Below are 132112 nucleotides of genomic sequence, written 5' to 3'. Positions count from 1 at the left end.
TGTATATTTGTCTTGAGGTCGCTTCAACGCACAGAATCTTAATAGTAGAACCGAGCAATATGTATCACAAGTACGTCTCACTGTAGTTCACAGGTGTTGTACATACAGACATATTTTACTTTTCTATTGCTATTTTGTAACATACAGCTGTATATATCTGTCGGTGTTCGTATTGTTTGCCTTGTGTTATGTAAATAAATATTGATGTCATTGGCATCGATTCAGTTTTGTTGTGGTGTAAACATTTCTCTTTATCTGAATGCGAGGTCGGGTACAATATGAAACTTTCTGAAGTATTTAGGGACGAGATACCATTTATAATGTATTGAGAGATGAAATACTGAAAATACTTTATCTGAAAATATTAAATCGATATTTTACTAGGGTGAAATTATATGTGGCTTCGCTTGAGTGATAAAACATTGTTTGCCGGAACTACTTTCATTCGTTACATAAAGTTGACATTTTCACTCGTGGCTGCACCGTAAATAATGTTTTTAAATTTTGTCAGAATTTTGACAAGAAAAGTCAAATATCCTATATTTATAACGTACTTAATGCTGAAATACTGTATTCATCCGCAAAAATAAAATCAATATCTCACTGCTGTGAAATAACATAAAAACACGAGCGAAATAACATTTCACTTGTGAGAAATAACACTCTGCCGGAAAAGAAATGCCAGACATACTCTCTGTATATCTGAATTGAAATCCATATTTCCCTCGAGAGGAATGACACTTCCTGGCGAAACAACTCTCAGCCTGCCTCATTGACACTATTATTTTCGTCCCCCATGAACCTATAACTTTGTCAGGTCATTCCCGTATGAGAGGTAAACATGTTGAAAAGAAAACGTGAACTATCCTGTTTGTTATCCATGTTTAAAGACAAGAAAAAATCATTCGACGATTCACCTGACTTGTCATGGGGCTGAGATCACTGGACACTCAAGCGCAGACATGCTATACATCCACAACGGCGAGTGAGTGAGTGAGTGAGTATGGTTTTACACCGCTTTCAGCACTATTCCAGAAATATCACGGCGGGGGGACACCAGAAATGGGCTTCACACATTGTACCCATGTCGGGAATCGAACCCAGATCTTGTGCGTTACGAGCGAAAGCTTTAACCACTAGGCTACACGACAGAACAGACATCCTATACATCTGATACAGACATTCTATACATACAGTTCAGACATGCTATACATCTAGAACTGGCATCCTATACATCTGTTACAGACATGCTTTATACACCCGGTATATACATCCTTTAGATACATTATCACATAAATATATATCCTATTCGACAAGTGCAGACATGCTATACATCTAGAACAGGCATCCTATACATCTGTTACAGACATGCTTTATACACCTGGTATATACATCGTTTAGATACATCCTCACATAAATATATATCCTATTCGACAAGTGCAGACATTCTATTCATCTAGTCATCGACAGGTTACCTTAAAACTACATAGAAGAAACTATACCTCTGTTAGGTTACAATACATGCGATAGGTTACATAAAAGAAAGTATACTTCTGGTAGGTTACAATACATGCGGTAGGTTACATAAAAGAAACTATACTTCTGGTAGGTTACCATACATGCGGTAGGTTACATAAAAGAAAGTATACTTCTGGTAGGTTACAATACATGCGGTAGGTTACATAAAAGAAAGTATACTTCTGGTAGGTTACCATACATGCGGTAGGTGACATAAAAGAAAGTATACTTCCGGTAGGTTACAATACATGCGGTAGGTTACATAAAAGAAAGTATACTTCTGGTAGGTTACAATACATGCGGTAGGTTACATAAAAGAAACTATACTTCTGGTAGGTTACAATACATGCGGTAGGTTACATAAAAGAAACTATACCTCTGTTAGGTTACCATACATGCGGTAGGTGACATAAAAGAAAGTATACTTCCGGTAGGTTACAATACATGCGGTAGGTTACATAAAAGAAAGTATACTTCTGGTAGGTTACCATACATGCGGTAGGTGACATAAAAGAAAGTATACTTCCGGTAGGTTACAATACATGCGGTAGGTGACATAAAAGAAAGTATACTTCCGGTAGGTTACAATACATGCGGTAGGTTACATAAAAGAAACTATACTTCTGGTAGGTTACCATACATGCGGTAGGTTACATAAAAGAAACTATACTTCCGGTAGGTTACCATACATGCGGTAGGTTACATTGGAGTAACTATACTTCTGTTACGTTACCATACATGCGGTAGGTTACATTGGAGTAACTATACTTCTGGTAGGTTACCATACATGCGGTAGGTTACATAGAAGTAACTATACTTCCGGCTGGTTACTATACATGCGGTAGGTTACATAGAAGTAACTATACTTCCGGCACGTTACCATACATGCGGTAGGTTACATAGAAGTAACTATACTTCCGGCACGTTACCATACATGCGGTAGGTTACATAGAAGTAACTATACTTCCGGCACGTTACCATCCATGCGGTAGGTTACATAGAAGTAACTATACTTCCGGTAGGTTACCATACATGCGGTAGTTTACATAAAAGTAAAACTATTTTTGGTACGTTACAAGACGACATAAAAGTAAAACATAGGTAGGTGGGTAGGCTACCACAATAAGTCATGTATGTTACCTATATGTATGCATCACACGCGCTATAATAATCCACCCAATGCAACAATGCATCTCACCCGCTAGGACAATCAACGCATCCGCTAGGACATCAACGCATCCAACATGCTACAACATTCCCTCCAATAAGCTACAACAACCTCCCAGTCAGTTACAACAATGAATCCCACATGCTACAACAATTCCTTCATTAATTTACAACAATGCATCCAACGCGGTATCACAATCCACCCTGTAAGCACCAACAATGAATCTCACATGCTACAACACTTACTCATGTAAGCACCAACAATGAATCTCACATGCTACGACACTTCCTCATGTAAGCTACAACAATGTATCCCACACGCTATCACAAGTCATTCATTAAGCTAAAACAATGCATCCTACATGCTACAACAATGCCCCCAGTAAGCTACAACAATCCACCGAGTAAGCTACAACAATGCATCTCACATGCTACAATTCCTTCTAGTCAGCTACAACAATGTATCCCACACGTCGCAACAATAAACCCAGTAAGCTAGAAGTGTGAACACATGCCATAACACTCCCCAGTAAACTACAACCATGCATCCCAAAGGTCGCAACAATACACCCAGTAAGCTAGAACAATGAACACATGCCATAACACTCCCCAGTAAACTACAACCATGCATCCCACACGTCGCAACAATACACCAAGTAAGCTAGAACAACGAACACATGCCATAACACTCCCCAGTAAACTACAACCATGCATCCCAAACGTCGCAACAATACACCCAGTAAGCTAGAACAATGAACACATGCCATAACACTCCCCAGTAAACTACAACAATGCATCCCACACGTCGCAACAATACACCCAGTAAGCTAGAACAACGAACACATGCCAAAACACTCCCCAGTAAACTACAACAATGCATCCCACACGTCGCAACAATACACCCAGTAAGCTAGAAGTGTGAACACATGCAATAACACCCCCAGTAAACTACAACAATGCATCCCACACGTCGCAACAATACACCCAGTAAGCTAGAAGTGTGAACACATGCCATAACACCCCCAGGAAACTACAACAATGCATCCCACACGTCGCAACAATACACCCAGTAAACTAGAACAATGAACACATGCCATAACTCTCCCCAGTAAACTACAACCATGCATCCCACACATCGCAACACTACACCCAATAAGCTAGAACAACGAACACATGCCATAACACTCCCCAGTTAACTACAACAATGCATCCCACACATCGCAACAATACGCCAAGTAAGCTAGAACAATGAACACATGCCATAACACTCCCCATTAAACTACGACAATGCATCCCACACGTCGCAACAATACACCCAGTAAGCTAGAAGTGTGAACACATGCCAAAACACTCCCCAGTAAACTACAACAATGCATCCCACACTTCGCAACAACACACCCAGTAAGCTAGAACAATGAACACATGCAATAACACTCCCCAGGAAACTACAACAATGCATCCCACACGTCGCAACAATACACCCAGTAAGCTAGAAGTGTGAACACATGCAATAACACCCCCAGTAAACTACAACAATGCATCCCACACCTCGCAACAATACACCCAGTAAGCTAGAAGTGTGAACACATGCCATAACACCCCCAGGAAACTACAACAATGCATCCCACACGTCGCAACAATACACCAGGTAAGCTAGAACAATGAACACATGCCAAAACACTCCCCAGGAAACTACAACAATGCATCCCACACCTCGCAACAATACAACCAGTAAGCTAGAACAATGAACACATGCCATAACACTCCCCAGTAAACTACAACAATGCATCCCACACGTCGCAACAATACACCAAGTAAGCTAGAACAACGAACACATGCAATAACACCCCCAGTAAACTACAACAATGCATCCCACACGTCGCAACAATACACCCAGTAAGCTAGAAGTGTGAACACATGCCATAACACCCCCAGTAAACTACAACAATGCATCCCACACGTCGCAACAATACACCCAGTAAACTAGAACAATGAACACATGCCATAACACTCCCCAGTAAACTACAACCATGCATCCCACACGTCGCAACAATACACCAGGTAAGCTAGAACAATGAACACATGCCATAACACTCCCCAGTAAACTACAACCATGCATCCCACACATCGCAACACTACACCCAATAAGCTAGAACAATGAACACATGCCATAACACTCCCCAGTTAACTACAACAATGCATCCCACACATCGCAACAATACACCCAGTAAGCTAGAACAATGAACACATGCAATAACACTCCCCAGGAAACTACGACAATGCATCCCACACGTCGCAACAATACACCCAGTAAGCTAGAAGTGTGAACACATGCCAAAACACTCCCCAGTAAACTACAACAATGCATCCCACACTTCGCAGCAACACGCCCAGTAAGCTAGAACAATGAACACATGCAATAACACTCCCCAGGAAACTACAACAATGCATCCCACACGTCGCAACAATACACCCAGTAAGCTAGAACAACGAACACATGCCAAAACACTCCCCAGGAAACTACAACAATGCATCCCACACGTCGCAACAATACACCCAGTAAGCTAGAACAATGAACACATGCCATAACACTCCCCAGTAAACTACAACAATGCATCCCACACGTCGCAACAATACACCCAGTAAGCTAGAACAATGAACACATGCCATAACACTCCCCAGTAAACTACAACAATGCATCCCACACGTCGCAACAATACACCCAGTAAGCTAGAACAATGAACACATGCAATAACACTCCCCAGTAAACTACAACAATGCATCCCACACGTCGCAACAATACACCAAGTAAGCTAGAACAATGAACACATGCAATAACACCCCCAGTAAACTACAACAATGCATCCCACACGTTGCAACAATACACCCAGTAAGCTAGAAGTGTGAACACATGCCATAACACTCCCCAGTAAACTACAACAACGCATCCCACAAATGGCAACAATACAACCAGTAAGCTAGAACAATGAACACATGCAATAACACTCCCCAGGAAACTACAACAATGCATCCCACACGTCGCAACAATACACCCAGTAAGCTAGAACAACGAACACATGCCATAACACCCTCAGTAAACTACAACAATGCATCCCACACGTCGCAACAATACACCAAGTAAGCTAGAACAACGAACACATGCCATAACACCCCCAGGAAACTACAACAATGCATCCCACACGTCGCAACAATACACCAGGTAAGCTAGAACAATGAACACATGCCATAACACTCCCCAGTAAACTACAACAATGCATCCCACACGTCGCAACAATACAACCAGTAAGCTAGAACAATGAACACATGCCATAACACTCCCCAGTAAACTACAACAATGCATCCCACACGTCGCAACAATACACCAGGTAAGCTAGAAGTGTGAACACATGCCATAACACCCCCAGTAAACTACAACAATGCATCCCACACGTCGCAACAATACACCCAGTAAGCTAGAACAATGAACACATGCCATAACACTCCCCAGTAAACTACAACCATGCATCCCACACGTCGCAACAATACATCCAGTAAGCTAGAACAATGAACACATGCCATAACACTCCCCAGTAAACTACAACAATGCATCCCACACGTCGCAACAATACACCAAGTAAGCTAGAACAATGAACACATGCAATAACACCCCCAGTAAACTACAACAATGCATCCCACACGTCGCAACAATACACCCAGTAAGCTAGAAGTGTGAACACATGCCATAACACTCCCCAGTAAACTACAACAATGCATCCCACACGTCGCAACAATACACCAGGTAAGCTAGAACAACGAACACATGCCATAACACCCCCCAGTAAACTACAACAATGCATCCCACACGTCGCAACAATACACCAGGTAAGCTAGAACAATGAACACATGCCATAACACTCCCCAGTAAACTACAACAATGTATCCCACACGTCGCAACAATACACCAGGTAAGCTAGAACAACGAACACATGCCAAAACACTCCCCAGGAAACTACAACAATGCATCCCACACGTCGCAACAATACACCCAGTAAGCTAGAACAATGAACACATGCAATAACACCCCCAGGAAACTACAACAATGCATCCCACACGTCGCAACAATACACCCAGTAAGCTAGAAGTGTGAACACATGCCATAACACTCCCCAGTAAACTACAACATTGCATCCCACACGTCGCAACAATACACCCAGTAAGCTAGAAGTGTGAACACATGCCATAACACTCCCCAGTAAACTACAAGAATGTATCCCACACGCTACAAGAATCACTCCAGTAGGCTACAATAAATCATACAGTGGCCAAGAACACTACATACAGTGAATGAATGTTTCATGGCGCCGCTGTCAGACATATTCAGGGTCTACCACGAGGTAGTAAATAATCGAAACAATACATCAACAATCAACACCGTCCTATCACAATGACACACAATCAACCAAGTCACCTTACCTGTGATCACCCGATCACATCTATTCGGCTCTTATGAGTGAGAGAAGGAGTAAGTAGGGTTTGTCTCCGATTTTAGCAGTATTTCATCTATATGGTAGAAGGGAAGCTCGTTGTAGGTCCCAGTCGTTAACCATCTTGGCGAAACACACGAGCACGGGTACTTAGAACATAATCAAGACGAATCTGAATTCGAACCCGGGACTATAGATGTCTGGCAGGTCTAAGGGACACAACTCTGTACAGCCAACTGGGTTTAACGCTGCCTTTAACAGTATTACAGTTATATCCCGTTGTGTCAGCTTAATGTGGGAGGAAAGCCCGAAGTGATGCAGGTCTCAGACGTTTACCACTTCGGTGAAACCCACGAGCACGGGCATGGTGCTGACAAACCTAGAAACATAATCGGGGCGAACCGGGATTCAAACCCACCATCAGAGGTTTCTGACGTGCCCAAGGGACGCAACTCTGCACAGCGAATCGCTGCGCCTTAGACGACTGGGCCACCCGTGCTCCCGCTTCACCTTAGAAGAGTCAACGATGGGGATCTAGATGTTCACTAACCCGGGTACCCACAAAGCTACAACATTATGTCTAATAGTCTGGAACAATACATGTTTCTCAAAGGCCTACCCGCCTGGACTACAGTATCTTCAATGGGCAAGTTCTACCAGGGATTCGATGGGGACTGATTCTTCAAAGGCCAGTCGTGTCGTGTTATCTAGGTGGTTTATAACTTGGCGTGTCATAATGTGCGAAAGACGAGCAACTGCATCGGGAACACAAAGGATAACGTTATTAGTTAAGGTGTCTTTAGTTTCTGTATTCGGTGCCATATTAGGTTAGGAGAAAAAATTTTGGCGAGGCGTGAATGTGGTTTCTTCAAAAATTGATGTCTTTGCACTTCACAATTGATGATATTAAAACACAAAACAGTGTCGATTAACGAGTTTCTGTACCAGAATTTCCTTGTGATTTTGGAAGGTGGGTGTAGGAAAATCAAAAATGGCCGTTTCTGACGGTATACGGTCTCATAGTAGGTCAGTAACAACCACTTTCACAGAACAAAAACTCGACCCACTTTGAAAGCAAAGAAATGAGGTAATATTAGATTCCAAGGCTGAATCTGTACAGCAATCTTCATAGCTATTTATGTTGTTGGCATGGGGCGTTCCCACCTATAAGTTACACACTCTCTTTCAAGGGAGAGATATTGTGTATCAATAGTGATAAAATAGTCCTAATTCATATGCATGTCTGTAATGAGGACAGCTATTTTGGGGGGTTAATCCGAAAGCTAGAATTTAGATAATGGTAATATTGGTTGAAGTCAAGCTGGAAATGGTCGTCGGCCAACAAAGAAACAATTGCTTTCCATGTTTCTTCTACCATCATGAACCTATCTTCTACCAACTACAATAGATCCTCTACCATCTACAATATATCTTACCCCTACAATAATATATGTTCTACCAACTACAATATATCTTCTACCATCTACAATATATCCTCCACCCACCCCCATCGAGCAACGACAATATATCATCGACTTACGACAACATATCATCGACCAACGACAATATATCCTCTTAATATGAAATGTCAAAAAGCCAGTCTTGACCATCCGAAACAGAGATCCCACTTGGCACAAAAGGCTAGAGGATAGTGACAAGTGACCGTTCAGTGACAACACCAGGTGTTGGCGAGAAAAGGGTAAGCATGTCCTGCTCTACCGGCAGCACCCGCCAACGCCGCCCAGCAGTTCGCCTGCCATTCGGCAATCCAGTGATGAACCAAACAATCCAATCACACACGACGCTTTAGACGACTGGGCCATCCGTGCCCCCTCACGTGATGGAGGAGTAAGCATATACTCCGCAACGCTGTGTTCCTCATAATAAAGAAGTTGACATCCATAAATTCTCTTCCCTATAGATTCCTGTCTGCATCCCCAGAAGCGAACAATACATACAGGATTCCTACATCCTAGGCCTCATAGTTGACTAGTTAGATCTTATTATAGACTTATAGACTGAAGACTTTGACTGGGCAAGGAAATTCTATACTTCCCTAAAATACAAAGTACTTGAGCTGAGGAGTATCGTGACTCACAATCATTAAAAAGGGTACTTACTTGGCCAAAAGAGTAACTTGAGTCCCAATAGTAAATTGGTACTTGAACTAAACTAGACAATCGCAGGAAAGTTGGTTATCCATGGATTACTAGAAAAATGGAGTATGAAATATAAAACCCTCGCCAATAAGTCAGCAACAGAGAGAAAACTGCCCCATAATCACTTACTGACGATATCCTACTTTCGACCTGATCGAACCAGTGGCAAGACGACCCACAAACGGTCCAGCGATACCTGGGGGTGAAGAGACAGGTTGTGGCTGATTTAAGTGTTTAAGAGGTCGCCTTTCTGCCTTAGCAATTTTGGCTGATCTGTCCCTCTTTGTGTGAGAAGGATATACATATCTATTTGAGTTTTAGTATTCTTAAATTTTCTGTTTTTGTATTGATAAGATTTCTATTTTCGTATATTGATATTTCATATTTTATCTTTGGCTGCTCTGTATATATACATTCGAGTAGCTGCCCATCTCTCAGAAATACAGTTAGTTTGACTTCCTATTGGGCACGCCTTGTCATAGTACTTTTTGTGACCGAGTCTGAGGCGTGAGATGGGTACTTCAAGTTGCCTTTCATTTCAGTATGTGTATGGCTTTTGGTGGATCTTACCGATCTTACTTGCCACCTACTGGGTTTGACATCTTTAGGGTACAGAAGCTTTGATTCTGCTTTTTTATCTCTTTTTGACTGAAGGGAATAGGCAGTATCTCGGCTTTGTCTACAGCTAGCTTCGCCAGTTTGTCTGCTTTTTCATGAATATCTATGTAAAACGGGATCCCACACAGCTTCACCTGTTGCCCTTGGTCTGATTGTTTTGTATATTCGTTAGGAATATTATTGACTGTATTTTGGAGGATTTCGCGAGGGTTGTTTTCATACGGGATACGCGGACGTCAGAGAGAACAACCTCTCTGGGTCAGCTGTGGGAATGCTATATTCTGGCGAGGAGACCAAAGTGTGTTTTCAAATATGGGGAAAACCCGAATAGCACACTAACTACTAAACCAATACTGAAAATATAAGTACCAAAATAAAGCGCGAAACATATGCAACGGTACCACTAAACATTTACAACCAGATATGTACAATTATTGAGGTGGCAAAAATGACCATAAATACAAATGAAATATCTGCGAGTACAAGTACTGGTGCTACAGTGAGAAATCAAAGTTACAAGTACATTTTCAATACCTGAATAAGTTTCCATACATATACGACAGCAATAGAATAATAATTACAGGTCACCAATTCACTAACAATGAACGTACAGACACCGAAGTATGGCGACCGCCGGACTTTGCCGAACGAGAGCCGACGTCGAGCAATTGCAAGAGAGAGGGAAGCGGTGCGTTCACATGACCTTGACTAGACTGGTTTACGACTCGGTGACAACCATCCATCCTGTAATCTACTGCCAGTTATTCGTAGAACAAACGGAAATGAAAATTCAGACCGTACATTTTGTCAGTTTGCAGTATTTAAGAGCATGAAACTCGAGGCCAGTCTTGAACTAATCATGTCCAGGATCTATGGAAATCGCATTAAGTCACTTCCTGCAAATATTTTTTATGCACGATTTGGAGTGGTAAACAAGTAATATATGTTGCCTGACATTTATACCATATTCATACACATCTTCCAGCACACCTTAGACATATCATCTAATTTTCTATGCCGTATTTAGCCGAAACATCCTCTTGCTGTTTTAGGTCGACTTGCGGAGTCGTATATTTGTCCGCATGTCAAATGAACTGCGTTAAGGGACTGGTCATTTATTCTAGGGTGGGGTGGGGTGGGGTTGGGGAGGTTAAGGGGCATTGTTAGAGGTGAGATGAACGGGGGTCATGAAAAAAATGTGAAAGGGGTTGGCGGGGGGACGCGTGCACTGTTTTCTATACACAGGACGGCTCTTCACCCTCAGCATGCCAGAAAAGGCATTTCAGAAAAATGAACGAGAATTGCTCGCGTTATACACTGTGTCGACCTCTAACTAAACTAATGCCCAAAAAGAAACGATACCACGTGTTTGGAAGGACATTACAAAAAAGCGAAACGATACAGACATTTCAAATTGGTATATGACTTGTGAGTAATGTTTTCACAGTATGTGTACAAAAAATCATTGTAATCAATCCTTTACAATCATGAGGACAGACATGTAAAGACGCGGGGGGTCCAAAATGAAAATTTCATTTGAACATAGTTGATGAGTCAAGTGAGCGTCAATACACGCTAGTACACGTCTACGGGCTGATGATGTCAGACGTCCAATGACGTTGGGGGTGGGGGGGGGGGTGGGGGGGGGGGTGGGTGTGGATGCGTTGCCATTCATGGAGGAGGCATTGTTCCAAGTCCTGGAGGTTAACTGGAGGTACAGGGCGATTCCTGACTTTGCGGCCGAGAATGTCCCACATGTGTTCGATTGGGTTCATGTCCGGTGAACATGCCGGCCATGGTAAAACGTGAATGTTGGCGTTTGCTAGGAAGTTCTGGGTCAGCCTTGCCGTGTGGGGCCTAGTATTATCGTGCTGGAAAATGATACCATTAGGCTGTTGGATGAATGGCACCACAACTCGTTGTAAGATGTCATCACGATAACGCTGCGCATTCAGGTTTCCTCGAATAACGACGAGTCTCGTTTTGACATCACCGCAGATTCCACACCAAACCATTAAACCTCCGCCTCCATATGGCCTGACTTGATGGATGCAGTTCGGTGCCAAACGTTCCCCTACTCTTCTGTACACACGCTGCCGGCCGTCGTTCCTGAAGATGCAAAATCTGCTTTCGTCAGAAAACATGACACGTGCCCAGTTCCACCGTTGCCACCGTCGAAGTCGCCTGGCCCATATCCGTCTGTTGAGTCGGTGTTGAGGTGTCAGGAACGCTCCGCGGTAGGGGCGACGTACTCGGATACCATGTGCCCGCAGTCTCCTGTACACGGTTTGTCGACTTATCACGTGTCCCAGTGCCGTCCGTGCCGTTAACGTCGCTGTTATGAAGCGGTTCCGAAGGTGAAGTACCCGGATGTGGCGGTCTTCAATAGGCGTGGTCACCCGTGGTCTCCCGGTTCTCGGCCTGTCTGCTGTCCGACCTGTTTGACGCAACCGCTGCATTAACCTGGTGACGGTTATGCGCGCGCATCCTAACCTTCTGGCGACGTCGCGGTGCGTAGCTCCCTGTTGGAGCATTCCTAAGGCTCTCTCTCTCTCAATCGCTGTCAAACGTGGCATTTCTTTTGTCTGCTTTTTGTTGCTGTGATCCCAATGTGTCAGGTCAGCAGTTTTATACAGAAGATATGCACGTGCATTTCGTGTTACGGGACGGAACGTCATTTGGGCAAATTGAACGCTTTTTTCTCAATTGATCAAATGTTCCCGGTTTTATCGACCGTATACGTTTGGTTTGGAACGTAGGATACGCAAAAGTACCTTTTCAGACGAAAATTAACTCTTCATAATAAAATATTTAGAAAAATGTGTGGTATAATTTCTTTTGGACATTAGCTTATATGATTACTCAGTGATCTAAAATATTACATTTCTTATCTCACGGTATAAAATTAACTGCAAATATTAAATCTGTTTGAAACACCGACAAAGCTAAGTGTTGTCCGAGATATTGTTATGCGTTTAAAACAGGAAATTTCGTGATTTTTGTATCGCACATTGGTAAAGTACTGTGCGAGAGATTTATTTTAAAAAAATGCATTAAGAAAAATGTCAAAAGGATTTGTAGGTTTATGTATAACTTCATACGTTCGGTACGAAAAATAGCTTGTCGTGCATATATTAAGAAAATCAATTTTATGACGTCAAAAGACGACAACGATCCAGACAAACGCACGAAGAAAAGGGGGCACTGCTCCAACAACTGCTTAGAACTGGTCCATTGTAACTCGGATCACTTTGTGAGAATTTACTGTGGACAAGGACAATATATTTACGTATTGTTTTGTTCGCGAGGAACAAGCCATTCCAACATAAATATCGATCTTGAAACCGTAAACGTTTTGGTATTATCACGAACCATAAGACTTGAATCAATCTTACTACATAAAAAGGAAGTAATAGCGAAATGGATGACCCTGTTTAACATTTTAAAGTAGTCCTAAGACTTCCGGATTCACCTTATAGTGTAAGTGTAATTTGACAAGTGTTGCATCAATATTAATGGAGTACTAGCCTCATCATCAAATGTAATGAATTACTGAAAATTCGACACCGCTTTGTTTGACGTCATGTGTTTTTAGTCTTTGGCGTCGTCGGAGAAAAACGACATTGTTGTATTGATTCATATATTTCTCGCCTAATTATCGTCCATCGTATGAACAATCTCGACTTTGTAAAACAGAATGTTTGGCTTTTTAAACACAACATAAAATGAAAAGGCTTTTTAGACAGGTTGGTCGCGCACCTGTTTGGTAGCAATTTTACATAAATCAAATACTGAAAAGAATGTTTCAAAAGAAACAAATCTATTTTTGATATTGGACATATATTTGTCCATTATTATAGGGCTGTTTGCCTTAATTTTACCTCAGATTTATGCAATAAAAGATGCGAGAAAAAGCCCCTCTTGTATGGAATGATCAGAACACTCGTATACGTTTCGAACAGCGGGTACATGTTTTTTTAATACAATTATTACCATTCTTGTAGAAAAAAAATCACTTAAATATTCTGTGGTCACAATATTTATGAAGGGTAAAGCAATTGATTATATTAGATAAAACGAGGGGAGTAATTCATAGATCGCTTGTGAATAAATATGCTCCTGTTTTATGGTCAGACATCAAAGTCCTATCAATCAAACTTACTAATCTATGTTTGCAAATTACTTCTGCAAATGTGAGTATTTATGTTTAATGGAAATATTATCCATTTTCTTAAAGTAACATATTCATTTTATGCTATGAGAGAAAATGAAATCGCTATTGATTGATCTGTTTCAATATTGAATATTAAATTACGAAGGAAATACGTACATTTTACATTTCATCTTCTAACACTTGTCTAAAGGTAATAAATATGGTACATACGACAGCACATTTGTGAAATCCTAATGTAAATAATGTTCAAACAAACAGGACCTTATTATATGTTAATAAATTGCCTAGATATATGTATGATATGGTATTGAATATTAATAAATATCCATAGTGTAATTAATTGCGTGAAAATATTCACAACACATACATTTTGACGGAAACTGTAAGCAGCAGGATAGTATGATCGTGTGAATGTTTATTCATCCGTTTACGTGTGAAAAGGGCGTCTTCCCTCTCAACACTATGGGATTTTCAGAGGAGGATTTTCGTTGATTCAGGGATCGCATATACATAAATGTTTCATGTACGTGTAAGTAACAATGACAATCTGACAATCTCGTAAAGTGTTTTTACGTTTTCCGTTGTAACCAAGAGAACTAGTCGGAGATGCAGATAAATACCGTTGTTGTGCGTGATGGAAATATTTGTTGAATTTTGTAAATCATTGCAATTATCTATTTTTTATTGCTTATTTTTTGCTACGATACTCCCATGCATTCTCTGAAATATGTGTGCCATTGTATGCAACGGATAGACGAACGGAACTCTCCAAACAGGAGAAAACGTAGTCCTGCACCATGACCGTGGAATATATTTATTTTATGAAAAGAAAATCTAGAAACGCATACAAAAGCAAGTCTAGCCAGCATCAGCATAGGGAATATTTTTATATTTTTAGAGTCAAGAAGGATATTGTGTCATATAAGATTTCAGAGACTAAATGTCAGTCTACAGAAAACGATGCACACTATAAAATGTGAATTTGGCTTTGTTGAATTAAGTACAGTTTTCCGAACACAGTGTTCGTTTTATTTTGCTTGATTTAACCTTGGTCAATGGTGGAAGAGATAATTTGTCATTTGATGCTGAAATGTTTGGTGAATTGCGGGATGTATGTATCTTTGAGTGCGAAATATATGTGCTTCAAGATGTGCCTCGGTATATGCGAAACGTGATTTTGTAAACACTATGACTTCAGCGTTCGTGTTTTGCAATCTTTGATACAATCAATAGAAGGACTTCCTTTATATTCACAGAATAAATATTAAAGTGGAATTAATACCGTGTGGATTTTTAAAAGATAAAAAGATATGCTTAAATGTTTGCAATTTCAGAAAAGAACCAAGTACATTTTTGTCTAAACATTTTATGTTTCAACTTTGTACATCAGTATTCCACACGATAAACTCAAATAAACTTTATTCCTTGATCTATGGGGCATTTGTCACTGAACGTGGTGAGATTTAGTTTTATCTCTATCTTAAAAGGGCGAGGACAATTTCTCAAAAATGAAAGCAAATGTCAACGGAAAAAACAAATTCGTGAGATGCTGGTCTTACACATAGATAATTTCTATGCACATGCTAGAACTATATGAACGGTTCTCTGAAGTTAACGTAAACGCAGACCAAACTTGAATTCTAAGGATAGGGTCCACAAAATGTTCAAGAATAAATATTTGTCCGCAATGGAAATTGGACTGGGAACAAGGGCCCTTTTCACTCTTGGGTGTACAATTTAGTTCAGACCTTGATGAAATAACCGGCAGTAACTATGGTGATTAAACTTAAATCACGTGACAAACTCTGATGAGTATTTGGCCTGGCATTTTAAAATCTATTATTTAACCGAAACTAAACCCCCTGTTTTCTTCTACACCAGATCATGTGATTGATATTTTTGAAAATAAATGCTTTAAGTTCGTTTGGAGAAATAAACCCAATAAGATAAAAACGAAACAAATAATTTGTTGCACAAAAACGGGGGAGTGAGAATCCCAAAAATCCAAGAAATAATTCCAGCTCCCAAGTTGTAAAAAATAAGACGATATTACAAGAAAAGATCATAACGGTGTGCGATGTTTGAGAAAAATATACCATTGTTAAAATCGTTTAATATAATGGAACTAAACTGCAATCATTTGAAACCAAATATTCTCCCAAATATAAGAAGCACATTTTAATATATCTTTTTTTTACATATCTTTACATATCTTTTTTTAGCTTGGTTTGATTTCACGGAATGTATCCTTCCAATACACAATGAGGACATTCTCGGTCAAATGATTTGGCATAACATCCACATCAGAATTGATAAGGAACGTAGATTTTATTAAAAATGGAACATGAAGGGGGTCCGGTTCATTAACGATTTAATAGATAAAAATGGCCATTTTCTGACCTTTCCGAAATTAAAAGAGATTTATGGTGTCGATACCAATTTTCTCGAATTCTTCGGAATAATAAGTTTAGCATCAACATATTTCCAACCTGTATTGAAACTTAAGATTGACAGAGGATAGAATTCTCCCCCTCTTCCATCCAATCTACTTCATCTAATAAAAGAAGATAAGGGGTCACGCTATTTTTACACAACAGCAGCAATGAAACATGTGGCATTTGTAAATTAGAATTAGAAACTATACCACATGTGTTTTTGGAATGTAGAAAAAAATCGCCCACTTTGGAATACTTGAAAAGTTGGCTTTTTGAGAAAACAGATTTGAAAATGGTTCTTATCAAGGAAATATACTTCTTGGTTTCCCGGAAATAAATAATGACCCTTTAAACGTAATAGTTATATTTGTTAAAAAAACTCATTCACGAAAATGAACAGCAAAGAATACCAACTGTAACAAATATTCAACTTAAACTGTCAGAATACTTTAATGTAACAAAATGTGCAGCTGCTATGACCAGCAATATTGATAAATATTACAAGTTTTGGTCAACATGTCATATGCTTTTCATGTAATTATGAAAATGATTTACATGCAATAAAAATGCAAAAGAAAAAAGATAGCATCTATATGGCATGTGAGCGTAGACGAGACAAGAAGTGGGCATCAATTGTGCTCCCTTCCTGATCTGTTTCTTTATGGATATGGATTGGAATTTCTGCTCGTATTGGCAAAATCAAAACATAGGAATTCGGCCAAGAATTTTAACTTAGACTTCATGTATATCGATGAGTGAGTGAGTGAGTGAGTTGGGTTTGAACAATATTGCAGTTATGTCATGGCGTGTCAGCTTGATGTGGGAAAAAAGCCTGAGGTGATACAGGTCACAGACGTTTATAATTACCACATTGATGAAACCCACGAGCACGGGTATAGTGCTGACAAACCTAGAAACATAACCGCCACTTGAAACAGAATCACGAAATATCGCGATATCGAGATGACGTGGGCATATGGTGTTATCTTGCCTACTTATAAGAAAGGACGCTCCAATGATCCGGGAAACTATATACCTATCACATTACTGGAAGTTGCAGGGAAAATATTTGCAAAACTTGTCTGCTCTAGATTAACATTATGGGCTGATATTGAGGATAAAATAATAAAGGAACAGGCGGGTTTTCGGAAAGGATTTCACATCTCAGATAACATTTTTTTTTTGAATACTATAATTCAATAGTATTTATCTCAGAAACGCGGTCGTTTCTATTGTGCATTTATAGATTTAAAGGCTGCATTTGACTCTGTCTACAGAAATGGTTTATTGTAAACTTTGGTTTTCACTTAGGGCTTTCTTCCAATATCGAGATGTCACGCCATGATCGAACTAACCTACTTTTCACGCATGTAGCTTTGTAAACGGTAAATACAAACTAGTCTGCAATCTCTTCACAATTAACTAATATCACTCACGAACAAATAACTTATTTTTTATGACTATGTGCTGTTACGGGCTCCTTCTGTAGCATGTAGAAGCGTGAGACGTTTGGCAGGTATCTTAATATTATGAGTGCTGGATAGCCTGTTGACTCGATCTATTTAAAGGGTATCAATTTTGGTATCTCCGTGTGAATTTACCAGGGTAATATCATAAAAAGTGTTACCTTTGTTCAAATCAAGTGCAATCTGTTCAAAACAGTGAGGTGATTCACCGTTAGGTACAAAGCTGATTATACAAAAACCGTACTAAGGGACACAACTCTGTCACCATCGTTGGATTGTCCGTCGCTCAGGTGTTCAGACTCCGTGATTATCTCTCCGTATTTGCAGCTGAAGTTTTGTCCATTTTGCAAGCCATGAGGTGGGTAGATGACAATGGCAGCGAAGCAATTGTCTTTACAGATTCAATGGCAGCAACTGAAGCTATAGAGGCTGGTGCAAATGAATCCAGAGATGATATTGTTTCTGAGATTATAAACATAAGGTACGTATATTGCATGTGATATTGTTTGGGTTCCAGCACATGTTGGAATACATGGGAATGAGGACGCAGGTCATTTGGCCAAATCTGGATGACAAAATCTTGTAGTCGATGACTGTTTTCGGCCAAGCCCTAAAGATTTTGAAACTGTTTTATCGAAATCTATTTCAATTAGCTGGCAACTGAGTGGTATGCCGACACTACCTGCAGACAAAGTTAGACAGTCCGTACAATCTGGTCAACAACAACAACAACAACAACAACAACAACAACAACACTACTACTACTACTACTACTACTACTACTGACCCGTGCAGATCCGGGGTAGAATAGGTCTCCAGCAACCCATGCTTGCCGTAAAAGGCGCCTATGCTTGTCGTAAGAGTCGACTAACGGGATCGGGTGATCAGGCTCGCTGACTTGGTTAATGCATGTCATCGACCCCAATTGCGTGGATCGATGCTCATGATATCAGTCACTGGATTGTCTGATCCCGACTCGATGATTATTTACAGACCGCCGTCATATAGCTGGGACGTTGCATAGTGCGGCGTTAAACAACAAACCACCCAACCAACTACTACTACTAATATAAGATGAAATCTCAAGTGCAGTGCTTGTAGTTGATGATGCATTTGCTTTTGCTATAGTCTTGGGATCCAACATCATGTATGGCTCCGTGCAACGGACATTGTTAGATTTTGTCGCTTCATTTGGAAAATACGATGTAAATTAGATAGGCTCTCAAATAGCATAAATCAAATCATAAATACTACCACGATGGCTATGTCGGCTACTACCACACTGTCTATATCACCTACTACCACGTTGTCTATATCACCTACTACCACGTTGTCTACATCACCTATTACCACGTTGTCTACATCACCTACTACCACGCTGTCTATATCACCCATTACCACGTTGTCTATATCACCTACTACCACGTTGTCTATATCACCTACTACCACGTTGTCTATATCACCTACTACCACGATGTCTATATCACCTACTACCACGATGTCTGTATCACCCACTACCACGTTGTCTATATCACCCATTACCACGATGTCTATATCACCCATTACCACGTTGTATATATCACCCATTACCACGATGTCTATATCACCCATTACCACGATGTCTATATCACCCATTACCACGATGTCTATATCACCTACTACCACGATGTCTATATCACTACTACCACGATGTCTATATCACCTACTACCACGATGTCTATATCACCTACTACCACGATGTCTATATCACCTACTACCACGTTGTCTATATCACCTACTACCACGATGTCTATATCACCTACTACCACGATGTCTATATCACCTACTACCACGATGTCTATATCACCCACTACCACGTTGTCTATATCACCCACTACCACGAAGTCTATATCACCTACTACAACGTTGTCTATATCACCTACTACCACGATGTCTATATCACTACTACCACGATGTCTATATCACCTACTACCACGATGTCTATATCACCTACTACCACGATGTCTATATCACCTACTACCACGTTGTCTATATCACCTACTACCACGATGTCTATATCACCTACTACCACGATGTCTATATCACCTACTACCACGATGTCTATATCACTACTACCACGATGTCTATATCACCTACTACCACGATGTCTATATCACCTACTACCACGATGTCTATATCACCTACTACCACGTTGTCTATATCACCTACTACCACGATGTCTATATCACCTACTACCACGATGTCTATATCACCTACTACCACGATGTCTATATCACCCACTACCACGTTGTCTATATCACCCACTACCACGAAGTCTATATCACCTACTACAACGTTGTCTATATCACCTACTACCACGATGTCTATATCACCCATTACCACGATGTCTATATCACCTACTACCACGATGTCTATATCACCTACTACCACGATGTCTATATCACCTACTACCACGATGTCTATATCACCTACTACCACGTTGTCTATATCACCTACTACCACGATGTCTATATCACCTACTACCACGATGTCTATATCACCTACTATCACGATGTCTATATCACCCACTACAACGTTGTCTATGTCACCAACTACTATATTTTGATATCTATATCACATACAGATACATCGTCTATATAAGGTACGGGCAGTGTGTAGGAGCGGGGAGGTCGGGGGTGGGTCTTAGCGAGGTCACCTTCCAAAACACTGATTGAGAAGCACTGGGTTCAAAGAAAACCATCACTATTTGCCAATAAATGATGTGATACTCAAAATGGAACAGTACAATGTATTTGGTAATGACATGGATTTAGTACATACACATCGTGAATCTGCCGCAACTACAGACTATTCAGGGATTTCATGTTAAATACTAATCTCAAACATAAATCTTTCAGACGCTGGCCATTTGCTGCTCACTTCCCACTATCCCTTATAGCAAGTTGTGTATATAGTAGTACTGTGACGGTGATGACAACAATTCCTGGGACATAGCAGTCACAATTTATGGATAACAACTTCTTCAATATTGTAAAGGCGACGTTTCGGTATAGATCCTTATACCGTTGTCAAGAAGTTGTTATCCATAAATTGTCTACTTTGTCACCCATCAACTTCTAAGTAATGCCTATCAAACAAAACAATTAATTCCTGGGACATACATATTTCCTTTTTAAAAAAGAAAGAAAAGTTTTTCCGTCCCATATTTCATTAATGTATATACACACATTAATATATAATTAATTTTAAAGATATTATCAGTTTTAATGAACTGAAATATTATGTTTATGAATTAAATTACCATGAACTAACTCTAACTTGGATGTTATTTGTTTAAAAAAAAAATATTTTAATAAAAAATGTATGTTCCGGACACTTGTTGTGCTCCTAGTTACAAAATCGGTGAAATCACCCATATATGTTGTCTATATCACATACAGCTACTATATCACGAACCAATGTAAGTAGGTTATATATTTCATACACCGCTGATTGCAAATTTAGATAAGGTCTTCAGTTTCAAGTTATGTAATGTTTTTCTTTCAGTTTGGTATGGAGTTTCCTCGGGTTGCACGTTGTTATCAATGTAAGCAATTCGATTCGTGCTTTGGGAGACCTTTCATCAGTTTTCCGGAATCGGCAGAGTGTCGACGGAGAGCTTAGTGCCAAGGTACTGATTTCTGTAGACTGATATAGCGCGGGTCTTTTTACATAGCCTAGTGTGCTCGAACCATCACTTAGAAATAAGTGCGGAAGAGACGATGTACAGCTCTATCGTTTCATCGATAAGCTAGATCATAGTAGATCTATGTGAAATTGTTACTGATAATTCAAAGTAAATATGGTTTTTGATTTTTTGGTCATGAAGACAACAAATGTAAGGATGAGGGCCCCAAGCGGAGAGCCGCGATGGGATCCGACAGTCACGGCACTCTTGTGACGAAGCTATGGATTTAGAGTTACCTCCCTCCGAGGTACTGCCTGCAGGTGGCGTTGAGAACTGTAATGGCGGCTTTTGGGTTTGATCTCAGGATTCAACCATCTTAATTTGTCCCTTTCGTTCGTATAACAATTATATTTGTTCATTTCAAGATGGCATTGGAAGTTGACACTCATGCAAGCTCGCGGCGAAAAGCAGTTAAGGTTGCTGTTGCTGCGCTTTCTTACGAAGTTGGATTTGGAGAAGCTGAAGACATGGCTGTAGAAACTCTCCGAGAGATGTTACAGAGTTGTACGTCTTTTTATATACGTCAAAATGACAGTTTACGGGGGGCATCTATATGACACTATGTGGCGACCTATGGCTGATTCTTCCCTGACCTCACGTGTCTCTTGAAGTCTTCGGAGCCGCTATTAAATATGTTCGTCACTGTTTTCATTCAAGGATCCAATCGCTAAGGATTGAGTTGGGAGTAACCTTCGCTATCCGTAACACAACTCACCCTGCACGTGCAAATATTTTTTTTTCTATACTAAATCTTGAGATATATCTATTTTTTATGATTCTATTGGGTAGCGACCATATTCTATATCGCACCAACTCCTTTTAACTATCCCGAGGGTTAGTTAGGCACCCTTTGCCGAACTAGCCCCCCTTCATTATCCTGAGGGTCAGTCACACCAGGACTGCTGCACTTTACTTGGCGTACGTTTTTGGTTTTCATTTAGTACATTAAGTAGGATTGAACACACACATGCCTGGTTAAAGCTAAGCAAATGAGACTACATGCTTGATCAGAAATAGTCCATGCTTGTTTACCAAGTGATCAGCACCTGTTTGTTTACTTTGATGCACATACTCAGTTGCTATTTCTCAGTGAAACTCAAAACTTGATAAAAAATGTATGGATTTTCCTCAAATTACATTAGATTAATTTGTTCAAAGAGATAGTTAACCCGTACTATAACTCACAACTAACGCTTTGTTGTTGATTGCCCAACCTTAAAGATTGTGAGGGGTGTTTGATCAGAGTGTACCAAGCCCTTATGATTGTAAAGTAATTCTTGTACGGAAAGGGGATCCAAGGGCTAAGGTTAGAGATGGGTGTTACCTACTCTAGCTCTAATACAACTATGTGAGGTGAAGTGAAATGGGGTTTAACACGCGTCCAAGATTATTGCGCTTATATGCATGCACATGTGTGACTGCTTGTACTAGTCCGGACTGCTGCCGATTTATAGTGCTAGCCCACTGAGATACCATGCCGCAGTTTAACATGAATACCCCACTCAGACACAGTATACTGACTCCAAGCCAACCAGTCCTTGTTTTAGACCCATAATGCAGAGCGCCAGACAAGGTAACAACAAGTACCATCTTTTAACTTCTTTTGGTATGACACTGCTGGGGATCGAACCCCGGACCTTCCGCTCTCCGGGTGGACGCTCTACCACTAGACCACGGAGGCAGTCCCTAATACAACTAATCCTAAGGATTGAAGAGGCAGGTCAATGAAGCAAGAGCCACAGCCAGCATCCTGAGCCATTTAGTGTTATAAGCTACACCCAGCAAACTGCAGTATTGCCAGCACCCCTTTACTATCCTCTTTTCAGAGTTGCATCCCTTGGGCATGCCTGAAACCTATGGTTATTGGTTCAAATCCTGGTTTGTCTGGTTTATAGGTTTGTCAATTGTGATTGTGCCATACCCATACTCTTGGATTTCACCAAAGGGATAAATGTCTGTGACCTGCATCACTTCAGGATTACCTTCCACATCAAGTTGACATGCCGTGATATAACTAGACTACTGTTAACCTGGCGTTTCATCAAACTCACTAACTTTACTATCTTAAAGTCAAACAATCCCCCTTTCCAATCCTTGGGGGTAAGTTGTGAATTAAGGTGGATTATGGGTTAGAATAGACCCCCAGCAACCTATGCTGAGAGGTGACTAAATGGATGGGGAGACTTCTGCATAGATTGGAGGACCTTTATCTTATGACCAGTAACTTTCGATAGGGACTGAATGGTGTCTGTAAATTGATTGATTTGCAATGTCAGTGATATGTGTATTTTCCTGATTATCATGATTATATTAACCCATGTTTTTATTTTTTAAAGTTTTGACAGAGGTTGGGCGCAGTGCAAGAGCATACACCGAACTGGCTGGGAGAACGGAGTCAATGCTCAGTGATGTTGTCATGGCCCTGGTTGACATGGGTAATTGTCTTTTCTTGGATGGATTGATATGGTTTGTCTGTTAACTGTGAAACTGAGTCTTAAGTATATATATATTACCTTGATTTCAATTTATGTACTTCTATTATCTATTTGGATATACATGATAGATTATAATGATTTCTGTTTATCATAATCAGATTTAAGATTGCTTTATGCTGTGTTCAGGTGTGAAAGTAGACGCAATTCCTGCCCATGCCAAGAGGTACAACAAATCCATCTTCATTCCACGTAAGTTATTTATATAATCAAATTCCTATTAGTGTTTCCAGTAGAGGCGCAGGTGTCCCGGTCATCAAAGGCGATGCAAATCATTGTGCAGGGTTTCATCCGTGCTAGAATCATATGCTCATGGATTTGTATTCTAGATTCAACAATATTATGATTCATGGTATATTGTTTCCTTACCCTTGATCATGGGTTTCACCAAAGTGGTAATCATCTAAGACCTGCATCACTTAGCGTTATCCTCCTACATCAAGCAGGACTAGAACTAAACTCAAAAGTTTTACTAGCCCGGGTAAATATAAATTGGCCTTGTAATGTTAAAACAATGGTGAAATTGGGAAATTTGTACTAGCCCGCAGGAATTTGTGCTGGCCCTGGGCTAGTGTTAATTTCTAACCCTGGAAATACTGGTCAAAGTGTGTTAAGCCAAACAGATTCACTCTTGGTTACTGTTTTGTCCTTCCAGCAACACCAAGCACCCCTAGTCCTACACTACCCACTCTGCAGACCGGAGACAAGAAGGCACACCCCTCACACATACCAGACTTTCTGCCGCCCTTTCCGGATCCACATACATACATTAGAACTTTGGTAAAGACTGGAATGTTTTGTATGTGTTGTATTACAGATTATATGTGAAATCTAGGTGTGTATACCGGTACTTGAAATCCACAATAAAATATGATGCTTTTCTGATATTTTTTTTCTACTTTTAATTTTTTTTTAAGGATCTGCAGAATCAATAACCTGAATGGTGTGAAATATTTCATTTTACTTTTAGTTTCCTAGTTTCCTATCATTCATGGCTCCTGCAAAGTATATCTCCAATTTCATATTCAAGAATGACTATAAACAACAAGAAGTGCATGTTGTTGTTTTTTCTAGACACACAAACAGCCAAGCAATGAATACCAGTTGATCCGAGAGAAAGCAGCATCCCAGAAGAGAGATGTGGAGAGAGCGCTCACTCGCTTTATTGCCAAGACAGGAGAGACGCAGAGTTTATTTTCAGATGATATGGCAGCCTATCCATGTAAGTCTCACAGCCAACCTGCCTAAGGTGTTAGTTAATAAGGAGGTCCTTGCCTCTTGATCATGTGGAGAGATTGCTGATGTCTCAATCAAGAAACACCTTACATTTGTATCTATTAAGACAAGGGTTATGACAATGACGCCTGAACTTTCATGTTTCATTTCCAACACTGCTATTATGTCAGTCTTCAGTTTAGTCTGTTTTCTCTGGAAGAGTAAGGTCCTGTACACTCTGTGCCTTGTTTAATATATTTAGTTGATGTTTTCAAAGTTACCTGATTAAGTTTTGTATTTTGTAGATCTGCCAATAATGACTTATATAAAAAGAATGTTTTAATTATACTAAACAGTTGGGATTAAGACGATTCCTGTGTCTGTATTCTAGTGATTGCAGTGAAACCTTCCCCCCGTGCATATCTTAATGCTCTCCTCCCTAAGGATCAGGATTTGGATGCTCAGGAGCCAGTGGAGACACAACAAGCTGTATCTAAACGCCAGAGAGAGGCTCGGGATGGTCAGTCTGGGTCTGACGCACAGACAGACACACCTGTAGAATCCACATCCTTCTCTCAGCTACTCTCACAAGATTCGGTTGACTCTGATACCATAGACAATCCATACCTTCGTCCAGTCAAGTTTCCAAAGAAGAGGCGACGGTGATCTCAAAGTAGAAAGATCATGCTCAATGTCAAGATGTGAGAATAGAGGCTGGGTCACAGATTCTAGACTTCAGTGACTACAGAAAGGTCAAGGACAGATTGGAGGATTGGAGGATCTGCAACTCTGCAACTTCCTGTTTGGGGCAAATGCTACTGTTTAGTGTTACATGTGAAGAAAATGACTCGGTGGGAAGGGGGGGGGTTTAACTTTTGATAAAATATTTGAGGTAAGCTGTGTTTCACTACCAATCAGCTCGACAGGGGCAAGTAACCAAGCACCCCAGACACCTGCTTGTGGTGCACATTATGATGGCTGAAAAAGGCCATCTGGGGCCAACACTTGTTGTAAGGCATCTACATTACAGATCAGTCCTTGTGTGTGTGCATTCACCTTGGTTGATAATCAACATGATCACTGGCTGCTAGGGTGGCACAGGTGGCCCTGTCGTCTAAGACAATTCAATTTGCTGTGTAGAGTTCATCTCTTTGGCATGCCAGAAATCTATGATTGTCGGTTTGAGTCCTGATTCGCCCTGATTATGTTTCTGTGTCCATGGGTTTCACCAAACTGGTAAAGGTACTTCTCCTAGGTAAGGGTAATTTATGTCTGATTTTGAAAAACAAATCACAAAATTTAATATGTAACAAATTAATGAAATATTATATATCTAATCAAGTAGGTTTCAAACACAACAAAACATTATATTGCAAGCTATACCTTTTAATATTTATATGCAAATTGTTATGTACATACGAAACAAGATATTTACATCAAATGTAGAAAACGATTACATACAATGCATTTGTATAATGAGAGATGAAGGTTTATAATACAAACTCATTGTATTAGGTACTACAGATTGAAATGCAGAGATGAAACTATATGAAGCTGCCATTTTAAATACAATCATGACAACCAATGTTTGTATGAACATAAAGACATGTTTTATAAGACTGTTTTTTGTTGAGTATTTAGACCGACATTTCTGTCTTGGATGTGATCTTCCTTTTGTTTTAAGGGCAGAGATGTCTTCAGTTTTATACAATGGAGAGACATATCAATCAACTTGTGGTAAATGGTGTGCACAGCTGACATGACGCTAATATAAGCTCATCTAAGTCTCACTGATCAGCAATTCCAATCCACTTACCATAAGAAAGATAGACAAATGGGAGGGCAGTGTTAAGTATCAGGACGGCTTGGTGAAACATGTTGAGGCAGTCCAATTAAGGAATTCAGTTTTGTTTCCTACACCATTGTGTACTGAACTTTTAACTGCTTACATTGAGTTGCCCTTCAGGTTCTACTGGTAATCCAGGATAAGTTGAACCAACTCACAAAATGTATTGGAGATCAGTAGGCTGTGCACAGAATTTGGGCAAACATATATGGTTTGTTGCAGGTAGAGAGGGTCTACGCATGTTGTGCACTTGCTAGTTATGACAGTGACGTTGACTATGTTGGTCACAAGACAATTAAGAGGTCAGTGTGACAACTCGTTAGCCAAGACAGGACACTAACATACCCATCTAACTACTTGTTGCGGACCACCTGCGATCCCTTTCTTCACAATGGTATGCGCCAGCGGACCTCAAACAGTCATACAGGGTTAATTGACAGGTCACAACCAAACTTATCCTGGCATACCAGTACTTAGTAGTACATATTTTTAAACAATATGGTCCATAATGATGATGTTTTTTGCGAAGACATTTAGTTCAGGTCCACATACTACTGTTAAACTATGTTCATGTCATGTGATTTATGTTACAATTGTATCAGTACATCATACTGTCATGACTGTGGCAAAGGAAACTTGTCACCATTGATTAATTCTCAGTCTTGCTCAGCCTTTCTGTTTCTTCTTTCTTTTCTCTTCCTGAAATTAAAAACAAGGATGTTTATAATTGTGACATCACATCAAGTACATCAAATAAGGATGCAAGTTTTTAAGTCAATACATCATCAACATTGATAAGGATGATCGATGTTTCCATGAGTTCACATTTCCCAATCAGTATAATGCATCTATATCATATCGTCTTTTCACTACTGAAGACCATTCTGCAAATAAAACCAACCCTTCAGTTATACAATACTTGATGCTCTCTCTTAGGATCATCAACTCTACTTAATGAAGTGAGGTCAACAGTGAAATTGGAGTAATACTGTGGTTTAAAAAAGTCAGAGGTTTTCAACAGTAACATGATTAAAGGTGAGGATAAAATACAAGAAGCCATGTCGAACATGAAATACCAAGAACACATAAACATAATCCAGTTTACAGTCAAGAAAAGAGAATTCTCTTTATGTTTCTCAATGCATCAGACCAACCTAATACTCCACCATTAAATACCTTCCCATCAGTGAGAAAGCAGTCATAAAGCATCATTCCTACCATAAGAAGTTGTGGCAGTTGCTTCAACGCCACCTGGAACTGTGGAACCAGGGGTGATAATGCCTCTTTGTCTATCTCCATCTCCTTGATGCTGGTCTTCCCTGCTTCCTGCACCATCTTCTTGAAGTGATACACCTGCAGGCACACATCAGTGAGTGAGTGAGTGAGTTAAAATTTAACGTCACATTGGCAATATTTCAGCCATATCGTGACGAGAAGTTACACATTAATAATATATATATTTAGACTTTATAAAAACGAAGGACAGTACAATAACTAGAATAACACAGATTTCATTTAAAACTGGCTGAGGAACATTAAGAAGCAGAAAGAATGAGTTAACAACACAATATATAAATGGGCTAGTGATCTCCAGTACCTAAAGGGAGATCACCATACAGGGATCACAGGGACACACAGGTCACACATCAGGCTTTCGTCAGACCATACAAAAACATGCAGCCAAAGGTTTCTTATTGCTTATGGCTAGATATACATATTTTATTGGTTTCCATCATCTCAAAGTATGAAATTTGCTAAAGGGGCTCTAATCTCTGGCTTCTACCCAGCTGTCTAACACTGCCTGCTAGGGTTCACTAGCTGCTGTGTGTCGATTTGCTCGCTGACTCAAATAAGTGTGACAAGGGACTGGACTACCGTCTGTGAGGACAGTGTAAATAAAGTTTGAGGCAATATCCATGATAACTATACGCATTTCTAAACATTGATTGGGTACCTGTGATCTATGAAGATTTCAATATTACAAGCCTTTTCATTTGTAGGAGTGTACATGGTGTATATGTTACAGTCAATGTGTAAAATGTGATTCACTTATTTTGGCCATTTATAAAATGTCTAAATGTTTCAGTCATTTTACAAATAGTCTGAACAATCTAAAGACTAAATCTACCCTTGCATCCTCAGAACTGGTACATCCCTATTAAGCAGCTATGACCCCTTACCTCCTTATTCTCCAGGAAGGTCAAGGCTGTTCCCACTTTGCCGGCCCGAGCTGTCCGACCAACACGGTGGATGTATGTCTTGATGTGGGTCGTGGTGTCGTATGAAATGACATACTTGACATTCTCTACATCCATACCACGAGCCATCGCATCGGAGCAGATTAGTCTAAATGACACAAACAGTCTCATGTTGGAGATGGTCTTAGCATATGTACGGTTAAATGCAGCTTCCTAGTGAGATAGACAAGACTGTTTTAGATATGTGTTAGATTTGTTTTAGAACCAATCAGCTTGGGCTGGTACAATACACAAAATCAGGATACAATAAATAAATTGCAAGTGATATTTGATTGGCTAACCAAGCAATTTCTTTTGTGTTTCCATAAACTGAAAAATTTAGGCAATGCCCACTAACATACTTCTGTTTCCTAATTGGCTGATTATAGAATAGTAAAAAAAGTTTGAACACTTGGTGCACTGAAATTTAGTGCACAGCCACAACATGAGTAACATAAACCAACAGATATGTTACATATACTTTTGTATTGATAAGTTAACTGACGACAGTTGTATAGAAACTTGATGTACCATGATGCATCAATGGAAAGTTGTTTGAAGTTAACTGGTATACAAAGTATACAGTGATCAAGTCCTGTGATCAAGTCAAGTGATACACATCATGGTAGTGATGATGACTTACAGGTCCACCTTGTTGGCGGAGAAGTCATTGATCATCCTGTTCCTCTTGTTGGCAGAGAGACTGGAGGAGTATTCCTGTACCCGCACACCGCCAAACTCCTTCACCAGTAGGTACAACCTGATACACAGCATAATCATTGCACTACCAGTTTAACCAGTTTTGGGACAAGCATAAGCATTTGGGTCCCTTATAACTTTTGACATTTGTAGTTGGGTATATTTCTGATCAAATAAAGTAGAGAGCAATCGTGCAAAGTAAATTATATTTGTTCTTAGTGTATTTTCTGATTGTGGCCTTTGGCGCCAGTCTTGTCAGTCAAAAACCTTGTTGCCTGATGAATACATTAAACAACTGCAGCCAAATTACTTGAGCTGTGGTTACAGTTGTTGAAGTTCCTATATGGCTGACCTGTGTGTGGCTTCACGGGAGTTGGTGAAGCAGAGCACATGGCGGAACTTGAGCTGGTGTAGGAAGTGGAGGATGACAAGAGGCTTCTCTGCCCCTGACACACGCAGGTAATACTCCTGTAAACACAAGGTCAAGGTCAGTAGAAACCAAGGACTTGCCCATCAACCCCGGAGTAACCCATCAACCCCGGAAAACCCAACAACCCAGGACAAACCCACTAACCCAGGATAACCCATCAACCCGGGACTAACCCATCAACCCAGGACTAACCCATGAACCCAGGATAACCCATCAACTCAGGACTAACCCAACAACCCAGGACTAACCCATGAACACAGGATAACCCAACAACCCAGGACTAATCCAACAACCCAGGACTAACCCATGAACACAGGATAACCCATCAACCCAGGACTAACCCAGGACAAACCCACTAACCCAGGATAAACCATTAACCCAGGACTAACCCATGAACACAGGATAACCCAACAACCCAGGACTAACCCAGGACAAACCCACTAACCCAGGATAAACCATTAACCCAGGACTAACCCAACAACCCAGGACTAACCCATGAACACAGGATAAACCAACAACCCAGGACTAACCCAGGACAAACCCACTAACCCAGGATAACCCATCAACCCCGGACTAACCCATCAACCCCGGACTAACCCAACAACCCAGGACTAACCCATGAACCCAGGATAACCCATCAACCCGGGACTAACCCATCAACCCAGGACTAACCCAACAACCCAGGACTAACCCATGAACCCAGGATAACCCATCAACTCAGGACAAACCCATCAGCCCAGGAATAACCCATCAACCCTGGATAACCAACCAACCCAGGACTACCCCAACAACCCAGGACTAACCTAACAACCCAGGACTAACCTAGGACTAACCCTTCAACCCTGGATAACCCATCAACCCAGGACTACCCCATCAACCCAGGACTAACCCATCAGCCCAGGACTAACCCATCAACCCAGGACTAACCCATCAACCCAGGACTACTCCATCAACCCAGGACTACCCCATCAACCCAGGACTAACCCATCAGCCCAGGACTAACCCATCAACCCAGGACTAACCCATCAACCCAGGACTAACCCAACAACCCAGGACTAACCCAACAACCCAGGACTAACCCAACAACCCAGGACTAACCCAACAACCCAGGACTAACCCATGAACACAGGATAAACCAACAACCCAGGACTAACCCAGGACAAACCCACTAACCCAGGATAACCCATCAACCCAGGACTAACCCATCAACCCAGGACTAACCCAACAACCCAGGACTAACCCATGAACCCAGGATAACCCATCAACCCTGGATAACCCATCAACCCCGGATAACCAACCAACCCAGGACTACCCCAACAACCCAGGACTAACCTAGGACTAACCCTTCAACCCTGGATAACCCATCAACCCAGGACTACCCCATCAACCCAGGACTAACCCATCAGCCCAGGACTAACCCATCAACCCAGGACTACTCCATCAACCCAGGACTACCCCATCAACCCAGGACTAACCCATCAGCCCAGGACTAACCCATCAACCCAGGACTAACCCATCAACCCAGGACTAACCCAACAACCCAGGACTAACCCAACAACCCAGGACTAACCCAACAACCCAGGACTAACCCATCAACCCAGGACTAACCCATGAACACAGGATAAACCAACAACCCAGGACTAACCCAGGACAAACCCACTAACCCAGGATAACCCATCAACCCCGGACTAACCCATCAACCCAGGACTAACCCAACAACCCAGGACTAACCCATGAACCCAGGACTAACCCATCAACCCAGGACTAACCCAACAACCCAGGACTAACCCATGAACCCAGGATAACCCATCAACTCAGGACAAACCCATCAGCCCAGGAATAACCCATCAACCCTGGATAACCCATCAACCCTGGATAACCCATCAACCCCGGATAACCAACCAACCCAGGACTACCCCAACAACCCAGGACTAACCCAATAACCCAGGACTAACCCATGAACCCAGGACTAGCCCATAAATCCAGGACTACCCCAACAACCCAGGACTAACCCATCAACCCAGGACTAACCCATCAACCCAGGACTAACCCATCAGCCAAGGACTAACCCATCAGCCCAGGACTATCTTCTGCAACACTGCCTCAAGGTGTGTACATCACCCAGAACAGCCTACCAGCCCAGTACTACTAATTTGGGCTTCACCAATACATTCATATTGGTGCTCAGTCCTTTGCATGATGTGAAATGAAATTTTAGTATAAAGATTATGACAAAGTCCACTTGACCTTTATCCATATGTTCAGACACCAGTGTGTATAACAATCTTACTGTCAATCCCATGGGTGTGGTGAACTTGCCAATAAACTCTCCTCTGGGGGCTGCCATGTCTGAGGTCTCGTTCTCATCTATTGAAACAAAAGTATTGGAGATTCTGTATGTGATGTATTGCATACCAGGGAAAATAAATTGATCCAAAGATGAATTCTCACGAAAGACTATACCTTATCAATGTAACTGGGTTAAGATTTTGAATGTTTCATCACGATATAATAATAATAATGAAAAAAAAACTAGAGACAGAACAGACAATTTCGTTTTAAAAACATGCATAGTCTTCTTATTGATGCACTGCACATACAATATACATGATATATACCTTGTACAGTATAGGTATAAATTAAAACCTCAGACCAAAGATAGTCATTCCTGACCTGGTATCTGTTACTTACACCTACCTCTATCCTGTTCTCTGCCCCCTGTAAGAACTCGACCAACCCTCTTCTCCTCATCCAGTGTCACCTTGACAACAGAGGTAAACAATCGAGGCTGGAACAGTTTTAAGTGTTGCAGCTTCTCCGGGTTTTGGGACAACGTTGCGGAAAACAACAACTTCTGCAGCTGGAACATCAACAACAGAGGAACGTTCAACACGAGGGACTATGCAGCATAGACCTAAACACTGTCACTTGTCACCTGGACCCATGAAGATCCAGGGTAGAATAGGTCTTCAGCAACCCATGCTTACCATAAAAAGCGTCTATGCTTGTTGTAAAAGGTGACTAACGGGATCGGGTGGTCAGGTTCCCTGACTTAGTTGATACATGTCATCCTATCCCAATTGCATGGATCGATGCTTATGATATCAATCACTGGATTGTCTGGTCCAGACTCGATCATTTCGCAGACCGCCGTCATATAGCTGAGTGCGGCTTTAAACATACAACAAACAAACTTGTCATCTGTGTCGAACCGAGTCATTTTCTCTGAGAAATTAAGCTTACTGATATCCAGTAATTCATGTAGTTTGTATTTGTTATAGTTTGTACCTCATATGGGTCTGTCCTGTTCTGGAGCGTTTAATCAAATTTGCTAGATCAGCTACCGTAATTAGCCTAACCTTTGATCCACTTTAAAGATGGGATCAATGACATGTATCAACCAAGTCAGCAGCTATCTAAAGAGCAGCCACTGCAGTTTGTAGTATCAGCATGAACAGGGAGAACATAACAGGTGTAGTTTTTTCAAGATTGATCAAACTATGATTAAAATGGTTCTGTGCGCACCACAGTAACATATAAGATAAAAATTACATAGATGAATATAATAAATATAACAGCTTCTGACAAAATGTAGAAACTGGCACTGCTGTCGTGTACTTACAGGAATCTGCAGTCTGGAACAACTGAAAAGAGATCAAAACAAAATAATTAATTCAACTTATTGATGCACCATGGTCAGAGTGAGGGATTGAATAGGGACACCACTGCAGAACTAGAAATTAATCATGTCATTGTTAAAGTCAGGTCACGAGCATAAGAAAATGTGGGCCTACTCTGTCCTGGCCCTTGTTCTATGAAGTAATCTAGCGCTAAGGTGATCGCAACTCCCATACTTCAACATAGGCTTGCAATCATCATAACGCTAAGATCGCCTTGTGGAACAGTGCCCTGCAGACCCGCAGAATTTAATAGCTGCAGACCCTGACAAAACACTTCAGGCCTTCATTTTAAAAAAGGCAGCTTATTGTCACAAATAAATGGACACATAAATTTCCTGCAGGCCATAAGGAACAATACACATTTCAAATTACAGGCCTGATACGAGATCAACCTGCCACGGGCCTATGAGCAGGCACTTATTTCGAACACTGGTTATAGCACTAATACTGCTGATGAACACAATACTAGTCGAATGTGCCATCATGAGTGAATAAGGTGAGGTGAGGTGAAATGGGGTTTAACGTCGCGTCTAAGATTATTGCATTTAAATAGCGACGTGCATGCACGTGTGTGTGGCTGCTTGTACAAGTCCGGACTGATGCCGATTTAAAGTGCTAGCTTGCGTCGCGTCCAAGATTATTGCATTTAAATAGCGACGTGCATGCACGTGTGTGTGGCTGCTTGTACAAGTCCAGACTGATGCCGATTTATAGTGCTAGCTCACTGAGATACCATGCCGCAGTTTAACATGAATACTCCACTCAGGATCAGTATACTGACTCCGAGCCGACCAGTCCTTGTTTCAGTCCCTTAATGCCGAGCGCCAGACAGGGAAACAACAAGTACCATCTTTTAACGTCTTTTGGTATGACGCAGCCGGGGATCGAACCCCGGACCTTCCGCTCTCCAGGCGGACGCTCTAACATTAGACCACGGAGGCGGTCAATATACTGCTGATGAACACAATACTAGCTGAATGTGCCATCATGAGGGAATAAGGAGACACCACCTGTAAAATGTGTTTTGTTCAGAGAGTTGCTACATGAGTTGACTATTTCCTGTTTTCAAGATTTACATAGTATTAACTTTGATAATCATTTTGAAGTCCTTACTTTGCAACTGTCAGAGGTCCTGGGATTTCCCTGGAGCTAGAGCCTTGTTGGCAGCCATCTTGGTGGTAGACAGCACCCTCTAGTATGCTTAACCAGTCCTGCTTTATTTCGTCCATCATTCGGTCAGCCTCATCTATCACCTATAATCAGGATAATACATGTGACAAGTATTAAAAAGTGATATCAATATGAATATAAACAACATGTTGTCTGCCAAAAAACATTATTTTTATTACTATTGTTATCTACTAGTATTAATGTTCATTCACAAGCATGATAAAGTCACATCTGTTTTTCTAGCTAACCAAAAGCATGATGATGCTCCACAGCCTGGTGCCATTTTCCAGTCTTCGTCTATATGTTGTAATTAGTGACGTGTGAAACTGAGACATTACATCTGTGCAGTTGTTACAAGGGTATTGACTGGGACATATCTGCATGGTTGATCAAAATCATGAAACTTGCTTTAACAGATAAACACAAAGGTGTTTGAGTATCCTGAATCCAATCTTCTATGATTGGCAAATAGTTGGCCCAAGCCCCCTTTCAGGTAACTTTTAGAGTCTGTTTTGCAACCACTACCGGTAACTCCCCTGATAATTGTCCAAAAGCTCTGGAAATAGTGATAGGTCAAACTGTACCTTACCTAAGACAGGCTTATGTACTTACAAATATTAGTTAGCTATATTTGTCGAAATTTACCTACGCTTTGGCTATTCTGCCGTGAAAACAATACTTTCGGGAACACACTTTACAGCCAAGGCTTGTTTTCAACTTGGCATTCATAATTCCAACCTACCAAAAATCTCAGCTGAGAAAGATCAAAGCCTTCTGTGTTTGTGATGTGGTCCACAAGTCGTCCTGGTGTTGCCACGACGATATCCACTAAGCTTATGTGACCACGCAATCTGCATAGACATTTGATGGAAAGTTATGAAATTGCAAGACATAGTACACAGAAAGAATATTTATGGAATGATTAACTACCTAATTTCAAAACTAGTAAATGGCTAAATGACAATCAAGACGTTGCCTACATAGTTTTCTTTTTTTGTGTGCAGTCAAAGGCAACACCACACTGAACACATATTGAAGTTAATCAATCTGGCAAACATGCCCTGCTTCAAATCATTTTTAAAATTGGGGTTGTGGGAGTGGGTTGAATGTTGTGCCGCTTTCAGCATTATTCAAGTCATACCATGAGGGACACCAGTAATGGGCTTCACACATTGTACCCATGATTGGAATCAAACTCTGGTCTTCAGCATGAGGAGGGAAGCTTTAACTACCAGGCTACCCCACCACCCCATATTACTTGGTGAACTTATCACTGACCACTGGTAAAAGTTGCATATCATAGGTGAATCCAGAGGGGGCCCACCTCCTTTGAAAACCAAATGCAGTGTGTTGTAGGAAGTAAAATTATCTGGGTATTTTGATATTTTGGACCCATCCCTTTTAAAAATGCTGGATCTGCTCTTGCATATGAGCAGGATTGGTTGGATGGTTTGTTTTATGCCGCACTCAGCAACATATATTGACGGTGGTCTGTAAATAATCAAGTCTGGACCAGACAACCAAGTGATTGATATCATGAGCATCGATCCACGCAATTGTGATCGCTGACATGCATCAACCAAGTCAGCGATCCTGACCACCCGATCCTGTTAGTCGCCTCTTACGACAAACATAGTCGCCTTTTACGTTAAGCATGGGATGCTGAAGACCTATTCTTACCCGGATCTTCACGTGTTGCATATCAGCAAGAGGTAAACATGGTAAAATTCCTGAATACACAGAATATGAAGGTAAATACCAGTTTTATCAATTACAAATAAAACTTATGTTTTACAGCATGTTTGGAGTATGTTATGATGACACTAGAGGAGGGTGCTAACAATGTCAGCATTCACTGGATCATTGTACTTACTTTTTCATGACAAGAGTCTGTTGTTCACTGACAAGAGTCTTCTGACCAACAGCTAGCCCCACCTGTCACAAACACTAGTACTGTCATTACAACACTCAATTGGATGGATTCTGAGGGCTCAGAGGCTACATTTGTAGATGGTTCAGGTCATAAGCATATTTGATTGTAAAATAAAATATATTTGCCAATAAAGATAAAAGTAATAGAAGATATATGGTTCGTCATTAATGGTCATGCCTCAAGCCATCTGTATATCGTAGCGACTGCTAAAAGATCCATTAACACACAGCTACCTGGCTACTGTCATTATCAGCATGATCAAGTAATTAAGTTTCTGAAACAGTACCGGGGTAATATCTACTCTCCATCACTTTCACTGAATGCATTCATGGTAGGACATGCAAGAACATCGTTTTTCAAAATGACTTCATATTTTCATCATCTTCTCAATAATATGTTTCATTTTATGACTATCAACAGCAAGAATCCTTTAGACTTTTGGGGATATCCCTCTATGTTTTCTGCAGTCCATTCCATTCTAGGCCAACACTTGACCACCAGCACTGAAGTCGCCCCACCGTAACCACAGCTGACATCTAGGTCCCCCTTACCTTGAGCTCTGTCCCATGGACATAGGCCAGGAACACCTTGTAGACCTGGACAGCCAGATCCTTCACCGGCAGCACCACCACAGCCCGTACTCTGCGGACCACTCTTGACTTCAGGGCCTTCAATAAAGTTAGTGACGTCACTGATTGGAATGTTTAGTATTGATATATTGACTCAAACGTATCAATGATACATGTATATCAATTTTTAACAAAATTAGTTGTTCTATATGTCTATAAATCTATGTCTATAGATAAAACTTTCCTATCTACAGTCAAGTCTCGTTAATCCGACAATCGGCTTTATCAGACAATCGGCTTTATCAGACACAAATGATGGGAACCGATTTAATCAGTGCTATTTAGACCCGTTAATCCGACAGTCTCGCACTCCGACTCCGACACACCTAATTTACAAGGAAATGCTGAAATCACTCATTAATCAGTCTCGTTAATCCGACACAGTGATCAGCGTACTCCGTGGTCATCTGCCCGCGAGTAGACAGCCCCGTGTTTTGATGCAAGATGAGTCGGCTGCATATTTCAAAGGGTGCAGAGATAAACTTGCTTAAAAATAAACAATTCATTTTTTAAATACACAAAACAGGATTAATCACATGCCTAGATTACCTCAATCTCTTTAAAATCGGATACAAGTTCTTGCTACCGCTTAAGACATCCCATTACAGGTCACGTCAGAACGACCTTTCGCGAACTTTGACCGACCAGTGAAATTACTGACAGGATGTCCAATTTTCGATCACGAACGTTGATACTACCTAATTTCGTTTATCCGACGTACTCGTTAATCCGACATAATCATATGCAACCAACAATGTCGGATTAACGGGACTTGACTGTAGATCTGCCATTAGTTAACTTATTGTTAAATATGACCTAGACTGATCCTTTAAATGTTTAAAATATAATTTCCAGCCTTTTAATTGTCCATTTTAACCATGGTAATCTTAACAAATGTAAGTGTTTCTGTGGCAATGAATTATTTATTTAGTATTGATATTCATAAATATGTATCAATACAGTATCAACATTAAAATGTATTGAAACTTTGATATACCATGACACCCCTAGATAAAGTTCTACTGATTACCAGTCACACTGCAGTTCCAGTTCAATCATACTTGCACACAGTTTTATCAAAATGCATATTTATAGATGTGATGTACAATTATAGTTTGTGTGTTTTGTTCTTTGTTGTATGCCCCACTCAACAATATTCCAGCTATATGGCAAAGGGAGTCTGGAGGAGACATTATGAGCAATGTCTCATTTCGTCAGGGGACGATGACATGTATCCAACTAAGTCAGCAAATTTGATCACAACATCCATTTGGTGCCTCTTTGGACAGACATAGGGTGTTATAACGTATTGTTATACTATCTGCAACTCTGTGGGAATCCCAGTTCAGCATACCTCCCAAGTGACCCATATTTGTCTTGTGACACTATTAAAATGAGGAGGTCACTGAGGTCAGGCTATGTGACTTGGCAGAGATTGTTTGTCATCATACCCTGATGACTTAAGATGTTGATTATGCTATCGATCACTGCTTTCACTTGCCCAGGCAGCGATAATGTAACTGTAAGAATGCTGGCCACAAGATACATTAAATGAAAAAATAGTGCCAGCCAGATAGTATAAAAGACTCAGATAATTGTTGGTCTGAAGTAATATTACTAAAAAAACCTGCAGCTTATTGTGACAAATAAATCAACAGATGAATTTTCTGCCTGCCACAAGGACCAATACAAATTTGAAACTGCAGGCCCAACACAGTATCTACCTGCCATGGGCCTATGGGCAAGCGCCTTTTGAACTCTGAACATGCTGAACAAAACACCTACCTGCACAATGGGGAGTACAAAAGCCAGTGTCTTCCCGCTTCCTGTTGGTGCCGACACACAAATGTCATTAGGTCGGTATCCACCTGACCCAACCAGCCAGCCATGCTTGATGACCTCGAGGACTTGAGGAACGACCTGCATCTGCACTGAGTGAACAGAACAACTTTAAGTTTTGTAGTTTTCTGATGGACTGATGTTGCAAATAGTGAGAGATTTTATCAGTGTTCAATATGTGTTCAATACTTTCTGGAGAAATATAGAATGTGGGACACCAGGGTAGGTGGGCCACCTGTGATCCTATCATGCCTATAGAATCTGAATCAGTACATTGTACATGACATACGTCATCCATTTTAGTACTACTACTTATTTAGGAAAAATAAAGTAAACTGGAGAGTTAAAAAAATAAATACAAAAGTCCTGTCAGCCTTGGCTGCCAGATGTTTCACATTTTATGACTGAGGAAAACATGAACATGACAAAAAATTGATTCATGCTGGACCTCGAAATGATTGAAAGACATTTCCATCAGTGCTGCACACTCTCAAATGTTTAAAAATCAAACTTTAGATTTAAGAATGCATATACGTGAATACAGAATAATAGAAGTTGTTGGGTTTTTTTTTATTACCTGGGAAGAAATGGGATATTTTGTTCTCAGCAAGCCTCTCCACCAGGAGTGGATCTAGGCCAACCATCTCGTTGATCGGAAGACGTTTGTGTCTCAAGTCTGCACTGATGACATCGGGACTAGCCAGCCAATCAGGCAATACTCGCAGTACCTGCAACCATGGTAACCAATATGTTATGTGTGGTAAAACCTGTGTGATCTGCTTGGAACATTACCTTCAATATCTTACACCATCTGTGTGGCTAAACACGATATATGCTTAGTATTCAATACATGTTTAAGTGAAACAGGAAATAGCAGTCAGTGCTAAAACCTTTGAGTCTGCCAGCCGAAAAGGGTTCTTAGAAGCATTTTCAGTAGATCTTAGTGTTGTTAGATAAAGCTGTATATGCTACTTATTTCCAAGTCAGTTTTATGCTTACTACCAATCTACATAGAAAAAAAATATGTGTACAATGCCTAGACCTAAACTAAAAATAGGAAAACAGCCTAGTTCTTCTTTATATCAATGACCTATCAAACAAAAAGCAAACAAACAAAAAAATGAACTAACTTGCTCTTTCTCTTTCTTCTTGAAATCTCCAAGTACAGTGAATCCTCCAATTTCCTGCCCTCCTTCCCCTAATGTCACCATAGTAACAGGATCAGCTTCCATCTTGTCTTGCTCCTCATCTTCTTCATCTGTAGCCACCTCCTCCTCAACTTCCTCAACTGTAGTCTTATCCTTCTTTGTTTCACCCTCTAGTTTACTCACTGACACATCAGAATCACTACCCTTCTCTTCCTTACTCGATTTGTTCCTTTTCTTTTTGTGTTTCCTTGTTATGTGTAGCTTGTCATCATTGTCATCATCTGATAATTCTTTACTTTTCTTCTTTTTCTTTTTATGTTTTGATGTTGAGTCTGTTTCATCAAGAATATCATGCTCAGAATGATCCGTATCTTTATCCCTTTTCTTCTTCTTTTTTTTTTTCACCACATCGTCTTCTTGTTGTGTTTCACTATCTTTGTGTTTCCGTTTTCCCTTAGCGCCGACATCGTCATCCTCTAAAGCTTTATTCCGCTGTCTTGCCTCTGCCTGTGCCTGGAGTCGGGCTAGAATGTCCTGGGCTTTGTCTGCTGTTTCATGTTCATCTTCATCACCTTCATCTCCCATGAACCTGAAACATTCAGTGACGGTATCAGACAAAAGTTAAATCATAATATTAGCGACACTGTGACCTCACCAAAAGTTAGCTGGGTGGTTTTAGGGTTGGGGGAAAGATGACAGTAGATATCACAATAATTACAGAGAAATGAGACAGGCATGTGTCAGTATGGCATTGTCTGAGGTATAAGGTCTTCAATAACTATTCTTCAAGTGTTTTACTGTGACAGGTGATAACTTGAATTTTTTTTAATTTCAGGAATTGTCAAGTATTGTCTGATATAATTTCAAAAATGGAACAATTGGCTTCTATGTGTTCTCTGTCCATCATGTTGTGACAGCATTATCCTTCTGTTGTCATAACCTACTCATGTTATCCCACTCATGTATGCAATAGTTGTTACTGTTAATCCTCCACCTACTATTCTGAACAATCATCCTTATTCAGTCTTGCTTGACAATGGTATAAGGATCTATACTGAAACGCCTTCTGTACAATATTAAAGAAGTTGTTATCCATAATTTGTGTCTACTTTGTCATCTGGCAACTTCTAAGTAATGCCTATCAAACAATTTAACTGGGGTAACCATTGCACGAGTGTCGGTTTAGGGAAATTAGACGCAGTCTATCAACTTGTGCCTGTGCGTGATTTTGTGGAAACCGGAGACTAGCCGAGAGCCGTTAAGATCCCCAAACAGTCAAGACAGGGTCGAGCTGAGAGTGTGTCATGTCTTGATGGTTGAACCCCTCGCGGTTCTCGGCTGTACTGAGTAGTACTGTAGATTGTGGATGCATGTATGTTCTGTTAATGACAGCAGGCGATTTATTAACTACACTGTAATTCCAAGGCAGAAAATCGAAACATATAAAATGTGTGTACAGTTCGCCATATTAATGAACTGGTAAGTTCAGTTGTAAATAAAACTGTAAAATATCGGGAAACTGTGTAATCTTACCTGCTGACAGCGAAGAGAGACATGGTGTTGTCTTCTTGTTTCAAAACTACTCGGGCAAACAGTATAATTTTACTCAAAACTCAATAACATGGTTTGTAACGTGGGTACTTGTCGTCTGCTCGTTATCAGTTTCCAAAATTCCGCATGCCCTCATGGGCGCAGACATCTTGCATGACGTATTGTGGGAATCTGTCGTCCAATCATATTTCGACAAATAGCCTGGGAAGATCAAAAACTAAAAGAAGTCTTTGAAATGCTAAAAATATTGTTATTACTTTATTCTTTAATCAACAAATATAATAACTTGTCATTACAAACACTATAGGTGATAAGAAAATTGAAAAAAAACCAGGAAACTGATTCACTAATAATAATAAACATGTGATATATTTCATTTCCGTGGTTTTCGATGATTGCTTATTTTAGTAGCAGCTTGACGTATTGAATCACTTCCGGTTTCAACATGGCAGAATGGCTGTCAAGTTGCGCCGAGAAACAATTTTCCACCCATTATAAACATCTAAAGAAGATGTATTCATCGGGACTGATGTCCAAGACTGTTATTATATTTCTTCTACTGTCCGGGGTTGGTGTCGCTTACCTTGTCACCAATATACCCCGTCTGATGACTATTTTCATTCTCATCAGAAAGCAGCTGTCAACTTCTCAGATGCGATCACCTTCCATCTCCTTCATGCCACCTGAAACATCGCTAGTTATACGACCGAAAAACAAATTGACGATTAGCCCAGGTAAATTACACATGTTTTGACAAATAGGCCCACTTTCTCACACTGGTTAATTCTATTGACATGGTTGATGTTTGTGAAAGTTACATTTTCTTGAGACTAATTTAAAAAAAAATAATAATGAAAGTAAAACTACTGGTTCCAATTATTGTAGTGATTGTGGATTATTCATATCGCATGGCTGGCTTGAAACATGGGTGCTAATGAGTCAACAATGGTTATTTAGCCAAAATGTTTACCAGGAATTGCTGTCAGACATCGATTTTTAGTACCTTTTCATCTCGTGATCAACACCTGGTTAGTACCTGCAACAAATGTCAACAATCATATGTATGCAGTATCTGGGCTAGTCACTCTTCATATTTTTCAAACACACTCCCTGCTAATGTCAATAAGTTTTATTTCAAAAATTGATTTCATTTGATTACATTGGGAAAATCTGCTTATAGACATGATGGAGATGTTATGGCTAAGTAATTCTAACTGAAACCCGTTACAACTAATCCTACGCTTAGGATTGTAAAACAGTAAGGTATGAACAATGAAACTGGTACCTATGGTTAAAGACTGTACCAGCAGGCATGGCAGGAATAAGGTTACCCGCCTTAACGTTACTATTACTAAGTACTGTAACAAAAAGTGGGCAAAGTACTGTAAACGAGAACGAATTCAGTAAGCTATTGCGAATTAATCAAAGATAGATACGGCCGTATGTCTGTTAGTCAGATAATAGTGAAAACATGGAAGGATTAGTTGTTTACTCACCATGCTCTCAGATCTATTGAATGTACCTACCCATGTAAGTAAGTATCCAGACCGGACTAGTGCATAAGTAACTCCCTGGAAAATGGCAGCCTTTCCAAAAGCTAGATAATTAATATTTTTGGTTTTGCTCATGTTACTTGGACATTTTGGATGTATTTGTCATGTTTATTGTATTATTTATGTTTTCCCAGAGGTCCAAAAGGAGGCTGTGGCAGCACTGACAGTGGCCCTGGATCTTCAGTCACAAGGGAAAACTGAAAAGGCCATAAAAGTCTTTCAACATGCTCTTGCTCTTGACCCTTTACACGCTGACATCCTCACAGCCTATGGAGAGTTCATTGAACAGCATGAAAATGATGTAATTAAAGCTGACCATTTATACCGAAAAGCTCTCCATGCCCATCCAGAACATGAAAAAGCTTTGGAAAACCGACGCAGAACACAACCAGTTGTAGAAGAAATAGACCAAAGAACTTTCAACAGAATCGATCAGAAACGTGATAAACTGTATCGTGTACCTCCAAATCATCCAGGTTTGCGGCGAGCTAAAAAAGAGTCCTATTTCTATCATATATTTCATTCTAATGCTATTGAAGGAAATACTCTGACATTAGCACAAACTAGGTCAATTATAGAGACTCGTATCGCTGTGGGAGGAAAGAGTTTGGCTGAGCAGAATGAGGTCTTGGGTCTCGATGCTGCTCTAAGTTACATAAACAGTACTCTACTGGGTCGTGTAGGGCAGTTGTGTTTAGAGGACTTGTTAGACATTCATCGTCGAGTCCTAGGATATGTTGATCCCACGGAAGCAGGGAGAATCCGAAAAACTCAGGTGTTTGTAGGAGATTTTCAACCCCCTCCACCTCAAGATGTGCCAATGTTAATGAACCAATTTGTTGATTGGTTGAATGCAGAGGAAGCGTTAGAACTCCATCCAATAGAATTTGCTGCTCTTGCGCATTACAAACTTGTGATAATTCACCCATTTTATGATGGCAATGGGAGGACTTCAAGGCTGTTAATGAATCTGATTCTGATGCAGGCAGGATTTCCGCCTGTGACGGTGAAGGTTGAGGACCGTCTGAGATACTATGAGACAATTCAGATGGGGAATGAGGGCGATATTCATCCTTTCATTCGTTTTATGGCTGAAAGTACCGAGAGAACTTTGGATGAGTTTTTATTATCTGCAATAGAGAATCCAGTTTCTCATTCTCATCAAATAAATCAGACCAGTAATAAAGGTCGTGTCATTGACATGGATGAAGAAGAAGAAGAAGATGAGGAATACGATGATGAGGAAGATTATGGAAGTGATGAGCAGGAGGAAACTGGGGAGTGAAAGACTACAAATATATTCATCAGATATGATCAGATGATGATTATCATGACTATTGGTTTGGAAGTTGTTTTATTCCAATTACCGTATTCGATGTAATAAGCGCCCCGCTCTAATAAGCGCCCACGGCGGTGTTTGCTAATGTATTAGCCAGTGAACAACCCCAATTAGCACCCTTTCCAATTGATCAAGACTTATTTTTTCTTGTATAATACGCACTGTGTTATAAGCACCATTAATTATGGGCAATTATATATAAACATTTCAGGCTGTCAGCATAAACCACAAAATTTACAATCTTTTATCTTTGTTTTCTTCACCAAAATAATATTCTAATTAGAGCCCCCTAATTCTAATTTTGAAAGCACCCTGGGAGCTTATTACGTCAAATACGGTAATAGATATACAAAATCTGAACTAAAAGTGATGAAACATGATAGTGGTAAAAGATAGAGCTTTTGGCTTGATGGTATGTTTTTTTCACTTTCAAATATTAATATGATATTAGGAATAATACATGAAGCTGAAACAAGTCCCTGGAAAGTTGTTTCATCAAGATCAAGACTTTGGTGTATTGTTTGTAGTAACCATGCTGAAAAGTAATGTGTGTCTGGACAGAATTTTATTTAGGTTAACAAAATCAACTTGGTTCCAGGTAGACATGGTCTGTCCGACCATTCATCTCATGTACAGCCATGATATTTTCATCAAATTGGTCTCATGTCAGAAAAGTTATGAAACATTATGCTAATATTAAAAATAAATAATTTCTTGTTTACATATCTGACGAGGATGGTGACCACGGTTACCTGAAAGACATTTATGTTTACCTTGCCATTCTTATCTGCATGTTTTGTTAACCAGTCAGGTGACATACAAAGAGTTTCCAGACCCCTGTCTTAATGATATTATTATTGGCTACCTGTTTGGTTCAAGACTTAGCATGATGCATTTTGTTGGTTTTGTAATATCCAAATGGAGTAAGGGTGTTTACTCCATATATATTTATCACTGTGTAGTCCATGTAGTCAGTGACAAGTGCTATTGTATATGTGTGTATGTGTCATATCAGCCACTGAGCTGTGACAATGTTATGAACATGATGAACGTGTGGTGGAGCTTCTGAACGTGTTCACTTTATCAATGTTTATGTGATATGTTCAGGTGAACCTGTTAGCTATGCTGTGATTGAATGTATACTTATTTCTTAGCTCTACTGTGATAAGAATTCAGAAAGAAAAAGTAATTGATTGGAAAGTTTAGTAGCGACATGAATCAAAGCATCACAATATATATCAATTAATAACAGGGGGCACGGGTGGCCCAGTCGTCTAAGGCGCCGCGATTCGCTGTGCAGAGTTGCGTCCCTTGGGCACGCCAGAAACCTATGATTGTGGGTTCGAATGCCGGTTCGCCCCGATTATGTTTCTAGGTTTGTCAGCACCATACCCGTGCTCGTGGGTTTCACCAAAGTGGTAAACGTCTGAGACCTGCATCACTTCTGGCTTTCCTCCCACATTAAGCTGACACGCCGCGATATGACTGGAATACTGTTAAAAGCGGCGTTAAACCCAACTCACACACATACAATTAATAACAAATGAGTTATTTTGTATGTTTGTAGAAAAAACATTTCTATCGAGACCTGCAATTATTCAACTTCTTGCTAAATAATAACTAGGCTGATCCATAAAATGTTTACAATTGAATGTTTTGCCTTCTTATTGTCCAGCTTATCCATGGTAGTCTTGCCTTTCTTTGGCAGTGAATTAATAATGTAGTATCAGTATTCATAAATTTGCATCAATAATGCACGTTAACGATACATTGATGTTGTGATCTACGATGAATTCCCTAAAGAAAACCCATTAGTCTCATCATGCTTCTAATCAAAATAATCATAATAATACAAGAATGTTTGTGTATCTAACTTGTTTAATAGCGTAACTGGGGGCACGGGTGGCCCAGTCGTCTAAGGCGCCGCGATTTGCTATGCAGAGTTGCATCCCTTGGGCATGCCAGAAACCTATGATTGTGGGTTCGAAAACTCAACATATCTTTTACAGTGCCCAGGAATTTGAGTAAACAAGGTTTGTGGATGTGTATTTTTGCCAAAAACTGATATTGAATTACACATGGCTTTCAATGCTTATTGGTTATGTACATGATGTATGTTATGTTGAAGGTATCTGACATTTCACGTTTGTGTTCATAGAGTAAAGATCTATTGCACTGCAGTGTAGGATGTGGGGTCAAAGGTTAACAAACGTGTACATAAATGACATACAAGGAAAAGGGTGAATATTGACATAGATTTGGGCATAGGATTATGATGGTTATGATTGTTTGAAGTGTTGTGTGACAATGTCAGCTTGGTGTGCAGAGTTTAGAATCAATGATGTGGAGAAGATGTGGTGTGAATGTTTCTCTGCTTCCTTTGTTTGGTAATTAATTCATTTAAGGGCAGATTATTATTTTCAGATTTCTAAGATCAAATTCTTATAAGAACTGGGGTATATTTCAAACAAATATTAATTGGTATTCTTGGATGGTTGCTCTTCATCAGCAGTCATAACTCCCTGTGCAGAGTTGCATCCCTTGTATGTGCCAGGATTCAGTCATCGTAGGTTTGAATCCAAAATTCCCCCTGCTTTTGAACCTAGATTTGTCGGGACAATTGCCCTGCTAAAACCTGTATCACTTTTGGCTCCTTTACTTCTTCCTTCTTTCTGACAGGTTGTGATATAACCATGATATTGTCCATATCTGCTTAATTACATTGTTTATTGTGAGCTTTGGCTCCATCTGTGTGACGTGACCCTGAAATGATAATACACTCCAATATGTCCAGATACGAATGTGTCAATTTATTAATGTCAGCAAGGAATACTCACATCTGTCGCATTAATTTCATGCTCACATTAATATCATGACTTACAGTAGCTTGGAGAATATTGGTCGATGAACTGAGAGCCTTAGACTAGGGAACAGATCCTATCATGCCTGCAGGATGGTAAATATGTTGAAAATGGTATGTACGTTATTCACTTTGTGCAAATATGTGTTTTGAATGTTCAAAATGTACAAAATGGAAAGCTGTTACCCATGATTGACAGGTAAAACTGATCACCTATCTGTAAACAAATCTACATACTAATATATGAAACCAATCTCAGATCCCTGGTCCTGAAATCCACGAAATCCAGTGCCTTGTTTACTGTGGCAGAGATAACATTCTTTTATGTTGTCTGATACTTGCTCTGTTGGGGAGCTGATGTTTTCTGATATCTGCTCTGTTGGGGAGCTAATGTTGTCTGATACTTGCTCTGTTGGGGAGCTGATATTGTCTGATACTTGCTCTGTTGGGGTGCTGATATTTTTTATACTTGCTCTGTTGGGGAGCTGATGAGTCTGCTGTGTTGTGTGTTGTACATGAACAAGTGTAATACAAGAGTACAGTATTGCAATACAAGGTACGAGTATAAGACTGATGGACATCCTCATCATGCATCAACTACAGATGACTACATAGATGAAATTATTTATTAAATTTAATTATTTATCCCAAATTTTTATCATGTCTGTGACAAGTTATCTAGAAAATGAATACCGGTAAACATGTGTTTGTCTACACCGACCTAGTGCATGTTTTGTGAAACGCAGGTATTTGTTTTTTTGTCGTATCAATATTGGGGAGCTGAATAAGAATGGCATCTTGAGGACATTAATAGTTCAAGGTTTTTGCCGTTAGTAACACGTTCAAGCTTGTAGACAAGTCAGATACCAGTGTCTAGGGATTTATCAAGCGAAATGCCCATGGTGGACAAATAGGGGAAATAACCTTTCTATGTCTCAATAATGAAGGTCGTAAATTAAGAGGGGTTTTCACACCAATGTAACTATATAGAGCTTGGTACTAAAGCTTTATTTCTCTTTTCCGATCCTGTTATCAATCATAGTGCCAAATGTAAATTTCACTCAAGAGTCATTGTTCTGGTTGGCAAAAATAGGTTTCATATGCAGTTAACTATTTCAGTTTAAGTTAAACTCTTGGAAATAAAAGTTCAAAGTTACGTCAGAAATTTCATTTAACGCAGACTATGTTTGTTATCTTACTTTCTCTCTTTTATTTTTTTTACCAAATTTAGAAAGATATTTGTAAAACATGCAAAACGCAATTATTTGGCTTAATGTAGGTTGATTATTAGATGCTTCCTGGTATATAATGGAAGATACATAGGATGACTACTGTGTGTCCTTGTGTGGTGGTACAAGGCATGAGGTACCACTGATTAATACCTCTGTGAAGTGTGTGTATGTACTGTGTCTGTGATGAATGACTGGGGACTGTATGCTGCTACAGTTGGTCTGACTATCCTGTGATCTACAAATGTTATTTATTTAATGAAGTATATTTTGTGGTTTACATGTTGTTCTTGTTGTATTTCCCCCATGGGGATTCAGGGACAGAGGGGGTCCCCTGTTCAGAAGAGGGGATTAACATGATGATCAGGTGGTCATAACGTGTGACCTGGCAGATTGGGCGACAAATGGCACCGACTCAGTCTCATTTACAGACTGCCATGATACAGCTGGGATACTGCTGACTGTGGAGTAAAACAACAACTACTCCCCTGGGTCTATCCCTGTTAGGATTGCATCTTGTTATGATTGCAGATAAACTGAGTAATTGGTGGCCACAATATCTACACATGGACCAGTTGGTGTCACTGTACAACCAGGGCCCCATTAAAAAATTATCGTAATGCTAAGACGATTGTAACTTCTATTCTTTGACACTTACGACAGTTGAAGTGCTCAGATCGCTTTGTGAAATGGATCCCTGGGTTGGTATTCATAATAAAATGAGGTTTTTCCAGAAAAGTTTTTTATGAATACTGACCCTGGTTGATAAAGTACTGAGGCACCTGTTAGCATGACACCATGCTTGTCGCAAGAGGCAGCTAACAGCAGGTCAGGTTGGTTGACATAAACATAAGGCCAACTATGTGGATGGATGATCATGACTAATCACTGGATTGTCTGGTCCAGACTTGATTATTTGCAGACCATCATGTATACTGCTCTGAAAAAGAAACTGCATGGTTTCTTTTGGTGCTTAGTAAAGCAGCAATATTGCTGTATGCAACAAACAAACAAAACCTGCATCTTACAGGTTTAATCACTGGATTGTCTGGTCATGGTAAGCAGTGACTAAATTGGATTTGATTTTCAGGATTGGTGATCATGATTTTGTCCATTGCAGGACACCTTACACTATTGACGTCAACAACTGGTTTGTCAACCTCTTGATTAATGACATACCACCATGAATTACCTGGCTCATCACTGACTTGGCCGTAAAACAAGATCCACTCACCCATTATCTGGACCAGATCACCTGAGGCTGTGGTGATACAATAGTGATGATTTCTCTGTATTATTCACTGACAGACTGTAATCGGGCTCCTTGTTAGCTACCATGGCTATGCAATAGTTTTACTATCCCACTTGTACAGGTTGAGGCTTTAAATCTTAGATGTTGCATAGCATAAGGGAACGATTCACAGCTAGTTGATTGAGCGTCGTGCTCACACTTTCAACCATTTGTTTGCTAGTTCAAAGCCGATGATACACAGGTCCTTGTAATGTAGATGTTTTACTGCTAACCCAAAAATATAACTACAATTCGAATGTGCTATATTTTATTCAGTAAGAAATGTATACATTGAAATATATATCTTTTATGAAAATGTGTACAAAAATAAATACATATACATTGTGGACAAATTACAGTCAAAAGTTGCAGAAGGACGCACAGGCGATACTCAATAGTATGTACAGTAAGAACAAAGTAAAACGCCCCCCCGAATGAAGTGTCGTAAAATCACAAACAAGGCGACCATAATCATCTCGCGTAAGTGACTGGTTATTTAATAGAGCGTTCTTACTTATTTTTGTGTTTCTCGTCTCCAAGGGGTTTTCTCTGAGGGGGGAGGTCGGAAAATGAAAGTGCGTGCGGGATGTAGGGCGTGCGGGATGTTTGTGTATGTGTGTGCGTGTGTGTAGGGTGGGGGTCAAGACAGCGATAGAGGGGGTCGCCAAAGTTTATCACCATCCTTGGGTAGGTGGGAGTTATGTTTGTGTGGCGGATGCAAAATACGACACAGTCCTAAGGCCAATCACACCGCCCGCGCCCACCCAACTATAAATGACCAGTCCCTAATAATAATCATAATACATATTACTGATACAATTATGATCTCACATTATAACAGTGGAACGTATCCAGTGGAATCCATCTGCCTTCTGCTCACATCCCCATACTGTCACGTCCTAGTGTGATCATTTGATTACTACCGGCTTATTGAAGTCATATTAATTCTTAATCTGGTTAAATCTGACAGTTCACATCGCAGTACTTCAACCCAGACTCTTTGTTGGAACTCCGAAATTTACGCCGCTTTAAGCAATAATCCAGGCATTTCATGGCGGGGGAGGCCAAATTCGGGCTTCACACAGTGAATCCATGTAGGGAATCGAACCCGTGTCTTCGGCTGACGAGCAAAACGCTTTAAAGACTAGGCTACCCGACCAACCCTGCATAAAGACATGAACCGGGCATACAAAAGTAGAGTCAATATATAGACCCCAGTTCAGTAGGAGTGTTATAGTAGACATGTGCGAGACATGTCAGGCAAAATGCCTGAATTCATCTTAAATATTTAGGATACATGTAGGACTCCGAATTATGACATCAATAATCTGTGCCAGATTGTCTTATTCGTCATTATTTGCAGCAAGAATCAGCATGAATTTGCATATGTAGTAAGTATGGGACATGTCGAACGACAAACGTTAACTTTGGAGAATTGGAATCTTGACCCTGGTCATTTTCTGTGCACGATGGACCCTGTTATGACCAACCAACCATTTTGAAATAGTCACGCCGTTTGATTGCATCGAAACCTCTTATTCATCATGTTTATATTTGCTATTTTTTGCTCAACCTTTTCATTATGACCTTTATGATCTCAGGCAAATCCAGGCGTGCTATCGTGGGGGGTCATCCTTAAATTGCATAATTTAAAATATATACGGTAAACTACGGTTATAACGAACACGCTTACTACGAACTGACCGATATAACGAATTTATTTTTTAGTCCCAGCCATTTGTTGTATATATGCTGTATATATGCTTATAACGAACTACGGTTATAACGAACCAAAATTAGTGGTCCCTTTGAGTTGTTATAACCGTAGTTTACTATATACTAATGGAAACGAATAAGGGGACACTAAGTTTTAGATAGAGTAAATGATATGCTAACATTGGTTCCCAACCTTGTCTACCAAACACATCTAAACATTTAATTCTAACATGAGTTGAGCTAGCACTATAAATCGGCATTAGTCCGGACTAGTACAAGCAGTCACACACACACACACACACACACACACACACACACACACACACATGCACGTCGCTATGTAAATGCAATAATCTTGGACGCGACGTTAAACCCAATTTCATCTCACCTTATTCCCCATATTTTACATTGTTCCCGTCTTAGTTTCCAACAGTATATATATTCCAAATCCGATAACTCAATTCTGTACAATGCCAGTAAAGTTTTCTCTAATACTGGCCCAAAGCGGGAATGAACAGTTTTCACTAGTTGCCATCAGTTATCGAATACCTCCATTGCCAATCTCAGTCGAAACCGACGTCGAAGTATTGACACAGGATGTGCTTAAAATATGAAATTATTTGAATTCCAATTTCTCAATCGAGACGTACATCAGGCTTCTTGCACGTGGACGTGGTGCTGGTTGCTAGGAACCGGCTATACATATTTGAAAATTAATAGCAGCTCTTCGTAGGGTCACAGACTCAACACAAAATGAATGGGGAATATTAACTGAGTAAACATTAACCAATGGCTCTTGAAACATTGAAAGGTGAAAGCAACACGTTTTTTTCTGACGTGGTAGATAACGAAAATGGGTGTCAATATAAGAAGTTAGTTGTGTGCTTCTGAAGGAGAACCTCAACCTTTGGCGTATTATTGTTAATTTCTTGATTTATGCATCCACTAACCTAACAATCAGGTACGAGGAAAATAATCCATTAAGCTATTTTAACGTTGCCAAGCTTGATAATTAAATAATGTCTGACTCAGACATGCTATACATGCTCAACGACCCGTAACTGTTTGCTCAAATACTTTACATAGCTTCACCGGAACTCAAAGCAGTGCATGTTTGTTTTCACGGGGATCCCCCACTCCGCCAACCCCCACCCCACCACCATTTTGAAAACCAAACGTAGTATTAACATACCTGTCACCTTTCACAATAATGCCAAATGAAAAAAATAGAGAATTGGAAAATTAATATTTTTTCATCCTACCGACTCTATTTTGTTAAAGATTAAAGTAAGTTTTGTTCATATTATACCGGAAAACAAATAACAAACAAGCCAGAGAGAATTACAGTAGAACGAGTGCCCATCTATTACGTTGCCGCACCATATATGCCCGATCACGTGACGTAATACATGATGTTCCCCTACTCTTCTTGCAGCGGGGGTGACGTTTCGGACCCCGGGGGCCACTCCCCTAGATGAAGTCCTCTCTGTAACAGAAAGAATGTCTCGTGTACAGAAACCTGTATACCAGGTAACCAATCAGACTGAAGAAAAGATATTTCGAACTGGACATGGTCAAACATTACTGTCTGTTTCTCCCGTGAAAACAGCATTGTATGTTCCTCGTGAAACGGTGCTGACGGGGTTAAAGCATCTTCCAGAGGCAAGAGAGTTAACTGACTTAAAAAGTCCAGTTTCCACCCTTGCCGAACTAGGCTGGTAAATATGGAGTTACATTTTGGCTGGACTAACGAGTCTATGCATAGTCCAATCAAAATCGCGGAACGAAATCTAAAACCGGTTTGTAAACTGTCGTGCAGATTTCGGTCGATTGCAGGATTTGCAAAGCATTGGCACCGCCAACTCGTTGTCAACATATATTTTCCCAATCAAGGAGGACTTGACTTTTAAAGTCAGTTAACTCTCTTGCCTCGGGAAGATTGGGTTACTAGATAACCCCAGCAAGCTTGTTTCGACTTTTTCAAACCCATTCTGTTTGCCCGTTAGTAACAATCTCAGTTTCTTGGACTCGCATGTTATTTTAGTTAACCTGAGGCCAAATGATATATTGTTTTGTAAATTGTTGTTGCAAATTATTGTTTCACTCCAAATACAAAATCATCGGTCCTTAAGCCTAAACGTGTCACTCAGCTCGACTCTTTCCAATAGGACATCGGCCTATACTTTTAGGAGTCCATATTGGGGACTAGTTTCGTGGAATGACATTCGTCACCACTCGCATGTTTCCGTAACTCACAACAAAGTTTACATTCGGCTTGTCCCGAACGGGACAAGTTGGTCACGTGTGGTGTTCTTACTGTCCTATGGCACAACACAAACTTCTTGTTGTCCTTAACTTCATATATCTGTTCCAATTTATCAAATTTATCACATTTATCATTATTGTTATTATATTTACTTTTGTCTTCAAATCAAAGTGCATACCTAATTTCTGTTAAACACAGAATAACGTCTGTAACTATGTGCGGCGGGATCAGGTGTTACACTTTTTGTAGTGCAATCATGCAATATCACTACGCCACTGCTGCCCGCATTCGTGACCAACTCGTGTTATTCCGGGACAAGCCGAATAGCGACTCGTGCCCCTCTCGTGGCCATTTTTGCGACCGGGTTCCGTCTTAGCGCAAACGGGCATACCTAAAGCAATTGTCAACTTGTTGCGTAATTGCGTAATGGTTCACATATATTTCCCCATATGTTATATATATTTCAGACATACATCTGGACATGCGGAATTATACAGTGGACACATTTAACTGTGTCTTTGCTATATTTTTAGATGCAAGACATATGTAAAATCAAAAAATATTTCTGAGGGATTCTTTGACGATGAACTTGAATATGCGTATTCTGATTGCTTTGTCGTATTCGAGAGGGGGGCGAGTCTTCTTGCAGGTTTACGGAAAGGGGCGAGTGGTGACGAATGTAATGCCCGAGGTATTACGTACGTAGCGAAATAAGCCGAGTCGACCCGAGTGGTGGTGTACGTGGGTCAGCAAGTAAGGATGGTGCCAACCAGACACAATGTTACCACTGCACTATGACACTTGTTATACATATTCTTGATCACAGTAGAAATGGACTCCAGCCGTTGGACTGTATGGTAGGACCCCCTAAGGCCCTGGCTACAGACTGACCTGCCCGTGAGCGTCCAGCGTTCTGGCATCGTACAGCATCCACCGGACTTCCTCCGTCCCCCGCAGGTTCTTGTAGTCCACAGGGAACCGCCCGTCCTGAAACACACGTCAAGCAATTTAAACAGTTAGAACACTCGGGAATCATTGATAGAAATGTTACGTTCGTCGCCACTCGGCCCTTTCCGTAACCTGAATTACGCGAGTGGTCACGACACTGCCACTCGGTCCCAGAGGCGCCTCGGGTGTTTAGCTTCGATGACTCGGTTTGTACCCCTTACCTCGACGGCATGGATAAAGATAATAATAACGATAAGAATGTGCATATTTATAACCAAATCAACACCCTAAATCATGCTCAAAGCGCTACATTATTACCCCTGTCAATGGATCGGTGTCCACTCGATTTCATTCTCAGCTCCCTGGGGAGTAAATCTGCCGGTAAAGCGTTAGAACGTCAGTCACATTACCACGACATCCTACCACGACATCTTGCTACCAAGAATTTGTTTGCCGACTGAATATTGCGGACGCCTAAAACAACATTCACACCTTGTGAGCAGTCATCATCCCGAGGCAAGCGAGTTAACTGACTGCAGAGCTCCAGATAAGCTGCGTATCTGCGTGAAATACGCATCAGAAATGCAGAAATACACAGTAAAATATAATCCAAGCGTATCAAATACGCAACGAATATTACAGATACCTACAAAAATAAAACTGGTGCGTATCATCAAAATATTGTGAAGTAACCCTGCGTATTCGATTAGCAAATCAGCAACTTATTTTGAAATTATAAAGGGGCGCTCCGTCAACCTTGCCAAACTCCACGATGACAGTTACATCATGATCATTTGCCATCACACTTTCTTGTTGAAGTATCGTGGTATTTTTGAGTCCTATAAAGCTCTCGAACCCACACGACACCAGTTTGCAGGGACTAGATGAATAGTGTTTTTAAATATTTAACTTAAATACCCACATGTGTAAAAACTAGTGGGTAACAGAAATTTGAATACGCAGGTAGAATTACTGATACCCAATGATTTTAAAATGCATGGGTAAAATACCCACAACACCAAAAGCTTATCTGGAGCTCTGACTGACTATAAAAGTCCAGTTTCCACCCTTGCCGAAATAGGCTGGTATTATGGAGTTACATTTTGGCTTGACTAACGAGTCTATGCATAGTCCAATCAAAATAGCGCACCGAAATCGAAATCCGGTTCGTAAAGTGTCATGCAGATTTCGGTCGACTGCTGGATTTGCAAAGCATGTGCACCGCTAACTCGTTGTCAACAGACATTTTCTAAATCTTTTCATGTTTTTAATCAAGGTGCTCACGTGATTTGATGCACTTCGCGTTGTAAGACTCGTTTTATCACAATATAGATCTTCATTATCAGTCAGATCGTCTTGACTTGGCGCCACCGTTTTGTTTGAAGCAAATGCAAGTGATACAAGAGGTTGAATCTGATTGGTCAATAGGAGAGGCATAGAAAGGACATAACTCGTAATAGCCACTGGTGGCGCTACGATCGAGCCCAGGAATTCCAGCCTAGTTCGGCAAGGGTGGAAACTGGACTTTTAAAGTCAGTTAACTCTCTTGCCTCGGGAAGATGGTGAGCAGTATGCACCTAATGTATACTTTATTAAAGGGAATGAATCAGATTTGAAAAAAAATCCGTTTTATCCGTTTTACCTTGTCGACACGAGATTCAATCTCTTCAGGGTTCCGATCCAACAAGATCCGCGCGAAGGTCATCAGCTGGTCATCTGGCAGGGCGCATGCGTAGTGGAGTGGATACCGGTTACACTGAAAACACCGTATACAAGTTCAAGTGACGTCTAAACTGGTTATCACAACGTCTAGTCGTAGACTGGTATTCACAGCGTCTAGACCTAAACTGGTTATCACAACGTCTAGACCTAAACTGGTTACCACCATGTCTAAACACAAACTGGTTACCACCATATCTAAACATAAACTGGTTACCACCATGTCTAAACACAAACTGGTTACCACCATATCTGAACATAAACTGGTTACCACCATGTCTAAACACAAACTGGTTACCACCATATCTAAACATAAACTGGTTACCACCATATCTAAACACAAACTGGTTACCACCATATCTAAACACAAACTGGTTACCACCATATCTAAACATACACTGGTTACCACCATGTCTAAACACAAACTGGTTATCACCATATCTAAACATAAACTGGTTACACCATGTTTAAACATAAACTGGTTACCACAACGTCTAGACCATAACTGGTTACCATGATGTCTAAACACAAACTGGTTATCACAACGTCTAGACCTAAACTGGTTACCACCATGTCTAAAAATAAGCTGGTTACCACCATGTCTAAACCTAAACTGGTTACCACGTGTCTAAACATACACTGGTTACCACCATGTCTAAACATAAACTGGTTACCACCACGTCTAAACATAAATTGGTTACCACCATGTCTAAACATAAACTGTTTACCACCATACCTTAACATAAACTGTTTACCACCATACCTTAACATAAACTGTTTACCACCATGCCTTAACATAAACTGTTTACCAACATGCCTTAACATAACCTGGTTACCACCATGTCTAAACATAACCTGGTTACCACCATGTCTAAACATAAACTTGGTACCACCATGTCTAAACATAACCTGGTTACCACCATGTCTAAACATAAACTTGTTACCACCATGTCTAAACATAAACTGGTTACCACCATGTCTAAACATAAACTTGTTACCACCATGTCAAAATAGTTGAATTTATGTCCTTAACACAGGAAGTATCGATTTGAATCGATATTTGACCACTGGATATATCGTATCGGAAAGTAATACGATGCATTGCCTTTTTAAAGAAACAAAGGTACACGGAACTATAAATACTTATTGGTCAACTGAGCAATTATCTGTGAAAATAAGGGGTCAGTTGTCTGAAATATTGGCGCAGAGACCCCGTATTGCCATGTACGGATAGCCATGATTTGTCTTTTCAGAGGTCAAGTGTACGCTGATACTCATGGGTCAGGGGTTGTCACCAGTCGAGGTCCAGACGTTGTAATCAGTATTTGAAATTCCTTGTATGACAATGAGACAGGGTAATTAATGTGATTAAGGTACTCATTTATTAGCATTATGAACCTTGAGCAGGCAGACAGATTAATTGGCGTTTGAATGGCTTGAATGAAACTTGCAAGGTTTGCAAATTGGCCCGAGACCATTCACTCTTTAATCACAGGTCTGAACTGGATCGCATAACAAATAGGAGACAGTTATCCCTCACGTAGAGGACACTAAGTTACACGTGGAAGGGCCCACTTCCTTGAAATATCTAGCAATATCTGTAAAATGCGGGTATGGATCGACTAACGTTGTCTGCGATAGACTTCAGTTCAGGTCTGGATGTACAGAGGTACTTCGTCACTTCCGGTTGGGCGAACACTATTGCTCGTGTTAATGCTGTGAAGCCATTCTGGAAAATAAATGAAGAAAGGTAGTATCCGTGTATCGACAATAAGACGAAGTCACGATGTCGTGTTGCCGATTCATGTTGTTAAGACATTTATTTTTATATCACGTCTGCGAAAATCGCCATGACATCGTGACACAATGTTCGAGAGTTAAAGTGAGCTTCGAGTTGGTTGATTGTCTGCCAGACCTAACAGCAATTCTCGTAGCAGCTCCAGAGAAGAAGCGTAATTTTATCACGGAAAATGTGTGCAATTTGTTGAAATATGTTTTAGGGAAACGCAACTGGTACCTCCATTCTTAACCCAGGTACAACACGGATGGCCGCAAAACATTATACAAACAGAACTGTATTGAGCTTACACAATTTTTGACTATTATCTTGTCGATGAAATAAAAACTGACAACACAGTTGTTAGCGTATACCAATACCATTATCTTGATAAAATATGATATATAGGAGTCCAGAGACTTCATTTTCAGACTGAAACTGCCGTTATCTAGACTTGCAACTATCATAGACTTGCCTGGGCTGTACTACAGACTAATAAAATTACGGACAGCTAGCTTTCAACCCAGAGACTGTAAATCTAGAAAGAAGTTACAGTAAACTACGGTTATAACGAACACGTTTATAACGAACTGACACATATAACGAACTTATTTCTTAGTCCCGGCCATTTGTTGCATATATGCTGTATATATGCTTATAACGAACTGCGGTCATAACGAACCAAGATTAGTGGTCCCTTTGAGTTCGTTATAACCGTAGTTTACTGTACTTGGGCGTGGAAATGTGAACATTTTGTTAGAGTTCCATATCCCTGCAAACAAGTTACTGTAAAGTGTCGATGGTTTTAGTTTCGACAAACATTCAGCCATCTCTTCGGAAGTTATAGTGTATATGTACGCGACTGTTTTAACACTGGGGTATGCTATATCTGTTTACATTCACTGTAGAATCTACCTCCTCGGCTGTTTATTAGCAAAATATTCCATAGAACGTACAAATGAAAATACGATTGAAAGAATGACTGCATCTAATCCTACCTTGTCTTGATAACTTGCTTCATTAAGTATCTGAACCTGCCTGAGGTCCCCTCTGGCCGCAGCCTCGAACATCGCCAACCCGCGGGCCTGTCAACACAGAGGTGAAGGTCAGCTTTCACAAGGGTACCATTCAAATTCAACTTCTTTTCAGGGGGTGTGGTCCTCCGGGCCCCCCTTTTAGTCGGCCGGTACATAATTAAGTCTAGACCAGGCAATGCAGTGACCTGGGCCACGCCCACGCCATCCGGTACGACGACCCGCAATCAGCTCATAGAGCGACCATCTGATCCCCATTTTGGCCGACTGTTGCGACAAGTAGGAGACACTGTGGCCCATTGTGACTCGGAATCACCCGAGTTCAGATGCACAGACGACATAATCAGGGCCCTGTTCCACAAAGCGATCTTAGCGCTACGATTGTCGTAAGTTAGTGTTAAAGAATGGGAGTTACGATCGACTTAGCGCTAATATCACATTGTGGAACGGGGCCTAGGACATCTAAGGAACATCATACAATCTCAAGTAGTCAATGTAGTCACCTCTATACTTTGAATGGTGTTTCTAATGCCGTTCTCTCCCGCTTCACTCGTGGACTTACTTCCCTGCAAATAAAGACGATACCCAGTTTACTCCTAGCGCAATAGATAATGATGTACTTTTCAACTTTTACAAAGAGCGCGTCCGCCTTTGCCCTGTTACATTCAACGGGGATACGAGTGGTTCTGCAATTCGCAGAAACCTTTGTTCGGAGTTCAAAGCCCAGATTCACACTGACCATGTTTCTAGGTTTGTCAACATCATGCCTAGTCTGTCTTACAGACCCTGATAAAAATATATAATATCAAATACAGCCCATGCAAGTCTATAATGTTTGGCAAGTCTAGATTACTGCAGTATGAAGAGAGTCACTGGGCTCCCTTTTATTATATTTTTATTAAGGTAACTGGGGAACTGTTTTTTCTGTACGATATGTTCATTTCAAAGACTAGATGTTAGTCTACATCATGTCCGGTCCGGTGGATTTCACCAAAGTTGTAAACGTCTAAGATATTCTTCATTTTGGGCTGTCCTCCCACATCAAACTGACACGCATGATATAACTGAAATAACTGTTCAAAGTAGCGTTAAACCAATCCCATTCACATGACCCAGTTAAATGTATGTAAAATACCATCAACGCGCACTGGCGTATTGTAACAGAGCGACACTTGTCTATCAAGCTTGTGAAAGTGATATTTCAATGAAGCGTCACAAAAATATTCTTTTTATGATAGGTATTACTGCGACAGTACAGCCAAGAGAGGTAAGGTCAAATGAGGTTTAACGTCGCGTTCAAAATTATTGCACTTACACATGTCTGTGTGTATGTGTGTGTTCGTGTGTTTGTGCGTGCGTGTGCGTGCGTGAGTGTGTGTACGCGTGCGTAGCTGCTTGTTCTAGCCCAGACTAATGTCAGTTTTATAGTGCTAGGCCACGGAGAAACCATGCCGCAGTTTATCATGAACACCCCACTCAGATACAGTATACTGACACCGAGCCGACCAGTCCTTGTTTTATCCCCTCAGGAAGGGAAACATCCAGGTACCTTTAGCGTCACAACGATCAGTGCAGTATCTTGCTTGAACGCACCTCGCAAAACTAATCATTATTTGAGTAAACATTGTATAGTGCTCTGTGTTTTTGTAACACAGAGCGTACACCCAAGCCGTTTATGAAATGACAGATCCATGGCTGCCTTTAAACCCAAACGAGGCGGATACAGTAGAAGAGACTATTGTTGTTACTCCTTCTATGACTGACTTACTAGTTGCGTTATATTGAGGTTCTCCTCGCTATAGAAATGGACGGGAAGGTACAGGAGACAGAACTTCATGCTCTGCTGCTCCACGAACTGAAAGAGAAACAGAGCCAACGAGTGAATGTTGCTTTCCGCGACAGTCATCAATATTCCAGCTATTCCACGGCCGCAAGTAAATGTTAGTTTGAATATTGGCCAGTAAAAACAGTGTTTGATATAATGAGAAACGATCTATGATAGTAGCACACAATGAGCCCTTAGGCAACTGTGCCACGACTAATTATTCGAATCTGGACCAGACAAACCAGCGATAGATATTATGAGCAACGCTCATCAGCCAACTCACAGAGACTGGCCACCTGATCAACAGTCGACTCATTCAATGGGCAGACCAGCCCTGGGAGCCTCATCTAACCCGGGTCCCCACGGGGACGGGAACGACTGTAGAGTTAGGACTTACCCTGTCTATTGTATACACGACGTCGGCCCTCCCCTTCTGTGTGGCCAGCTCCCGGGGCGTCACTCCGTGCTGCAACAAACACACTTTACTACATCCATCACGCACAGTCTACGTCCATCTTGTACAGCTTAGTAACTTGTACCGTGGTTATTTCAACGCTATTATGTGGCTGGTACCGTAACTATTTCAAGGCTATTATGTAGTCTTGTGACTGGCACAGTGGCTATTTCAAAGCTATTATGTGGCTGGTACCGTGTCTATTTCAAGGCTATTATGTAGTCTTGTGACTGGTGCTGTGGCTATTTCAAGGCTATTGTGCAGTCTTGTGACTGGTACCGTGGCTATTTCAAGGCTATTATGTAGTCTTGTGACTGGTGCTGTGCCTATTTCAAGGCTATTGTGCAGTCTTGTGACTGGTACCGTGGCTATTTCAAGGCTATTATGTAGTCTTGTGACTGGTGCTGTGGCTATTTCAAGACTATTGTGCAGTCTTGTGACTGGTACCGTGGCTATTTCAAGGCTATTATGTAGTCTTGTGACTGGTGCTGTGGCTATTTCAAGGCTATTGTGCAGTCTTGTGACTGGTACCGTGGCTATTTCAAGGCTATTATGTAGTCTTGTGACTGGTGCTGTGGCTATTTCAAGGCTATTGTGCAGTCTTGTGACTGGTACCGTGGCTATTTCAAGGCTATTATGTGGCTGGTACCGTGGCTATTTCAAGGCTATTTTGTGACTGGTACCGTGGCTATTTCAAGGCTAATATGTGGCTGGTACCGTGGCTATTTCAAGAGTATTATGTAACATTATGACTGGTACCGTGGCTATTTCAAAGGCTATTGTGTAGCCCTGTGACTGGCTATTTCAAGGCAAATGTCTAGGCCATTGTGCAGCCTTGCGACTTCTTCAATGGCTATTTCTAGTCTATTTTGTAGAGATGCCTAACCAATATTTCAAGGCTATTGCTAGCAGTTATGAAGTAAGTATATGATGTTAGATTATTTTATTCTAGATACCATCTTAGTGAAATTAGGCGCATGAGGCATAAAGTTGGCATCCACATGGGCACCAACCCCCAGCCCCCAGCCCCCACCCTTGCTCCTCTGTTATTTCATGATCTTAAAGAGCGTCATACGACTTTGTCCGAAGTTATTTGGTCAGGGTTACACAATTCTAGGCCTGAGTAAAGCTTTCAAAAACTTGTGTGGCAGACATGTGTAGGCCACTTTCTAATGTGACGCATCTGTTGCAATAATAATGCAATTCCCTGTTTTGACTTGTACCATCTTTCCATCTTTCTGATATAGCAGACATCGCACAATTACTCATCGATCTTGATTTTCCCTTTCAATATGAGCACTGTGACAAGCGCGTAGCTCACCTGGTTCCGATGTGTGAGACAAGTCCCCTTCTGTGCCGCTATAAGCCAATGTATCAGGTCCTCTGATAACCCCATCTCTATTGCCCGGAGTATTGCTGTGTTACCACTCTGGAAAGATAACGTGGGACTTCCTTCAGGGTCGGTAGGGGTAACGTTTAAGCCAGAACGACATACCTTTCACGCTATAGACTTACGGTCATTAATCAGTTAGTACATGAAATTGTTTGGCCCCTGCTTCCATTCCTTAAACATCTCAAAACACACTCAAACCGCCCTCCCCCCTAATGCACCACGTATATATACATGGTTGTTGTGTGCCGCACTCAGTACTATTCCAGCTATATAATAAATATAATGTAAATAATAGAGTCTGGACCAGACAATCCAGTGACTGATATCATGATCATCTACGCAGTTGGGATACGATGACATGCATCAACCAACTCAGCGAGCCTGACCATCCCTACCGTAACTCGCCTCTTACGACAAGCATGGTCACCTCTTACGCTGGTTGGTTGGTTTGTTGTTTAACGCCGCACTCAGCAATATTCAAGCTATATGACGGCGGTCTGTAAATAATCGAGTCTGGACCAGACAATCCAGTGATTGATATCATGAACAACGATCCACGCAATTGGGATCGATGACATTTATCAACCAAGTCAGCGAACCTGACCATCCGATCCCGTTAGTCGCCTTTTACGACAAGTATAGTCACCTTTTTTGCTGAAGACCTATTCTACCTCGGAATCTTCACGGGTCGTCACCTCTTACGACCAGCAAGGGTTGCTGAAGACCTATACTAACCCGGATCTTCACGGTACGTATACATGAACTCTACAGCAGTGAATATTGCACAGCAGCGCTTAGTCTGTTTATTGTAAGTTAGCCATGTATACTGCTATCTCCTTCCAACATCATTTAACGCAGAATTAGTTTTGAAATAGGCCTTCTCATAAATATAAAAGTACCTAACAGACTGGGATCAAGTGTGTAAAATATATAAATACCTAATAAAACTATCAATACCCAATGTGAATAATAGCATTTTAGTAAACACTGAATGGCTCAGAAAGTATTTAGAGCACTTAGTCTCTTACAGCGATACTCGTCAAAAACTGATATCATTTTTCGTTGCTTCATCGCGGAAGAAACATTATCTCTCTTTGACATACTTTTGGCTTTTTTATGAATGGATAAAAAAATGTTTTCTATGACTCTTTACTCACACTATCTTTCTCCGTCCTTTCCGTGTAATCTTGGACTTGAAAGATGTACTGGGCCATTCCCTGGCTGACACCCTTCTGAAGAGCTTTGTGGAATAACGGAATCGTTGTCGTCACCTGGGAGACGCCACATTTACCGTTAGATACAGCGCAACAAAAACATAACAATATCTTCTTTGAGCGACATTTGGAAGATGGCATGATGAACAAAGACAAACACTAATGGCTAAACGACTTCTTTATATCAAGGACAACCAACAGTAACTGGACATTCGGTACAAATTATTTTTTGTATCAAGATACGCGTGCGTTATCCGACTTAAAATACAACGTCAAATTTACGAAATACGGTGAGACTTCCGCCCGCTTCCCCACATAAAAAATTGTTGATTAAAAGGATTGAGCAGCAATGCATGTAAAGCGTTTGGAAGGGGATACGGGCAGAAGTCTTTCCCCAAATCCTGAGTAGTCTGATATAGAATAAGCCTGAAAGTTAAAATAAATCAATAGATCAATGGAAATGAATACAATGGTAATATACTGCACGGGAATTTGATTCAGTACGTTCAGCTTCGAAATCCATTCTGCATTTGAACAAGCGCGCATATTCGTAATGCACGTGGAATTTATGCAGTTTGATCGTTGTGGCCAATGCAGTCGTCATGGACGTGCGGTGCATGAGCATAAATTTACATTGCAGAAAGCAGGTGAGTAAAATGATAATTTGTCACTGATAATCTACTGTTGAAACAACAGAATGACGTCATTGATGTATTTTAGTACACATTGTGGCAACATATCGGTTTAGATTCTAGCACCTTTATCAAGCAAGTTCAGCATAATTCACTGAACGCTTCTTCTCTAATGATTATGTGGAGGCGTTAAGTCGAATGACCTGTTTAATATAGATCGACACGAGGGTTCGAAGTAAGAAACGTTATCGTGATAATAAGGCTGTCAAAAAGACTAGTACACATCAACATGAGAAATATGAGCTGGAGAAAAAAAAGATGTTTTCGATGTTACATAGAATTACAACAGTCTCTCTGTTGCGGATATGGTTGGTATGGGATCGATTTGCTGGAGAACGAACTTGCTGGGCAGAGGACCGTTCTTTCTCTCGCAGTAACACTGGACTCGTCTTAAAAAACAATTGATTCAATTATAGGAAAGATCCTTAGATTGGCATCGCAAGTAGGCGTGAAAACAGCAGGATGACGTCATAGGTGTTTCTTTAGTCCTATTAAGTTCAAATCTTACACGTTACAGTCAAATTCACGTGTTGCATGAACGCGAGTTTACCACACAGTCGTGTGAAATGTCGTGCCTGCAACACAACCTTATAAACAGTCGGTACGATGGCAACATAGTAACTGACAAATGTCAGTGAGTTTTCTTCGCATCAACACCATAACTTTATCTTTGTAAGTTTAGAATGGAAAAGAATGATACTCATTATAATGTTCTGGGAACTCACAATACGCCTCACACACACACACTCGCACGCACTCTCACACAGACGTACTCGTGCTCGCACACACACACACACGTGTACTCGCGCACACACACACACACGTAGTCACACTCGTGCACACACTCCCACACAGACGTACCTACACTTGCGCGCGCGCGCACGCACGCACGCACGCACGCACGCACGCACGCACGCACACACACACACACACAGAGAGACGTACTCGCACGCACGCACACACACATGAACACACTCACAGAGACGTACTCTCACTCGCAAACACACAGGCACACACACAGACGTACTCGCACTCGAACACACACACGCTCTCTCTCTCTCTCTCACACACACACACGCTCTCTCACACACACGTTCTCTCGCTCTCACACACGCACGCTCTCAAACACACATACACACGCGCTCGCTCTCTCTCACACACATACACACGCTCTCTCCCTCTCTCTCACACACACATAAATACACTCACATAGACGTACTCTCACTCGAACACACACAGGCATACACACAGACATACTCGCACTCGAACACACACACGCTCTCAAACACACACACTCTCTCTCTCACGCATACACACGCTCTCTCTCTCACACACAAACACACTCGCACGCACGCACGCACGCACACACACACACACACACACACTCAAAACAGCTGCATCAACTCACCGTGTCATGTTCTCTGAGTCGGATTCTGTTGACCCTGCTTCCCCCTTCAACCAGCAACCGCGCTATGTCGAGGTTATTACTCTCTATAGCGTGAGACAATAGGGTTGGTCCGAGGCGATCCTGTCGAGAAAGAGCAGCATCTATCATATTTGTCATTTCACACGCTGGTGGTCTGTTTGGTCTGACTGTCACTTCACCTCCGTCTAAGCCTCCGATACATGTCCACATATCAGCTGAAGAAGGTGAACATGAAAAATGTATTCTCAGGTGTGACGTACAGTATTCTCGGATGTGATCTGCTGTATTCTCAGATGTGATGTACAAGATGATGTGACGTATAATGTTGCCAGATGTGGCGTACAGTGTTTAGATGATGTGACGAACAGTGATCAGATGTGACGAAAAATATTAAGATGATATGATGTACAATGTTCTCAGACGTGGCGTACAATATTTAGATGATATGATGTACAGTGTTCTCAGATGTGGCGTACAATATTTAGATGATGTGACGTTCAATGTTCTCAGATGTGACGTACAATAATTAGATGATATGATGTACAGTGTTTTCAGATGTGACGTACAATAATTAGATGATGTGATGAACAGTGTTCTGAGACGTGGCGTACAATATTTAGATGATGTGACGTACAGTGTTCTCAGACGTGGCACAAAGTATTTAGAGCATGTGATGTACAATGTTCTCAGACGTGGCATAGAATATTTAGATTATGTGATGTACAGTGTTCTCAGACGTGGAATACAGTATTTAGATGATGTGATGTACAGTGTTTTCAGATGTGACGTACACTATTTAGATCATGTGATGTACAGTGTTCTCAGACGTGGCACACAGTATTTAGATCATGTGATGTACAATGTTCTCAGACGTGGCATAGAATATTTAGATTATGTGATGTACAATGTTCTCAGACGTGGAATACAGTATTTAGATGATGTGATGTACAGTGTTCTCAGACGTGACATAAGATAACTTGACGTACAATGTTCGTTTTGACAAACTGTGTTCAATATTTAGATAATGTGACGTACGGCGTTATCGTATCACCCAATGTAATATATACGCGAACGTACAAATTCCTACACGTGACGAGCTATTTCCTTATCTGGCTTCCAGTGTAATTGCCACGCCCCTCACCCATGACGTACCCTCCATCGTATGTTGACCAAACATCCTTTCCCCGTCGAAAGCATTTCCTTGAGGAGGTCAACGTCCTCACTGAGCACCGCGTGGATCAGATCCTGTGTGAGGTAAAGAAAGGAAACTAGACACAACTCAAAATCAGAGTGAACCAGGTTTCTAGCTCGACACAGGCATCGAATTCATCTCCCGATCTAATGATAGGGGAACTCGCAAGCATAATGCAGTACGTCTGCGTCAAGACACAACCCAACGCCCCCTTAAAATAAGTCTTTAATGCTTTAACGAAATAATAACTTATAACAAAGGACATAAGCCTTTATTTTTTAACGTACACGAATTCAACAAATGCATTTCTGTAATGGCAAATTGAATAACATTAATATTGTATTCTTGACTATTAATTTTAAAGAGACTTGTTTAAATCTCCTCGATCTGGGCCTTTGTTTTGACTGCAAGTCATTATCATTCAACCAATAGTTGGTTAGTGGGCGTGGCCTAATTCATTTGGGTGTATGGAAACTTAAACGCAAATAGGTATAGGCAATCAAATGCCGCTGAATCGCTTACATTGTATTTATTCTGACTTGAAACTTAAGGTTTTTATCGTTTATTTCAAACACTCTTGTTAAGTGTTAATGGCAGTATTAGTACGTTATGCCTTTAAAAACACACTCACTCACTTACCCACTCACACTCACTCACTCACTCACTCACTCACTTACTCACTCACTCACACTCACTCACTCACTTACACTGGTAGGCTTGTACTCGTGAAGTATCCTGGAACAGTTGATGACCTTGGGATCGCTCTCTGCCCGCGACATCGCCAGCTGCAGCAAATTCTTGCCTTCCTGAAAAGGACAAATCCATTAAGTTATGATCTACGTGTTCATAAAGAACAAGGCCATTTAACAGCCTTTCCATAAGCGAGACAGATGACTCGCCACGTTTACATAAAACTATATAATCATTGATGTTACCAGGAGATTTATAAATATAACACGTCAACACTAGAGAATAACCAGTCTCGATTATCTACCGAAATATATTTCATTGGGCGTAAAAGTCAAAATAACGATGGACATGATGTGAATGGATCACTGAAAATCAGTCATGTGTTGACACCAGGTGTTTGCGAAGTGTTCTGAATAAGAAATTGTTATAATGTTCGTTTTTTACATTCTGCGCTTAATTGGTTTATTTCTGATTTTCGAAGACGACAAAGGCGGCATCTTGTTGGTCTCAAGAAGGAATTCCTCGGCTTTTGCTCAAGTTTAATAAAGATAAACATATAATAGTAAAATATTCGAACTGTGTACTGTTGCGGGCAGGATCCGCTTGTTGTGGGTTCGAATGATCAAGCTGACACGACGTGAAAAGACCAAATTCAGACACTCACTCACTCACAGATGCCTACCATTGCTGTTTTCACAAATAAATCTAAATGTGTCGTGTTTTGTTTGTTTTGTTTAACGCCGCACTCAGCAATATTCCAACTATATGACGGCGGTCTGTAAATAATTATGTCTGGACCAGACAATCCAGTGATTGGCATGATGAGCATCGATCCAATTGGGATCGATGACATGTAAACGTTTCGTGAATTTGATGAATTGGCCATCGGTCTAAGTAAAACATGACAAAGATATAAAATAAACAGCGACCGTATAGTGTTATCACGGAATGTGTAATACACACTTGATGCAGAAATTCTGGTAAATACGGCATCGTACAAAAACCAGTTTGGACGTGTCAAGAATTTATTCCCTTAAATGGAACGTGAGAGTACCACCACTTCACGGAGTGCCATTTCTTCAGGCCCTGTTTCACTCGCCAAGCTATTCACGACAGACCGAAGAAACTCACTTAGTTTCATCTAAATTAGGAACCTTATTTAGTTACACGTAGATTTCGGTTAAATCCCGTTTCACAAAATTACCTGATTTCAACGCAATCACCTTAGTTTGAAAAAAACCTCGAACTAGTTCAATCATGAAAGTTTCTTGTTGGGAATAGAGGCGTTACTTATTAGCCGAGTTCCTCTATAATTGAATTATGTGTGTCAAGTAGTATCAATAAACTGCCGGGCAAAAGAAAGTTTACACCCATGTTTGGGGGTGGCTACAAATGAAACAAACAAAAAATAGTTATTCGATGGTTTGATACGGGCATTATAGTTGTATTTTGGAACTTAAGTTTGCTGTGTTTCGGCGACTGTTTTCAGATTGGTAACGTTTTGATAACGTTTGAATTTTTTTGGTCAAATTCATTTTCAAGTGTATACTTTCTTTTGCCCGGGAGCTTACAACATAGGTTGTTTTTCAGGGGAAATGCATTTCAGAAAGTCCAATTCCTATATTGTATAACGTAAATGTACACGTTTTACTTTCTGAAGACGCTACTTCTGTTCCAGATTTTCGTTCAATGTAAAGTTGTAAATGTGGTAGTGCTAGGAATGGGTTGAACTCGGCACAGTAGTGTCATATTCCTGTCTCAGCGCCGACACAAACAGAGAGGTGTGGCCACAGTTATGTAACCTGGCTGTTTTGGTAGCTAGGTGTTATTACTATCAACCACTGGTTTGCTTGTTTCAGACGAGATTACTCACAGGATGCCGATAGACAGTCCAGCGTTAGAATCTATCAAACGTGTCCTTGTCTTTAGTGTTGTCTCAGTAGGATTTATAACGCGACCCTGATGAGTTGTTACGTTACCTTGACGACTGATTACGTTACCTTGACGACGGATTACGTTACCTTGACGACGGATTACGTTACCTTGACGACGGATCCAACGCTGCACCACGTGTGTTTGCAGAGCCGATCTAGAGCCTGGGATTTCCCCTGCATCACAGCCTGGACTACCCCTGGCTGAACATCAGTAATGATTATTACAATATTTATATTCATACAAAACAGTATAACACACAGTATAATAAAACGATTTTTATTTGATTTTTATTTCTTTTGTCTGTTTTGGAGTTCTACCACCGTTTTATAACATAAACCGGTTGTCTCGAATTACGGATATTTATCCAACGCTATGTAAGTAAATGTAAATGCTGGTATATACAATATGAACTACCATATATTAGCAAGGGCTTGTTTTTGCATTCGGAACTCCTCGATAATGTTTGTTTTCGAGATACGGAAATCAGTTATGCTTGTCTGAATGCTTCACTCGCTCGTACGGAGAATTTAAAAGTACATGTATCTGTTATAAAACTCCGCCTAGATACACCTGTAGGTGCGTTTCTAATGGAACTCGGAATTACATTCTGGAGAATTCCACGACTTAATGTGACATAAATGTTTTGCGTGATGACAGAAATCAGATAATACAGCACAAAAACCCTCTCGTCTACAACCAATCTCATTAAAATCAGATCTTAGTTCTCGCTACCGCTAAACAAAATATGAGGACATTCCGTTACAGGTCACGTCAGAGCGACCTTTCACGGGCTTTGTCCGACCATTGAAACAAGAAGTCGACATTAGCCAATCAGAAAGCAACTTTCTAGAGCTTTACGGTATTTGTTTCGAACTGGCGATTTCCATTCCTGGTAATACTTTGAAAGATATCGATTCAAAATTTTTAAAATGAACTACAGAAAATTCGGGAATATCTAACAAATGGCCTAGATTGTATGGCAGTACTTCTCATGGGCTATAGACTGTCTCTTCCGTTTCAAATGTTTATCCCATTAAAGCGTGAGAGAAACGATGATTTTGACGGAATCAGCCGAAAAGCCCCTAATACCCCGTTCTAATTCTTCGAGGTTGCATGATTAGATAACACATACCGACTGTCACTTTCCTGATCTGGTAAGCGACGCACTGATTGGTCGGATGAAAGGTCTTTCTGGCATGACCCGTCGTGGGATATCCTCAGATCTTCGTTTCTGATTTTAATGACATTGGTTGACAACAGACTTCAGCATGGCTGTTAACTTTCGGAGTCATCATTTATGCAGGTTTTCAAAAAAAACATATTCCAAATAATAAACGTAATTGGCAAACTTCGCATCTTCAATGAAAACCTCTGCAAGACAAGTATGCTAATGACTGCGATCGTAGTTTTTGAGAAAACCTGCAAAATGTCGATCCATTATATTCCTTCGAGATTACTGAACACCGTCGTTCGCCTTTGCTAGGCACATGTTCGTGACGTCTCCCCGTTTTCCTCACGTTTGACGTACTTAAGGCAAGACGCCCGATGCCCTATGCACACAGTCCAAGTACACAAGTATTTGTGTGTGTGATTTCCAAATGAACATGAATCGGGGCACAATGTCAAATTCATATAGCAATTTATTATGAAATCTCAGCAAAGAAAATGTAGACTTGTTCCCGCACCTCCTTGAAGTAAATGAATATTGTTATTGGCCGCAGCAGAGCTTGTCATACCACTGCAGGAATTGTTTTAGTTATAGTCTACTATATCTGATTTCATTCAGCATCACGTGTTTAAATTAAAGTCGATAATTGGATTTTGAAGTATACCCTATAATAATATTCATAGTTATAGTTAATGAGAATGCCTTCGTGGTCTTGTGGTAGAGCGTCCGCCCGGAGAGCGGAAGGTACGGGGTTCGATCCCCGGCTGCGTCATACAAAAAGACGTTAAAAGATCGTACTTGTTGTTACCCTGTTTGACGCGCGGCATTAAGGGGCTAAAACAAGGACTGGCCGGCTCGGAGTCAGTATACTGTGTCTGAGTGGGGTATTCATGTTAAACTGCGGCATGGTATATCAGTGACCTAGCACTATAAATCGGCATCAGTCCGGACTAGTCCAAGCAGTCACACACACACACATACACGTGTATGCACGTCGCTATATAAGTGCAATAATCTTGGACGCGACGTTAAACCCAATTTCACCTCACCTATAGTCCTATCTATATCAGGACGGCCAGTACATATAGGACTCAAATAGGGATCATGTGACCGACTGATTGTGGGTCATTTTACCCACATGATGTGGATTCAAAGCCACAACTGTTCCGCCATCAAACTATATCGTGTTTTATCAGACATTGATATTGATAGGATTCTTTTGTTACAGGGGTAGTCAGGTAGCCAACTGGTTAAAGCGGTCGCTCGTCACGCCGAAGACCCGAATCGATTCCCGACATGGGTACAATGTTTGAAGCCCATTTCTGGTGTCCCCCGCCGTGATTTTTGCTGGAATATTGCTTAAAGCGGCGTAAAATCATACTCACTCACTTTCGTTACAAGATTGGATCTGGCATGAGCATACCATACAGCTCCCACAAGATTCAGGTGTCCCCCGCCGTCATATTGCTGGAATATTTCTAAAAGCGGCGTAAAACCATACTCACTCACTTAACGCTTGAATACTGTCTCGCGTTCTCGCGATCTCCACCTTTGGCTACCAGCTAGAGATGCAAAAGATACGAGATCGCGATAATTGGCAAAAACATCGACCACTCGCGATGGCACACAGTACATTTGCTCGTAAGTTCAAAACGCGAGAGTACAACATTTAGACATATTGTCAAATCTTTCAATTTTGTACTGTCGTCTAGTCAAATCAGATCAAAACAGCACGAAACCGCGAGACGATGACATACATAGGTCATTGTTCAGATGAAACACCTACCTGGTATCTCAGCAACAGATCTCTGATGGCCCCCTCTGCAATGTCCAGCGGCGTTTGACCCAGCTACAAGGACGAGTCAAACGAGTCAGACAAACATCAGATTATATACAGTATGCCTAAGGCACGAGACTGGGAACATGGAGTGAGTGAGTGAGTTAATATTTAACGTCACATCGGCAATATTGCAGCCATATCGTGACTGGGAACTTGGAATATTAATTACAGGTTTAAAAGCAAAATTAACCTTTGCTCAAGTTAAATGCGTGCTTAATCAGTTTGAGCAATTCCGTTTGTTGTATTGTCATCACAACACATACGAGAAAATACTTCTGAACACGAATTTCATGTGAATTTCGTGCGGAGGTAATTATCGTATTTCGTACTTTGACAACACTAATGCTCAAAATACTGTGACGTCAACGAAGAAGAGTTATCGAGAAAAATCAAACCAGAGATTTTATTATATTCGGAACACATCAGGGAAGAGGAACCAAAAATAACTCCAATTTGTTTCATAGTATTTAAAGAAATTATATTCCGCAGGATGATAAAACGAACCTCAATGACGTCATAGTGTAGCTTACCTTATTCCTGCTGCCGAGATCAGCGCTGCACTGTAGCAAGGCTTGAGTCATGCCGTAGTTACCTGCCCTTACAGATATGTGCAGTGCACTATCGCCATCCTGAAATGGCAGTAGATAGTGCAAAGGTAAGCGTTCAATAGAGGCGTCGCAAAGCTTAGAGTTACGTGTAAAGATCGCCCTTTGAAGTGTCCATTCCAAGCGTACGTATATTATTACAGTGAGTGAGTGATTTTGGTTGAAACGCCGGTTTGAACAACAATTCAGTTACATCATAGCGTGTCAGTTTGAATACGTGGACCAGGCATACCAGTTGTTGACAGTATGGGCAACCATCCACGCCATCGGAGCACCATTAAATGCGTTGTGGCCAGCCTATTCTAGTGGACTTACCAAACATGGGGCGCTTGGGATCTATCCTATCTCTAATGCTCGAAAATGAGGTGAGGTAAAATGGAGTTGAACGTCGCGTCAAAGATTATTGCACATGTGCGTGTGCGCGCGCGTGTGTGTGTAGCTGCTTGTACTCGTCTGGATTGATGCCGATTTATAGTGCTAGCCCACTGAGATACCATGCCGCAGTTTAACATAAATACCCCTCTCAGACACAGTATACTGACTCCGAGCCGACCTGTCACCAGACAGGGTGTCAAGTACCATCTTTTAACGTCTTTTGGTATGACGCGGCCAGGGATCGAACCCCGGACCTTCCGCTCACTGGGCGGACGCTCTACCACTAGACCGCGGTCTTTTGCTCTAAGGAGGACTAAATGGGGGTCGGGTGGTCAAAATGCGCGACCGGATTGGTTGTATGCGATTGTATTTCAGCTGAAACCGCTGTTCACGCTCAGCCACATATTTGACAGATCAAGTATTGATTGATTCCTATTCGACTCAATTAAAATGTAATATTGTTAATCGCAAAACAAAACAACAATCGCTGACCAGTCATCAACTCACGATCCAGATGTCAAGCATACAAAACCCGGATTAGTACAGATTTAATCACGACCATATGTTGCATAATGACGTGTCAGAGAAGCAATTAAAATCAAATTCAATTTAACAAAAATAAAACGACTTGATTCGGTCGCCATGTGTCAATATTACTCCTACTTTTATACCCAACCGAAACATAACAAGGTTGTTATTGCGACCTCCCACGTGTTTGTTCAACCTGTTACGAACATTTGACGCAAAACACTTTACATGCTTGAGAAGATAAACAAACACTGATGCCGCTCTGGTCCACGAGAGTACATTTTATACCACTCAACGTCACCCGACACAAACCCTTTGGTTTGAGAGTAACTAAACAAGCTCTCAAAATGAATATTTTTTATGACGCAGACGATAAAATCTTTCAAGTACTTAAAATTCTGAAACAAATTACGGAACCCCATTCCATCATTTAAAATTCATCCAACGCTTCCAACATGTCGGGCACTCGACGCCATTAGGTAGTCGAAACATTGTGCAAGAGTATTTAACAATGAAACGAGAATGGCTTCTCCGTGTTGACGATCCTTAAAGTTCCGCGTGGCATTAATGGATTTAAACATCTCACAGCACTCCCGGTTTATGTGCGAGGCAGGATTCTTTTTTATTGGCCTGGACATGCGCAGTGTCGTCAAGAAAATGGAATGGCGTTTTGGTGAGTGAGTGAGTTGGGTTAAACGCCGCTTTTAACAATATTTCAGTTATATCACGGCGTGTCAGCTTAATGTGGGAGGAAAGCCCGAAGTGATGTAGGTCTCAGACGTTTACCACTTCGGTGAAACCCACGAGCACGAGTATGGTGCTGACAAACCAGAAACATAACTGGGGCGAACCGGGATTCGAACCCACAATCATAGGTTTCTGGCGTGCCCAAGGGACGCAACTCTGCATAGCGAATTGCGGCGCCTTAGACGACTGGGCCACCCGTGCCTCCAAATGGCGTTTTGGGATTTCCATATGCATGTTTCCATAATATAAGTAAAAACATACACACCAGAGAATAATCACTTTCGATTATCTGTCGAAACTGATTCCTCTGAGTCTAGGAAAGTGGTGAGAGTTATATGAATAGATCACTGTAAATCAGTGATGACACCAGGTGCTCAACACACACCCTGGAGTACTGAGTTGATCTTGTGACAAGGGGTGTCATTGTATTGAAGCAACCGTGGGAATGGTCATGGAGGTCTGTGTCCACACTGGTCTGTTGTTTATGTGATTTCTCACCATTGGTCAGCATTGTCTGAGGGGCTGGTCATCATGCACCTATTTTTTTTCTTTTTTTTTCTAAGGGGACGGTCGGGTAGCCTAGTGGTTAAAACGTTCGCTCGTCACGCCGAAGACCCGGGTTCGATTCCCGACATGGATACAATGTGTGAAGCCCATTTCTTGTGCACACAGTGTCTCGTGATATTGCTGGAATGTTGCTAAAAGCGGCGTTAAACCATACTCACTCACTTACTCTTTTTTCAAAGCACCTTTCTGTCAGCGCATGGATCTGACTGACGATAATCCACCCTTGGTGAACTGGAGACATATTCAGTCATTTTGTTTACCAAACCAGAAACTGTCACAGGCAATTATTGTCAGAAATTGCTAGGGTTTTGGAAAAGAATTACCCGTCCCGATCAAAATGAGGGGAAGACACTTAATATCTTAAGCTTTAAACTGGTGAAATATTAGACGTCCCCTTTCTCATATGAAATATAAACCGGTCTGTGTCTCTTGAGGAAAATCATTTTGTAAAATATTGAATTATTGTCTCGTTAACATGACAAACTTGCATATTGCCTCAAAACGAGGCAGTCAACTGCAACAAAATGCTCTTCTGCAATCGATTGCTTTATAACGAGGCGGTACTGCTTTAACCCAACTCTTAGCTTCATGTATAAAGCCATGATCAAACCGGACCGTCATTATGCCTGGATGTCAGAATACGAGAGCGTCAGGGCAGCAGTGGACCTGCGTGAAAAAAATAGCCCCGTGTGTCGAGGATGAGCCCCGTCTGTACTCACACTATTCTGGACGTTGACAGGCACGCCTCCCTGTGCCAACACGTATACGTATACTACTGGTCGGCTCAAGCAGTGGTGGAGGAGAGTGGCGCCATTCTGTTGCAACAGATACAGCATGCAATTTTAAAACGTGTCATTAAGAAAATGTATACAATTTCAGATTATGTATGTGTAAACGTATCGCTATTAAATTGTTATAGCAAGGTGCTAAAATGCTGCAGCCATACCATACCACTGCTTAGTATTCATAACGTATATGGCCATGACAAGGACTAAGCTGTAATGGATATATTGGATACATAAATCAGTTTTAAAATGGTTTGTGTAAAATTAATGCATTAGTGTTCATTAATGATTGTAATATTAAGGTACTGCGTGCATAATACAGCTGCTTACAACGCTACTGTGTGCTAAATCTTGATATTTACTATGCTTTCTTACTTTGTTCAATTAAAAGCAACAAAAAGCTTTTCCATTATCAGAAAAAATGTCTTTAAGAGTCCAGATTGTCCGGATTTTCGAAATAAAACTATATCATGTCTATATAACATCAATGTGTGTGAAATCTGGTTTTCCTATCAACAGACTTTTCTATGGGGAATGAAAATCTCCTATATTATGAAAACGAACCTTGTAAAAGAATCTCGATCCAAGTTTCTGGAGTAGTCTCCGCGCATGCTCAGCTCCACTACATCTCTGTCCGGGGGTCACTTCCGGTGTCTGAAATGTGCAGCATGGGGTTTGTAATGATAAAGAAGACCACGACTGATCATGAGGTCTGGTGACCGAAACCCTTTTGTATGGCCTTACCGGTTAATATGCGAGTCCTTAATAAAGTCTTCAAGAACGTTTGCATATTTTCATCCTAGAACTATGAGCCTAAATTTGTATGTAAAAAAACATCTGCAACAATGTATCTACGTCACAAACAATTTTTTCAACAGTCTGAAGCACTGGTTGAGAATATACTTTGTCAAAAGTTATGAACCTGTAAACACGAAGGATTCGAATTTACTGCCTCGGTTGCCGAGTTTACAAATGTGTAGTACCATGTCAAAGTCTCTGCTGAGAAACATCAAAAGGAAAAAGTATTAAATCAATGTTATTTAATCACTGATATTCCGTCGGTTGTACTGTTTACATCCACCGTGAAAACATATCACACACATTGAATACAATTTCAAATGAAATACTTGGTTTGAAGCATGTCATCGATCCCAATTGCGTGGATCGATGTTCAAGATGTCAATCACTAGATTGTCTGGTCCAGACTCGATTATTTACAGACCGCCGTCATACAGCTGGAATTTTGCTGAGTGCGGCGTAAAACAACAAACCAACCAAACCAATCAAATGAAATACTTCGGCCTTCTAAACACACATTGGTAACTCGATTAGAAAAACAACAACAAATAACTAATTTATTGTGACCTCATTGCCATTTTCATAATGATAATTTTGATAATGATATACTAGTATATTGCTGCCCATGGTTATGAGAGTGTGAGTTTATTCTATGCACGTGACCAGGCATGTGATGACATAAAAGTAACTAGGGTATACTACCCCTCTGTCCCCAAACTAGTAATGATGGTGATGATCATAGTAATAACTTACAGAGTGTGTTTATAGTAACTATAAATCTTTATCTTAATATATCGGCTAGATTTGGGAGGAAAACCCAATTTGTGTGATGTAGGTCAATTTTTTGGTTAAAACCACGGTCAAGATTATGGTGCTTTGATCTGTGATTTGAACAAAACGATCATCGGATCCCAGTATGTCAAAGGGACGTAACTCCCCACAAGTTGCAGCGCCATCGACCACCGAGCCACTCGTGTCCCTCTCATGTAGATAAGTAAGCTATGCTTAATGACGCTTTGCAACTTAGACAACTTAACCTTAGCCTCTGATAATGTGATCGGAAAGGCATAATGACTCACTATGGGTTATTTCTTACAATGGCGTTGAAATAAGACAATTCAAATGATAAAATGATCATTTCACTTACAACATCCTGTTTAGTTTCACGTTGAGAGAGTACCCCCTTGGCAGTATCCGGGTTGCTGCCAATGTTGTTTTCCATACTGTCCGTCAAGGCCGTCAAGGACGTTCACGACAATGCCGATGACACATAGATCTGTCCGCTCCTCCAGGTGAGACCCGCTACCTGTAAAGGTGAGTTGAAATAGGGTTATAACGTCGCGTTCAAAATTATACTTATATAGTGATGTACATTCACGTGTGTGTGTGGCTGCTTGTACTAAAGTACACATGGAAATGAAAATAACCTGTTTTGCTGGATTTAATAATCGTCACAAAGCATTACGAAAGACGAAATAACAAAACAACTGGAAAAGTACTAGTCTGGATTTGCTAGTTTTATCTCAGTGCTCAATACAAAATGTACTTTACAGGAGGTAATTTGTAGGCAATTTCAACATTAAAAAAAAAACTAAGTCCAAATTGACATGGCAGAAACAGGCTCTAGGCATTATGCAAATTAGCCTGGAAAAAACAACAATACAACAATAAAAATAACAGCTATGTTTGAGTACATAATAATAATGACATGTAAGTTGTTGTTTGAGAAGGGAATATGTTACTTTTACGTTCTGATATTTTGACGATGATTCACTATCCCACAATGCCACTCACAAATCACTAACCACTGACGTGGGTTTCAAGCACCTGTTTTCACCTGTCGTCAAGGTGTCACAGGTCATGGACATTCACCTTGATCTACGAACACCTGGTTATGCTCAGTTTCACAATAGTCTGTTTTGTTCATATTTTTACACACTTTTACGTGTAAAAAGACACAAAAACCTTTGATGCGCTGTATTTGTGCCAAGGCCCAATTAGTTCATATTGAGTTGTTTGAATATTTATATATTTTGTATATTAACTGCATTTATTTAAAATCTGAGATCGAAAAAACAGGTTTTTTTAATTTCCGTGAGTACTTTAGCCCGGAATAGATGTCGGCTTTATGCCACTGAGATACCATGACGTAGTTTATCATGGATACATCACTACACATTATCTTGATTCCGAGCCGACCAGTCCTTGTGTCATCTTAACTTAATACCGAGAACAAGGCTGGTAAACAACAAGCGCCATCTTTAACGTCTTCGGCAACCCATGCTTGTAGTAAGAGACGACTAACGGTTGGTCAGGCTCGCTGACTTGGTAAATGCATGTCATTATATTCCATTTGCGGAGATCGTCGATCATGGTGTCAATCACTGGATTGTCTGGTCCAGACTCGATTATTTACAAACCTCGGTCAAATAGCTGGATGTTTTCTGAGTGCGACGTTAAACAACAAACAAAATATAACATCTTTAACGTCATTTGGTATGACGCGTCTGGGATCGAACCATCAACCTTTCGCTCCCCGGGCACGCACTCTATCCACTAGACCACGGAGATGGTCCGTTACATGTAATTAAATGTGTCATGAGTGAGTGAGTTAATCTAGATTTAAAGGGGGATTGTGCTTCAACGTCTGGAGCAATATGGATACTTTGTAAACAGTGGACGACGTTTGTGTATCCTTGGGAGGGACTGTGGGGTTGTTGTTGTTTTGAAAGCAGAATTGTTTCAGAAACACTGGAAAAACAATAGTTTGACCAAACAAATAATGATTTTTGAAGCAATGACCGAAAACACATCCTGTCTGTATTTGTTTCTTTCTTGTTTAACGCCGCACTCAGCAATATTCCAGTTATACAGCGGCGGTCTGTAAATAATGGGAGACTGGACCAGACAATCCAGTGATTGACATCATGAGCATCAGAAGAAGAAAAAAAACTTATTGCATGTCGCATGTTTCATTACAGAAAAATAAAATAAATCAAGCATGAATGTAAACACGGCGGCAAAAGAAAGTATAGGTCGAGTTCCATGATCGATAAAAAATAACAAGAAGAGGTTTTGTTGTGAATTATAATAGTATCTAGGGAGGGGTAACAAATGATTGATCAACCACAGTTTGAATGACATTGTGCAATCACAGGTAATGTAAGCTCAAGGTAAACAAAGGTTGGGTAGGACATTTCATTTTCAAAAGTTGTCTGGAATGTCACCAAAAAATTGTCAGACACGCTACAAGTTCATTGTCGACACAGTTGCCTTCAATAGCGTGTATGACCTCCAGCTGCCTCAATTCATGCTGTGATACGCCGCCTCATCGATGACGTCATTCTTTTGATGACGTGGACTGGAATCCGTTGCCACTCGTCTCTCAGGGCTCAGGCTGATGGCGTGCTCTAATCTGTCTGTAAAGATGGTTCCACAGATGTTCAATAGGATTCATATCGTGTGAGTGGACAGGCCAGGGCAAAACGTCAACGTTCTGCTGGTTTAGAAAGTTCCGATGCAGTCTTGTAGTATGGGGCCTAGCATTGTCCCCTGTTGTTGGTTTTGTAAGACCGCAAGCACAACTGGCTGCAATACTTGGTCTCTGTACTGCACAGCGTTCAGGTTTCCCTGTATAATCACCAAATCAGTCTTCTGATCTCCACAAATACCGCTCCACACCATGACACCTCCACCACCGAATGGATGGACCTCTCGAATACACGCCGGAGCCAAACGTTCCCCTCTGCGTCGATAAACTCGTTCTCTGTCGTCATTTCGAAACAAGTTAAACCGACTTTCATCAGTAAACAGCACTCGACACCAATTTCTCACTTGCCAGCGTCGAACCTGCCTCGCCCATCGCAGTCTCAGGCGTCGATGTTGAGCAGTCAGTACCATTCCTCGGAAAGGACGATACGCTCGGATTCCAGCAGCACGAAGTCGTCGTAGTACTGTACGTTGGCTAATGGGATGTCCTAACGCTGTTGCTGCCGTCGCCGTTACGAATCTGTTTCGCAGGTGAATGAGCCGTATCTGACCGACTTCCAGTGGTGTTGTCACTCAGAGTCGTCCGGTTCTAGGCCTTTCCTGTGTCCTTCCTGTCTGCCTGTACCGTTGAATCAGCCTAGCTACTGTCAATGGTGTACAACCAAACCTTCTGGCAATTTGGACCTGTGTTGCCCTCATTTCGGCCATACCGATGGCTCTCTCTCTGTGTGCTCCTGTGACAGTCGTGACATTTCTTTTGTGTGCTTCATCACGTGTGGTTATACCCTGCAGACGAACGCATTTATACAGCTAACATGCACGTGCAGTTTATGCCAAAGGCGGGAAACCTGTTTCACCATATTTTTTTCTCACCGAACGAGCGCCGTTAAAGGTGGCACGTTCGGGTGAGGTGGTTTTTGGTACCTGTTCCTGGGCAGTCATATTCCCAATACTCACTTTCCACTAGTTATCGCTGTTTTTAGGAAAATTACAAATTCCCAACCTATACTTTCTTTTGCCGCTTAGTTTAACACACCAGCATCCCTGTTTAGTTTATCCTCAATTTGATATTAAAACACAGAGATCAGATCAGAAAGCGCAGATGCATCGGGACATAAGCCATATCCGAAACCGAAATAAAACATTTCATATAATCATATCTGGTCTAGCAGACAAAGTGTTTTTACACAAATTGAATCAATTTGCAACGGCTGCCATTTTGGACGAACCAAATGCCTCCTGAACACGCATCAGTTATATATTTTCGATTGGAATGGTTTTGTTAAAGGTGACTACCCTCGGGCAATGGCTCAGACCCGGCGATATCGATTCAAGTTGTTCAGACACCGCTTTGTTACGCAAACGCCACCTTTCATTTAATGTCTAACGGGTTCAGTTGTTGGGTTTATAAGTCTATGTAATATATACCCTTCTTCCCGAGGCAACGGAGTTAACTGACTATAAAATGGAGAATCTCACCCGAGTGTCTTTTGATATGAAATATATCAACACGAGTTGATAAAAGTGGAAAAATTCCGAGGCTTGCCGAGGATTTTTCCCACCTTTATCAACGAGTGTTGATATATTTGATATCAAAGACACGAGGGTGAGATTTTATTTATCATCCAACATCATTCTTCCAACTTTATCATTTGTAGACAATAATTAGCAGTGTCTTCAGTGGAAAAAGTACTGCTAACAGTTTCAGAAGCAGAGCCATTAGTGATGTCATTTGATTGTGACGTCATGGTAACCAGTGATGTCACAATGGTCTGCAAAGCATTGTGATGTAATTTCATTGCAGCGATATCTACAGTGTAGATCTCCTGTGGGAGCCAGTTTTGGATGATATAGTCCAGTTTCCACCCTTGCCGAACTAGGCTGGAATTATGGAGTTATATTTGGGCTGGACAAACGAGTCTATGCATAGTCCAATCAAAATCGCCATTCGGTGGTTAATGCCACACACAGCATATTCCAGCTGCGGTCTTAAAGTCATCGGGTCTGCAACAGAAAATCCAGTGACTGACATGATCAGCATCTATCTACGTTCACATGCATCGATGTTCGGGTGGTCAGATTCCTTACTTGAGTCAGCGTGTCAACGTACCCTGACAGCGTGATATCGTTGCTCATATTATCAATCACTGGATCGTCTGGTCCATACTTGATTACTTACAAGCCGGCGTCATATAGGTGGTATACTGTTGATGTACTACAGAACGATCCCATTTCGAAATGTGCATTATGAATTAAGGTACAGAATATCTTTAGCACAAACCACAGAAAATGTCGTCATCCATGTTTTATTATCGGGTAATGACCAAACAACGCTTTTCTGTATCTTAGAAACCGTACGTTATGCAATAACTGTTTTCACCCAGTTTACCGTAGAGCACAGTAGGAGTGTTGAATAAACACGCAGTTAACAGTTTTACAATCTCACAAGGCTATTTACAACCACGTAACCTCCTCGTTAAGCCGATTGCTAGATACGGGACAGAGTGTATCGGGAACTTTGGAGGTATGCACTCAGTCCGCGAGACAATCGCGGCGATCAACGAGGACGTGAACTAGAAATACTGGGCTCTGTCTCTTCATATCACAAATTGATAACTTGCAGAGAGATCCGGGAACCAGTTTACATGCGGCAACTGGTTCCACTGTTGGTTCGCGCAAGCTTGGAGATTTTAGCCGATTACTCCTTTAGGTAGACAGGAGCACAGCCAACAACTGCAGTAGCTGACGGACCAAGTCTCAAGATACGTGCCTGTCTCTTGACGTGCAGCTCATGAACTGAGCGACCCGGAAACATCTTGAGGAGATTGACAAGGGTAGGGCCTAACAGCTTTATCGGCTGTGCTGATAGATTATTGAGATCCCTGTAACACGGAGTTGAGGGGTTGCTAGTTGTCACTGTGAATGTACTATAAGTCAGAATAGGTGAGATGACGTGAAATTGGGTTTAACGTCGCGGTCAAGATTATTGCACTTATATAGCGACACTGCGTGCGTGCGTCCGGCCCACCCACCAGTTCTTGTTTATACCCTTGATGCCGAGCGCCGGACAAGAAAAAAACACAAGTACCGTCTTTTAATAAGACGCGGTCGGGGATCGAACCCACGACCTTCTTCTCTTCTGGCAGACGCTCTATCCACTGGACCACGAAACAAGGGATCTACTTTACCTCGAAATCCACACGAGGAACATAATTCCAGAAAAAAAACTTCCATCCATATTAGGACTTTGTTTGAATTTCATTTTCCTGTAGTGGTGACAGGTTCGCGAATGTGGCTTAACGACGTCCTTTAGCAATAAATATCAGGGGGGGGGGGGGGGGGGGGGGGCAGCACAATAAAGTTTCTGGTACAGAGTTGTGTCCCCTATCTGCCAGGATCCGCTTGTCGTGGGTTTGAATCGACACTGGCCCAGATGAGGAATCTGTCCATGTCAGCAACATACCCGTGTCCGCGGGTCTAAGACCTGCTTCACACTTCGGGGTTTCCACTCACTTAACGCTGGCTGACATGCCCCACCCCCGACCCCACACACCCTTACCCCAAAACACACCCACCTTTTGACCTATCATGGTGTCAACATGCACCACTCATGCATCCTCCCGTATCTTTTGTCTAAAAACACCAGAAATTGACAAACGGATGCGTTTTAAAAAATGTCCATGCAGGTGTTACGCGTTATTGTTAATCACTTAATATGGCAAATCAAATCTGAACTTCAGAAGCACTTTCCGTTCTACAATTAGAAAAAAACATTGTGTGACAGTCTTCGCTGCAAAAAATATCCCCAAAAATATTCATAATCATGGACTGTTTGTTCAGTATACAGCAAGCGTTGTCATTGTCATCCTCAATAAAAAGTCACGTCCATTTTTAACAATAATAATCAAGTCTATTTTTACAAAGAATGGGATTGGTAACGGTAAAATCTACCATACCTTAAGAAACATACAAAGGAGATATACGCAGATCGATGAAATCAATGACCACAATGTCAGAGCGTCGCTTACCTGTAATTAACAATGCAGCGATTGTTTCCAATTCACGACCCAAGACAATAAACACTCATGTCACATCAAAAAAGCAGTGTCGGCCGCGGTGCTTATTTCAATAGCAGTGATTGATCTCCAACGTGAACGCTATTGGCAAGGACCCGTGATCGCGAGGTGTAACAAAATAGGGGACTTGATTAAGTCTGACATCCAAATCACTGGCAAGAGCCACGAGGTTATTGAGAGTGACATGCATAGCAAAGCTAACAGCCCGAGGTCCGAGAAACTGTAGCAGAAAATAAGATTAAAGACCCACACTATCCAGTACGTGAGTGGGTTCACACCAAATTAAGCTTTCATTGACATACCTGAAATAAGAATCAATGCCGGGTTATCGACTAGTATTGACTATCACTCAATCACGGTTGACGAACAGTGATTACCAGTTAGAGACACGGTAAAGCTTGCCGTTATTAAACTCATAGCTGCACCTCTCGATAAATTATATCCGGGCTCTTTGAACAACCCTATAAAAGACAGCGATATGTCATTTTATTACACAGGGGATTAACGCTCATATCGCCCGTGTTATTGAATATGGTAAACAGTGTCAAAGGTTGTAAGACACGACTGTCATACCCGATAAGGCTTTCATGACACGGCCTTTCAGCCTGAAGTTGACATCATGAACGTGTATCGTTTTGCCCCGACGCCCATTTGACTATTGATGGCTGTATATATGTATATATTAGGATTGATGTGAATGTCATGAATCATTATACTGTACCGGCTAGAGTATAGAGAGGGCACATGTGGCCAAAGGTGCTGTCGCTGTCCAGAGTTCCGTCCCCTAGTTGAACCCGGATCCCCTGATCGTTTTTTTTAAAATCCAAAATTCGTCCAATGTTATTGAATTAAGATGTTTTATTCCGATACGACACCCCTCTGAGAAGACCTGAGGATAAATCTGAATCATTTTTCTACACATATTTCAATCTACCAAAATATGTACATGTGGGATTCCTCAACATGTTGAGGCCTGATTCGTTCTATGTAAGTAAACATGACAAAGGTATGTCCATAATCAGAGGAACTATCTGCCGAAAGCAGACTCCGACATGTGTCTATGAATCACTATCAATACGTGATGAAAGCAGGTGTTCACGAAAAGATGAGCGTATCCTGCCCTACCGGAAGCACCCGCCACAAAGACATGCAAAGGCAAGTCAAGTGTCCAAATGAACAAACACGGGAACATTTGATACAAACCAAAATAGGGAATTGCATAGGGCATCAGTTTAGTCACTGGTGCGTCAGACTTGAAAATGTCCTCTACGCGTGAAATGTTTTGAAAGCTTTACAAAAGGCCTTGAATGTTGTAATCCTGATCAAACGACCTTTAAGCAAGGGCGGTTTAACGCTCTTTGAAATCTTCGTAGAAAGAGCATGCTCGAGTGGACATTAAACGTTGTGAAATGTGGTCACCAAAGGTTGGAGCTTCTGTAATATTACTCGACATGAAGGGAACTTTGACTATTGGAACCTTGAAGTCATTCCTTTTGACACACATCGAATATGTACTGTATAAGTAATACGGGGCGGTCGGGTAGCCTAGTGGTTAAAGCGTTCGCTCGTTATGCCGAAGTTCGAATCCCGGGTTCACCCGGGTTCGAATCCCGACATGGGTACAATGTGTGAAGACCAATTCTGGTGTCCCCCGCCGTGATATTGCTGGAATATTGATAAAAGCGGCGTAAAACCAAACTCACTCACTCACTCACTCTAAGTAATAACGCACTTGCTGCCTCATTCTGTCAGTTTGCTGCCAGGTGTATTGTTTGTTTGTTTGTTTGTTCGTTGTTTGATGCCGCACACAGCGGTCAAACCTGGACCAGACAGTCCAGTAACCGAGCATCCACCCAAACCCGTTAGTCGCCCGTTGCGACAAGCATGGGTTGTTAACCCGAATCTTCACAGAAAATAGTTCTTCAGGTGCCGTTTCAAAACATGCCATACATACACATACAGGATTCTCTCTCCCAAAATGAGGAAAATAGCATTTTGTCATTTTGAAACACTAATAATTTCGCACACGACCGACCTTCAACCACCTCATTGTGAGGAAGAATATTACGCGCAATGTTCTGGTGAGCGATTCGGATCGACCTTTCACCCCTTTCCTGGAACGAGATTCAGACGTGACATGAGAGATCTTATCGAGATACTACGTTAACAATGAACACTTTGTTCGTCCCCCAAATGCATTCATCGATTAACAGAACGCTTCATTCCATAGCTCTGACCACCGTTGACACGCAACCAGGACTTTGTTCTTGCGCCTTGAGAACCTATTGGGTACATTCCATCAGAGACATACACGGTAATCTAGGGGATTAGATAACTGATTTTCATATAGTATATCATAAACCATGATTGGATATTATCATGGCAAACTGAGTAAATTAGTTTTGATGATGGGGGACGGGGAGGGTCTCTCGTGGCAGAAATTTGAGCATTTGAATTGAATTGAATGATTGGACCTCAATCTTAGAGATCTTACTGGTTAAGCTCTGCATAACGCTCTGCTGTTTCGGAATGGCATTTTGGAAATAGATTTGGCAGACTCGTGGGAGTTTGAAATGGGATGAGATGGGGCAATGTCGGATAGAATGGTGTGTTGTTTTTATAAAAGCAAACGTTATACAAAATGTCATAGAAAATACGGTGAAATCCCATCAGAATGAGCACCAGGATATTGGAGTGTTATTGATTGTTTGTTGATTGCTTAACGTCGCTCTCAGAAGTGAGTGAGTGAGTTAAATTTAGCGTCGCAAAGGCATCATTTCAGCCATATAACGACCCCCTCACAGAAGTATTCCAGTAAATAATCGAGTCTGAACCAGACAATCCAGTGACAATACGATGGATGACATGCATCAACCGGGTAAGCGAGCCTGACCCACCCGATCCCGTTAGTCGCCTCTTGCGACAAGCATGAGTTGCCGAAGACCAATTCTAATCCGGAATCTTCATGGGGGGTTGGTGTTGGTGGAGATCGGTTACTGTTTGGAGAGTTAAAGTATTTCAGCATATTGCGAATATTTACTAAATTTAGATCATACATAAACCTGTCAACAAAGGACAGTAGAACGTCGAGTACATATCACAGCTTTTCATTTCAAAGGCGGTCCGGTGGTCTAGTGGATAGAGCCCCTCCTCGAATAGCGGAAGGTCGGTGGTTCGATCCCCGGCCGCGTCATACCAAAAGACGTTAAAAGGTGGCGCTGGCATTAAGGGGATAAAAAAGACTGATCGTCTCAGAGTCGTGTGGCCTCAGTGGACTAGCACTATCAAACCGGCATCCGGACTAGAACAAACAGCCACCCCTATCCCCACGACTGCAGCACACCCCACCCATCCTTGAGGACCATGGGGGATTACTGTACCCTGCCACCTACCTGACATCCCAGCTGGATTTACACATGATGTACATCACTTACGCAGTAGCAACATTTAGCTAATTGGGTTTTTTCCCGGACGATTTCACTTGGAACTAAACGGTTCTGTTTATTAAGGTGTCACTCTTTATGCACCACGTCAGAAAATATTTATTTTCAAAACTTGTCAGTCAAAACTGCAGACACGCCCCCACCACTAACAGCACGTCGCCAGAGATCCATTACTATTGAATGGCTCATCTTCGTATGAGGGGATCACTTTCCCACATGGTTACAATCTGAAAAGCCCATTTCTGTGTTCGCTGTGATATTGCAAGAATATGTTCTAGTTGCGATGTTAAACTATACTCACTCAAACACACTAGCCCGAATTTGCATGCTTTTGCTTTCGAGAGGAAGGCGCGTAACTAAGAAATTATCATGCCTTTAACCTCGTTTTATAATGCGATTAGAGCGTTAGATTGTCACATCCATGTATTCTATCCTTTAACATGACCTTACATGGAGACGGGGGCACGGGTGGCCCAGTCGTATTAGGCGCCGCGATTCGCTGGGCACGCCAGAAACTTATGATTGTGGGTCCGAATCCCGGTTCGCCCCGATTATGTTTCTAGGTTTGTCAGCACCATACCCGTCCTCGTGGGTTTCGCCGAAGTGGTAAACGTCTTAGACCTGCATCACTTCGGGCTTTCCTCCCACATTAAGCTGACACGCCGCGATATAACTGGAATACTGTTCAAAGCGGTCTTAAACCCAACTCACTCACTCACTCACTCACTTACATGGAAACAGACTGAATGATACCCACATGTCTTGAAGCGGAGTCACTAAGCGTCCTGTGGATTATAACATGTGAAGTTCACCCAATTCTTGTTAATGCCCTTATTGCACTTATATAAACGTTCTGTAACCCACATCCTGGGGCCACACAGTGCATGACTTATGCTCAGCTGATCTCCTTCTTATAGCGGATAACGAGGATTAACGCCATATGGCTATGTATGCACTGATTTAACACACCTTGGGGGGGGGGGGGGGGGGGGGGGGGGATTTCTGTGGTTTATTTAAGAACTGACTTTAATATTTTTTTGCGTTTATGGACTTATAAATGTAAAAATCGGCCTGTATTCTGTAAATCCACGGATTTACGCAAAGTGTTCGCACTGGTTTTAAGTTTATAACTTAAGTTTATAAACGCAAGGAAATATGTCATTTTATATAAATAAATATGTCCAAAATAATAACTTCACAAACGGCATACTTAATCATTAACACACAAAACTGTAGACAGCAGTACGTAATCGGTGACGTCTTCGAGGGGCGCAATAACGCAACAAAAGCCTGTTCTATTATCAAGAACAGTATCCGTTAGCGGGAGTGGTGTAATGTTTTTCGGTTTTATCCATGGACAAAATGATTGTTTAGCCAATCAAATGCCACTGAATCGCTTACTATTTATGCATATGTATGTAGAGCAACTGGACGTCAACGGGATCTCAACGGCGGGGGACACCAGAAATGGGCTTCATACATTGTACCCATGTGGGAAATCGAACCGTGGTCTTCGGTTTAACGAGCGAACGCTTAAACCACTAGGCTACCCCACTGCCCCGAAGAGCACCTTGACGTCGAGGGGATCTTAGTAGATCATCTGAACGTCGACAGAATCATACTTTTTAGATCATCGGGACATTACCATAGGATGAATACAGGATCGTTGAAACAGTCAGGTTTTCCGGGACGTCCATCTTGTCAAAACAGTCGGGTTCGAGAACTGGGGCGTCCACGTGATCAAAGGTCCAAATGGTAGCGTACCGGCACGTCGACAGACGTAGTTAGTTGAGACTGACACATCCATGTCGCCTTAACGGCTCAGAGGCTCCAGCTGACAGTTCCCATTCGTTCTTGTCGCAAAATGTATTGACCTAGCATCGCTATGGTGCAGATATTTTGTCGTAGTCCATAATATTATGACCTTATTTCGCCTTGAAGCCTGAATTCATTCCCGATTATGAATATGATGTACAATATGATGTTCATACTTATGTATTAGACGCCATTGCGCCCCAAAGGCAAAAACACATGAATAAATCACTGAAATCAGTGATGACACCAGGGGCCCCGGTAAGGACAAGCACGTCCCACCCCACCGGCAGAACCGGCACAACTTCACATAAAGGAAAGTGCCCGTCTGTTCCCTACACCGCACAGCAGTCAGTTCTTCTGCCATACCATGGCGGTCTGGAAAGAATCGAGTCTCGACCAGACAACCCAGTGACACGATAGAACGTTTGCTGATTTATTAAAAACTGAAAGGAATGTTAATGAAAACAAAACTGACAATGATTTTCTGATGACAAACACACGTTTCATTTTTACTTCTTTCCGATCTTTTCCACAAAATATTTATATAATAAACTATATATCATATGGTTTCTTTTCTCTTAACCGAAGGTGCCTTTCAGATAATGTTCCACATTCTGGTACAACCATGACCATCACCCTTGACCAACGTAACCTGGCGTTTATTAGGGACCCCATATGCAGGACACGTCAACCCCTCAGGATTAGCCTCGCTCTGAAAACCTCAATCAGCCCTAAAGCTTCAGAGGATAGCGCTATCAGAAATGCCAATGGTTCAGAGAAGTGCGAGGTTTTGCAGGTGGTTCGGTATTTTTAGCTCTCATTGACTACCTGTATAAGACTCCTCGGTCAAAGAGGTGAAATGAAATCCGGCGTTCAGCCAGATACTTTGTCGTAAAGATTAGGTATAAATACTTGAATACATATCTTGTCACTTGACAGTATTACAAAGCACTTCAAAATTGTTGTCGAGATTGTCCTTAGGGTTGTTATTTTGAAACCTTTTTGTGGACAAAGGCTAAAGGGGAAGGAACTAAGCATGTATTTGTTGCAACGAATTGTAATGTACCATGGTTGTTTGAGAATATAGATTTTCGGTAAATCTTATCAACAAACTCTGACGACGACATGGCGACCATTTTAAAGCCCACACTGAAGCAGAGCTAAACAGCGCGTCGGCATAAAAAAAATATCACGTCAGTGTTTTTTTTCATCAGCAACCCATATTAACACAGCGCGTCAAACTGACTGGCCAATGGCCATCCTCAATTATCCACCCATCTCCGATTATCGGGCGTATCGCTATTTTGTTATAGTGAGTGAGTGACTATGGTTTTACGCCGCTTTTAGCAATATTCCAGCAATATCACGGCGGGGAACACCAGAAATGGGCTTCACACATTGTACCCATGTCGGAATCGAACCCGGGTCTTCGGCGTGACAAGCTAACGCTTTAACCACTAGGCTACCCGACCGCCCCTCTATTTTGTTATAAGCTGCATTGTTATCATGAGGGTATATCAAACTATATTTCCCGAGGGATAAACCTACAACGAATCTATCTTACCGCCATATTTATCATTTATTACAATTTGTAAACAATCGGCGATGGAGATGCGAAACTAGACAACGTGCTTATGTCTGGGCTTTGTGTACCACGTACGTCTAAAGTCAACGTCGTTTCGCTGTAAGGAGCCTGAGTTGCAGAGATCACAGAGATCGGTCAACAATCGGTGGGGTATATTTTTTCCAGTTGTTCACCGTAATAGCGGGGTTCATTGGCATTTATCATAACGTCATTCAAAAGCCAATTAAAATGAAGTACCATAGCTTCGTTTAGAGACCGATTCGATCGAATGAAGCATGGCTACTGTAGCCTTCTAAAAACATTAAGCTGATATGCGAGCGGGATTCTGTGAAATATGAGTCAGGTCGTGACGTCACCTCCCATACGAAGCTATGGTCGTGAATAGGTATTTATCATAATAGCGTGGAAATGTAATACCCTGGAAAATCGAGGATGGAACCTACACATACCACAGAGATTCCTCCTCCGAACATTGCTCCATTTAAAAGTAACTCCCAAGCAAGTCAACAATACGTTGGCAAGTCTATATGCCTTTGGTTGCAATATGAAGAGAATGTCTCGGCTCCTTTGTATTATATTAAAGGACAACTGAACACAAATAATCTTAAAATATGTTTATTTTCTAGGCTACTTCTTTATTTAATTTAGAACCTCAAATTGCAGACACATACAGTAATTACTTATCTCTCTTTCCCTCTTCACATTTCAAACATTAATTTAGACCTGCTTATCCGGTAACCCATATCCCAAATTTGCAATTACCCTACTTCCGAAAATATATAACTACCATTTAAATTACGTTTAGGGTTAACATGTAAAAAAACACAATATTGATAATACCTCGGGCTAATATCACCTTAATCACCGTGCTTCGAAGTGACCCTCGCAAAATAAGCTTAGATGTTCACTATTCATAGAATACGCCCATGGACAGCCAGTTTTCAAGCAAGTTCCGGATCGAATTTTCAAATCAGCATCGTTAACTCTCACTTTAATCAATCATCTTAAACATACGTTGTTTGGTTAAAGTCCCATCACGAATATATTGGCGTTTCTTTAAAGTTGGAACGCCTCAAGCAAACAATTTGTCCTGACTAATTGATTTTAGTTCGCTAGAGAAAACCTTTGTAATTTACAACGTTACTTGTTAATTTCTACAGCAACTGGATACCCCGGCTAATTAAAGGTGGTTATCGCTTTTCGAGTGGTCACTGAAAATAATTCCCAGACACAGCCTGAACATCGGAATCAGACCGAGAAGACAATCTCGGCCTTAAATTCAAAACGTCAATGCCAGCAAACAATCAATCTCGATCGAGAGACTTGGTTTGACGGTCGGGCGCCGATTTCCATTTTCAGTCTGGAAATTAGGGGCCTGTCATTTACCAAAGGGGTTATCAGACCGGCCATTTCTCTTCTAAAGTCAGGAATCAAGATGGCCCTTCAACATGTGTGCTGTAATTGTCGACCTTCCTAATGCATCTATTCATTCAATTCACGACCCAGGAAAATTCCAAAGACAAGGTGACGTTTAATTGTATTGATTCTTAATTGTAGCCATCATCAAAACAAACACACACGCACGCGCACGCACGCACGCACGCACGCACGCACGCACGCACGCACGCACGAACGCGCGCGGAACGATGTAGTATTGGTGTATTGGCGATGATACTATGAGTGAGAATAATTTTACCCCGCTTTTAGAATCACTTCAGTTTTATCAGCTGGAACACAAAAAATGGTCTTAAAAATGCACATGTACCAATGTTGGGAATCGAACCCGGGTTTCTTGTGTGGCGAGCGAACGTCATAACAAGACTACGCCACCTCCCCTTGATGATGATAACGTATCATATAAAACATTGTTTACGTCATAATTCAAACTTGCAAGTAATCATATTTTTCACCGAAGACTAGACTTTTTACATAACCTTTTACAGACACCCCGCCCCACCAAATACCATCACGACGTGTAGGCCACGCCCTAAACAAAAGCTCACCTGTCTACCCTGGTATTCACCGCGCGGGAATCAGACTTTATTGAACAGACAGTCACTCTATGAATAAAGTATTAACCCAGATTTAACTATCCAGTTTGATATACTGTGGAAATCAATACTGCTGTAGGTTTTAATCCGGTGTTTACTCACCAACACAAGGCGCTATGTAACACGACCAACGGAAGGGACATGACTATTCAATGTCCATACACCATATCTGTCTGAGCGCTACGTACTTTAACTACAGGATACACACTCCCCTTGTTGGAGGGCATAAATCGATAATTCAAATGGTTTTAATCAATGTTTACAACTCACGACATAGTCTCGCTCCCATAGAAATAACGAAACGGGACAGGACGGGATTACAATGATCTTACACAAAGCGGCGTACGTCGGGTTGGAACAATTATACATGTATCCTATGAAGTATATTCATGCTGTCGTACATGTTATATTTGCAATGCACTTTATATTAAGGGAAAATAATACTGATTAAATATGATCTGCGAAAGAAGCACTTACACAAGAAACGTTCCATATTCATAAGAAGAAATGCGAACACGACCAATTATTTATTGAATCCAGCTCTTGATTAGAGTAGCATGTCGTATATATGTTTTATTTGTTTTTTCACAAACGCAATTCAGCTTTTGTGGGGACGTTATAAGGGCGGCTGGTTTAGTCATACACTCGCGTCTACGTGTGACAATGATTTGATAGATACGATCTATCTTTAAGCTGTAATGTCGTTGGTATGCAATGTATATTAACAGCCGGACAACTAAGGTCGTGAAAAGGCTTTTTGGGTGGTAATTTATCTGTACTGATGTTTATATGCGTTAAACAACAGACTTCAAACAAAAAGACAAAAATGTTAGCTCATTATCACCAGCTATATACGAGCTGTCGTGAGCCACTATGCAAGGACCGCCTCCGTGGGCTAGTGGATAGAGCGTCTGCTCGGAGAGTGGAAGGTCGCTGAGCCCCATTCACGGACGCGCATTGCCAAAAGGGGCTGGGTTTATATATATTGTCCAAAAGAACTCTTGAAAAAAATAATTTTGCTTCAGACTGTTGAATAAAAAAGATATTGCCTGCAACTAAAATTACATTGTTGCAAGGTGATTTCTTTTTAAAAAATCAGGCTCAGAGTATTAAAATATATAATATATCTTGCTCTGTAGCTAACTCCATATCTATTCTCGATACAAAAGCACTCCCGGAACACGCTAAGGCAGAATATTCATGGCTGGTCTGCTTCTAAGCTGACAGTGTTTTTAGCACTGTTAAGAAAAGATTTGTCGTTGCTACTGATTCCGACTTTTTGCACACACCATGCCATTTCTAGTGTGTAAGAATCACAGGGAAACGTAACAGTGGGCATCGCAACATAGTCTCGGACCCATCACTCCTCACCCCTTTCTGTAACCTGCAAAAAGACTTGTCACCCCTATCGATGAATGTTATGTGAGAATATACGACAAACAATCAAAATGCGCGTATGATCGATCGTGACTTCAAGTACTTCGGTCAAAGAATCCCTCAGGAAAAAAATGATTTTACATATGTCTTCCATCTAAAAATTTACCCAAGATACAGTTAAATGTGGTGTTCAATCATACTTTGTTCTGTCATAAGTCCCGATGTGTTTTCAATAACATCTGGAATATATATGATATATGGGGGAAATATACGTGAACCATTACGCAACGAGTTGACAATTCTAATCGTTATGCCCGTTTGCGCTAAGACCGTTTCCAGTCGCAAAAATGACCACGAGAGAGGCACGAATCGCTATTCGGCATGTGCTAAAATGACAGGAATTGGTCACGAATGGGACACGAATGGGAGACAGTGCGACCAAAAGATGAAGTGGTACACTGGAAATTTGTGTCTTTACATGTATTTCATATTACTAAAGAAATAAAAAATAAAATGCCCTCTTCCTACCCAGTCAATTTTGAATTTGTTTTATTTCTTACTGGCCTAAACATAATTTCTTTGATAAAAATAAAATGCGTTTTCAACAGATTTGTTACCCAAAACAACAAGATGAGTTTGTCCAGTACAAGGTTTGTGGGATACGACAGGGTAACCCACCTAGACCCCCTTTTATTGCAAATCCCCAACACTTCTCAATGAATAATAAATAACGGCTTTGTGTCCCGTTAGACCTGACACCTATATGGTAATAGCAGTCAAAGGTAAGGTCATTGTGTCGGGCTAATTCGACACCATTTGAATGGATGCATTATTAAAAGGATCGTAAAACATCCTTTGTCGCGGCGGAGGTAGCCCTGACTACCGTTAGATACCGATTGTAAGCTTTATTTGTTTGCTGTTATTTGATAAGTGGCACAGGTCCCCATAAATTTTGGCTGACTTTGATTTAGCATTCGACTGTCTTGGATACATACACACGGTCATTGCTGTATATCATTTGACAAACGGCATGAGTGAGTGAGTGAGTATGGTTTAACGCCGCTTCTAGCAATATTACAGCAATATCACGGCGGGGAACATCAGAAATGGGCTTCACACATTGTACCCATGTCGGGAATCGAACCCGGCGTGACGAGCGAACGCTTTAACCACTAGGTTACCCGACCGCCCCTGGGGCATTAGTTCTTAAAATTCTTGTCGGATCTATGCAGGTGGTAAGATGACGTTTCGGATCGGGTAGTCAGACTCTGTGACTTGGCTGATGGCGTGCCAATATACCCGGATGGCGTGGACTGTTGCTCATAATATCAGTCACTGGATTGTTTGGTACAGAATCAATTATTTACTGCCCGCTGCGTATATTTTGAAGATTGCTGAGTGCGGCGTTAAACAACAAACAAAGAAACAAAATCATTGGCCGGAGTTCTCGATTTGAGCGAAATAAAGCGTTGTTCAGTTTTGTTCCGAAACTAAAAAACTCACATGCCACACAGTGGTTTTTCAAAACATCGAACATGTCTGACATGCCAAACTATGACAAAAGACATCAAGAAAGACAGAACTGGAGGAAAATTGGATTCTATCTGACATTCATGATGAAATAACAGGAAAAAGGGCCATGAATTCATTATCTCGTAATGGAACCTGTAGAAGCTACTTTCCATTATCGAGTCTTGTTGGGCCATGGAAATCAATAACACAAGAATGTCGTTACTGACAAAGTGGTTTGTTCTTCGACAAAAAAATGTGGTGACATGCAAACTGTTTGCTTTTTTCATCCTCCAGCGGGAATCTGGTCGAAAACTGATGTAAACTTAGGCCGGTAGTTAACATCATTAAACTCCCATAAAACAAAAAAAGAATTCCTCAATTCATCACCGACTTGTAAACTTGCAAAGGTTATTGAGGCGGCTGTGCTTAGAGAAGGTGGCTTGCTGAGGTAGTTATGTTTTAGAGATATTTATTTTAGCGCAGCGAACTAAAGTTGCTTTTCGCCTCACTCTGCTATATCGTGGTTGCCAACTCCCCTTTTCGTGCTCCGGATGCCGGGCCCTGTTAAGTGGTATTCTGGATGCCGAGCCCTGTTAAGTGGTATTCCGGATGCCGGGCCCTGTTAATGGTATTCTGGATGCCGGGCCCTGTTAAACGGTATTCCGGATGCCGGGCCCTGTTAAATGGTATTCTGGATGCCAGGCCCTGTTAAGTGGTATTCTGGATGCCGGGCCCTGTTAAATGGTATTCTGGATGCCGGACCCTGATAAATGGTATTCCGGATGCCAGGCCCTGTTAAATGGTATTGCGGATGCCGGGCCCTATTAAGTGGTATTCCGGATGCCGAGCCCTGTTCAGTGGTATTCCGGATGCCGAGCCCTGTTAAGTGGTATTCCGGATGCCGAGCCCTGTTAAGTGGTATTCTGGATGCCGAGCCCTGTTAAGTGGTATTCTGGATGCCGGGCCCTGTTAAATGGTATTCCGGATGCCGAGCTCTGTTAACTGGTATTCCGGATGCTGAACCCTGTTCAGTGGTATTTCGGATGCCGGGCCCTGTTGCGTGGTATTCCGTATGCCTAGCCCTGTTAAGCGGTATTCCGGATGCCGATATTTAATGTTGAAACTGTTTTCAGTTAATTATATAGCCCTAAGCGTATGAGCACGCACTGTTTTGCATTCTATGTGATTATCCCATCCTAATGGACTTACACTACCCGTGTGCACTGATATGACTCAAGAGATGCTAAATTGGATGCCAAGACAAATTACGTGGCAGTGCAGAGTTGCGTCCCTTGGGCACGCCAGAAGCCTATGATTGTGGGTTCGAATCCCAGTTCGCCCCTATTGTTTCTAGGTTTGTCAGCACCATACCCGTGCTCGTGGGTTTCACCGAAGTGGTAAATGTCTGAAACCTGCATCACTTCGGGCTTTCCTCCTACATTAAGCTGACACGCCGGGATATGACTGGTAAAATGTTTAAAGCGGCGTTAAACCCAACTCACTCACTCACACTCCGTCGGGTTCCCGGGTTTGTAACGGAACTCAAGCAACCTATGCTTCTCGTAGGAGGCGACTCGGATGATCGGGTGATGATGCTCGACACCTTTGCTGACTGCGTGTTAACGTAGCTCGGGACCTTACACATACATGTACTATCAATCACTGGACTGCCTGGTCCTGATTCCATTATTTACAGGCCGCCGTCATGCAGCTAGATCAACGCTAAGTGCGGTGTTAAACAACAAACAAACAAAGCACCGATCAACTATATCCAATTTAATTTTGCTAATCCGAATCTACATCTGTGTCGTTTACTAGAATACCTACAATATCAGGGCATTGGTGCGCTTAATTCAATCTTGCCGTGTTAATCCGGATAGTGATTGAGTATGGGTTTACGCCGCCTTTTGTATATCACGGCAGGGGACACCAGAATTGGGTTTCACACGTTTTGATGAATCGAACCCGGGCCTTCGGCGTGACGAGCTGGAACCACTCTGCTACACCACCTCCCCTATCCGGATAGACCTACCAGAAGAGTGAGTGAGGGAGTGAGTATGGTTTTACACCGCTTTTAGCAATATTCCAGCAATATCACGGCGGGGGACACCAGAAATGGGCTTCACACATTGTACCCCTGTCGGGAATCGAACCCGGGTCTTCGGCGTGACGAGCTGTAACCACTCGGCTACACCTACGCCCCTATCCGGATAGACCTACCAGAAGAGTGAGTGAGTGAGTATGGTTTTACGCCGCTTTTAGCAATATTCTAGCAATATCACGGCGGGGGACACCAGAAATGGGCTTCACACATTGTACCCCTGTCGAGAATCGAACCCGGGTCTTCGGCGTGACGAGCGAACGCTTTAACCACTAGGCTACCCGAGCACCCATCCTACCAGAACAGTATGAGCTTGTGTACAAAAGTCCGGATTTGGGGGGTTTACGGTAAACGAGTCATACGGTAAATCGCCTGCTTCTAAGTCCAGTCAACGGTAGTATCATTATTCCAGTGTCCGGACTAACGACATTCCGGTGTAGCCAATGATCATTTAATAACATTAATAGGTTTTCTGAAACACGCAAAGCTTAGTTTCAAGCATCAGTTTCTTAAACTCATTTAGAATGCATTTCAGGGTTAGATTGCATGAGGTCTTGATTAGGAGTGGGGTCCACCAAAAATCGATTTCAGTATTTGAATTTTTAACTCCTTTATGAGAAGAGGGTGCCTGCTTCAAGTTGGATGGTGCTGTAGGTTGACACGGCGCAATCATGTCGGATCAGAGGCCTCTCCATTATCAGACCGGAGATTATGCTTTGCCGAGAAAATTATTTTTGTGAAAATGAGAATTTCTTTCCATGCTTGGTCATGAATATCAGAAACGGAAAACTGCATTGTGGTCGATGGCGCTGAAAACTTTTGGACCATTCATCACAGGAAATAAAGCGTCAGCTGCGTCCATTAACACCGTAGGTCCTGAGTCGCGCACGCTTTCCTGGCTCCATAAATGTGAAGAAATAGCCCTCAAAGTACCGGCGAGATATACCTCAAATGTCACCTAAAACGACAGGTTATCCGTCATTGGTTTAGCTGTCGAAAGTTACTTTTAAGATTTTGAGTAACTTGTGTTTTCCTAATGTTCGAGGTATTGATTTTTGGTGTTGTGAAGGTTGTGTGGTTATTCAAGTGTATGTTGGTTTTCATTCTCTTAATACAAATAAGGCGTGTCAAGTCCAGTACCAAGGAGAGAGGTACACGTGTGCGTGGAGCCATGTGAACCTATATGGAGCCACGTTGTACGGAGCCATGTTATGAAACTCTACGGAGCCATGTCAAGCTGTACTTATTTATTTTAGTACTCTTATCACTACAAATACTACGACTATGCTGTCCCGCTGAAAGTGATTTCCACACAGGAGGTCCGTGTTGTTCCTGTAGACCGTGTTGTTCCTTTATACTACGTAAAGGACGTTGTCCCGCTCACCGTGAGTTTCATACAGGAGGACCGTGTTGTTCCTTTAGACCGTGTTGTTCCTTTAGACTACGTAAAGGACGTTGTCCCGCTCACCGTGAGTTTCATACAGGAGGTCTGTGTTGTTCCTGTAGACCGTGTTGTTCCTTTATACTTCGTAAAGGACGTTGTCCGCCGACCGTGAGTTCATACATGAGGTCTGTGTTGTTCCTGTAGACCGTGTTGTTCCTTTATACTACGTAAAGGACGTTGTCCCGCTCACCGTGAGTTTCATACAGGAGGTCTGTGTTGTTCCTGTAGACCGTGTTGTTCCTTTATACTACGTAAAGGACGTTGTCCCGCTCACCGTGAGTTTCATACATGAGGTCTGTGTTGTTCCTGTAGACCGTGTTGTTCCTTTATACTTCGTAAAGGACGTTGTCCGCCGACCGTGAGTTCATACATGAGGTCTGTGTTGTTCCTGTAGACCGTGTTGTTCCTTTAGACTTCGTAAAGGACGTTGTCCGCCGACCGTGAGTTCATACAGGAGGTCTGTGTTGTTCCTTTAGAGCGTGTTGTTCCTTTAGAGCGTGTTGTTCCTTTAGAGCGTGTTGTTCCTTTAGAGCGTGTTGTTCCTTTAGACTACTAAAGGACGTTGTCCCGCTCACCGTGAGTTTCATACAGGAGTTCTGTGTTGTTCCTGTAGACCGTGTTGTTCCTTTCGATTACTTATGGACGTTGTCCCGCTCACCGTGAGTTTCATACAAGAGGTCTGTGTTGTTCCTTTAGACTTCGTAAAGGACATTGCCGCGCTCACCGCGAGTTTCATACAAGAGGCCCGTGTTGTTACCTATAGACCGTGTTGTTCCTGTAGACTACGGCTAAGGTATACTATAACATTTGCCGAAACGCTATGACCTCATTGTGAAGAAGGCCCCATCCAGTTAACAGATTTCAGTGATATTACAGAATTCCCATGATACAACATATTTCAGATATAAAAATTAAACAGATGCTGGTTCAAGTGTAATGAGTTTGCATGTAACAGTGTTAATGAACCAGATTATGTGTGCAAACCTTAGCATGCACGTCACTAAACGAGGCTCGGCGTACGCAGTGATAAATTAAAAACACATGCTTTTAATGTTATTTTTTAAATATTTTATATATATTTTTTATATACTTTGAGGTCGGAAATAAATTTGTTCGAGTCTGTTAACAAAATTATTTTCTGACACCATAAGAAAAACACAACTACGTGTAGGCAAAGAGAATATATGCAAATGATACGCACATATTTTGACTCTTGTCATGCCCTGAAAACAACGCTTAGAGGAGTACGACTGAAGAAAACAAATATTGAATAATGAAGAATTTTCGAGATCAAACTCATCTCTGGCGCTTCTCAAGTGAGTGTATGTTTTTACGCCGCTTTTAGCAAAATTCCAGCATTATCAACCACTAGCCTATCCCACTCATCAGTGCACCTCAAAATACAAACATGGTTAATATGGATTATTACAAAGTCAATTTCCAGGACAGAACAAGGAATATCCTGGAACCTGTACTCGTGCGTGTCGTGTCAACGTGAAAATGGCTTATATAAACAAAAGAATAACCAGCAGGCCATGTTCTGCATGAAAGTATTTACTTAACACAGAAATCGCTTTATCATTGATGTTTTCTAATGTGTGGGGGACCCGGCCATTGCTAGTTCCGTAATATGTTCAGTCAACACATCGGGCGATCGACTCTGATTGTTCAATACCGAGGGTCTATAAAACACGCGTGTCTCAGTGGGGAGTTATCGCCTTACACCGACATGGGCGGTGTGTGAGGACTTGTAGCGAGCGGAGCTTGCAGACGAAGCCGTGTACATGAATAAGTGTAGTGCAGATATAATGGATTGTTGTAAATAACGGTCTGGGTCAGCGATGGGCCGGTATGTGGAATGAGAAATGGCGTGTAGGATGACCGGCCCATCGAACAGGCAGATCCTGGGGTAGAGGGGGTAGAGGGACCATAGAGAGAGAGAGAGAGAGAAAAAAAAACAGGAGGGAGAGAAAGAGAGCAGGAGAGTGAATAAGAAGAAGCTGGAGAGAGGGAGAGGGAGAAAGAAGGAGAGAGAGCAGGAAAGAGCGCGAAAGAGAGAGAGAGCGGGGAGAGAAAACAGGAGAGAGTGAGAGAGACAACAGGAGAGAGAGAACATGAGTGAGAGAGACAGCAGGAGAGAGAGAGCGAGAAAGAGAACAGGAGGGAGAGAAAGAGAACAGGAGAGTGAATAGGAAGGAGAGAGAATGGGAGAGAGAGAAAGCTGGTGAGAGTAAGAGAGAAGAAGAGTGTGAAAACGATAGAGAGAGCAGGAGAGAGAGAGAGAGAGAGAGAGAGAGGGGAGGGGGGAGGGCCACAAACACACAGACGGACAGAGAGATATGAGTACAAATTACAAGTGAGTGATTGTGTGGCATATACACAAACTGAAGCAGACAATCAGATACACAGGCAGACAATATAAAGCCCAACAGAGAGATAGACGGGTATGGACAACCAGAGATATTGGAGCACAGACAGACATACAGTGGGGAGACAGAGAAGACAGACAGACAGACAGACAGACAGTGAGAAATGAGAATGAAAGCATGTATAGATACGAAGAGCAGAATGCAGAACAAGAGTAGAGATAGGTTGATGTGCAGAACCGCAGGTAAATACACAGACGCAACAGACAGGCATACAGTTTATACAATATACTGAAGCTTAATATATTACTCAAAAGAAGTTAAGGATCAACCGAGTCTTTCATATTAATATAGTTAACATGTCATGCCTTGACTGATCAACTGTAGTAATAGGAAAAAAATAGGATGTCCTTAACTTCTTTTGAGTAGTATACATGTATAGAACCAAAGAAGCATGTACGAAAAATAAGTTTAGGTGCAGTGTTCCGCAGTTTGACTTTAACCTACAGGTATTCGAAATATGATACGAACACAAAACACAAAACACGACTGACAGCGCTGGTCGCAGTCGTAATCTACTTAACATAGGGCAATATATCTTACCTCAGTGATGACATAACGTTAGTCCAGGTAATTGGGTTGACTTGACGACTTTACAGGTGAGATAAATCCAAGAGATCGTCCTTTCTACTGACCAGCCTACACCAGACTACACGGTACAATGACGGTGATCATCGGGGGATATACACCCGGTACGAACGCTCGGTCAGATTGCCATAGCGCGCTGTAAACAAACCGTCGACCTCGATATACCGCCGCGGTGGGTTGACATCAACTATTGTATTGAGAATAATTATCTGTTGTGGAGGGCATTATCAAATAACATATTGGCCGGGAGGGCTCTTGGCGTGGGGTAAGGCACGTGTTCCTCGAAGGGGTTAATCTGTATTATCCGAACAGGAAATGTAGTGGCATTTTAGTGTGATTTATATAATTTATTAATAAATAACATTTTTATCCCGGTGTATGCAAGACAAAGAATGCTTGGTCACTCTGATAGACCACAGACGCGGTTATCTTGAAGTTTGTTGGCACACGTTATAACAATTCGAGTTGACAGCACATTCCATGTATGTAACATATTTCAAAATCTGTAATCATCGATTGCCAATTTTGTAAACCGTCGACCTGGATGTCTCGAAGTTTTAGGATCCATTTTAATATTTCGAGATATTGATGCATTCGAGATATACATTAAATGTTGACATATGTCTCATTATAAAAGGACACAACCTATGTAAGTAAAATATGGAATCATGATTGTAATATAATAATTCGAGATATCGGCACATTCGAGATATCTATAACCGTCTGTTGAAACCAACTGTGAGGAAATTTGAAGTAAATCAAGTGTTAGTGGTGCGTGAATTCTGGATGTGTCGAAGTTGTAGGTATACAATGAAACACTTCGAGTAATCTGTACATTCCAGTTATACATATCCTTCTGTAAAATATCTCTTCCTATATCTACATCTTACTGGGATTCTGGGATTCTGGGATTCTGGATTTTTCGGAGTTGGATCTAATGTTATATTTCTTGATGTCAGCACAAATATAGATAAACGGCTATTTGCAAATATGAGCAGTCGTACGTGTTCGTATGCAGTTTTTGTACTCCTTCGAACTATAGGGGATTTCTACGTCTAGCTAATATTGTAAACGTCCTGGCTGGCCTTGATCAGTATCACAATCGTATCCTGGCAGTGGACACCAAATCTGGGTTATTCACATTCCTATGAGAGTGAGTGAGTATGGTTTAACGCCGCTTTTAGCAATATTGCAGCAATATCACGGCGGGGGACACCAGAAATGGGCTTCACACATTGTACCCATGTCGGGAATCGAATCCGGGTGTTCGGCGTGACGAGCGAACGCTTTAACCACCAGGCTACCCGACCGCCCCCATTCCTATGAGAGGAATCGAACCCGGGCCTTCGACAGGCCAAGGTTTTAACCACCAGGCCACCTACCGCTCCTGTACACGTGAGACTGTTGAACACCGACTTGCGTCTTGGAATGGCTAGCCTAATATGTCACAGTGCCCCTATTATGTAGTTCGAACCCCATGCCACAGGTTAAAGGTTTGTCTGCACCAGCCCGTGCTATACACTCCTATCAAGGAATCGGTGTTTGGGAGACACAGGTGTCGTATTCATCTAAGGCGCCGCGACTGTTTGCAGAAAACCTGTGCCGATTTGGCACGCCATAAACCAGTGATTATGGGTTTGAATCCCAGATTCGTCCTGACTATGTTCCTAGGTTTGTAAGCACCATACCCGTGCTCTTGGGTTTAACAAAATGGTTAACGCCTAAGAACTGCATCACGAAATCTCTTCCCACATCGAACTATAACTGATTACAGTTCAAATCGGCGTTAAACCAAACTGCTTTACTCACTAACTCAACGTGGCACAGAGTGAGTGAGTGAGTTTGGTTTTACGCCGCTTTTAGCAATATTCCAGCAATATCACGGCGGGGGACACCAGAAATGGGCTTCACACATTGTACCCATGTCGGGATTCGAACCCAGGTCTTCGGCGTGACGAGCGAACGCTTTAACCACTAGGCTACCCGACCGCCCACGTGGCACAGAAGAAGAAAAGCTTACACTTCACCAAAATTAATTAACCTTCTCCTTGTGTTTCTGAGTGCAAACTTCTCTTTGTATAGGTCTTTGTACTCGCTCTTACTAAAGAAATACTTCACTAAGATACAATCTGCGCTCTTTGATTTCTTCAGAATCTTGAAAGATGTGTTTTTCCTCTATACAGTAAACATCAATCGAAACTGGGCATGCTACAACAGGGGCGCCTGCAACATGAGATTGATTATGCCATTTCAATTCCATGATTAGTTTGGAATGCAAATGTATGTCACTTCACACAACCATACTGACAGACGTAATAAACACATGACTCGGGAAACATGACAATCAATTGAGACGGAAAGCCATGGTGGATGAATTGTTGTTCCATTTGGAATCGGGGTAGTTCTGAGGGATGATCCCTCTCGCGTGTCTCCTTTGCACAGTCTATTTAGTTATTAAACGTAATATAATACATTGCTTTTAAATTAATAATTATACAGGATAATATGGGGTTAGCGGTAGGGTTATTGTATTTCAGTGTTATTTCTGGAAGTTTCGACCCAGCCGCTATACTTGGGAAACATAAGTCCTCGGAATGTATGGAAACAATTATTAAGGGAGCTGAGTGAGTGAGTGAGTGAGTGAGTGAGTGAGTGAGAGAGTGAGTTGGGTTTGAAGCCGCTTTTAACAGTATTCCAGTTATATCACGGCGTGTCAGCTTAATGTGGGAGGAATGCCCGAAGTGATGCAGGTCTGAGACGTTTACCACTTCAGTGAAACCCACGAGCACGGGTATGGTGCTGACAAACCTAGAAACATAATCGGGGTGAAGCGGGACAATCGTAGGTTTCTGGCGTGTCCAAGGAACGCAAGTCTGCACAGCGAATCGTGGCGCCTTAGACGACTGGGACACCCGTAAGGGAGCTGAACTGGCTCAGCTTCAAAGACATTTCGGCTATCTCACCAACCGTGGTGATAACGACACACGTCCCTGTGAGGATCCAGGTTAGAATTGGTGTGCAGCAACCCACGCTTGTCGTAAGAGGCGACTGACTGGATCGACTTGGTTGATGCATGTCACCGTACCCCTTTTGCGTGGATAGATGCTGATAATATAAATCACTGGATTGACTGGCACAGACTCGATTTACAGACCGCCGTCATAGGGTGCGACGTTAAACAACCAACAAAGACACGCAATAAACCTCGTTACCTCGAAATCCCTGGAACCATGAGAAGTATAACAAGTTATCCGGAGTTCGAAACAAGCGGCGCTTCCACACAAACACAAACCACCCAACGAAGACAAACAGGTTGAAATGGTAGTCGGAATCATGAAATCAGTTGATGGGAGTAGAGTAGTAGTGAAACCCCGTTAACCTCGGCGGTGCCGTTCATGATGACATCATCGTCCAGATCAAGAAGGAAGACCAAGTATGTCCATTCTGCGAGGATTTCAAAGGTTGTCATGCGACTCTTGCTCAAAAGTTGTTTGATCAGTGTTACGCTATTAAAGGCCACAGTAAAGCTTTCATGATGTTTTATGGTAGACATGTGGAGGACATTTCCAAACCCAATCTCATTAAAATCAGATCTTAGTTCGCCACCACTAAACAAAGATCTGAGGACATCCCATTGCGGGTCACGTCAGAACGACCTTTCATCCGACCAATCAAAGCGTCGCTTACCAGATCATGAAAATGACAGTCGGAATGTGTTTTCTAATCATGCAACCTCGAAAACGTTAACAGGGTGTATTCCGAATGACAGTTACGGCCCGTACGACTGATTCCGTCAAAATATCGTCTCTCTCTCGCTTCCGTGGGATAAACATTTGAACGGAGGAGGCGTTGTAAAGTACGTGGGAAGCACTGCCATGCAATCTCAACCATATATTAGACCTTCCGGAATGTTCGTTCAATTTTAATCGACTGTGCTAAACTGTGTTAAAAAAAGTTCAAGCGAAGTCTGAAATGGAAGTCGCCAGGTTGAAACGAGTGCCGTAAAGCTCGAGAAAGCTGCTTTCTAATTGGCTGATGTCTATTTCTTGTTAGTGATCTCAGTGATCGGTCAAAAGGTCGTTCTGACGTGACCCGTTATGGAATGTCCTCAGATCTTTGTTTAGCGGCAACGAGAACTAAGATCTAATTTTAATGAGATTGTTCCAAATCAGACGGATCAGTGACCAAAATGATGTCCTATGCAATTCCCTATTTTGACTTGTACCGTTATGTTCCCGTAGTCTTTTAGGTGAACAATTGATTTGCCTTTGTAAGTGTTTGTGACCTGCCACCGGTGGGATAGGTACGCAAACCTTTTCGCGAACACCTGGTGTCATCACTAATTAATGGCGGTTCATTACCACATGCCCATGATCTAGTCGGAGTCGTGCAATGAACGCTGCTTCTAGAATTAATAGTTTCAACAGTGATCGTCCGAAAAGAGGGCAATACAGATTAACAGGGTCCGGACCGTTGGGGGTTGACTGTACAAAGTGTTTGAGATAGAGAGGGTTTGTCGCACATGTTTTCTCGTGTCCATAGACACACAGTATAGAGGATGTGAGAGAAGGGGTTTCTGAAACAACATAGCAGCAGCTGACTGTCAATCTGTTTTTTATGTTGGCAAGCCAACTGTCGAAGAGGGTATTGAATTGAAACAACACATGATATGTAACAAGTTTCGTATGATATAAAATATGTTAACATGAATAAATAAAAGTAGCCACTTCTGAAATTTTGCTGAAAAGGCTCATTTAGAAGTTGAACAAGTTGATTTTACGTTATAGAACTACAGTAACTGTAGAGGCGATCGGCAATACTTTCATTTGAAACAGTTTAACCCAAGACATTATGATTTTAAACAGATAAAAATGTTGTTTCTTTCTTTTGACAACTTTATTGTCGATTCTATATATACGGTCAGAGTTGCGTCCCTTAGATGTGACAAAATCCGCTGATCATTGGGACGAATCCAAGGTTCACATTGTCTGTGCGTGTCCGTGTTTGTGGGTTTTACCTTACTGGTAGACGTCTAAGACCCGAGTCAATGATCTGCTCACCCCAACATTACTCGCTCGAACCAATACGCTGTGACATAACTGAAATACTGTTCAAAGTGTCCTTAAACCTAACTCACTCACTTCAAGAAACGAGGGCACGCCTTATCACCACGCAGCGATAACCTCGCTATGAAAGACCTCCATGGAAATCAGTGTGCTGTGGTTGACTGGTGATGACTTCACTCGAGTGTCAGTTTGTAACTCACTGATTGCCTGTTTCTTCTTCGCCCAAGTGTTAGATGGAACGAAAGCGTCAGCGGAAGCGAGGGAAATACATGAATCAGGTAAAATAGATGTAAAGCACGCACTCATTAATTATTATTCACATCACTTTGAAGCATGTAGAACTGCGCAGCGTTTCTTTCTGTGGAGTGAAATGTGCAATGAGTATGGACACATTTGTTCAAGTTCAGTGCTTCATCTGGCGATGGGCTTTGCATCAATACAGCACTGTACACTTGTCGTCACTAGCGGATCCAGACAGGAGGGGATGGTCCAGACGGGAGGTGGTGGTCCAGACAGGAGGGGTTGGTCCAGACGGGAGGGATTGGTCCAGACGGGATTGGGTGGTCCAGGCGGGAGGTAGTGGTCCAGGCGGGAGGGATTGGTCCAGACGGGAGTGGGTGGTCCAGGCGGGAGTGGGTGGTCCAGGTGGGAGGGGATGGTCCAGATGGGAGGGGATGGTCCATGCGGTAGGGGGTTGTCCATGCGGTAGGGGTTTGTCCATGCGGTAGGGGATTGTCCATGCGGGAGGGGGTGGTCCATGCGGTAGGGGGTGGTCCAGGCGGGAGGGGGTGGTCCAGGCGGGAGGGGTTGGTCCAGACGGGAGGTGGTGATCCAGGCAGGAGCGTGTGGTCCAGGTGGGAGTGTGTGGTCCAGGCGGGAGGGGTGTTCCAGCCGGGAGGGGTGTTCCAGCCGGGAGGGGATGGTCCATGCGGTAGGGGATGGTCCAGGCGGGAGGGGTGGTCCAGGCCGGAGGGATGGTCCAGGCGGGAGGTGGTGGTCCAGGCGGGAGGGGTGGTCCGAGCGGGAGGTGGTGGTCCAGGCGGGAGGGGTGGTCCAGGCGGGAGTGGATGGTCCAGGCGGGACTGGATGGTCCAGGCGGGAGGGGTGGTCCCAGCGGGAGGGGGTGGTCCAGGCGGGAGTTGATGTTCCAGGCGGGAGGGGTTGTCCAGCCGGGAGGGGTGGTCCAGGCGGGAGGGGATGGTCCATGCTGTAGGGTTTGTCCATGCTGGAGGGGGTGGTTCAGGCGGGACGGGATGGTTCAGACGGGAGTTGATGTTCCAGGCGAGAGGGGGTGGTCCAGGCGGGACGGGATAGTCCAGACGGGAGGGGCTCGTCCCACATGTTAACTGCGCCCTTGGTCATGTTAATTCGTGACTTGGGTATGTGCACCCACCATTTGCATAAACCCGCTGTCACTTTGTCTATAGTGTTGTGGGCATCTTGCTATCGTGTCATAGTACCCTGTGTAGTACTATTTCAAGTGGTACCTACTGAGAGGTTTACATTTGAGTTGTAAGACCTGCTTGGAGGTTTTACATTTGAATTGTAAGACCTACTGACAGGTTTTACATTTGAATTTTTAAGACCTGCTCGGAGGTTTTACATTTGAAATGTAAGACCTGCTTGGAGGTTTTACATTTGAATTGTAAGACCTGTTGGAGGTTTTACATTTTAATTACCTGCTTGGAGGTTTTATATTTGAATTGTAAGACGTGCTTGGGGTTTTACATTTTGAATTGTAAGACCTGTTCGGAGGTTTTATTTTGAATTACCTGCTTGGAGGTTTCATATGTGAATTGAATTGTAGCAACAAGAGTTTATTGAGCATATAATGATCTGACTAAATGTTCTAGTTAAAAGTAAAAAAAATAATTAATGACGTGAATCGAACCTGCAAATTCACACATGATATTTAGTGTTGTAACCCACTGTTTTTCCACTAAATCACCGGTGCATTTGATGAGATGTTCAATCTTACATGTCAAGACTTCAGTTCTGTGCTTGCTGCACGCGGTCTTCTGCTTTTGGGTTTTTTCCTCGCTCGAGGTTTTGAACTTTTAACCACAACCTCATGTTTGAACTATAACGTAACAGTTCTAGTTCTGCCTGTCATTTTCCTTGAAAGTAGTCTTAATTAAGTGTTATCGCCTTCAAGTGGGATTTCTTAAATACGCGTTTGAGAAAGGATTTGGCAATTACAAGCATGAGGGAAGATAGAGACAATTGGGCATAAGTCTCGATTCACAATGTCCTTCACGGATTTTTGCATGACTGGGTGTGATGCATCATTATATGACGTCATCATGGTGAGTCATTATGATGTGATTCACTGCTATACGTCACGATGACGTAAAGTATCATTTATTCATATCTATCGATATCTTTCAACTACGACTGGGGGATATTTACCAAGTATGACCTGATATAGTGTTTGCAAATTCTCGTTTTGAAAGTAATGTAACAGGCAGAACAATATCTTCCTCAACTCCTGGTAAGTTGGGATGTTTCTCTCGAGTTGGGTGCACTCAACATTGATATTGATAACCCAATATTCCCAAAGCACAGTGCCTAAATTGGGGACATCACTGCAAAAACTCACGTATTTCTCATGGGAAGTTCACTGAGAAATAAACCTAATCGTCTCGTAATGATTCGGGGCATGTTTAGATCATGAGCACGTGCAGATTTTAAATACATCTTAGTTCACCTTGTATACATCTGTGGTGTGAGTTTCACCTCGTATGGATCTTCGGTGTGAGGTTCACCTTGAATACATCTGTGGTGTGAGGTTCACCTTGTATAGATCTGTGGTGTGAGGTTCACCTCGTATGGATCTGTGGTGTGAGGTTCACCTTGTATAGATCTGTGGTGTGAGGTTCACCTTGTATACATCTGTGGTGTGAGGTTCACCTTGTATAGATCTGTGGTGTGAGGTTCACCTCGTATAGATCTGTGGTGTGAGGTTCACCTTGTATAGATCTGTGGTGTGAGGTTCACCTTGTATAGATCTGTGGTGTGAAGCTCACCTTGTATAGATCTGTGGTGTGAGGCTCACCTTGTATACATCTGTGGTGTGATGTTCACCTTGTATAGGTCTGTGATGTGAGGTTCACCTTGTATAGACCCGTAGTGTGAGGTTCACCTTGTATACAAATGTGGTATAAGGCTCACCTTGTATAGACCCGTAGTGTGAGTTTCACCTTGTACAGATTTGTGGTATAAGGCTCACCTTGTATAGACCCGTAGTGTGAGGTTCACCTTGTATACAAATGTGGTATAAGGCTCACCTTGTATAGACCCGTAGTGTGAGTTTCACCTTGTATAGACCTGTGGTGTGAGGTTCACCTTGTATAGATCTGTGGTGTGAGGTTCACCTTGTATAGACCTGTGGTATAAGGCTCACCTTGTATAGACCTGTGGTGTGGGGTTCACCTTGTATAGACCTGTGGTGTGGGGTTCACCTTGTATACAAATGTGGTATAAGGCTCACCTTGTATAGACCTGTGGTGTGAGGTTCACCTTGTATACATATGTGGTATAAGGCTCACCTTGTATAGACCTGTGGAGTGGGGTTCACCTTGTATACATATGTGGTATAAGGCTCACCTTGTATAGACCCGTAGTGTGAGTTTCACCTTGTATAGATCTGTGGTATAAGGCTCACCTTGTATAGACCTGTGGTGTGAGGTTCACCTTGTATAGATCTGTGGTATAAGGCTCACCTTGTATAGACCTGTGGTGTGAGGTTCACCTTGTAAGGATCTGTGGTGTGAGGCTCACCTTGTATAGACCTGAGGTGTGAGGCTCACCTTGTATACATCTGTGGTATAAGGCTCACCTTGTATAGGTCTGTGGTTTTAGGCTCACCTTGTATAGACCTGTGGTGTGAGGCTCACCTTGTATACATCTGTGGTGTGAGGCTCACCTTGTATATACCTGTGGTGTGAGGCTCACCTTGTATAGACCTGTGGTGTGAGGTTCACCTTGTATAGATCTGTGGTATAAGGCTCACCTTGTATAGACCTGTGGTGTGAGGTTCACCTTGTAAGGATCTGTGGTGTGAGGCTCACCTTGTATAGACCTAAGGTGTGAGGCTCACCTTGTATACATCTGTGGTATAAGGCTCACCTTGTATATACCTGTGGTGTGAGGCTCACCTTGTAAGGATCTGTGGTGTGAGGCTCACCTTGTATACATCTGTGGTATAAGGCTCACCTTGTATAGACCTGTGGTGTGAGGCTCACCTTGTATAGACCTGTGGTGTGAGGTTCACCTTGTAAGAATCTGTGGTTTGAGGCTCACCTTGTATACATCTGTGGTATAAGGCTCACCTTGTATAGGTCTGGGGTGTGAGGCTCACCGTGTATAGATCTGTGGTGTGAAATTCACGCTGTATAGATCCGTGGTGAGCGGGCCACCTGTTTCAAAGCTCTGTGGCATGAAGTCCGCAATCATAAATCCTCACCAAACGACATCAGCAAAAAATAAAACGCCGATTAATCCCTATCTTTTGATTTATTGTGAGGACATTATGTAGAGACCCCTCGAGAAGACGGCCGAAGTGTTCCTAACCTCTGCTTCCTGCCATCCTGATCAGAAGTATCAATATCCAACCAGTCTCCGGCCTTATTACCCTGTCTCGTAAACACCATGCCTTCAAGAGCGCGAAATATCCCATTCTGACAAATGCGTCTGCAGGGTCGTATAAGCACTCAAGTATACCGAATTTACATTCCAAACCAAATTCTAAACTCCATATATTTGTCTAGCTCAAGACATTCGGCAAGAGACGGACACTATATCAAGTGTTCGCATGATAACACAGCCGTATAAACCCATCTCCCGGGATCATATCTCCAGCCTTGAGTAATGTGTGTATTCTTACAGCGTCTGGGAGACTGGGATTGGAGATCACTGGCGATTCCAAGTTCATCCACGTCATACTAAAGCATTATATGTAGAAATGCAATCTTTTTTGCTGCGCAACGTAATTTCGAGAGTCCAGAAACAACTTTCCCAACAACTGTGTCCATATACACTGCATCGGACGAGATGATGATCGGTTGGTCAAAATGAATGCTGGTTGTTGGTAGCACTTCGCTTGGGGAAAAGAAATCTTAAGCGGAAGTTTGGTCTTACTGTGGATCAGATGATCAGAATGGTAGTAAAATTAGTAATGCAGTTTTTGAGAATTCAAAAGTTAAAGTGCTCATAATTTATCACCTTTAACATTTAAAACTATTTTCTGTCATATATTCAGTTGCCTTTACCGACTTCATTTCCGAAAATTTGGAATTAAAATGTCACTATGCTAGAAAATGGATATCATTATTTAACGCTTCGCCGCACCACAGGGAAGTTGTTTATGTGCTAAAGTTGAATTGGGTATGGGGGCACTGGTGACCCAGTCGTATTAGGCGCCGCGATTCGCTGTGCAGAGTTGCGTCCCTTGGGCACGCCAGAAACCTATGATTGTGGCTTCGAATCCCGGTTCGCCCCGATTATGTTTCTAGGTTTGTCAGCACCATACCCGTGCTCGTGGGTTTCACAGAGGTGGTAAATGTCTGAGACCTTCATCACTTCGGGCATTCCTCCCACATTAAGCTGACACGCCGTGATATGACTGGAATACTGTTAAAAGCGGCGTTAAACCCAACTCAACTGAACTCAACTCAACTGAGTTGGGTAGTCACTATGCTATTCTGAAAGGTCTGCTGCCCGTTTTCAGTAGGGGTCTGGGCGTTGCAATCAGTGCCCTTTGTGAAACGGATACATTGTCTCTGTGCCACGTTTTATCTAAGGATGTATAATAACGTCCAGATTCATTGAGGGCCGTGATTCTAGGTGCAGAGAAAGGAAAGCAATCATTCAGTCACCGTACAACTCGGGTGTTCGACTGATAATTAAACATGACAAAAACTGGTTCTAAGGACATGAAATGACCAAGGGTCACATGGCTTTTTTCATTTCCTACATTTCTGATTTGGCAAAATTAAATCTGTTAGCAACCCAAGCGGCACAGCTTAGACAGAAATGATAACTCTGTCGTTAAAATCCGGACAATATTTCCTTAAAGGAATTCACATTAAATTAGATTTAACACGATGACAAATATTTTTATTTTTTTCTGAAGCCCAGCCCTGATGTATATCTGTAAGATGGGTAAGCCTTTGTCTGATTTAACAAATCATTTCACACAATAGACAAACACAACGTGTACAGGATTCAAGGCACCTTTAGTTTCAGTAAGGGTATTTGGCATCTTCTGCGATCCCGCATCTGTTGACCCCTCGTTGGATGTTGACATAGCCTCCCATCCCCCAGGCCTCACCTGCAAGAAAACAGTCGATTACATCGTGTCCGGTCGAATTCCTAGAATATAGTTGTCTGATCGGTACCGAAGTGCAATCCTTTCCAATCAGTGAGTGAGTGAGTATTGGTTTTACGCCTTTAGCAATATTACAGCAATATCACGGCGGGAGACACCAGAAATGGGTTAAACTTTCAAACATTGTACCCATGTCGGGAATCGAACCCGGGTCTTCGGCGCGACGAGCGAACGCTTTAACCACTAGGCTACCCGACCGCCCCTTCCAATCAGTCAAATCGGTGAAGTTGGGCAGTCATGGTAGCCACTTGGGGTCAAATCATTTATTTTGTTAGGAGTGTAAGACAATAGTGAATGGATGGTGATTGGTGACCCAATGTACATACAGTTTTGTATGTATTGTATTTTTTTCTTTTAATACCTATATCCCCTATATAAAATATATTTACACCAAATATACGTGGTTGTTAGCGACCTTGACTCATATTCAGTTGCATTTCTTCCATTTTCCAGAGGTTTTGTTTGTTTGTTGTTTAACTACGTACCAAGCAATATTACAGCTATATGACGGCGGTCTGTAAATAATCGAGTCTGGAACAGATAATCCAGTGATTGACATCATGAGCATCGATACACTCAATGACAATGACATGCATCAACCATGTCAGCGAGCCTGACCACCCGATCCCGTTAGTCGCCTCTAACGACAAGCATAGTCGCTTTTTACGGCAAGCATGGGTTGCTGGAGACCTATTCAAACCCGGATCTTCACAGGTTGTCCAGAGGTACTAAATATCCACATCATGGTGTGTGGAAATAAAATATATGCATGAAGCCCTATGAACTTCAAGATGCTAATTAAACTATTCATTTGTTGCCTGTTCGACCGAAGGGGAATACATCAGGCCAAAGGTTTTTAAATAACCTATTTTATATTATCTTCAGGACATCCACCATTTCAAGTGAACGATTGACTCAGCAATAGCCGGCCAAATATCAAGTGGGTAGCCTCAATATCTGTATTATGGTAAAAGAAATGAACCCAATAATGCAGATTAATTTCAAATACTTCACGTACACCGTAAATCAACAAAATATATAGTACGTCACATGCAGAGTACGTCAAGTGCAAAATACGTCACAAACACAAACATTGGGTACACAAATACACGTTTACGCGTCAGTAGTAGTTCCCGAAGCAAATAAATGACACCCTAAATCAAAATAAAAAATCTGAAGCTCTTCCCGTAACGTCACCCAGCTCACCCCAGCTGTTCCTGCAGATCCAGTAGGGGTTACCCTCCTCATCAGTGCCGTACCCCACCAGCTGCAAAACGTGGTCCAGGAAGCGCCCGGTGCATTGTGGGTCCGAGTACACTCCGGATTTGTACAACAGGAAGGACTGTGGGCTGGCGTTGATCGTCACAAACACCGGGACGGTCAGGAGGGCCTCTAGAAGGGCCCCCTCGTTGTTAGCCGGGACAAACTTTGTGCCCTGTGTCTGACAGAGAACAAAAAGGTCGTGGATACATGGTGAATCAAAGTGAGTATTGTTTTACGCCGCCTTTAGCATCTGTCCGGCAATATCACAAAGGAGGATGCCAAGAAGAGCCTGCACAGTGTGTAAATGGTAGGAATCGAAGCCAAGTCTTGGAAGGCGAGTGAGTGAGTGAGTTTGGTTTAACGCCGCTTTTAACATTATTCCCGTTTTATCACGTGTCAGATTAAATGTGGAAGGAAAGCCCGAAGTGATGCAGGTCTCGGACGTTTACCACTTCGGTGAACCCCATGAGCACGGGTATGTGGTTGACAAACCTAGAAACATAATTTGGGAGAACCTGGATTCGAACCCACAATAATAAGTTTCTGGCGTGCCCAAGGGACGCAACTCTGCAAAGCGAATTGCAGTGTCTAGACGACTGGGCCCCCGGTGCCCCCTGAGGAAGGCGAGGCTGTCTGCTAGTCTGCCTATGCTGGGTCAATATGGATCGTTGGGAGTCGATATGGTAGTGCATGATTGTGTTGATACTGTATTCCTAAAAGGACCGTCTACCATAATGGGACTATTGAACAACTGTGAAAATAATGACTGGCAGGAAATAATCAATTGCTAACAAAAATCTTTTCCTGTTAGATGTGACGCAGCAGGTTGGATTTCAAGAGCCATAAAATGAGACTGCGTCAGATACGCTGGAGTCCTGCGTCAGGGAACATCTGGTCAGACAGACGCGCCCCTCCTTGTTAAGTTAATACAGCTCACCTTGACAATGGTCAAACAAAGCATGTCACCGTAACCTGGATGTTTGAACATCTAAATTTTGTTTGTTTGTCCTTTAACGGCATAAGCAGCAATATTCCAGCCTTATGACGTAGGTCTGTAAATAATCGAGTCTGGACCAGACAATCCAGTGATTGACATTACGAGCATCGGTCCACGTAAATGGGATACGATGACATGCATCAACCAAGTCAACGAGCCTGAGCATCCGATCCCGTTAGTCGTCTCTTATAACAAGCAGGGGTTGATGAAGGGTTGATGAAGATCTGTTCAGTGTTGTGTGATATGACATGTTGAAATGTGATATAATATAGGTGTGATATATGGTACGATGGTATGTATGGTATGTTATGATATGATAATGGTATATGAAATAATACTATATAGTATGATCTTATAATAATGATACAATATAATAGGATGTTATAGAATATGTTGTATGATATAACAAGTTGTGATATGGTAAAATAGAAATTATGAAATTACAGGGTATGGTTTTGTACTGTATGTGTGAAACTATGTGACTGTGTTGAGATGCGAGGTTGAATGACGTGAGGTGATTTGGTGAGATATGTACATAAATTGTATAAAATTGTATATTCTTCAAATTGTACTATAGGCCTGTGGCCTCTTCAGTACGTGAAATAAAAAAAAGATCGAAGATCTGTTCTAACCCGGGTCTTCACGGGTTTAGACATCTTACTGGTACAGGCGAGTGAGTGAATGTTATTTAATGTCTTTATATTAATCAGATGCCCGTAAATAATCGAGTATGAATGGGCCAGACAAACCAGTGACTGAAGACATGACGATTGTTTTACGCCGTCGTGGCACGAAGCACACATTGGATACTGGGAACTAGTTTGATCCCGGAAGCCTAATTTACCAAAAAGATATAGTTGCTTCATGAAGCACCACGAAAAAAGAACCTCATATCATGTCATAGGACGTTTATCTAACAAGATCGACCACAGGTGTTTCACGAAGGGATTGACCAACCAGATTAGTGGTCGATAATGGGGCCATCAATCCAAGCTTTCGGGAACCGATGGCAAACAAAATTGGCCAAGTGACATCTCCCGCTGCGACCATGAAGCCGCCGTGGACATCTGTTCTCCATCTGGGTGGTGTATTGGGACATGTATGTGTAACTTCGGACCAATCCTGCCCTGACTGACCGACCAAACATGACTGAGGGAGTGGATGTAGGTCGAACCACTAACCTGGGCCACAGGCTCGCATGACGTGTTGGAACATTTTGATGTAGGCTTGTATGTAGCGTCTGTGCAGAGGCCCCCGATTTTGTGGATGCAGCCAAACACGTCTTCGTCAATGGGGAGCTGTAGCGATGCCTGACAGCAAGCCGCAACCTCCGCGGCACTGAGGTCAAACAGTTTGCCCGTCTGGATTGCGTGCAGGCTCTCCACACACTCTGAAACACAGGGGGCATTCATATAGTGTAGGAAGCAAGTGATGAATGAATAAATGAATGAATGAATGAATGAATGAATATTATCTTAAGTCAGCATCATCTCTGCAATGTATGATAAAATCTGGAGCATACAAGCCGGTCGCAGACTAAAGTCGGATGTCAGTGTAAATTAGAGATTATAAAGACTATTGTTCAATAAATAATCCTTTACGTGAAACAAATATCTTGAAATATAATTCAATCCCTACTGTGGTGAAATATCAGTTTGATGGCAGATATTCTCATAATTAATGTCTTATAGATGACCCCAAACTGTTACTCTTGACCGGTAACAAATTAATGAGTTTCTTTATTATTTAACACCGCACTCAGCAGTATTCCAGCTATATGACGACGGCCTTTGAATAATCGAGTCTGGACAAGTCAGTCCTGTCATTGACACCATGAGCATCGATCCACGCAACTGGGATACGATGACATGTATCAACAGAGTCAGCGAGTCTGACGATACGATCCCGTCATTCGCCTTTTACGACCAGCCTTGGTTGCCGAAGACCCATTCTACCCCGGGTCTTCACTGGTAAAATTCCCAGGAGCCCTGAGGACAGGGCGTGTGCACTTGCCTGCAGCCACATACGCCTCCACATATCCCATCTCCCCCTGGTTTTTGACAGCACCAACCACACCCTTCTTCCTCCAGTCGAATTGTTTGGGGGCGGACATATCCTTCACTAAAATCTCCTCGTGAACGGCTCCCTCGTGCTCTGGGTCAATGACGGCTGCGGAGAGCTGTGGACAGAGACGTGGGCGTGTAAATACGCCTGCAGCACAAGGATGATTTGTGGCGAGTATAATATATACAGATATTACGTTCTGGGGTAAATGAGTAAGTGGGTTGTATTCTACCCCGCATGGAGGCCACTCACTAACCCTGGCCCAGGGAAACCAGTCGTTGATAGCAACGGTACCGGCGTTGAGGGTGTGATGTTACACTAAGTCATGCCGTGGTAACTATAGTAACGCCCATTGAAAAAACTCTACATGAAATCAACTTCAGATTGAAAATCATACTGTTGGATTTATCACAAGTTACAACATAGAAAACCATTGATTCACTTATTATTATTTTGCATTGTTGTATCATTAATCTACTGGTATGAATATGTAGTTTGTACTATGGAACCAATTTATCAGACTAAGTGTTCAAATACACAATGGTGAAACACTCTCATTAAAATCAGATCTTAGTTTTCGCTACCGCTTAACAAAGATCTGAGGACATCCCATTATGGGTCACGTCAGAACGACCTTTCGCGAATTTGGACCGACCAATGAAATGACTGACATGAAATCGACGTTAGCCAGAAGGCAGCTTTCTCGAGCTTTACGACACTAGTTTCAAACGCTTCGAAACATATTTTGAAGTATTTTCGATTAAAACAATTAAAAACGATAAGAACATTCTGGAATGGCTTATAGATTGTATGGATATAATCATAAAACCCTGTCATTCGGAATACCCCAAGGCATGTTAAATATTTCGTTGTTGCATGATTAGAAAACACATTCCGACTGTCACTTTCATGATCTGGTAAGCGACGCTCTGATTGATTGGTTGGATGAAAGGTCGTTCTGACGTGACTCTTAATGCGATGGGGAAAAACTACTATTGGTGTTGCTGTGAGTCAGATGACAATACTGCAGTCTTCATTATTGTAGATATATAGTAAATATGTCAGAAGTAACATACACAAAATGTACATGTATCCCGTCAATGTAACTTGCAATGAAGTAAAGACAAAAACACATTGCGTCATTACACGTTATCCTAGTATGTTGTAATACCAACTATGCGGTCCCCCGTCACGTTTTATCTCCTGCTTATGTAATAGCGAATACCTTAAACTTTCATTTTCGTGATGATGAAATGAGTGAGTTAGAGTATGTTTTACACCGCTTTTAGCAATATTCCAGCAAATATCACGACAGGGAACACCAGAAATGGGCTTCACACATCGTACCCATATGGGAAATCTAACCCAAGTCTTAGGCGTGACGACCAAAGGCTTTAACCACTAGACTACCCGACCGCCCCTGATGACGAAGTGAAGAAATCGGATATTATAACGTTGATATTGGACAACTACTTGTAAGCATATAACTGTTCACAACTAATAACAGAACACACACACACACACACACACACACACACACACACACACACACACACACACGCACGAACGCACGCACTGTTGAAATAATGGTTGACAACGGTTAAACAGTGACTTAGACTTTGAGATAATCAACTCAGGGCTGATCTTTAACCATATCCAAAACTGTACAATGTCATTTTTGTGGCAGGTAAAGTCCCCTTTTTTCAACAGTCTGAAGCATAATTATTTTTTTCAATAATTTTCGGAGATAATTTATTATTTTCGAATAAATCATATTTCCGCTTGAAGTGTCACCCCATTAGGCCCGTCAAGTGTCTCTTCAACAAACTATCATCCGATACCACGGATTAGCATTTAAACCAGCATATGTGAAAAACACTATGATGAGGTATAGCCTTGACACTATACCAAGATGTTATATATACAATAAAGGCCCAAGCGGTTTTTAGTTACCGCCTAAGAGGTAACTAAATACCCGAGAGTATTTAACATTTAATATACATAAGCAATAAAATGGAATCTGGAACCTTGTCACACAGTCAAAGAATAGTCAAGATAATTGAATCGCTTATGTTGCAATGCTATGTTGCTATATTTTTCAAACTCGAGTATACAGATTATTTTAAATAGTCATATGTGATTCATATCCTTTTCTCCGCAGTATTTCGAACTAAATGGTTTATGATGTTTCCTTATAAACTTTGGGACGCCTCTTTTAACTTCTTTCTCGAATATTCGTTGTTTTGACATTGACAGTCGTTATCCACAGAGCAGAGGCAGCCGTACAACAAATCTCACCTCGTCGGCAAATTTGTTGAGTTCCAGTTTGAAGGTGGCGTCGTTGCGGTCGTTGTGGGCGTTCACGTAGTCGTAGTTCTCCAGCCACACGTTCCTCCTGTCTTCATCCTCCTCATCCGTGGGGTAGCTCTTCCCATATCTGGCCTTCCACTCCTCCCACTCCTCCTCCTCGGTGGCTGGGTTGATGCCGAGGGAGGAACTCAGAACGGCAAAACTGAGCCACAACACCAACAGCTTCATTGTAAGTCGACAGCACGTGGAGTAAGACGCTGACTTAAAACAATAAATGTAACACTGGCGTTGCGCAATGACTAACCACACACGTGATTTAACTATAATCACAAATGTCACCAAATGAAGATTAACGGAGATTGCATTTCACAGTGCTAACGAATGGGGAAGGACTTTTAAAGGCGCGCGTTACTTGTTTTTTTTCGTCTAGGATGTTGGTACGTCTCTCCGGCGCGTGGAACAACGGGTGTAAGGTACAGGGACTGGTAGGAACAGAATGACAATGTGATGGGTATGTCACTGTAAGTGACTCCGTGACCCGACTGATAGGCAGATACCACACGACCAGGAGATATCTCGGATAACACGGATATCATTGTTGTTATCGCTATGACAAACATATACAGGTACTGCGGTGTACAATTCGTTCAGTGGGGTTGCAAGTGCATGACCTTATGACAGACACGTGTGGCTGAGGAGTAACTTCCCTTATTTGTGCGAAGATCCGCTGAGGGTGGGTTCACATTTTAGATTCGATCGGATTATGATCATTGGTTTGTCAGCCCCATACCGTGTTTCTGGACTCTCAACATCATGAAATAAAATAGACCTGGGCCCACCTGCACAAAGCGATCTTAGCGCTAAGATAATCGTAACGACCATACTTTAGCATAGACTTACAATAGTCTTAGCGCTAAGATCATTTTGAGCAAGTGGGCCATGGGTACCATGCTCTGTGGATATGTTTTTGTTTCGTTTATGTAGTTATAAACGTAAAAACTGGCGTGAAAACTTTGCGTAAACCCGCTCCGCACACCGTTTATAACTCAAAAATATATTGAAGTAAAGTTTTAAATATCCCAAACCGTCCTCGTATCTTTTTCTACATATGACACTGGCCTCATAAGTGTTTAACATACCACGCCATACCTGCTGTAAAGTTGGTATTGGAACACTGAATGTTCCTCCAGATGGTTGCGGATGGATTCTATCCATTGTTGCGAGACAGAGATAGTCCTGCACCATGACTGTGGAATTTATATTTTTTAGGTATATATTTTTACTAAAAGCCTAGGCAAGTCTATATCAAACTATCCAAGTCTAGTTTGCTTTATTTCATACGAAAACAGCAGAAGAGGAAAGATTTTATTGAAGAAAAAATATTTAAGGACATTTTTACATTGACTAAGTGTTAGTCTAATCAACCGAGCAAAAGAAATTATTGATAAACTGAAAACGTCTTATCATCAAACTGTTCCTAAGTTGTATGACATTCACGGATCGGAGACCACAAAACGTCTTTTGAATAAAACTGAAACTGATACGAAAAACAGTCTCGGAGAAAGGCGTTGTTTCGAACAACACCTCCTCATCAGCATCATTTTGTGAAGCTGTGAAGAAGAAAGACAGTTTTGCTTTAGTGAGTGAATGCATGAAAAATAACAAATATTACAGTAAAATATCATCAACATATGTTAAACAATCACCTAATAGTCACTGTTCCACATGAAAACAGCAGAAGTGGAAAGTTTCTTTGGAAGAAGAAAAATATTTAAGGACATATTTTCATTGACTAAGTGTTAGTCTAAGGCAGCGATTGAAAGGATGCAACTGAAATAACTTGTACCATGGACAACTACGAGGGCTGGCTGAAAAGTCTCAAGCCTAACTGTGAAAGAACCGTACCAAGTCTATGGTTTTCATTTATTTATCCACATAGTCCTCTTCCAGGTTTACACACGTTTGCCAGTGATGCTGCAAGGCCTGGATGTCGGTCAAGAGGAAATTTTCTTCAGCCACCCTAAAAAAGTAATTCACAGCGGAAATGACGTCATCATTACTAGGAAAATGGCGACCGGCTAGTTCCTTTTTCATTTTGGAAAACAGGTGGAAGACTGACGGGGCCAAATCGGGTGAATAAGGGGGATGGTCAATGAGTTCGAAGCCACATTCATGGATCGCTGACAACCACTGATTTGTGAACAGGAGCATTGTCTTGGTGGAACAGGACTCCTTAAGTGAGCATTCCAGTCGCTTAGCTTTGATAGCTTTACGCAACTGTCTCAGTAGGTTAGCATAATATCTTCCATTGATAATCTGGCCTTTTTCAAGATAGTCAATCAGCAGAATACCCTTGGAATCCCAAAAGACAAGCCATCACCTTTCCAGCAGAAGGAACCGACTTGGCTTTTTGGGGGGCTGGTGATTTCGGATGCTTCCATTGTTTAGACTGAATTTTGGTTTCTGGTTGAAAGTGATGAATCTCATCCATGGTTACAAATCGGGCCCAAAAGTCATAGGTATCTGCTTCAGAACGGTATAAATTGTCACGGGACGTCAGGAATCTGACACGTTTCTGATCCGCTGTCAAGAGCTTGGGCCCCCATCTTGCAGAAACTTTTGTCATTCCCAACTCGTTGGTGATAATGTGCTCAACACTCTCATGAGAGATGCCCACAACACTGGCAGTATGTCGAGTGGTCAATCGTCGATCAGCCATCACCATGTCATGCACCCGGGTAATGTTTTCAGGAATGGTTGCTGTTGAAGGCCTTCCTGGACGCGGGTCATCGTCAAGGCTCTCTCTGCCACGCTTGAATTCCGCAGCCCACTTCTTTACAGTGGAAAAGGAAGGGGCATCATCCCCTAAAGTGGAGACCATGTCAGCATGTGTTGGAGTTAGCCCTTTCAGTTGCGGGTACTTGATGACTGCCCTTTAGCCAGTTTTGTCTATTTCTGGTGATTTCAATGGGTAGGTTCTCAAGATGGTCTGGTACAAAGACAATAATAACACTACAGTTGCAGTTCTTATGTCTATGATTCATTAAATGATTGTACTTGTTGGTGGCAAAAGTTTGTTTCAATCCGATTGAGATATCCTACTTAGGCTTAGAACTTTTCAGCCAGCCCTCGTATGTCAGTTCGGTTCAATATGAAGTATGAATAATCAAATGCAAATGTGTTTCCCCAGAAAATAAGTACAGATTACGATGATTTATAATGGCTATTATATATGCATATATACTCTGCAAAACAAGAATCGCACAAGTAGTAACATCCATAATATTTTACAGAGTGTTGCCGACATCCATACACAATTAATACCAAAAATGAATTGGTTATCTGTGTGGATTGGGATTAATTGGGAAGGAGGTACTGCCGAAATTTGGTGAAAACATTGAAAAATCGCAAAACACAAACACGTGAGAGTCTGGCACGGAAACACACCAACATGACATGCACGTGCAACATCACTTGTTGGGCTATAAACATGTTGGGTTTTCATTTGCATGGCATCACAATCTCACAGCAAATGAACAGCGAAAACATACTACGGTTGACGGAAGCCCAACGCAACAACGCGGAGAATACAGGAGAATTATCTTCATCTGTAACCAGATTTATCCACGGAAGACCAAGCACCATTACAAAACTTCAGACACATGGGACAACACGTGACCTTCCCAGATCGACCACGTATCACTACTAGAGCACAGGACCTGTGTAGATTCTGTGTAAGCATCCCATGCTTGCCGTAAAAGGCGACTATGCTTGTCGTAAAAGGCGACTAACGGGATCGGGTGGTCAGGCTCGCTGACTTGGTTGATGCATGTCATGGTATCCCAATTGCGTGGATCGATGCTCATGATATTAATCCCTGTATTGTCTGGTCAAGACTCCATTATATACAGACTGCCGTCATACAAACAAACAAACAAACTAGAGCACTGGGCAGATTCATGGGGCTTCGTCACTTACGTGAAGGAGTGAGTATTGAGTATGGTTTTACGCCGCTTTTAGCAATATTCCAGCAATATCACGGCGGGAGACACCAGAAATGGGCTTCACACATTATACCCATGTCGGGAATCGAACCCGGGTCTTCGGCGTGACGAGCGAACGCTTTAACCACTAGGCTACCCATCCGCCCCCTTACGCGAAGGAACCACCACGGCCACCTCTACAACTACGGCAATACCAGGATTGCGTAGTATATCAGTCCAGACAGTGAGGATCTGTTGCGCTGAAGGTGTTCGCGCTAGCCGCCCAGTTCGAGTTCAGTGGTTTCAAGTCACAGAGGATGGCCACAACTGCGATGGAGACAAGTTTGGTTTAGCGATGAGTCGCGTGTTTTGATTTGCTGTGCGGATGGTAGACGTCGTGTTTACGGGCGTCGCCGGGGACGTTATGAAACTGCATGCAGGAATAGGACGTATTTGGTGGCGATAGTGTGAGTATGGGCAGCCATCTCCTTCACTGGTAGAACACACTTGGTGCAAGTTCAGAGGAATTCAACGTCACAGCGTTACACGATGAGATTCTTCGGCCACACGTCCTTTTTCCATTATGCAACAAGCGAACGTCATTTTCCAACAAGACAACGCCCGACCTCACACGGCAAGACTGACAACAGCCCTTTTCAGGAATCACAACACAAAGGGTCGTGGCCCTCCAGGTCTCCTGATTTAAACGTATTCGAACATTTATGGGATGCACTGGATCAACGACTGCGAGCACACCAGCAACAACCACAGAACCTCTGACATTTACCACAAGCACTGCAGGCAGTGGGTGAACATTCCCCAGGCCACAATTAGGGATCAGACTGATTCCATGGGACGACGACGCCAGTCAGTTTTGGCCCTAATGGTGGCCATACAAGATATTGAGAACATATGACCTTCACCTTGAAATTCTACTGTTCCATGTTGCTATATGGAACCTGGGTAAATGGCAATGCCACGTGACATTTTTGACCAATCGTTTACCATCTGTTGATTACCTATGTGATATATAAAGTTACTTGTATATAAAAAGAGGATACATAATAAGTATTTCTTTTTATTTCCCAGTTGTATATAGTATAGAATTTCAGAAGCACTTAAGACTTTTCTCGTTTCCTTTGAAGATTTCAAATGCACACTCGTGTTGTGAGTGGGTTGAAGTCCACAGGCTTCCTGAAGACGTGTAGCTTCATCAAAGTAAACTCTCGTGGGGACAAGAGTTAGAGTAAACCCAGCACGATATTGCGTGTCCCAAGTGGCGACTAAATTGGATCGGATGAACAGGCTCAAACAAATTCGAATTTTACCAGACAAATTCTGTGTTATGGTAAAATTCCTTTTATGTTAATTCCCGATAGAGATGTGCAGCAGTTTTGAAAGATGAAGTGTGGGATGTGGCTTTCTGTTTAACCTCATCCACATGAAACGGCACCCAGGGATCCAGGAGCACGGGTGGCAAATTCATCTAAGGCGCCACAATAGTGTGAAGAATTGCGTCCCTTGGGCCTGGTGGGGGACCTATGATTGTGATTCGAATACCTGTTCGCCCCGATCATGTTTCTAGGTTTGTAAGCACCATGCTTGAGGTCGTGATTTTCAACAAAGTGGTAAACATCTAAGATTTGCATCACTTCGGGCTTTCCTCCCACAATTAGCTGACACGCCGTGGTATATCTGGAATACCGTTAAAAACGGCGTTAAACCCAGTTCACTCACTCACTATAGCGACCCTGGCCTGAATTAACAAGTAGTGTTCTCGTGTACACAACTATGGTAGATGTTTCAGTCTGAAAATCCGTTTCAACCATGGGTGTGCTGCCTGTGAGTTGGTAGTAAGAGTGCGATTGCTGATGCTGCCAGAACGTTTTTCTTCCATGACTTTTGTTGATGATGGTTAATTTGATGAAAAACGGGATGTGTTTCCAGGGCAATCAAATTTAATGTGCAAAAGCGCCAGAGCTACGGTGTATTTTATCGAATATTGACAGCAAGTGTTGGCTAAAGACTTAATTACATGAAACTAAAACAAGACTCGGTAATACATCAGACAGTCAGGTTGAGGGAAAACATGCCCATCACCATTATCCTCAGATTCAGAATGACCTTATCCTACACGTTACTGCCAGATGTCTATATTGCTTCATGACTGTGGAACACTTGCATCCACATCAAGCCAGATTATAGGGAAGGTTAGCTGGCTGTATTCCATAATATGACATCAGCATTAGAAAAAAGTTTAATAAAGTGAGTGAGTATGGTTTTACGCCACTTTTAGCAATATTCCAGCAATATCACGGCGGGGGACACCAGAAATGGGCTTCACACATTGTACCCATGACGGGAATCGAACCCGGGTCTTCGGCGTGACGAGGGAAAGCTTTAACCACTAGGCTACCCGACCGCCCCAGTTTAATAAAGAAATTCATAGATTACATGTAATTCTGTAACAGACAGGCCCCCTTTTGACAAATACAGTAAACTACGGTTATAACGAACTCAAAGGGTCCACTAATTTTAGTTCGTTATAACAGTTACTGTAGTTCGTTATGAGCGGGTTCGTTATAAACGTAGTTCACTGTACGTCTCTGGGCATCTTGAACACATCTGTGATCATCAGTGGACAACATGTCCCATGCTGTACGTAGTTTGTTTGTTGTTTAATGCCGCAAGCAGCAATATTCCAACTATATTAAGGCAGTCTGTAAATAATCGAATCAGGGCCAGACAATCCAGTGACTGGAATCATGAGCACCATCTATACAACTGGGATACGATAACAAGCATCAACCAAGTCAGCGAGCCTGACCACCCGATCCCGTTAGTCGCCTCTTACGACAAACATGGGTTGCTAAAGACCAGTTCTAACCCGGATCTCCAAAGCGCTATACGTGGTACACAGTCCATGTCATAATTTTTTTTTGTCAGTTATCACACACAATTTATAATCATCATTAATTTTATGTTTGAGTATACATGTTTTGTACAAAGGAAATTAATTAATCCATATTACAGAAAGGAAAGGACGGTATAGCATTACTGCCCTATCTAAGGTTACGTAAAATCAGACATGTTCAATTGATGATAACCAACCTCATTTCGTTCTTATATATGCAAGTTTATGACTACTGAAACAATTAAGTACATAAGTACTGAATGAAGACGACTTCAAGAGAAAATATCTAGATTACATGATCTTTTTACCATATACCTTTATTTTCTTTACCTAAAGGGCCGTTATCATACCTTGTGAACACTTAACTCGCCTTTGCATGTGTTTGTTTACTGAATGAAGACGACTTCAAGAGACAATATCTAGATTACAGGACCTTTTTACCATATACCTTTATTTTCTTTACCTAAAGGGCCGTTATCATACCTTGTGAACCCTTAACTCGCCTTTGCATGTGTTTGTGTACTGAATGAAGACGACTTCAAGAGACAATATCTAGATTACATGACTTTTTTACCATATGCCTTTATTTTCTTTACCTGAAGGTACCTAAAGGGCCTTTATCATACCTTGTGAACACTTGACTCGCCTTTGCATGTGTTTGTGACGGAAGCCACTGGTGGGTCAGATTACGCCCCATTATCATCACAACATGCATTCCAAATACTCAAGACACAGTCTGTGTCTCGTAGAGATTTCATATGGTGATGGAAATAGTTTTGTTGCTTTTATCTCACATTAAATGAACATTTACCAGTAACAAAACATCCGTTCGCCACGATGTTCATTTCTTTAAACATGGTCAAAACACTATTTGCTCACTCACTCACTCATCTCACGCCGTGGTAGCTGAGGAAAGCTTAGCAAATGGCTTTCAATGGAGACATTCAGTGATCACTGACCTCCACTTGCTACTGCAGTTTTCAATAAAAAGAACAAAGATTAGCGGTAATGGCTTCAGCCTATGATCCGTCCGAGAGCTTAGTTCGCCATATTGACCCTTTCATCCTTGTTTGTTTGACGGCTTTGAAGCGATGTCAACAGACAATTCTTTGATGTCATAGACTCTTCAGGCGGATTAATACCTTCTTTACATGTGTGACAATCTCCACTCTCCCTTCAAGTGTCTGTACGGGAGTGAGTGAGCTGGACTCAAGGCCGCTTTGATCAGTATCTCGGTTGTATCGCGGAGTATCAGCTTGATGCTGGAGAAAACTCAAGTGATGCTGGTGGTAGGCGTTTACTGATTTGGTCAAGGTCCCCAGTACCCGATGCCAGGCTCCCTGTGGGGATTCCAGATAGGAACAGTCCCCAGTACCCCATGCCTGTCTCCCTGTGGGGATTCCAGATAAGAACAATTCCCTAGTACTAATGCCTGTCTCCCTGTGGGGATTCCAGAAAAGAACAGTTACCGAGTACCCCATGCCGGTCTCCTTGTGGGGATTCCGGATAAGAACAGTTATTTGGTACCCTATGCTTGTCTCCCTGTGGGGAGACGGGGTAAAATAGATGCTTAGTACCCCATACCTGTCTCCCTGTGGACAAGAGTAAAAAATGTATTAATATGCTGCCAACTGACCGGTATCTTTAAAATAGCCATTTCAGTAGGATGGCGTTACTATGAGGAGGTAACTGGGAGCATTGGTTGTCACTGAATGCACGGAAGTTTACCATTTGTTTTGTTGACAGCAGAGAAAAATATGAAATTCGAAAACCCTAAAAGGAAGCAGCTGACCACTTGATTGATGAGGAAATACACATGGTTTATCAATGGGTCATAGATTGGAGTTTGTTCTCACGAAAAATGGATTTTTTTGTGACGCAAAGGCCACAGATCAACGAAGCTTGATCAAGAAATATTGAACGTACGGTCATCACCCGTTCCCGTTTCCTCTCACGCACGCACGCACGCACGCACGCACGCACGCACGCACGCACGCACGCACGCACATACAAAAAGCTATCACCAATGAGGTCCCCGGAATGACAAGATTTGGTCACTGATGAGGGTGCGGGATTGACACGAGTTGTACGGAATTGCGTCCCTCGGCGTGCCAGAAACATGATCGTGGGTTCGAATCCAAGATTTGTCCTGATTTTGAGTCCAGGTTTGTAAGCACCCTTCCCATGCCCGTGGGTTTCCCAAACAGGGTAACGTCTTTCCACATGAAGCCGACACGCCGTGATAGAACTAAAACACTGTTCAAACCGACGTCAAACCAAACCAATTAACTCACTCGTTTCAACAGTTGTAAAGGTTTGCGAGAGTTTGTGTTTTCCACCCACATTAAACCGAATGACATGCGATGCTGTATCTGAATACGTCACAAAAGGTATGTTCAACCCACGGACTAAATTTCTAATTTCAAAAAGGGAATAACCTGGTAATGCATGAATATTGTGCTCTTTATTCAGAAATAACTCTTGCATAGAATATGTGATTCTACTTCGACAAAATAATATGATACAATATCAATAATGCTGATTCTAAAAGAACAATAACAATGATAATGCCTTGTAGGAATGACGCAGGTTATCTATGAAGTTACTCTAGCGTCAACAATATGTAGAACTTATTGC

At 41.8% G+C, this 132112-nt stretch overlaps 6 protein-coding genes across 7 annotated transcripts; 2 read left to right on the top strand and 4 right to left on the bottom strand.

Annotated features, from left to right (window-relative positions):
* The first annotated feature begins 22018 nt into the window (after nucleotides 1-22018).
* LOC139461999 (transcription initiation factor TFIID subunit 8-like) lies at nucleotides 22019-26272 on the top strand. The gene is made up of 6 exons (XM_071243492.1): nucleotides 22019-22252; nucleotides 24085-24183; nucleotides 24370-24432; nucleotides 24896-25020; nucleotides 25315-25462; nucleotides 25847-26272. Exons 1-6 carry the CDS (start codon nucleotides 22114-22116, stop codon nucleotides 26119-26121), a joined length of 849 nt encoding a protein of 282 aa, XP_071099593.1. The 5' UTR covers nucleotides 22019-22113; the 3' UTR covers nucleotides 26122-26272.
* A 562-nt stretch (nucleotides 26273-26834) lies between these two features.
* Nucleotides 26835-42775, bottom strand: LOC139462426 (ATP-dependent RNA helicase DDX51-like). Of its 2 annotated transcripts, XM_071244131.1 has the most exons (16): nucleotides 42600-42775; nucleotides 41049-41655; nucleotides 40496-40646; nucleotides 39865-40010; nucleotides 38002-38118; nucleotides 37391-37452; nucleotides 36260-36368; nucleotides 35461-35600; nucleotides 34290-34311; nucleotides 33365-33527; nucleotides 32958-33034; nucleotides 30590-30705; nucleotides 30182-30298; nucleotides 29482-29647; nucleotides 28520-28654; nucleotides 26835-28000 (listed from the first exon to the last, which is right to left on the bottom strand). In XM_071244131.1, the coding sequence occupies exons 1-16, from the start codon at nucleotides 42620-42622 to the stop codon at nucleotides 27968-27970; spliced, it is 2184 nt and encodes a 727-aa protein (XP_071100232.1). In that variant the 5' UTR covers nucleotides 42623-42775; the 3' UTR covers nucleotides 26835-27967. The 2 variants fall into 2 exon arrangements, with proteins under 2 accessions (XP_071100232.1, XP_071100233.1); XM_071244132.1 differs by lacking the exon at nucleotides 30182-30298.
* A 287-nt stretch (nucleotides 42776-43062) lies between these two features.
* Nucleotides 43063-48134, top strand: LOC139462425 (protein adenylyltransferase FICD-like). The gene is made up of 2 exons (XM_071244130.1): nucleotides 43063-43351; nucleotides 44305-48134. The coding sequence occupies exons 1-2, from the start codon at nucleotides 43063-43065 to the stop codon at nucleotides 45453-45455; spliced, it is 1440 nt and encodes a 479-aa protein (XP_071100231.1). The 3' UTR covers nucleotides 45456-48134.
* A 5823-nt stretch (nucleotides 48135-53957) lies between these two features.
* LOC139461998 (putative ankyrin repeat protein RF_0381) lies at nucleotides 53958-104583 on the bottom strand. The gene is made up of 20 exons (XM_071243491.1): nucleotides 104446-104583; nucleotides 79731-79889; nucleotides 78350-78439; nucleotides 77720-77815; nucleotides 74709-74807; nucleotides 74125-74187; nucleotides 71278-71370; nucleotides 69253-69351; nucleotides 68506-68598; nucleotides 67336-67455; nucleotides 65179-65292; nucleotides 63950-64057; nucleotides 62572-62640; nucleotides 62118-62204; nucleotides 60853-60915; nucleotides 60314-60400; nucleotides 59166-59267; nucleotides 57462-57575; nucleotides 55763-55858; nucleotides 53958-54091 (listed from the first exon to the last, which is right to left on the bottom strand). The coding sequence occupies exons 2-20, from the start codon at nucleotides 79803-79805 to the stop codon at nucleotides 54026-54028; spliced, it is 1734 nt and encodes a 577-aa protein (XP_071099592.1). The 5' UTR covers nucleotides 79806-79889; nucleotides 104446-104583; the 3' UTR covers nucleotides 53958-54025.
* Nucleotides 104584-109967: 5384 nt separating this feature from the next.
* LOC139461618 (uncharacterized) lies at nucleotides 109968-110780 on the bottom strand. The gene has a single exon (XM_071243087.1). It carries the CDS (start codon nucleotides 110778-110780, stop codon nucleotides 109968-109970), a length of 813 nt encoding a protein of 270 aa, XP_071099188.1.
* Nucleotides 110781-115664: 4884 nt separating this feature from the next.
* LOC139461997 (cathepsin L-like peptidase) lies at nucleotides 115665-123101 on the bottom strand. The gene is made up of 5 exons (XM_071243490.1): nucleotides 122567-123101; nucleotides 120218-120383; nucleotides 119386-119594; nucleotides 117151-117385; nucleotides 115665-115887 (listed from the first exon to the last, which is right to left on the bottom strand). Exons 1-5 carry the CDS (start codon nucleotides 122804-122806, stop codon nucleotides 115799-115801), a joined length of 939 nt encoding a protein of 312 aa, XP_071099591.1. The 5' UTR covers nucleotides 122807-123101; the 3' UTR covers nucleotides 115665-115798.
* Nucleotides 123102-132112: the final 9011 nt, after the last annotated feature.

This window comes from Haliotis cracherodii, unplaced genomic scaffold, assembly GCF_022045235.1.
Source record: "Haliotis cracherodii isolate W230 unplaced genomic scaffold, xgHalCrac1.p SCAF_15, whole genome shotgun sequence".
Lineage (NCBI taxonomy): Eukaryota > Metazoa > Mollusca > Gastropoda > Lepetellida > Haliotidae > Haliotis > Haliotis cracherodii.
This window is presented reverse-complemented; position numbering and strand designations above follow the sequence as displayed.

What these genes read in the sequence shown, in the direction of transcription:
- LOC139461999 (XM_071243492.1), top strand. Translation starts at nt 22,114, where the DNA reads ATGGCATTGGAAGTTGACACTCATGCAAGCTCGCGGCGAAAAGCAGTT. An exon ending in CCGAGAGATGTTACAGAGTT is followed by an intron (nt 22,253 to 24,084) that starts GTACGTCTTTTT and finishes TATTTTTTAAAG; the next exon opens with TTTTGACAGAGGTTGGGCGC. An exon ending in CATGGCCCTGGTTGACATGG is followed by an intron (nt 24,184 to 24,369) that starts GTAATTGTCTTT and finishes TGCTGTGTTCAG; the next exon opens with GTGTGAAAGTAGACGCAATT.
- LOC139462426 (XM_071244131.1), bottom strand. Translation starts at nt 42,622, where the DNA reads ATGTCTCTCTTCGCTGTCAGCAG. An exon ending in TCTCTCTTCGCTGTCAGCAG is followed by an intron (nt 41,656 to 42,599) that starts GTAAGATTACAC and finishes TGAATGTTTCAG; the next exon opens with GTTCATGGGAGATGAAGGTG. An exon ending in TCCCGTGAAGCCACACACAG is followed by an intron (nt 30,299 to 30,589) that starts GTCAGCCATATA and finishes GCTGTGTATCAG; the next exon opens with GTTGTACCTACTGGTGAAGG.
- LOC139462425 (XM_071244130.1), top strand. Translation starts at nt 43,063, where the DNA reads ATGGCAGAATGGCTGTCAAGTTGCGCCGAGAAACAATTTTCCACCCAT. An exon ending in CAAATTGACGATTAGCCCAG is followed by an intron (nt 43,352 to 44,304) that starts GTAAATTACACA and finishes ATGTTTTCCCAG; the next exon opens with AGGTCCAAAAGGAGGCTGTG.
- LOC139461998 (XM_071243491.1), bottom strand. Translation starts at nt 79,805, where the DNA reads ATGGAAAACAACATTGGCAGCAACCCGGATACTGCCAAGGGGGTACTC. An exon ending in AAGCAAGTTATCAAGACAAG is followed by an intron (nt 59,268 to 60,313) that starts GTAGGATTAGAT and finishes TTTATTTTCCAG; the next exon opens with AATGGCTTCACAGCATTAAC. An exon ending in CGCTGGACGCTCACGGGCAG is followed by an intron (nt 54,092 to 55,762) that starts GTCAGTCTGTAG and finishes TTTCTGTTACAG; the next exon opens with AGAGGACTTCATCTAGGGGA.
- LOC139461618 (XM_071243087.1), bottom strand. Translation starts at nt 110,780, where the DNA reads ATGGACAAACCCTACAGCATGGACCATCCCCTCCCGCCTGGACCACCC.
- LOC139461997 (XM_071243490.1), bottom strand. Translation starts at nt 122,806, where the DNA reads ATGAAGCTGTTGGTGTTGTGGCTCAGTTTTGCCGTTCTGAGTTCCTCC. An exon ending in GGAGGCGTATGTGGCTGCAG is followed by an intron (nt 119,595 to 120,217) that starts GCAAGTGCACAC and finishes CCTGTGTTTCAG; the next exon opens with AGTGTGTGGAGAGCCTGCAC. An exon ending in GATCTGCAGGAACAGCTGGG is followed by an intron (nt 115,888 to 117,150) that starts GTGAGCTGGGTG and finishes GTTTTCTTGCAG; the next exon opens with GTGAGGCCTGGGGGATGGGA.